This window comes from Pseudochaenichthys georgianus, chromosome 22, assembly GCF_902827115.2.
Source record: "Pseudochaenichthys georgianus chromosome 22, fPseGeo1.2, whole genome shotgun sequence".
NCBI lineage: Eukaryota > Metazoa > Chordata > Actinopteri > Perciformes > Channichthyidae > Pseudochaenichthys > Pseudochaenichthys georgianus.
This window is the reverse complement of record NC_047524.1, coordinates 14,837,817-14,967,797: the sequence shown is the minus strand read 5'-3', so window position 1 is coordinate 14,967,797 and position 129,981 is coordinate 14,837,817. Positions and strand designations below refer to the sequence as shown.

Here is a 129,981-nt window from a genome sequence, read left to right as displayed (position 1 = left end):
TATTTTTATTAATTATGGTGATGCGAATACAATACTTTAAAAAAATGTTTTCATGTTGTATCTTGACTACAAAAAACAGGTGTCCTACTCCAGCAATCATTTGCCGCCTTGATTAGGAATCAATGGGTCACAAGACATTGAACGTATTGTAAAGAAATTCTAAATGTTTGATGAATAAAATGCAAAATTTGTATAACAATATTCATATGAAATAGAGAAACATTGAATTGGACACAAAGTTACATGATATGACATTGAGAAAGTTCCCAATGAAATTGGTTGAATGTTGTAAAGTTATCATAATGCACCAGCTAAAAATAAGTGATTGAGATTACTAATAACCCTCTGTTTAATTGTTGACAAATCATTTCAGAAGATGTTGACATCTTTCAGAAAATGTAATTAATTCAGAAAATTAATGCTGGAGTATGAAGCTATATCAGGGTCATAAGCTTTGATCATTTCACCATGGAGCCCTTTAAAAAAACAACGTTATTCTAATAATTAATTATCGTTATTTTCTTTATTCCTTTTTTGTTTGATTTACTACATTTTTTTTAATTGTTATTACATTTATTATTTTTAACTGTATTCTATTTTGTTTTGTATACATTCCTAAACTTAAAAAAAAGGCAAGATCACGTGAAAGCACGTCACGTGACTGCTGCATCTATAACAGGCTGCTCAGCAGACACAACAGATGAGTGTACACAACTAACCGAGGACAGGATGAACACACTGTGAGTGCTTTATAAATGTTCATAGTTGTGTATTTTAATTCAAGCTAACAGGGAGAGAAAGCGCTCACCCGGTTTACCGTGAACTGTGATTCCGCATCTGATATTTTTGGTTTTACCGGTTGAGCTGACCTAGATAGCTGCCAGCTAACATAGCGGGTTAACATCTTCACAACATTTTGAGGTTACTATAAATAACAATGTTTCTTTTTGTTCTCAATATAGTTAGAAACTCGTTTCACAAGCCTGTATCTGCCTTTTCATAAATGCGTTAAATGTGACCTACAAACTAAGCCGAGTCACATTGAGACTTTGTTTTGTTGTACCCGCAAGTACCTTACTTCCGTATGTCCCTGCTATATGTCTTTATGTCTTTAAAAACTCTGCATGTGTACATTGTATTCTAAAATGTTTTGTTTCTCCTTCCACCAGGCTGACCTTCTCCCTCCCCTTGTTGTTCAGCTCGTTGGTCTGGAGTGGCTATCTGGAATATGACCAAGATGTCTTGTGAGCAAATCCCCTTTAAGAGCCATTTCCCTATCTATCTGTAAATTATTAAATCTAGTTCGTATTTCACCTTGTTTGAACACTCTTTCTAAAATGTGAGAGCCTAATTAAAACATTTTCATAGATACAGACCAGTTTTGACAGCCCAATTTTGCAGCAAATACTTGTATAAAAGGGGAAGTTTTAACAATATTCTTTGATAAGGATTATGAATGTTAGAGGTTCGAGTCTGGACAACTTTTGTGGGAATTGCTATATAATTGATGTGCCTAGTTTGGGAATTTTAGTATGTGTGGCTCCATATTCTGTTAAAAAAATCAGGTATATATTGTACCATGCTTTGGACTTTTTAAAAACCCTTGTAAAGATCTCAAGAATAGTATAAATGAATCAACTCGTGGTTGGTCAAAAATGGCCAAATGATTGTGATGTTTCCAAATGTAGTCATCAATACACTTAACAGGCAACAGCTTTGTTAGCAGCTATTTATTTAGTTTCACACTATCAGGTAAAGTGAAGCCATATTTATTAAGTAAAAACCTTCCTCAGGATACCAGACGACTGGAACCATGGGGGTCGGGTGGATCCCACAGACCAGCTGGAGCTGACCTTTGCCCTAAAGCAGCAAAACTCTAATCTGCTGGAGTCAATACTCGGACTGGTGTCGGACCCTGACTCAGGACTATATGGTAGGGGTCTGCCTGTCTGATACTTGCCAGTAGTCTTCAAGGACTAACTAGGACCTAGAATAACCTCCGACTGTCATACTGAACATGGAGTGACAGAGGCCTGTTTTGTCCTCCACAGGTAAATACCTCACCCTGGATGAAGTGTCCTCCCTGGTGCGTCCCTCTAAACTGACCCAGAAGGTGGTGCATCACTGGCTGCAGAGTCATGGGATTACAAACTGCCTGACTGTACATACTCAGGACTTTCTACAGTGCAGCATGACTGCAGCGTAAGCATTATCTTTTTTAGCAACATTTCGTTCTGCTTACACAACGATATTTTCTACTTGCTCTTGACACAGTTAAGACGTTCCCCTTTGTGCAAACCATGCAAAGGCCATGCTCATTTCTCGTGATACTGTTCCTCTTTCTGTGGTTATTGCTTAAAATCAAACTCACTGTTAGCTTCGAGATTTTGAAATCATGGACCATGGTTATTAAATGTTTAGAAAAGGACCACAAAAAAAAAGTATCCATGTTTTACTTATTGGTTAATCAACATAAAGTGATATCAGTTTTGCCATTGAGTTACTTAAAAAACCTATCCATGTTTTATTAACTGGTCAATCAGCATAAAGTTAAATACATTGAGTTACTTGAAAAAAAACAGGAAATGCATACCTTTGTCTAGAATTTGGTGGATTTGATTACTTTTAGCCTGTTGTTGTTGTGTTTATTCAGGGTTGCAGAGAAGCTGCTATCAGGTAGCAACTTCCACCGTTACACCAGGGATGGCCACTCCGTGGTCAGGTCTTCAGCTCCCTACTCTGTCCATGATGATGTTCACGAGCACCTGGACTTTGGTGAGAACCATTTACATTTTTAAAGGTTCTGTGATTGCTAAATATATTGACATGGGAACTGCACTTACATTTGTTTTGCTTGTTTCCACAGTTGGAGGGCTTCACCGCCTCCCTCCTAAAGGGCAGGACCTCAGCCAAGCCTCGTCTCACAGAGAGATGAAGCAGTCTGAGGCAGAGGTGCACCTGGGGGTGACTCCCGCCATCTTGAGGGCCCGCTATAACCTCACAGCAGCCGATGTGGGAACAGCTCAGAACAACAGCCAGGCTGTAGCTCAGGTGTGAATAAGCTTATAAATATGTGTGTTGTGTTGCTGTTAGACAGTAGCTCAGACACTATAATCTCACCACAACTTGGTGTACTTTCTCACTTTAGCTAGCTGTTCTGTCTTTTAGTTCCTGGAGCAGTACTACAGCCCTGCAGACCTGGCGGAGTTCATGGGGATGTACGGCAGGAGCTTCCAGCATCTCTCTCAGGTGGACCGGGTGGTTGGCACTCAGGGAGAAGGAAAGGCTGGGATTGAGGCCAGTCTGGATGTAGAGTACATCATGAGCACAGGGGCTAACATCTCCACATGGGTCTTCACCAATCCAGGTCTGTAGTGTGGTGAACTGAACGGAGAACTTATAATTCTAAGGTTATATTGACTTTCAGTTGACATTGATTTTAAATCGACAGGTCGGCACGAGTCCCAGGAGCCATTCCTCCAGTGGATGATTTTGCTCAGCAACATGTCTGACCTTCCCTGGGTTCACACAATCAGCTACGGAGACGATGAAGACAGCCTGTCTACTGCGTACATGATGCGCATCAACATAGAGTTTATGAAGGCTGGCGTCAGGGGAGTCTCTCTGCTCTTTGCTTCTGGTCAGTAAGGAGGAAGTGTGAAAACAACTTCCAAATGCAAACGGAGACACTAAACTAAATCAACAAACATTTACATTCATACTATGTCAGCAAAAAATGTCTGATAGAGCGCCAACTTGTCTGAGGACAGTTCAGCCTGTTATCTTTTTAACATGTGACTCCAAAAGTCACATTTGTCTCCTTTTATATGCATTGACGGAGACCTCTATTGTTTGTGGTTGAGTTTCTAAATCATCTTGTTTGGTCTTCATATCAAATTATTTTAGCTTTTTGGGCTCACTTGAAACATGAATACAGCTTTTATTGTTTTAAATAAACACCGATGACATGTTGGCTCCAGGAAACAGGAAAACAGGTTTACTTTTTGCTCATAGCTTTTTCCACATGTTACAACAAAGCTGGAAATGCTGCCAGATCTCAGGAAGACATGCGTCATGATATTTACATCACTTTTACACTCACTGATCTTGTTTAACACGCTTACCTTCCACAATCTTTATCGTGTCGATCTTGTTTTTATGTTCAGGGGACAGTGGTGCAGGCTGCAGACATGTGGGTAAAGAGAACTCCTTCAGGCCAAGCTTTCCTGCATCAAGGTAAGACATTTGAAATAATGTCGTTTCTGCTTGATACTAGCGTAGGACTTCTAAAGGCTTTTCCCCACAAAGCACTTTATTAGTGTTGTAGGACTCTACAAAGACATAAAGATTTTTCATTTGAATGAACAAAGAATTTAGCTTGGTTGATTCAGATGTGCATACGTCAATCCAAAAGCCATCAGAAATGACTTTGTTGCAGAGCACTAACCCTGTCATTCTTCTTGTTTCAGCCCATACGTCACTACAGTAGGAGGAACTTCATTCAAAAACCCATTTAAGGTCACGTATGAAGTAACAGATTACATCAGTGGAGGAGGCTTCAGCAATGTCTTCAAGATTCCCGACTACCAGGTAATAATATCAGGTCCTCAGCTGTGGTAATGCTCAGTTATTACAGACTGTCATTAATTGTATGAACGTGTGTTCCTGCAGGCCAGTGCGGTGGATGGGTACCTGAAGACTGCAGCAGCAACGCTCCCTCCTCAGGCATATTTCAACACCAGCGGCAGGGCCTACCCGGACCTGGCCGCCCTCTCCGATAACTACTGGGTGGTCATCAACAAAGTGCCTGTCCCCTGGGTGTCTGGGACCTCGGTAAGATATGTCAAACTTGGAATACCAGGTGTTATTGTATAGAACACTGTTAATAAATGAGATAACTGGTGGATTAAAAAGCAGAGAAATGCAGTTTTACAAAAAATATACAAGCTGAAAAAGAAATATAATTAAATCAAACACTCAAGCACGTTTTTAATGTCGCTGTTAAAGAAGCGTTCATTTTTAATTTGAGTATTTATTTCTCACTTTTCTTATTGCTTGCCCTGTTTTCCAGGCGTCTACCCCTGTGGTCGGGGGCATGCTGTCTCTCATCAACGACCAGCGGCTGCTGCAGGGTCTTCCTGTCCTCGGCTTCCTCAACCCTCGCCTCTACAAGCTCAAAGGAAAAGCTATGTTTGATGTAAGTCAAGTTATTAATGTTGTAAAATTAGTTTGCAGTTCCCATTAAAGATTTTAGCTATCACACTTAAACCTAAGGGCCACTTTTGGTACACATGTATCTGCAATCTATTTTAGTTAAATACCACAGCTCCGCCATCTATCCTGTCATCTAATTAATATTTTTACATTTTTGTTGACAATGTCGGAGATGTGTTGATTTACTTACAATGATGTTGATGTCATAGTTAAATGTAGTGTTGAACTGGACTACATTATCAAAAGTGACTCCTATTTAATTGACATAAGTAGCATATTAGAAACACAATAAAACACATTCTCTATGACCTCAATGACGGTGGCAAAAATAATATAGGATTCATAAAATAAAAGGTCAGAGTTATTTGGCAGAACAGTCATATTGTATTTCATTCAGATAGTGCAGGTGTTCTCAATAAAGCCCCCTGAAGACATTTGTAAAGTTTTTCAAAGTGGAACTGTAATATGTAAAACCTTATTTCCCAAACAAAATAACTAATTTTGCAGTAGTGTCACATTTAGTATGAAAAAAAAACAAGACAAGTGATAGATTTGAGGTGACTAATATTGTAACATTGAAGCAGTAGAGTTGTACATTCATTAAGGAATTGTGAAAAAATAAAAGAATAGTGAAACCCTTACCCCTTTTGTACTCATGGCGTTTCCTGAATGCTCTGCAGGTGACTGAAGGCTGTCACCTGAGCTGTCTGGACGAACAGGTGCAGGGAAAAGGCTTCTGTGCGGCCCCATCATGGGACCCTGTGACGGGCTGGGGGACGCCCAACTACCCTGAGCTGCTGGCTGCGCTGCTAGCCGAGTGAAAAGCCACCGCCATGACCATCAGGGAGATGTCTGCTCTGGGAGCAGGTATTATACACACATCTACAGGCAGGACGCTGACATGGAGGGGAAACTATGTTTTCGACCAACGCCTCTTGTTTTGTTGAGTTCATATGAAGTTAACACTGCAATATTCTAGCCTTCAGGAAACAATTTGATCAGTCATCCTCACCTATCCATTTAAAAAGGTACTCAACGCCTATTCAGTACACATCTTATTTTCTTCAAACGGCTTGAAACTGTTTCCTCAAAATGTAATGTCAGGGATTTGGGATTTTTTTATATTACAATGCAAATGGCTTCTTTCTGTTCACTGACCCAGATTACTCTTTGCCTTTTTAAATCCAAGCAGCTAGATGAACAGGAGAATTGTAGGGAAAACGGTTCCTTTGCATAAAGAACATTTTAAAGGCTCACACCAGTTCACCTCCTACATTTACAAACAGGGCTTTTGTGAATAGGATTTTTATTTTTTAAAAGTGCTAAATATCAATTAAGACTCTATATACCGGATGCAATAATTGTATCTGATCATGATACTGAGACTACAATAGGGTCCAGGTTGGGGGTGTAGTAAGACTTAGTACAATACCACTCTGCAGGGATGAGCTAGGTACAAATCATTTAGTCTGACAAACTATATTTGCATGCAATTTAAAAAAAAAAATGAACGGGAACATAGTGTGTTGTTAAAGATTTCCAGGACCACTTTTTAAACTTTATTTTAATTTTGGGTTGTTGCCATTAGCTCTGCAGCAATGACCAAACCAAATGCACTGGAATGTGTGGGTTAAACGTGATTCAGCAGTTCTACCCACCAGCATCGTTGCACTTGTTTTAATCTTTAAAGCATGTACATCTTCAAATCGGATGGTGAATTTAATGTGAGAAAGACTGCCTTTACTTGGAAATGTGAGTTGAATGTTCTGGGTGTAAAGGAGGATATTGACACTGCGTTCTTTGAAATGTAACACAAGCCAGTGCAAATGGAACCGATTGCAAAATACAAATCTGATAATTGCTGAATCATTTTGTGGCAAAACTGACCAACATATCCTAGATTCTGTCTCTGAACAGGACACACAAATATGATTGTTATGCCTGAACACCTGATGGCCCGATGCAATCTCAAATGTTACTAATATTTTCCGATTGTATGAACCATTATTACAATTTACCAGCTGCGGGATGCCACTTTTAAATGTTCAATTTAAGTTTTAAGATGTGATAAATTGTGAGTTGAGTATGTGTACTGCTGTGAAAAATAAAACTGAATCTGTTTCACTTCCTTGTTTTGTTTCTCCTTGTTACCAAAAAAGGAAATGTAAACTTTACTACTTTAACAGTTTTGAACTGCTAAAATACTAGTGACACATGTTTGTTAGCGAGCTTCAAAACAACATTTATAACCCTGAGGTTAATATGAAGTTGAGAACCGACACCGATTTGTTGTGACAGTCGCTTCATTCTAAATGACATCTCCTTCAAAACGGCTGCATAATACTAGGCTGTGTTTTATTTGTGAGAGGACAAATGACACTTTGTTGGTAGTGCAAGGGGGGAAAAACATTTTAATCAGTGATCTACTGAAAATCACATGGCTATTATCTACATGATTCTGATAGTGTACAAAATGAAAATATGCAGAGATCACTCAATCCTCCCTGGAAACACACTCACATGAACGGAGATAAAACAAACTGAAACCCAAGAAGAGCTATGGGACAACCTTAATACACATTACCACAGAGCTTATGTCACAGTGTACAATATGCACACTTGGGGAAAGTACAAAATTGAAAATGTGTCATTGCTAAGGATCGATGCAAATTTGACAAACATATTGCAAAAACTTTTTTAACTGGTTGTGTTAAGGTATAAATACGTTTTCAGGTGCAGATCCATGAATTAACATCTTCACAAGAAGAAAGCGTAAATTGTTCCATCCAGGTAGCATCAAAGTAGGGTAGGAGGCCTGAGGGTCACACTCTGAAGGTTTGATCAAGTTCCTTGATCAAACCTCCATAAGTTCCTCAAAAAGTCTGAGGAAACGGTCATTTCTTGAAAACCTTTCATCTAGAGATACAAAGGGGACTTTTATCTCTGAGGACAAAGCAGGCCACGGGACTTTAGTTTGCCAAAGAGCGAAGAAGCGAGTCCTCCCGTGTTGCGCTCTCGCCGCTGTCCGTTCACTGGTTGTTTTTGGCTTTGGCGTGTGTGAGGATGTGAGACTTCAGGTTGGTTGATTGAGCAAATTTTTTGTTGCAGCCATCAAAGGGGCACACATACGGCCGGTCTCCAGTGTGAATACGCACATGTGTGCGCAAGTTAAAGTCCAGAGAGAACCGCTTGCCACAGCCCTCGAATGTGCACTGGAGACGAGAGAGATTGAGTTAACGCCGCTCACAGTTTAGCTGTCATTATCAACAGCAAGGTTTGTATATCATTTGCTATTCCACAGATCCAGTCGGGCACAGTTTACATAGTGAAATCTTTCTTCCTCCTGATAAACTACAACTATGGAGCTTTCCCTGGAAAAGTAAAATGAGGTGACACGCGTATCGTAAAAAACTCACCTGGAAAGGTTTCTCTCCTGTGTGAACGAGTTGATGTCTTTTCAGTTTTGAACTCTCCACGAAGGCTTTGCCACACTCTGCGCAGACGTGCACGCGGGGCCCATGGGTATGCAAGTGCTTTCTCATTGCCGAGTTGTCCCTAAACATCTTGGTACATCCCTGAGCATGAGAGAAACCAGATGAAGCAAATCACTCGGGACATATTCACTTAACAGTGTAGCAAGAGCAACAGTATCGTCAGCTCTTCATACCAGGCCTGTTTACTAATGTAATGTCAATAATAAACGACATACAGTGGAGCTGAGTAAGCGAGGTGTGTAGGTAACCTTCATCTTTTGCACACTGCTGTATCTACTGGTAATAAACAGATGACTGCACTTACTTTGTGTGGACAGGCTATCGTCCTGGGTGCATCGTCTTCTTTTACTTTCCTCGGCTTCATTCTGAAAAAAATTACAATTTTAAAAGTGGTATTCAATATTATTACACAACTATCCAGATTAATAAAGACCACTAAGTTAGTATTTTTTACGTTTCCTCCCAAAATGATATTTGTTTTCACAGACATATTAAAAATACACACAGCAACATATAGTAACTGAACACAAATAGAAACATATGAATATAGACATGCTAACTTGAAGATATAGGCTGTACAAAAAATCTTCGTGTATACACTCAATAAATTATTACAGCTCCCTTTCTTACTTAAATAAAAAGAAATAACTTCAGGTTAAACTTTCACGTGAAATACACCAGCCTACATAGTCACACTGTCACATAATCAGCATCAAAGATTTAAATAATGTTCTGGTTGGCTTAAGTAAAGCGGTAGTTTGAATATATTGATTTTACTATGACTCAGTGAATTTGACATACACCTGTGTGAGCATTAACCCTTACCTTGCAAACTCTGCCAGCTGTTTGGGGTCTGAGAGGTCGATGCCTGGGATGCCTCCAGGGGGGAGCTTCTTCCCCGTCATGTATTCAGAATAATCTGGTGGCGAGTTTTCTCCCGCGATTTGCTCCTCATGATCTATATCCTTCTTGTCATCTGAATGAAGGGGAACATAGGTGTTGATAATTAAGACAGAACCAGAACATGTGGAAGTAATTGATTAAAGACATTTATAGAGATGACCTTTGTCAGCCCCACCACTCACAGCATTTCCTGTCCCTTTCTTTGTTGTGTATTTACTAATAACCGAAGCATATAACAGGAAATACAGGGTTTGGCTCGAAGGTCCGTTTATTCAGAGATAAGCTCTAGATCAGTGGTTCTCAACTGGTCAGGCCTCGGGACCCACTTTTTAAAATTGGTCAATACATCGCGACCCAACATTTTGAAGCACTCAAATCTATTCAACAAAAAATCGTGCTGTAATATATACGCTTTTCAGCATACAATATTAATGAAAGTGAAGTACAGTGCAAATATCCCTTCACAGAACTAAAGTATGCTTTTAAAAAAGGAGATTTTTTAGAAATACTAACAAACTATGCATTCTGGTACACTGAGAAGAAAATAAATAAATCTATTACTACCCGACATATTAATATTTTATGCCATTGTTTGTTTTTTACTTTGTTCTGACATCTTGCTGCGAGAAGAGTAAAGAGGAGATAGTCTGTGTGACTTACTTTAAATTGTGGGTAAGGGTAGATAGCTCCCATTGTTCTGTGACCTGTCAGTCATCAGACCGGGGGTCATATTTCATTATGTGTTCATTTGTATCTGAAGTTGTAACCATGGATGAATAAAGAAGAGTTCAACCGCAAAGTTATTCTCCGTGGGGACTTCCGGCAACAATCTTGATTCTGATTGGCCAGAAGACTCGAAAAAACATCAGCAAAGATATTTTATTGAGAAGATGATCACTATGTGACAGAAGTTTTCAAAACCGTTTATGGTCTCCTGTACTTCCAGTCCAACGCCGACTGCATGCACTGCGTTAGAAAATCGGGCCTTCAAAATAAAAGTTTGACTTTGTCCCCAAAAAAAGAAAAAACTCTTTAAAAAAAATGTCCCCAATTTTTTTTTTTCACTCACACATCTGCGACCCACCAGTTGAGAACCAGTGCTCTAGATAAAGCTACCACATGTAACATTGTGCTTTTTAACAAACTATATGGACAAAATAGGTTTTAAACTGTTGATTAAGTGATTAAAGGTTAATATGTTGTCATGCACATACCCTCCTGCAAATATCTATACGCGTTGAACCATCTAATTTTAATACAAACATGTACACTTTTTAAATATTTGACAACTATCCGATTATTTAAAAAAAAAATGATGTTCAGTGTGTTTCTTATAAATCGGTCACTGTGAATTACACGTTTTATATAGCCACTAACATTATACAATAATAGTAAATAGTGTGACATTAGCGCTCGTCTCAATGAAATAGCCCTTTCTATCGCTGACAAACAACACTAGCAAACAGGGGGACTTTTTGTTGGACACAGGATCAAGTTCGCTCGATTCATATGAACATATATGGTGAGATTAAAGCCTCGGAAGTGTAAAGTATGAGGGGTTCCTGAAGGCACCACAGCTACAGTTTAACTGAACTGCGCCACAGCGGCCTCGCGGAGCCAGCTCATGAGCCAGCTGCACTCGCTCCCACTCTCGCCGCCATCTTCGTCGGCCAAATAAACGCCATTTTTTCGGGCCGCCATACTTTCTAGTCCGGGGAAATATGGCGGCGCCCATCGACACATAAAACATGGCTTCCCATAAAAACAAAAACATTTCGAATGGCTTAAAACTGGCTCAGAGTGGGAAATGAGTTCCTACTTTAGCGGAGGACAAGGCCCCAGCCGGGCCGAATCACACGGCACACAGGCTGAGAACAAAGCAAGGAGCCAACAAGAAATATTTCACTCAGGACTCTGAACTTACCCGATGCCCACATAGTCACTGAAAACTCCCCCTCCAAAGTCTTTATCTGCACTTGTTTCTGTTCCCATTTCCTGCCCATTTCTCCCCCGCTTAGGTAGCTCTTTTTGCCCGCTTTCTTTCCACTTCCAGCCCTTTTCATCCGGCCTGTGGAGGAGCTTCTCCCGGCGACAGTAACCAGAGTCTGTTCGATATAGTCCTCATCAGCGTCGGGCACTGGGATGAGGATTTGGTCCTCATAACCATCATCGTCGTGCATTTCAGAGTCCTCATCGCCCACCACCTCCTCTCTTGTTTGCACCAGAATCACCTCTTGGTGCGAGTGAATTGAGTGTGGATCGTCCGTGTCAAGCGGCTGTAAGGCGATCATAGGCTGGTGCTCTTCGTCGTCTCCAACAACTGTGGTCTCGATTGTCTCTATTTCGATTTCATGCAGTTCCACTATTTCTGCCGGCATATCTGACCCGTCCGCTTCAATGTACAGGGTGTCCCCCGAAGCCATGGTGAATTTTGTATTTCCTCCTGCTGTTATGCTATTTAATACACTCGCTTTCCCCTCCTGACTACACACAATCTTCCACCTTCCTCTTCGAAAACAACTCTACACTAGTGTACTCTCGTCGCCACAATGCTCCACTTTCGAGATCTCGCGTGATTTGGATTAAAGCAGTCCCGTTCAAAAGTGGCACATTTACAACCCTATAAAAGTTATTGACATGAATGTAAATGTATATGTTATCAATTGTATTTAGGAACTATTGAAACGTTCTTATGATCATATTAATCATAACTTTTAATAACTTATAAATATATAACCATGCATACAATAATGCATCAATATGTCTGACAACTCAAAATGAGGCCACACCGTTATACCCTGTTCTTGTTCTGCATTTTATTATAACTTATATTAAATGCTTCTATTTGTAATTGTAACCATTGATTAACACTGCCAAGTTATTTACACATAATTGTTTATTTTACTCAGTTTTGTATGCTCTTTGAGAAGCACTCAAGATTCAAATAAACTCCATGTATACTAGCCTATATATTTTTCTTATACTCACAGACAATACCATATTGGAAATATATACACATCCAACCATTTTGATCTCGCTAAAGTGGGATCTGTATATATCATAATGTGCCATATTAGGAATCACTTATATAGCCTTCAAGTATTTATCCTGATCTTAAACAAATGTAGGCCTATGTGTTAGTTAGCTGAATACAAAAAGGTGGTCTTGTCTGTAGCACAGGCTGTCCGGACTGTTTTTATATTAAATGTTTAACATACCAATCCTGAAAACGTGTTTGTAATAACAGTAATCATTCACAACATCTAACCAAATATATCGTTTAAAATGCATGCAGTTGTTGGGGTGCATATATGTGAGCAGGTGCACAGCCGAAGCCCCGCCCCTTGTAGGAGGGTCTTGTGATGTTACATACACACCTGCAGCCTGTGTGAGTGGGTGTGTCCCGATACTGTGAAGGTTTGATGACACACATAACGCCACTGAGCAGTTTGCCTCGGAGGAAGGAGAGTCATGGGGGAGACAGGTGGAAGAGGCGACTTTGAATGGGTCTACAATGACCAGCCGCACACTTCAAGAAGAAAAGAAATCCTGGGTAAGAAATTATGGATATAAAAAGCTGTGTCGACCCTGTGAGTCCTGCTGAGATATTCCTGGCGTTAGTTATCTTTTCCTCGACTACAGACTTTTTCTTTACTAAGATCGCAGCCGGTTAAACCTGTTTTCTAGTTGTTGCTTAATGTGTCCAGCCTAGATGCTGGAAAACTAACAAGATAAACATGAATCTGAGACATTCACTCAGATGAGGAAAGTTGCAAAACTTTTTTCAGCACACAAATAACTATGATTTAAAACTCTCTTTAAAACGGCAGAGCTTCAATGTAAAGAAATGTTTGAATAAAAAAAATTTCTTCAAACTTTAGGCTCCATCATTATTTGACACTTTTTTGAGTAAGTCTCTTTATCTCAGAAATAGGGCAGGCAGAGGCAATTATATCACTCAAATGAGGGGCAGAGCAAAAGGCATGATGTCAAAGTGTAAGTACTCTGATAGATATGAGAAGAATGGCATTTTTTAGTCTCACCCTTGACTATTTAATACCAGAAGATGTGTGTGTTGCTTCAATATGTGACCAAAGGCTTCTATCACCTGTTCATGTTCTCTGTCTTGGCAGACAATAGGAGCATATTGATAACAGATGCACTTGACAATGCCTCTGGGCTCACTAGGTAACAGGACACATTCCCTCATGACAAACAATGATGTAATTCTATGATAAGAAAGGAGTCTGGGAGGATTCATGAAAAAGTAACATGTAAACCTTAAACCAAGCCTGTTTATATATTGTGTAAGGGATAATTAGTCTAAACTGTGTATATTATGACTGATTATGCTAGTTTTTCTTACATTTCAAGTGTACACAAATCTATAGATTGGTCAGCATTGATAATCTGATCTGTTTTGTAATTTAATTTAAAAAAGTTTAGATGAACAAGATCTAAACGTGTTGATGTACATCTGATCCTGGCTTTGTCCAGCAGTTGCTTGGTTGCTCAGGTGTGAAAGAAGCACACCTAGAAGGTAATAGTTTGTTTGACACCACTCCCTGATCTTTTTAATTATTAAAAAGTATTTTTCTTTTGAATATCCTCTGCCCCACCCTGATGGGAGAGGCAGAGGGATGTCGGAGATTGTCAAGCCTCACTACTTTTTTATTGTCATGTGGAAAATTGGATTGACAAGAGTTTTTATGTTGTGTTGAATGGCTAGTTCTTGGAGAGGTCTGCAGCCTGTTGTGACTCAACGTGCTCGTCATAAACTTCATATAATCAACACCTCCCATTAAAGTTAGGGTCATATTTATGATAAATAAATGTCACACTGCCTGGGGATCTTTTTTAAGCAGATATAAAAAAATAGCTTCATAAAATGCACAGTTTGTCACTTTGACATATAGCAGAGTTTTATAGCTGAATCTTGCGACACAAGACACAACAACTTGTATCTCTGTAACATGGTGAAGTTGAGGTCATGTGATCAGGGGCCTCATTTTATAATGCCGTGCGTAGGATTCACGTGGGAAGGTTGCTTAGTAGAAATCCAAAAAATAGGTACAGACATTTTCCGATTCACCAAACATTGCGTACCGGCGAGGAAAGTGCGTACAGCACTTCCTACGCCGGTGTAGGTACCAGATATGTTCGGGGTACCAGATGTGTTCGGGTGTTTTTCCGTCGCACCCGTCATCCGTCATATCCGTCATGTTTTACGGCAACTCAAGAGGGGCATGATGGTCAAATTCCGAACATTTAAACATAGCCGACACTTCATTCTTTACTTTGTCCGTTATTATATGTAGAAGATTATACTTTTTCTCCGTCATGTTGTTTCCATAGCAACAACTTCAAACAACAACAACTAACCGCTAGCCGCAAAGCTAGCATCACAGCCACTGCTCCGTTTTCAGAGACTTTGCACACGTTTTTCACAAACATTTTCACACGCTAGGAGTTCCATTCGCTTCGTCTTGATCTGTAGATGTGATTTGATGTGTCGTGTCCCCCCCAACTTCTCTCCAAAGTTCAGATATTTAATAAAATACTCAGGGGAGTTTCCTGACCCCTTGCTGCTAAATACAAACCAACTTTGTGCTATATGTGCAATATATATATGCCGTTAATAACTGTAATTTATACCTGGCCACTAAATCAATATATGCCGTTTAGTTTTTTATCTGTATTTTTGAAAATTATATAACTTTTTTTATCTTTTTTTTAACATATTGTTTATTATATTATAACTTAGTACTTTTTTAGCATATTGTTTATTTTATTATAACTTACTGTACTTTTTTAACGCATGTAAGATATTCAACACTAAGCTGTCTGTGGCTCTTTCCTGCTGTAACGCTGCACATTTCCCCTCTGTGGAACTAATAAAGGTATTCTGATTCTTTAATGGTCACACATGCAGAGCAGCACACAGCACACACAGTGATATTTGTATCTACAGATAAATATTAAGCCTGACAAAGTACTTAACGTCTAATATATTGCTTTCCTGCAATGTTAACTATGTTTAAGCACTTATTTGTTTATTATTAAACTGATATTATACATATGTATTATACTCTTATAAGATGTATGTAGAAAGTATAAGAAATGTGCAGAATGACAGATTAATGGTGGAGTACACACACATATTGATAGATGTCTTGTAATGCACTGTTGAGGAACCTGCGACCCAAGTTTTTCATTCATTGCATACAGTAGTTGTGTATATGATATGTCAATAAACCTTAGCTTAGAAAATCTTGAAAGGGATGTGCAAACTAGTCATTATATACAGTCTTTAATGAACTATTAGTAGAGAATAACGAGTAATGAATATACTTTATAGGGATCCTATTAATATCTAATAATAAAATAATAAAATTCAATAACATGCTTTAACCACTAGGTGTCCCTTTCTATCAGCTGTGCACCGTTATGGTGTAAATACAGCCTATCTACCAATTGGATCAAATATCAAAGTCAGCCGAATTAGTGTTGATACTGCAAGGAGACGTATTGTGTGAAAATAAATGTAAGATGTTGTTTAATGGCTGATATATTTATGATCCACGTCACGTTTTCAGTTTTGGCGGCAGTTCTCCTGTTTGTCTAGAAGTCTTCTCATCAGGGCTCTATAAATAGAGAATTACGGCAGATATGTAATATTTAATGCAGCCGAACCGTGTATTACAATGCCGTTATGTGATGACTTTCAAAGAGAAAAGCAAGCACACTCGGAATAAAGTATTATTGTATTTTTAAAATACGTTTTCAGATTTCACATCACACAAACACCAAATCCCAGCATGCATTGCGGCTAAACCATCCAATCATCGAGCTGAGGATCTTGCCTATGTCTGTTTCCAGTTTCGTTTATGACCGATGTATTTTGTTATACACACATTCCTTCACATTTACATTTTAATTTGCATTAAAGTATTTCGTGAGGCCTTCTAACATGTTTTTAAATATAACTACGGTTGTAGTTGAAGAGTTTGTAAATTAACATGAACCGAAGCTGTTGCCTGGCAACTCAATCGCACAACGTCACGTCCGTTAATTCCACATCTACACGCATGGATTAACATCAATTTAATACATTAATGTAGCCTTTGTTTCTGCTAAAAGAGGTGTCGACCAGCTGGGGCAACAAGAAAATCGGCGTAATCGAGTGTGGCTATTAAAAAATAAATCATTACGTCGGGGAGCATTTCCTTGGTATTTCCGGTTATTTTTCCACTTGTTAACATGGGTTAACAATACCGTGTAACTGTCACGTTTGAAGGGACGACATCTTGACATCTTCACGTCTCCCAGCATGGTAAATAGTCACATGTTCACGTCTTGCCGTGATATCGGGTTGGACGCACAAGCTGCAGTGGAGACGCTGCGCACAGCTGATCGACAGCTGGAACACAAACTACCAAATACAAAAACATAATTCAGATCCAGTCGTCATGACTCCACACCGGGGGGATTCCCTGTTCACTTCTTACAGTTTCTCATCAAGGGGGTGTCTCCTGTCCCCGGTACAACACACACTGCCTGACGAAGGCTATGTTTATTTATTTTTATCATTTTGTGTTTTACGAGCGACTTATCAAGTCTTGGCAACCGGCATAAAACACGATTAAACATGATGGTATATAAAACCACGCTCGTATCTACAACCTGAAATGCAAAACGTCGTCAGTTTAGACGTAATTCTGTCCTTCTGCTTACCGCATCATTTATGAGAAAACATTTCATAACATATTCGAGGTGGTTTTCAATAACATATCCGTATTTATTTATTTCTCCAAGTTATGTTTTTGTGGGCACTGAGGAGTCGCAAAGAGGCGTTTGTTTAGTAATTTTAGGATTGGCTTTAATCAATTTGTGAAAATGAATTCTTCATATATGATAAATGAGAGGTAACATTTTATTTATGGTATTATTTCCACATATTTCGCTCCATTCTTCCTTCTGCCAACGCTGTCGCAGTTTCTCGTCTCTCCCGTTTTTGTGCTTAGTGCGTACGCATGGGATAGAGTTTGCGTGGAGGACCGCACATTTTCTCGTGAAGTTAGTATTTTATAAATCGGAAACATTGCGTAGAAACTGGCGTAGGCCTACGCCATTTTTTGAGTGTATATCCCTTTTATAAATAAAGCCCCAGGACTGTTGGCAAACACAACATGCTCCATTGGGTTCTTCGGGATAGTGTCACAGTTTGACACAATGAAAAGTTGCAATCAAAGCATTTGGAAATGATGGTCAATGAGGTTGCTTTTCACTGCTGGAGTTATGACTTATTTTTAACATAAACTTTCAATAATGTCATTCATTTGTTACTTTTTCCCCTTTCAATTCTCCCATTAATCAATGAAAAAAGTGTGGTTCTAACTTCTGCTGTTCAACTTTCTAATTGTTTCTCCTTAACATTTAATTGTCATCTGCTTGTGCGATTCCTTTATTTTATCCAATCACCTCATCTCTGTCTTTATCTCCTTAGCCAAATATCCAGAGATTAAGTCTCTGATGGGTCCGGACCCCCAGCTGAAGTGGGTGGTATCAGGCATGGTCCTGACCCAGCTCCTGGCCTGCTACCTGGTCCACGACCTCTCCTGGAAGTGGATCTTCTTCTGGGCCTACGCCTTTGGGGGCTGCATTAACCACTCCTTGACTTTGGCTATCCACGACATCTCTCACAACGTGGCGTTTGGAAACAAGCTGGCTAAGTGGAACCGCTTGTTTGCCATGTGGGCCAACCTGCCCATCGGGGTGCCCTACTCTGCGTCCTTTAAGAAGTACCACATCGACCACCACCGGTATCTAGGTGGCGACCAGCTGGATGTTGACATCCCCACAGACATTGAGGGATGGTTCTTCTGCACCCCGGCCAGGAAGGTGGTCTGGCTCTTCCTCCAGCCCCTCTTCTACGCTCTTCGCCCACTGTTGGTCAACCCTAAGCCCTTAGGTCAGCTGGAGATCCTCAACGCAACTGTTCAGTTCACAGTAGACATCATTATCTACTATCTATGGGGGGTGAAGCCTATTGTTTACCTTATCGCAGGTTCTGTGCTGTGTATGGGCCTGCATCCTATCTCTGGACATTTCATAGCTGAGCATTACATGTTCCTGAAGGGACACGAGACATATTCCTACTATGGACCACTGAACATGATCACCTTCAATGTTGGGTATCACATGGAGCACCATGACTTCCCGAGCATACCTGGCAGTAAACTACCTCAGGTGAGACTCAAATCATGAATTATTATTCAACTGGTAAACTCTGCTCTCAAATATTTTTTTTAAATGGTTGTGGAGAATACTTCTCACAAGGTGTTTGCAGATAGAACTGGCCTCTCCTTTGTTTCACAATCTAAACAAAAAGATATCAGGCAATTGTCAATTTCTACCAACTGCAAATATTTATCAGAAAAAAAGGCTGGGCTCTGTGAATGATTAACTGCTCTTCTAAAGCACCACCAGGAGATCCAAAGAGAAATATCTGCCTTTTAGCTCAGCTGACTTCTGCTTCTGTTAACAGGTTAAGCAGAACATTATTTGGTTTATGAGCTGTTCTTGATCTTCTTTGAGATGGAAGAATCTTTGGTTACGCTTAAAATTTGACAGCCATTGGATGATATTTCACTTTTCAATGGTTTTGCTTTGTCCTTGGATATTTAAAATAATTAAAGTATATGTTAAAATGTATGAAAAAACCTACATATTATCAGCTTTTTTTTTACTTTAACTAGTTTAATTATATGAGTATTTTTATAAATGTACGAACACTACCCAAATAAAGTATGACCCTCAAGTGATACATTTTTTAGTAACATCACTTGTAGAAATAAAATGTCATTCTGAAATCAAAAGGCAGTGCATTAGTGTCTCCATTGTCCAAACTGTTGGTATTTCTTTTAAAGAAAGTATAAGGCTTGTTGAACAAAGCAGTGACATTTTTGTTTCTGTAAATTAAAGACACTAATCTTCTTTTCTTATTGACAGGTCAAGAAAATCGCAGCAGAGTATTACGACTTCCTGCCTCAACACACTTCCTGGATCCGGGTATTATGGGACTTTGTGTTTGATGACAGCATCGGCCCATACGCCAGAATTAAACGGCAGTACAAGATAAACAAGCAGGGATGAATCTGGGACATTATGTTTCCCTTAGTTTACACAGAAATGTGAATTTCATATGACTGAGCAATTGTCACTGAACTGTATGAAAAGATCCTAAATGAGTCCTGTGCTTCAGTTACTATTTAGTGAGTGATTGTGAATATTCCTATTGCATACATGTGCAGCGCATGGAATCTGAAGACAATTCAGATCGAGGTTTTTTTGAACCCACTATTTATAAATTCTTCTATTCTGGCTAAAACAACTCAATGTCATACAACTGTGATGACATTTCCTTGCGTCCAGAAGGCACTAAAAAGGGCAGAATAAGATATTAAAATGGTCATTTCTATAGCATAAGGGTCACATACATTCTCAGGTTTCACAGAGATGACTAACTCTGTTTCCTTCCTCTGCCAACAAGCATTATTGTACGTGCTCTGATTCTTTGGATGTGAGAATTAACCAGGCTCTAGCAGCCTCTCAGATTATCTAATATATAATTTCACATTATTGATGCAGAAGAGTGCTCAGGTGGAACATAGGCATTGAAACGTACCTTTGGGTAAGAAGAGCCTTTTCTTCAGTGACGCCCATTGTGCTGTGAACGGTTTGATAACGTCTTTATGGAGCGGACAGAGTAACAGAAACAGCTTTGATGCAAAGGTTATTAATCAATTTACAGTTTGAATCTCCCTTTGTTTTGGGTCATTTTGAAACTGAGTGCTGATTTAACTCGGTGGAGATTTCATTTTGCTCAGCAGTTCGCCAGTATGTCGTTTTTTGTGATGCTTGTCCTCCATAAATCACAGCAAAACAACACAATTTAAACATCTCAAGCTTCATTAGTGTTTACTAGCAGAGCTATAGTGTTTCTGTTATTTTGTCTACTTAATTATTTGTACAATTTAATGATTGTGTGTGATCTTCGATGTTTAATTTAAAATGTCTGCACTATATATAAAAATAGTAAAATATCTACAATATCATGTATGATTCCAAGGTTGATTTTCAATCTCATGTCTGTTTTGTGGTAACCAGATGTGACTTTTAATTACATTTGGATTAAAAGATGAATGAAATATTCCCGAGAGATCTAAACCATGAGGATTTCCTGCACAAAACACAAGGGAACACGAACACAGAGCAGGATAACTCGTAAAAGGCTGACACATCTATTGTTTTTGTTTGAATGAATTTACTTTCAGCTTTTAAATCAGAACGTAGTTGAGAGCGGACAGAGTGGATAGAATGCAACAACCAATATTCAACCAAATACTTCCTTCAAAGACACATTTAGCTACCATCACATCGGCCTATTCACTTTCTGCACATTCTTATCTAGGTTTGATTTGCATATCGCAAGAGCAACCCCTCCTTTTTATTTTTTTCACATTGCTACCATTATGAAGTTCAACATCTCGTATATAGGAAGGGGAATCTTCATGGAAACAAACCACTCCAATAAATGTACCACCGTTTGTATTTTTTGTTGTTTTCCAAACCAAATAAAAAACTGAATTCATAGAGTTGGGGTTTCATGCATAATTGGGAGGTTCACAAAGCATATGATGCACAAAGCATATGATGGCCAATAGGAAGTACTACATTGATTATATCTAGGTCAAACTATAGGTGGCACATTTACAGTTATCGGCCTGTTTGGTGAATGATCCCCACGTTTGAACGATCTCGCACCTGGACAAATAGAGAGAAGCGTTTACCTCGGTCACACTGGAGTTGTAGAGCACACTTATTGTGTGTTATTTGATTAAATGCCAATATATCAATTGCTCCTTTGTATGCTTCGGATGTGACGGAACGAGGTCATTTAAAGTGGCTTATTGTGGCTTAAACAATAACATGTTTCCCAAATCTCTGGAGAGACAAGGTAAGACACAAAAACCATTATGAACAAGGTCAAAAAAAACTTTCTCTTTTTTTTCTTTTTTAAATATGCCAGTCGAGAGCAGGCGAATCTGCAGAACCATTATGCCCATATTGTGCTTGTAATTATGAAATAGTAAGGGATAAACTAAATAGAAAAACATAAAAGAAAATATAAAAGGCTGACGTAAATGGTGTGCAAGATTCTTTTCTCCTTCTATAATATCAATAAAATACTCATTGTCATCGACAGCATCGTCATTATCACCACAGTTTTTAAATAATAAAACAGTAAAAACTTAGAAAACAAAAATATTTTCTTCTTAAGACCGAACAGAGAACAAAGAGTTGCAACACTCGGCTGACTGAGTCTTTAGGTGCACAGAGAGAACCAAAACACTGGACTCCGCACTATTGTCCGTCCGTCCGTCCGTCCCTCAATTCATCTTTTTAATTTATTTGTCATCCTCGATTTGAGTTCATCAGTCCTTTCAAACTTTCTGTATTCATCCTTCTGATCCTCTGACCCATTAACCCTTTCTCTGTTTCTTTCTTCCATTTTTCGCTGTCCAGCAGACTTAAATGTTGGCACAACATCTCTGCAACTTGCATCGTGGAGTCGCGAGGTCACAGAAACATTGAGAGAACATTCCCCGGGTCCTCGTGTCTGTGCATCTGCATGTTCATCCTCCTCCTCTTCCTCCTCTTCCTCCTCTTCCTCGCTCTCCTCTACTGCTGCTCACATGAGACTAGGATGTGCCGATTCTTCCGATTTCTAGTCTGATGGCTGCAAGAGTGGGAGACATTTTACAGAGTGAACATTTCAGCAGCTGCAATATTGCACTCATACATCAATCATGGATTTTTGTAGGTATTTTACTGCCATTGAGTTGTAAAAACTAAGGAGTGGAAAACATTAAACATTAAACATGCTTTGTGCTCCTGGATACTGCACTGAACTCTAGAAATGTGCCTGGCTTACCATTAATGATTTCATCTTTCACTTTATGCAACTCGCGTACAACTTCATCCAAAATGTCCTGCAAAACAAGACAGTTTATGAGTAACACATATTGTGTACAATTGTTAATCTCACATGTTGATGATACCGACCTGTTTCATCCTGTCGAATTCTGTGTCTGATTCACTCGTGCTGCCGATGGGTCTCACTCTGCAACACAAAAGGATACGCTGCATGAACACCACATACTATATTAATGTGAAAAGTGTGTTTTGTTAAAAGTAACCACAGTTTCAACAACTCTTCATACATCATTGTTTCATTCATGTTACTTGCACCAGTGCTTGTAATGAACTGGATAAGGCTTGTGCTTAAATCACACTGGTACATTCTAAAATGTTGCTATTTTACATTCACTACTGTTACTCCTTTATCTACGGACCTGGACACCAGTGAGGACTTTTCTGCAGAGTTGGATCGTTCCCATGGTTTCTTCACAGCATCTGGCAAAGGTGGGAGAAAAATAACTTGTATTACTAAAACCGTAGACTATAAAACAGATCAGAGGACATCTGAAAACAGCAGTTAATGGGACAAAAGCAGTGTTATTCAGTAATCTGGTGAGAAGGGTTGTTTTGTACCTGTTGAGTTCTGATGACCTGGCCCTCTACCACTAGAGTCGTCCTGCCGAAAAGAGAGACATTAAGGGTGACTAAACAATATAAAATCAGCTTTACTCTACGTTTCCCAAAAATATCTAAAGAATAGTTTAACATTTTGGGAAATTAATGTATCATTTTTCTTACAGAGGGTTAGATCAGATGATACCCCTGCCATATCTGTTTGCTAAATATAAAGCCACCTCTAATAGATAATTATCTAAGCTTAGCAGACTGAAAATAGGGAGAGGCAGCTAGCCTTGCTCTGTCTCCAGGTAACAAAATATGTCTACCAGCACCTCAAAAAAGCTCCCTCATTAACACACACATTGGCAATTTCTTGGAAACTGTGCCCACTCAAGAAATAGTCTGGCACAGGACCCCCCAGTACAACTATAAATAAATGAGCATTAAAGGTGCGGTTAGTTGGATTTCTTAAAAAATGAACTCTGGAAAGAGCCAGGCTAGCTGTTTGCGCTAGCTTCAAGTCTTGATGCTAAGCTAAGATAATGGCCCGTTGGCTTCAGCTCCATATTTAATGGGCTGAAAAAAGATTGGCACTACTCTTTTCATCTCATCTCTTCAGGGCACAGGACTTACTTCATCAGGTTTCTCTGAAGCTTTCCGTCTATCAGAAGGGAAAATAAGTGCATGGGCAAACAGTGAGATACACATAGATAATATTTTAATGCAAGTCCTTTTTGATATACACATTAACCGCAGGTAAAGTGGAACCAGGAACATGACACGTTAGCATAATGCCTGACAGAACAGGTATGTTTCTAATGTTTGCCATTAATCCCAGGGAAAGGTGTGTTTGTTTGTGTAGCTGTTTTACCTGCGAGCTAGTATGGCATTCATCTCCTGCATCAGTCCCTCTCCCCCGCCTCCGCTACCACCACTAGACCGGTTGGAGTCACTTTTGCCACTCGACCCAGGCGGACTGCTCTCATCCTGAGGGCACATTATCAAATGAGTTGCAGTTTTTCTACTAACAGTACTCTTTGTCTCCTTAAGCATACAGCTGTGAACAGGGGGCAGCAGCAAAACATATTTTAGTCACCTTAAATAAAAGGTTTATGCACTACATAGCAAATATTTTCAACGCTTTACCTTTCCGCCAGACAGCCCTGGATAAGCACCTCTCACTATCTCAAACTGTCCCTCTACCCCTGGAGGCTCACCCTTTGGACTTTACGTAGTTTGGCTCCGGCCAGTGCGGCAGCGAGTCCTGAGGCTTGGAGTTGGGCCCCAGGCGGGCCCCCGGGAGGCCCTCCACCAGTGGGCAGGGGAGGGGGCATTGGTGGGGGCACCGCCATAGGGGGCGGGGGGCCCGGTGGCGGTGGCGGAGCTGGAGGACCAGCCATGGGTGGTGGCACTGCAGCGGGAGGAGGCGCCACAGAGAGCATGGCAGGGTGACCTGCAGAGACAGGGGGGCCTGGGGGGGGGCACAGATCCAGATCAGTTAACGGCTGTACGGGTTGGTTGACCTTCTTGCTGTTTGGAAGGTTGTACGAAGACCGCTACACACTCTCACCGTATAACGAACACCTAAACTCTGATTACTACACAACTGCTGGCCACTGGGAAGAAACTGGCAATGAATAACACACTGTCGGCTCTTCATAGGGAGAGGGATGTTGGTTATACAATTGACTGGTAGATAACAGCTAAATAAAGTGTTTTACGGACTTTTACGGATTAAACAGTGTGTATTTATACTGTCTTAACTGTCCAGGGCCCTGTTCTTCAAATGTAGCTTAACTACGAGCAGATATCCGGCTGAACCCATCAAGTTTATTAAAGTCAAGTATAATTCAACGATTTCTGGCAAAGTGAGTTCTTCAGTTTATAATATATTAAATGTTTTGTGTTCAAATGACACATATTGATATCAAATACAAAATAAACGACATTATGTTCTGGCTCCGTTGCTCAATTTAATTTAAAATAAATTAGTTTCGAGTGTAAGCCTCTTTCGCTCACGGTTTCTCAAACAAAATCTGGTTTAATTTCGTTTAATTAAATGTTGTTTTATCATGTATAGAAATAGACAGGTTTCCAATCTGGAAATGTAATTGCAATAATATGCATTCTAGTGTGTACATGTTTGTGGTTAACAGTAAACGGTCTGGGTCACGATCCAGTTAACAGTCAATAAGCCTGCCCTTTTGCACTTTAGGTTTCATGTAACAGTATATCTGGATAATGCTGTTTTCCACATGAGGAGAACGGGGCCCTGCGAGCAGATCTAATCGGACGCCAGAGAGGAAGTGAAGGTGGACTGTGAGCGTGCCGGGGCTCTAAGTGCTCGATACTGAATGCATTTGACACATGTGGGTTTCATGCTCTTGTGTAGCATTACGGGTGAGGTGCATCTACTAGAGTGAAAATAACTTCCCCCTTACACATGACACACACACACACACACACACACACACACACACACACACACACACACACACACACACACACACACACACCACACACACACACACACACACACACACACACACACACACACACACCACACACACACACACACACACACACACACACACACACACACACACACACACACACACACACACACTATACACTATCCTACTGCTGAGAGACTACCTCCTCCTCTCTCCTCCTCATATACTTACTGCTGGTGACCATGGGGGCCTGCTGGGGGACTGGGGAGGGGGTCTTCTTGGGCGAGCCCCCGTCAGAGTGAAAGGCATTGTAAGAGGGGGGTGAGGAGGAGGAGGAGTAGGAAGTGGTGGAAGGGGGCTGCTGGTAGTACACCTGCTGCTGCTGCTGTTGTTGTGGATGCAGTTGCTGCTGAGGGTGGAAGGTGGATGGGTACTGGGTCTGGTGGCTGGGGGGTGGGCCTGGGGCTGTCTGAGCTGTCAGAGGAGGGAGGGGGACGGCCTCGCAGTACTGCGGGGTGAGGGGCAGATGCTGAGAGTGGGGAGAGTAGGAGCCGTCTGGCTGGCCGTTGGAGTGAGGGTGGGGTGGGTGCTGGTACTGGTGATGGCCTGCCATGGTGTTTGGGTCAAGGGGCGGGGGCTTCATCCTCGTGCTCAGGGGCGGCAGGGAGTGAGCCAGAGGGATGGAGGGCTGCAGGGGAGGACCCTGCTTCACAGGCATGGCCATCATAACTGGAGGGGAGGCGGAGGGGGCATACTGGGCGTACATTTGCTGCAGCTGGGAGGCGGACCAGGTGCCGTGTTTAGGGGGCAGCATCATGTCCTGCTGCTGCTGGTGGTGGAGGTGGCGGGCCGCTGAGGGGGGAGACAGGGGGATCTGACGGATCTGTCGGCCCATGGTGGCCAATCCTGACTGGACGGGGGAAAAGGCTGAGGCGAGCGAGGTGGAGAGCTGGGAAGAGAGCTGGGCTCTGTCCCTAGCTGTCCCCACCTCTCTCTCCTGAGAGGGAGAGGAGGAGGCGGAGGAGGGAGGAGAGGAGGCCACACGGGCGTAGGAAGGCGGCAGTGTGCTAGCTCTGTACTGTCTGTACTCGGGAGGGGTGTCTGGGTGGATGGGAGGGGTGGACACTTTATATTGGAGAGTGGAAATGACTGTGACGGGCAGAGAGAGGAGAGACAGAGAGAGAGGAGATGCAGATGAAGAGGAGGACGAAAGGAGGGCAACAAACAAAGGAAAACAGAAAAGAGAAAAACGTGAGAAGAATGAAAAGCAAACAACTGAGCAACCAAGCAAGTAACGATGAGAAAATCAGGAGCAATCCAAAAAACAGAAGCCAATAGCAAATAAGAAATAATCAAACATATCATAAAAGAACAAGCAGCAGAATGCAACATGACTGAGCCATGGTCAGAAAGCATATGGCATCCCCCCAACAGTAGCTGGAAGAAAGAGATGGCAGTAGAGCATGTTGCAGGGACGGGGGGTAACTGATATCGCCGCTCAGGGACCGCGGAGGATGTTTAAGTCTGAATGTGTCTCTAAGGGGCAGACTTGAACATTTATATGTGTGCATGGATAAAAAAGCATAAGGGCATACAGACTGCGGGGTACTGGTTGAAAGTAAGGCGGGAAACACCAACACAAACCACACTGGGAAGCCTGTTTACCTGCAGGAACCTATTGTATCGGGGCTGGCATCTGTGGTGTTTAGTAATGATGACATCGCCTGTTTGCTTTTCCTTAGCAAACATTCATGACTTCCATTAAAAAGGAATACACACAAAGCAGAGCAATTTGCTCCTCCGCACGGTTCTTTGTTGACAGCTGGAGTTTGTTGTGAGGTTTCTTTTGTCGACAGTTTTTTGAACAGCTCGGAGAATCTGATATGCTCCCCTCAATCCAGGTCGGTCTCCAGGGCAGCCTGTGCGTGTGTGTGTGTGTGTGTGTGTTTATATAGCTGGGTGTAGGTGTGTTTGTTTTGCCTCACCTGATCCTGACGTCCGTCGCTCCCTCTCCTTGTGCGCCTGCATCTGGTGCTGCTCCATCATCCTGTCAGGTGGAACATGTCACTTCTCTTCAAGCTTATGTCAATTAGTTAAGCTGAACCACTAAGATCTGAAACTGTAAACTACATGTACTAATGTTTGCTTTTATGTGCAAAGACAGCTTCATGTAAGCCAGGGGTGTCAAATTCAAGGCCCGGGGGCCACATTCGGCCCGCGACTTCATTTTATGTGGCCCCACAAGAGCTTGCAAAGAATATAATATGTTTATTATACGGTTACATGCTACAGAAGCACGTTGCCCATAAACTACATGTCCCACAATGCATCTCAAATATGACTTTTTTCTCAGAATTTGCCTTTTTTTCTTCAAAATATGCATTTTTTCATAGAATTCCTTTTTCTCAGAATTAGATTTTTATTTCAAAATGTCACTTCTATTTCTTTTTTCTCCAGCATTTGGCGTTTCTTTTTAAATCATTTTGGGACATACACACTGAAGAGACTTGCCCTAGACTTCTGCTTTCAGGCGTAGTTAATTATGTAGTTATTATCCTATCCGATGATAATCCAATGCAGAGGCAATGATGTAATATAATACATTATTTTATATATATGATATATTTATATATGTATTTTTATATAGTCTTAAAGTTACAACCGGCCCTTTGAGTGCAACCATAATGCTGATGTGGCCCGCGATGAAATTGAGTTTGACACCCCTGATGTAAGCTCTTGTTTGCAGCTGTTAAAAATCGTACCTCCTCTGTGCCTCGTTTTCCTCCGAGGTAGGTCCATTTTGGCGCTGGACGACTGGAGCTGGAAGACACCAAGGGAGGAATTACAACACACATCAGCCTCTTTCTGAACTCCTTATTAAGTTGAGCATCTTATCCACGGCTCTTCTTTATGGGTTTACTTTCTTTACTTTAATGAAATGCTGAAATAACAAGTTGACAGGAGATTTAGGTCATATACTAAGCAGACATGCCAAATGTTTCTTCTTCTTCTTCTTCTTCTTCTTCTTCTTCTTCTTCTTCTTCTTCTTCTTCTTCTTCTTCTTCTTCTTCTTCTTCTTCTTCTTCTTCTTCTTCTTCTTCTTCTTCTTCTTCTTCTTCTTCTTCTTCTTCTTCTTCTTCTTCTTCGTTGTTTTACATTGGTGCAAAGTGAATATGTTTGTTGGGCAACATACACAATCTTAGTCTCTGGGAAGTTTTAATGTGCTGATGTTTTAAAAACGTACTGAAAACACGTTTCTAAAGATGAAGGCTCTCCCCCTCAGGACAGAATATAAGCTTTAACTTCACTAGAAATAATAGAATAACCATAAAGTATATGAGTGTAATACAGAGAGGGACACAGAAGTCACGTCCTGAACCCCCTGTCCCTTTCATCCCCCCCTCCCCTTCTTCATTCTTGTTTCTCACATTCTTTCACTTCTTATTTGTATTTACTCTTTCCTCCTCCGCCTGCTTCTGCCTTCTTCATGGTCTCATTCATTTCTCTCTAATTCAAATATTATGCAAACTTTTCTTTGTTAAACAATATTTCACAGTATGAAAGTGCATTAGCTCTGTTTTCACTCTGCACTCTCATAGATATGTGCCTTTTTAATATATCTTGTGACTCTCTTTCTGGGTTGTTTTCACAGCAGGATTCAGAACAGATCTAAAACACGTGTGCAACATCTTTAAGGCTTTGTATGATATATGTACGAGATCAACAGGGAGTCATTACGAGGTACATTTCCAACTGTAAACAAGCCTATCAAATTATAATCCGCTTATATAAAAGAGTGCCAGTAGCGAGAGCAGGCAGAGAAACAGTGTTTTACTGAATGACCAGACCACAGCAGGCCTCATGTGAGGAACTGTGACTTCGCCCCGGAGACCCAACAAGCTGTTTACAACGTAATTTGCTCAATATGTTGCCAACCACAGGAATTTCAACTGTAAACCACAGCAGGAAGAGTCGATTAAACAGAAATATTACCGTGAAACATCATGCAAATAAATGTCATCAAAATACATGTAACATAAGGTAAGGGAACAAGAACACATGGACCGTCAAGCAATACAACGTTGTGAAGACAAGATAACAGCTTGACAGTCACGACATCAATGTTGCCTAAATAAGTCAACAGGTTATCAGCTGCTTGAACGTTAGCTCTTTGCTTGTTGACTACACACATAAACTACAGACGGTCTTCAGCCCCCCCGCTGAGTGACGGAGTTAGAGCCTCATGCTGGAGTGGCTATTAACAGGGAGCATCGTATATCACCAGAATACCAGACATTAAACTTCGACGCCCACCATGACATCAAGAACACCCATGGGTGATATTTCCGTTCGCTGTGTCGCAGAGTGGGGGCGGGGGGGGGGCAGTCAATCTGAGGCAGAGCTGTGGCTACAAACTGCAGCTCGAAAAGGATCAAAGCGAGGTTGTTTGATGTTTAAAATACCTTTGTTAGACCCTTTTGTACCAAATGTTTTGTATGCTTTCATTTAAAGCTTTCTATTTTTATAATTTTTAAAAAATGTCCACGAAATGAGTCTTTTTTGACTGTCATATTGAGCTTTCTATTATGTTTTATGAACGTTTTTGTGTAAATTGAGACACCCTTTTGCACCATACTCTATAACTCTTGAGTTAACAACAAGACAAAACACAAAAAGGGACAAGTGTGGCTCGTGTTTTATTGTCAGAGTTTATAGATTTTTTATCTTCACACTCTACTGTATTCTCAATGGTGTTTTAATTCTATTTTGAGATGTTTAATTTCTAGCATTGTTTATTTCTACTCTTTAATTTCTACTCATGTGTAATGCCTTGTATGCTTTTTATGCTGCTGTAACGCAAACATTTCCCAACTTGGGATCAATAAAGAACCTCATCTCATCTTATCTCATATAAATAAAAACTGACTTGACTTTTGCTTCAAACCCTAACCTTGCATGTTTCATCTTTTGTCCTACACATGGTAAATGCAGGTGCTTCATTTAAACTGCTTCTGCTGACCTGGCTATTGGGTTTCTTTTGTTGCACTACTGTAATGAGAAGCACAGAGAAGATGTCTTGTTTCCCTCTCTCCTTGACGCTCCCTGAACTCAGCTTGTTAGCTCATGGTAGTTAAGCGCTCTGCTGGCGAAGCTGCACATTCAATTGAGCAAATATGCAGTCGCTTTGCAAGCAAATCAAGAAGATAAAACATGACACAATAACAGTTTGTTTGCTCGGGCTTAATTACACATTTTAAATTAGCATCCTCTTCTTGAATAAGCCTTTATATCCCCAAGTATGCAATGAAGAGGGAGTCGATAGAGAGCGAGTCGGTAGAAAGGGCGTCGATAGAGAGGCCCTCTCACGCTTTGTAAATACAGGCCTTTTGTTCAGAAAGCCCAAGTATCAGCGTGGCAACGTTTTTCAATTGTTTCTGTTTCTACCGGCAACAATAGTTGTTGTAGAAACATACCACTACAAGAAATGATTCAAGAAGAGAAAGAAACTTGCACCTGCTGACTCTCTGGTCAAAAACTATCGTCTGTTTTGTTTTGAGGTGAGACTTCAGGGAATCACTCACATAACTCCTCACAACCCTTCTGCAGACGTTAATGAGGTAGCTGTGAAGGAGACCATTATCACTTTGTGCTGTCCTGCATATGTGTGATTATTCTGCTGACGAGATGTATGGTATAAGGCGCTGTCTGTTGCCATGGAGAGGCAGGAACAGGAAGCCCAGGGGACGAGGGGGCCTGATCAGACTTGTAAGTATTTTATGGGAGCTTAGGAGACTAATGTATGTGTGTGTGATTAATGTGATGAAGAAAAGATTCCTCCCTCATGTACTCCTCTGTTGTTTCTTTAAGCACTCACAAGACCAAGACATTCAAATATGATGGATTACTAACAACAGACAGAAACAGACAGATGGACACAATGACCTTGTCACCTTCACTTAAAAATGAAACATCAAAGTCCTCCCTGACTTTCATTTTGATTTATAGCAACAAAGTTTGCTTTAATATTCAGCAATGCATCGTGTTTTGTAAGGTCACGATAGGTCTGTTTTTTAATTTTAGTGGAAAAAGTAACCTCAGCTGTCACATAAGTGTACTATTTTAAAGTGAAATGTAGCAAAGTCGAAGTATAAACTAGCATTATATTCGTAAAAGTACCTCAAAACTTCTCTTAAGTAAAAGTACTAGTTCCTTTCCACCACTGCAGGCAAAAACAATGCACGATGAACACATCCTAACAAACCTTCTTTCCTTCATTGGGAGAAAATAACTTGTGTTACAGTTACAGTGCTAAACATGCATGGCTGGTGGGCGTATTCCTCTACAGCACTTACTGAGGATGATGATGGCTGAAGAAACCCTTCTGAGCACACCAGGTGAAATATCTGGAGTCCGCATGTTTTTCCACAGCCAACACAGTTCAAGACAAATGTTAATATGTATCTATACTACCTCTTTTAGCAAGAAACACCTTAAGCAATGTAGTTTAGAACGTGGACCCATGATCCCACCAAAATAAAGCAGGGCTGCCATGTGAGCAGTGGGGTACGGCATTAGGGCTCCATATGGGATATTTTAGCCACCAATAGGAGAGTCACAAGGATAGGATGGGATGACACCGCAGTTAAATACTCAGAGATATTCTTTTCTAAACATCTTATGCACACACACACACAGATTATAAGTAGCTCGTAACCAGAGCTGGTCAGAGGCTATTTAGTAAACCAAGAGTAGGCGTGAGTTTGGCTTCAAACACACTTCAGGGTTCCAACAGAAATCATTATCTGTCCATGTTTAAAAGCTACAAATGTGCCGACACTTCTGCATGTATCGTGTAGATGTTATCGTGCTGCATGCTAAAGACAACGGAAATGTTATGTGTTCATCTGGAAATAACAAAAATAATTATTGCATAGTAATGAAAATAAATATACCCCAACAAAATTGCTCTAAATGAAAAGCAAATTCCAGTCATAAACCAACCAGTCCCTGTTGTTGTTGTTATTGTTTGGCAGAAGTCTGAGGCTGCAGTACGTATTATTAACCAGCAGAGGGCAGGACAGCTTAGTTTAGTTTGACACTTTGAGGGTTTGAACATTGCAGTTGATTGAATGTGGATATATTATAAACAATTTAGACGTTTATGTCGTTTAAATGCATTACTTTAATATCTTCCTTTTGTACTGTATGCAACGTACTTCCTGTTTAACAGAGTTAGGGATTGATGAGAAAGTTTCCATTTCACAGTGTTTGCGCAGTCAACACAAATGGAAAAACAGTCCAAACTATTTGGATTATTTAATTGTGGTTACCTGACATTCTCTTGAGAGCAAAAATAGATTTAAAGACAGTCGGTTGTAATTTGAGCCAGAAAGTTCCATCAGCATTTTCCATCAACAGTTTGACATTCAAAAACTAAAACTCTGATGTACTGAGACGAGCCATTTTACTTTGAAATGTCACAGGAAAACCACTCACTGCCTGCCAAGAAGTGAAATACTTATGTGCACTTTAATATAACAAGGTGGCTGCATAAGGGGATGGATTAAACGCGGTGAAAAGAGTGCATTAAAATACAGAAAAGATGAATCCTTACCTCCACAGTCCGGTGAGCTGAGGACGTTGAGGGCGAACAGCATGGCGTTGGAGAAGGTGGTGGCCTCCTCCTTACTGGCGAAGTTCAGCCCATAAACCTGGCGGGCGTCACGCCACTGATGGAAGGTCGGGGTGGCCTGATTGTACTTCAGACCCTTCACTATGGAGTAGTTGATGACCACCTTTAGGGGAAGAGAAATGAAAATATTATTTAATAACGTGCAGCTGGCTGGTCACCGATAGAGGAAGAAAGGCTGTTGACAACCCGTGATTAAGTATTTAACTCATCGTTATTCAGCAGTTGGGGTTTCAAGATTCTTATTAGTTTCTCCCCAACATTTTACCAGATGTTTGGCCACTGGTACACTACACCTTACGATTTTCTAACTTCTAAGGTACCTCGAAATGTAATTCAAATGCATCCTCACATGTCTCACAGGAGTAACATCACTAAGATGTTCCTTAAGGCAGTTCAAAACACTCATATGGATCAATTTGGCAGCTTAGTTACATTTGTATTATTTGACACATTTCAACTGTTGTATGCGTCATCATCACATACAATGAGCATCAGGATAACAGATTAGATCCAATTCATCCTAAAATGTCTGCACGGACAAATTCCTTTAAAAAATCTCAATTGTAATCCAACCTCAAAACACATTGTATCTGTGAAGACTCAACTGTTTTTGCTACTGCAATTGTCTAATACAAGTTATTTTGATAAGGTGTAGTATTAACAAATGGGGAAGATTTTTACTAAAAGCTTCAATATTTGAATGCCTGTAAAAAAAAACAAATACGGACGCTGTACATTAACCAAATTAATTAATGTAATTAAACCATATTTATCTAGCTCTAAAGTCATGGCATCAGAAGGAGTGTGATACTGATTATTGTCCTCTCACCTGCTGGTCCTGCAGTTTGACGCCCACCACCCTGAAGGTGTTGTTGGCAGTGTTGTGGTAGATGTTGATGCGGCTGAAGCCCTGCTGCCCGGGCTTGATGGGCACCCACTTCTTACTGGCATCGTCGTAGACCATCACTGAGGCCCGCGCCTGGCAGATACTCTGTTCACTGCGGAGAGAGGACAGGAGGGGAGGCCAGTTACATATTGTAGTTATTGACTGAAGAGAGAGGGTGTAGAGATCCAGTTACTAAATGTTCTTTTGTAAGTCTCCTTTATAAAAAGCTGACACATGTTGTTGTGAGTCTTGTGTGGGATATTTGAAGCAGCATGTCATTATTACAAAAGGTAAATCATTTTCTTAGCATTCAACAACAACACAATCCATTTGTTTTAAAAAAGCAGTCGAAATCCCAAAGGTGTTCATACTGTAGTTTGAATCATTTTTGGTTAAATAGATAACAAAACAAAATGAGAGAGGCGTTTATGAGAAGCTAAGTTCTGAGCAACTAATGTTTACAGACAGAAACTTAGATCATGATTAAATTAAATTATTTTACATATCATTTCAATCATTTAAATGGTTATGTTATTGACTTAACAAACACTATATCCCTCATAATTGCTGACCTCAATATTTATTGTTAAAACATTTGGGTGTTTTTTTTATTTGTGTTAACAGAGCCAGAGAGTCTGGTAAATAATTGTTTTTGTTATGTTTATGTTTTATTTTTCTGTATATTTCCACATTTAACTTGTAATATTCTTAAGTATTAAAAGTGCATTGGTCTTTGAAAACAGTGTACTTGCGTTATTGTGCTATTATATATTCATTGCAATTATTTCTGAGTCAGAAAGTGGTAATATTGATAGGCCTACAGAGAAGAACTGGATAGTGGGGAGGACTTCTGTTCCCAGTAGTCATATTAGAGAGTATTAGACTACAGAGGTGCTCCACTGCATCTCTCATACAGTTACTGTTGACCAGCATAGTGTCAGAGTGATGGTGGTCAGTCAAATGAAACCAATGAAACAGAGTTACTGTATAATCATGTGGTTAGCTGCGGGTCACTGGGGAGCCACACCTCTCTGCAGCCACCACATTAGGAATACACACTGCCACTGTGCATATCTGACAGCGTGTGTGTGTGTGTGCTGAGTCCAGGGTGGGTTGCCATTTATAAAATCTATAAACAAGACCTCAACCTAAAACTTAACGCAGGAACATTCCCCTTTCCCTCCTGGCCTTTACTGTGGCAGCGTTACAGCACATTAAGAAATGCTTAGAGGCGTCACTGCCGACGAGTGTGTGTGATGTTACGAGTAATAATACAGTGTGTCAAAAGAAAAGAAAAGTGTTTGATCAGCAAGCAGGTTGCTCGCTGGAGACTCATTTGGTAAAAAGCAAATGAAAAGTCACACATTACACAGCTACAAGGATAAATGAAATAATCACGTTCACAACCGCAGAGCTGAAAGGGTATTCATTCACTAAAAAAGGTGGCCATTGATATTTTTGGAATCACACAATTATAACTTTCAAGAGATGCAGCTTTAGTTTATAATAAAACAATTGTTGGTGTTGTGTGTGTAACATGATGACCTTAGCACCATGTGTCTCTGAAGGTGAAAAGAGAACAGCAGTCAGCAGTGATGCTGACCGGCAGACCGGAGGTTGTGAAGTGACTAAACGCTGCTCTCATTTTCACTTCCAACACCTTAGGGGCCGCCTCTCCGGCAATCAGACTCACATTAGCAGTCTGAACGTGTGCGAGCCAAGGAAAGCAAATCAAAGTGCCTTGTTGATGTGCTCACCGACTGCCAAGAGAGCCTTACTCTCTGCAATAGTTCATCATATGAGATGACATGATCAAATGAAATGTACATGTATGTAGCAACATATGGCAGACGTATGGAGTGCACAAGATTATGCTTTCACTCGAAACCACGATAACATGTACTTTTACCGAACGATAATACATGAGACTGTGGAATGATGAAGCGACCCGTTTAGAGGTTCAAGCAGCACAACACTGTATAGTGAAAAAAGGCAGAAGTGGTGACAACAAACAAAAGTATGATGAATCGTTGTATTACCTGACTATAGAGAGAAAAGTGAAGGAGATAACACTAGGCCTGTACCATAGTCAATGTAGTATGATTACATTAACAATAAAAATGGCAGATATAGTAAAATAACGAAGCTAGAAGAGGACACTGTGACACCTTGGAGACACCCCCCCCCCCCCCCCCACCCCGGGCCGGCTCTAACACATGGTTCGCTCCCAGACGGCTTCCTCTCACTTTCCCTGCCCTCATCTGCTCTCCGGTTCCCAAGGGGTCGTCCAAACGCCCTCAAATAGCTCCCCTTTATTGGCTTCACTCAAACCCTGCATTCCTGATACATAGTCCTGGATTTTATTTGTGCTTCTTGGTTTTAATTACCCAAAAATGTGCAGCACAAGTAAGGATTTCAAATGTAAGAGACGTTTCCTGCTCTTAAAATTCTCGTTATCAACATCCATTTTATTCTTTTATCTAAAAGTCTTGAATCATAAGAATCTCAGAGGGAAATACGACAGAGTTGTTTATACCCATGAAACAATGTTTCAAAGAGGCTTAGAATAAACTGCACAGCAACAACTTGTGATCCCTCTGGGAGAAGCCTTTAATGCTCACTTGACAGATGGATTTCAGCAACAACTCCCACATTATAACCGCCCTCCCCTCTGTCAACTCTCCGTCATTCCCCACTGCACAACTGTTGTCGAGTTAACCGGCAGCAATATCATATCAGAGCTATCACAACACCATTTATTCAGGACAATGATTTGAGTGCGGAGACATTTTGTAGACTGTTTAACACAATAAATATCCTCCATCAATGGGACAAACAGGAACTTCAAAATCAAACAGGAAACACATTTGTCTCTTACATAAGCAGATGTGAATGAAAAGTTCCTAACATATGGCACAACATTCTCCACAATTCACTCTGGATACATTCTAAAATCCAGTTTGTCAGCCCTAAGATTCATCCTTAGCCAAACATGCACATGTCATAATGCTGCTCATTTATCAAGATTAAGAAAACCAAACTAATATCATTTCCTGTGGAAAGTAATAATCCATTCCATCATTGATAAACCAGGCTGCAGGATATATCAATCTGAGAAGTTCAAGGCCTCGACATTTAATTCAGTATGAATGTAAAACCATGGAGGTTAACTACAGACATCATGTTTCCTACATCTCAAAATAAGTTTAACACACTCTCTAATCACATAACTGACACTTCTCTCCACTTCGGAGACCCGGCCGAGGCTCACTGGGAGGAGTCAGGGAGGGAGGAGGAGGTGGCTGCATCACAGGGATAGATCTTCTTACAAAAACAGGCCCTATTTCTTGAGCAGTTTGGGATGGAGGGATGGAGGGCCTCCAGCTCCAAGCCGATGGTTTCACTTCTCTTCAAGCAGTCCGAAATAAAGCGGGCGTCCAGTCTACTCCTCCTTTACATTCAGTACGTTGCTCAATCAACACATCATGGGATGAGGAACTGACAGTGTGCTCAATGCCTCTGTGTTGGATAGAGTTACTGAGGGCGGCAGGCTCTCTGTCGGTCACATGACAAAGAGGAGACAATGCACAATAGGGCACATGATAGCTGCTAAACATCACAGCTGCTTCTACAGACAAAAAAAGAAAATAATCCAGAGGCCCACTTGATACGTGACGTATTTCAGTTAAAAAAAATAAGGGGTGACTGAGTACAAATATGAGGCAAAGAAAACAGAATGACTATGTGTTTGTGATGAAGGGATATCAGGCGATATGTCATCTGACAAAGGTCAGCTATTGCGGAAAATCACAATCAGTGACATTCAAATAATGTGATGAATCAAACCGATGTCCAGAGCAGGAACTCACTGAAGAACTGAAGGTCAAACTAAAGAACAAGATAACGTTATGTTAGAATATTTCAATCAGAAAAAAGACACCCTTTTTTCAGAGATGAACTTAATGATGTTTTAAGCCTGCATTAGACCCTTTTCACAGATACTGAATTGTCACAGAAGGAAAAGCACAGGTGTAAGAAATAACATTAACAATGGCTCCATTCCACGAACAACCAGAGCACTCACCTAAATGAAAAGCTGCCTTCAATAACATTATTAAGTTGCAGCCTGAACTATAAAGCCTAAAGAATGAGCTAAAAGATGCCAAAATGCTCCAGAGAGTTGAGGCAAATTGCAGTCAGCTCATATTTCTCTGTGTGATCATCACTACATGTGACCGCATTACGTAAGTATTCATGGAACCTTTGTTAATATAAACATTTTTGTTGTATCAGCACAAAGCAGTTTCAACGAGCCTCCACGAACTGCAGCCGATCCTCCGGGCAGTTGCTCTCTTCAGGACGCGCCATTGCCTGATGGTATTTTCCCTCTTGTGCGTTCTATAGGCTTCATCTTTAAAAATGCATAAGCACTTCCCCACGACCAGCTCATGAATAAGAAAAATAAATACTGTATGTAACTGGCTACTGGGAGAATAGTTGTTTTTTTGCTATTAAGTGATAGCAAATAAAGTGACAATATATCTGTATTGGTGAAAAGAAAACGCATGCACTTGGAAGTCTGGTTCTCAAATTTCAGCTCGACTTGATTTGGCTAACAGCTCCTGTCTGAGCATTTCACCTTGTTTTTGCTGGACTAAGCAGATTTCTCAGCGGAGGGAGGCTGAATATTATTCATCTCAAAAAGGCAGCCTGAGAGGGTTGAGAGAAGAAAAAAGGGCCAGGAGTACAGAGAGAGAGAAAGGGAGATGAAAAGACGTCAGAGAAGAAGACAGAGCAGAGAAGATATGAAGGATTCTGCCACACTGAGGCATGTCAAATAAGCCTCATAGGCCAGTGGTGAAAAGGAGGCCACATTCCCAGGCTTTTGAATCAAGCAAAGCACTTCCCAGCACACATGGTTAGACATATGTGCCCCCCCTGCCCCGCCCTTCTCCACACAAATCCTACACACACGCGCGCGCGTGCACACACACACACACACACACACACACACACACACACACACACACACACACACACACACACACACACACACACACACACACACACACACACACACACACACACACACACACACACACACACACACACACACACACACACACACACACACACACACACACACACACACAGTGTCAGGGCTGTGTGTATTCAGTCTATTAGCAGATGTCTCAGCGCTGAGAGAAGTGATGATGCCTCAACCTGTTCACAGGATGGTTGGAGTGGAACAGTAGTTTCATGTTTCTGTCAGCTTCATTATGAGATCAAAGGATGTATTTAAGCTGGGGAAGTGTTTCCTCGGCATACTGAGAATGTGTCAGGCGGTTTGTGGCCTTCTCTCTGTGCAGCACCCGAGGGCAGAGATTCTTTTATCGTCGCAATTAGCTTTTGTTGCTAAGCTAATTGTTTCATCCTGCTGGTTCACAGAGGAAGGCACCGGAACAGACCATGAGTCACTGACACGGCCCCGCACTACCCGTACATCACAGCAGTTAAGACTAGTTTTCGAGATAAAAAGTGAAATGTAAAGGCCCCATCAAAGGTTATCTAAGATGTAGAGAAGTTAGCCGTCACCAAAAGGTTTGTAAGTGTTTAACCAGTGATAAAAAAGAGGTAGATTTGTAATGACAATGCTTGTCGCGAGTATGAGGGCGCAGTTAGCGTAGCTTAGCTCTTGTGTGGTCATGAGGCTGCTCCACTCAAACCTAGTGAACTACTTTACCAAAGATAAATTACTGATCTAGTCAATTACTGATTGACATTTCGGTATTCTTTTTAATAGTATTTTTTTGGGCAATTTATCACTGTGACAGAAGAGGAATGAGAGAAAATGGGAAAACCCTGACTGCACTGATTCGTCTCAAACTGTGAACTTTAGGGCCTGAAAATGTAAACCGCAAGCTAGGATGCCTCGCAATTTATGCACTGCTAAGTGATCATTTTGATAAATAATATATAACTTTTGAATGAACTTCCTACTTGCACCTGTTACTACAACAGCAGCAAATAGTTGTTGTTGTTAGATTTCTTTAAGTACTTTTTGATTGAGTTGGAGAATGTCCAATTTCCTGACACATCTGCTACATTATACAACGAACACCCACCTAGAGGCCAGTCCAAGGCCACACTGTTTAATTCACAATCCCAAAAAAATAGAAGCTCTTAAGAAAAGACACATCTAAAAACCCTCACAATTAATAATACACCAGAACCGAACTTTTTGCTTAAAATAATTTGCCTTTAAGGGCACCACCTAAACAGACCATGTTAAAATAAGGGGAACCAGAAAGTCCTGGCATACACCATGTAACCAGCACCAGTTCTGTGCCTTTCATGTCTAAAAAGGCAGACCTGATGGATGATAGACACAAACAGACATCCTAATTAACCTCTCAACAGTCATATCAGATGTCTAAGAAAAGACAGATAACCCTGATTATGTATGCCTCTGATGCGGCTTTCACACCAGCGCTTTTCAGTTTCTAGCTCCGAGCGGGAGCTTTTCTGGTTCAGCTCCAGTTTCCCTTTTCAGCTCCCGCTCTGTGCACACCGCCCACTGGCGCCCCAGAGCTGCCCTTGCTGCGTCATGACGTCACCGTTTACATCGCTGATTTGCCCCCCAACGGCAGCTCACAACAACAACAACTGCGTCGGGTCGATGATCGTGTTGCTTTTAATCACACGAAGCCAGAATAAATTGAATAACGACTTCTCCAACCTTATACTTTTCTCCAGAGTGCCGTGGTTCATTGTTTATTAATGTGTTTCTGCAGCATTTACCGACCGCTGCAGTGCTGGCTGCTCTTCCACGGGAGTTTATTCTCCCGTTAGCTCCCGGTTAGCTCACACTGCAGCGGCCGCTCTAAAGTATTCACTGTCCGACTCACACAAGCAGCTGATGCATATCCCCAGCTCCCCTTAGCCTAAGTGAATGTGTGTCAGTCTGAATTGACACTGTTTGGCATCACAACGCTGTTATGAAAGTTTCTCTGGTATAAAACGGGTGATGTTGGCATAGCAACCGAAGCTAAACTGACTACTTGCATCCGATAGCTGCAATAATACAAAACAACACCTCTCTCCACAATGATCGATAACAGTGAACGGATGGTCAAAGTAAGGCACAAATAAACAGAATCACACGAAGCCTGGTTAGTGTTGCCTGACTTTATAAAGTGTGTTTATAAGCACTACTGCTTTTAGGCAGGCATAACAGTCGACCCATGGGAGGTGGGTTTAGTTTCCTGCACGCCTCGACGTAAGAGAGACGTAAGCGACGTCGCCTCTTAGCTCCAAAGCTCTTGCCTCTGGACCGACAATTTTTTGGAGCTGGAAATGAAGCGGATTCCGGAGCTAAGAGCCGGCGCCGCTGCGGTGTGAACTGGAAAACCCGGCGCTTTTCAGGCTCTAGCTCCGAGCCGGAGCTGAAAAGGCGCTGGTGTGAAAGGGGCATTAGAGGTGCAGCAGTCAATCTACACAGCTGGTAACAACATCACATATCTAATTAATCAATTAATATCATGATAATTAACACGCTTAAAAAAAACATCATAACCTCCTGTATAATAAAAGCCAGCTGAGAGAGAGGAAAGCACCCAGAGAGGCTTCCTGTGCAGCAGCAGTGATAATTACACACAAGTATGCATCCCTGGTTGGTCCTGTAGATAATAGAGACATGCTGTCAGTGTCAGGGAGGATTTCTAACTCTATCTGAGGTTTGGTAAGTAAATAATGGCCTCCAAGGTACGGTGTGTATCAACCAAGCGGCAAACTCTGGGGAAGAGCCGGGAAAGCCCATAAGGAAGTGCCACAAACTGCAGTTCATCTACTGGCCCGTCGATAGGGGATGGCTGCAGAAAGGAGCAATTCCATAGACCCCCATGTTAAAATGCCCAACTTTACTTTACAGTTTCTACCCCTGGATGCAATACAAATTATTCTGGATGTAGTTAGGTTCCACCTTCATGACAATGGATTGGGGAGTGCATTTTTTTACAACACACCCTCTTTAGTTATATTAGGTCTTAAAGTGTTTGCATAAATTAGGGCGTGGTCACTTTGAGTGACAGGTCTCTGCGGTGACTGCTGCTTCTAGATTTCTGTCCCTCTGCTAGCTCCGTTAGCTCTGTTAGCTCCAGGATGCTACAGGGGCTCAGCTGGGAGGCTGATCCGGGGAACACAACTTGAACTCGGACGTGTTTGTTGTGTTGGTGCCTGGTGGAGTATTCTTCATTTAAATATCAGACTTATCTTATGCCGCCTCTTTGCCTATTTGGATCAGGCTGGAGCAGGCAGGAGTTAGACTCTGACGTCATCAGTGGCGTTTTCTCCTGGAGGCCAAGGGAAGCCAGGCTTCCCCTGTTTTTTCGGATTGTAGTTATAATTTTAATAAATAAATAAAAACACTTCGTTTAGTTTCGGAAATTCTTTGTTGTGTGTTGCTGCCGGCCCGTCTCTCCCCCATTCTCATTGAGTATTTTACAAAGAGTGAAACAGCACCCCTCTAGATGTTATGGTGAAACAGTAGATTGAACTCTCTGTTGCGAGAGGAGGCCAGCCGAAATTGGCTTCCCTTGGTGAAAAAAAATGGAGGGATTGACCAATCAGACAAGGCTCACGTCATGCCCCTGCCAACCTGTGATTAGTCAGGGCCATGCCTTGCCTCACAATCCAATCAAATCGCATCAACTTAGTGTTGCAGTGACGCGTCCTAAAACCCGGAAGTATGCTGCGCTCGGTTTCCCTCGACAAAAAAGCAATGGGATTTCTCCATAGGATTTTGGAAAATAGCTCGAAATAAGGTCAGTGGAAAACGAACCTGTTAGATAAATGCACGTTTTCTTCAGCCGGATAATATCTACATGTCTACCCTACTTTTATAATTTTCGAATCATAAATCTAATCGATAGAAGATAGATAGCGTCACTGCATCACTCTCACCGCCGTTTGAAAGTAGCAAGCAACTGAAGCAAGTGCAATTATGGAGGGTGGAGATTTGGAGTATTTAATCAAAAAGAATTGTACTAAACTTCCGCTACAGCAACAACAAATACAATCTGATGACAGGCCGATGCCCAAACTGGAGCTGTGTACAGCGAGGAAAAAAGGAGCGAATCGGACGTAAAACGTTAAAGGTCTCCTGATTTAGTTTGTGAATGAATGCTTATTAGAGTTTCGGCTGGAGAGTGCGCTGCGGACCTCTCGGCTAGATAACAGGCGTGTGTAAGTCCTTCATCTGTATGATACAAATGTGTGTAAAATGATACCGGGTGCTGTAATCACTCATCTGGTTACGTTATTACATTGACCACCACACCCCCGACCCAAAAGAAAGGACGTATTATTGGCTTCCCCTAATATTTTTCCCACGCCACGCTACTGGACGTCATTGTCCATTTACTATACAGTCTATGGTCTCAACAGAGTAATATGCTGGAAAATCTGAGATCTGGCTGTCTGTGGGGAGACTCCAAATTGAGCATTATCTATCCAGTTTGTGTTTGACCTGGCCATAAGCGGGATGTACTACAGACAGAATATTGTGAAATGTAAAGCACAGACAGACATGACATTCATAGCTGTTATGTTGTTAAGACTGAGGACTCTATGATTTCTTGCCAATCTTTCTCAAACAGGAAGAGAAATACATAATTATACACCCACACACAGTATATTATGGTACCCATACTGTGCGTACACCCAAAATAAAAGCGAGGATATTTTTGGTGAAGGGCCAGCTTAGGGTAAAAGAAACGTCCCCGCACACATGTTATCTTATTATACCTCATTGACAAAACATATTCTCTACCCCAACAATCACAAATAAATACATATACCTAACCTGATCCTTGTTCTAACCCTATTCTAAAAACCAAGTCCAACCCTTAAAAAAATAATTTAGTTATTTTCTTAGTTGTAATCATACAAGAGAAGATTATAATAATAACTTTGTTCACTGCAACAAAAGAGGGGAGTCCACTATGCAAATAAACATATAGCTTTTATGCATTTTTTAGGTGCTTTTTCGAGCCTTCTATTTTCTATGTGAAGTATGTTTAAATATTTGTATTATGCTATATATGGAAAATAATGTCATTCTACCAGACCAAGTTGTTACACAATGCACACATGTCCTCACTAGAAAGGTTAAACGTTTAATTTGGTCCTCATAAAGATAGCAATACAAGCCCCCCACACACACAGGAAAGATGAAATACTGTGTATAGAAGATTTGGTTAGTTGTTATTATTCCATCACCGTAAGGATTAAAGCCTCTGGGGTTCACCGGGTATTTTGGGGGAGGGCAAAGCCACCCGCTGTGTATAGTGTAGACTGTGGGGGTATATACATTTACAGTATGGATGCCTGTGTGTGTCTGGATGTGTGCTGGGGTCCAACTGACAGAGAGAAGAGGTCTTTCAGTCTGCCTGGATTAGAGACAGAGCCTGGCAGGATGATCATTACCTCACTGCAGTCTTAAATCTAAATTAACGCATACTTAACTCTCGTGCAAGACCTCTAATCTGCTCCATGGGGAAAGTACTGTTCACAGGAGCACGGAGGGAAGAAAGCCCGGGGGCTCTAAAAACAGAACATGCCAACCTCACTGCTGAGAAACAGTGTCATGTGTAAGTAAACCGAGCTAGGTTATCTTGTTTTGAGGAAACAGCGAGACTTGAAAGATGTCATATCTCAAGAAGAGCAGTAAAGTTGCAGCAAGGGATATATAACACAATTATAGTATATGGAACATAGTAGCCTGATATATACATACATATATTTCAGACATTAACATTATAACTTTGGTAATCCTTAACGCTTTCTTCAGCGCCATCATCTGGTTAAAATTAAACCTGTTAATCATCAGCGTGTGAGCATAGTCCTTGTGAGTGATGCAAAAATCTAAATTAAGCTTACTGGCTAATGAGATATGGAAGGATTGTCATTCCTATTATCTGCAAGAAACTGAAAAAGTACATTTTATATATTTTTTGTGAGTTTTGTTTTAAATATATTAGAGAAAATGCAAAACCTCAACATTAAAGTCATCCTTAAAAAACAAAATCATTGTATTGTAAACTGAACTACACTCAGAGCCTAATTCCATGTTTACTACTTTATACTAAGGACTACAAAAGTGAGGATAAAATACTTAAAAACTTAAAAAGGCATAAATATATCTCTTCCACTAATGCATCACAGTTTCACCAACAATAAGGCTGTATCTATGCAAAGTCACCCGAGCGCCAACATCCCTGATCCATCATGTGGTCCAGATTGTGAGAACTGTACTAAGCCGTAGTATGTTTGTGTAACCCCTGCCTCGATGATACACAAAGTACTGTGTAATACTGCAGAAAGCCTACAAGTAAGCCCAAATGAGGAGCGAGAGAGAGAGAGAGAGAGAGCCATCAGAACTGCCATCTTAATGGTATTAATGCAGCGGCATTAATGTGCTTATGTTCTTAGCTAAATGTCCCACTTGTGTGCAAAAAGCTCAATCTCATCATGATGTATCAGTTTGCCACGCTGCTACTTTTTATTCGCACACAACGGAGTGGCGGAGCATTTGCATTTTGACCGATATTCTGTATGTCTTTGTCTGTGTGAGTTACATGTTTTACAATAAAAGGAAATACATGATTACAGGTGTACTGGACAATACCTGAAAGAATGGTGAGCTTTCACTATGCTGACTACTAACACAGAATACTTCATTTAGTGAACAATCACTTCATATTGTCATTTGGTTTCTCCATATTGTATTTGTATTATCGCAGCTTCTGTTCACTCCGGATTAGGGGATATGTATAACACTACATGTGTTGTTATAGTACATATTCTATTTAATTCAATTACCATGGATATTGAGCTAGTACTTTTTTCTATAATTCAGTTGACAAACAAATCAAACCCTTGGGGGCAGTAATACAGTGTTTTTAAATAAACACAATGCCAAAATATCTGATGATAGACAAATTCAATAATCTCATGATACACATTATTGCTTCTCCAAAATGTCTTCATATGGCATCTATCTGTCAATTTGTCTTCCTGAGATTTTTTTAAATTTTCCCTATCCACATTGACAGTCTATTGATATACTGTTCAGCACATTAAAGTGCTCGGTGCTGAATACATGTATTCCAATTATCAACGATTTGAATGACTGTGAAATAAAACTAAAAAGTGAAATGTATATATGGTTTGAATGATGAAGCTGCTCCTCTCAGGTTTAATGTTCTGGTGTCCCACATAGTAAGGTCAGTTTGAAGCAGCAGCTGCACATAGTGTACATAAAACCCCATTGTCCTTTATTTTTAAATCCCCTTCTTCCTCTCCCTTGTGATAACAAGACAGCCAACAGGGCTCTCTGATCCTCTCTTTCTCATTTGGGACAGCAGCAGCCACCAAACCTCCCACCCCTCTCTCCATCTCCTCTCCATATCATCCCTCCTGCCAGCGGAACCCAGAGAGGAAGAGGAGTGCACTGGCCCGAAAGACTGCCACTTTAGCCAGAAGCCATGATGTCTTCAATACTCGTGTGAATTAAACATGTATGGAGCGCTTACAGAGCCCTGCTATTCAGAGATGCTCTATGAGAGGCTGCCGAGTGTTTAGAATAAAGAAGCTGCTCGGTGTTCACACAGAGGGTTGTATCACTCTGGCTTTCACTGAAAGGATGCAACCAGGCGGGAGGAAGAAACAACACAAAGAGGATCATCAAAACAGATCAGAGTCACAACTTTCAACACTTAACTCTTATGCAAAGAGTTGCTTTTTCGCACTTTTGTGCCAAATATAGTTATCCACGCACACAATAACTAATCCAAAACAACCTCAATTCTGCGTCCAAACGACAGTTTGTTGCAGCCAGATTAATTTGACAGATTAGTATTTTGGCTTTGATTAAAATACAGGGAAATATCCATACTGCTGGAACCACAACACACTTTCTGTGCCCACAGCGATTGAACCTCATTAACCAAAATATCGAACAGGTTCACATATTATTAATTAAAGTTCTCCACATTTTCTCTCCTTGTTTCTCTCAGTTGACTTCCTTTCTTTGACATTTATCTTCCATCAGTCATCGCTGACATATACTGGAAGTGGAAATGACCACATCCATACACACTGACACACAAGCGTATGTACAAACCTGGCAGCGATGTGGCTGTAAAACAACCCTGAATCACTGACACTCTGAGGGAGGCAGAAACGAAGCACTTGGACCCGTTGTATGTCCATTTTGGTAAACAGGAAAACAACAACAGCATCCGCAACGATCCGTCTACAACACGTTTATGAGTCCCTATTGTGCTGCTCCATCACCTCAAAAACATCACTCCTTAAAAGCAGTTTAATCCTCCTGCAGAGAGCCTGATTCCAGATGAACTACAAATAGCAGTGGCAGCAGCACAATGAACAAAAACATCCATTTGAAAAAAGATTAATAAATGTCCCTAAGATCTGAATTCTTGTATTGCTGCGTTTGCTATTAGGATCTCTCCAGCAACAAAGAGATGACTGACGGACAGACTGACAGAGATGAAGTCATTGACCAGCCTGTTGTCTGACAGATGAGAGTGTGTGTGTGTGTGTGTGTGTGTGTGTGTGTGTGTGTGTGTGTGTGTGTGTGTGTGTGTGTGTGTGTGAATGTGTGTGTGAGTGTGCGTGTGCTATTGTTAACCCAGGGGAGATTACCTCATTTCCGTCTCAACCTGTTTCTACCCCCCATTCCCCACACACTAATGCTAGTGAGTGGGTGTTTTTTGGGGAGGGGGGGGGGGGGTGTTGCTGGGGTTAACTGCTAGTACCCACCGCCCCCCTTTGCCTGCTGTTGCCATAGACACACGGTATTAAGTCCAGCCTGTATTTACACCCCGCGGTCCATACTGAGGCCGGCTCCTATTGATCGGGGTGTCCTTTGCCTCAGAGGACACATGCAGTGGGTGAGTACACACCAACATGCTCAACACACACCAACTGGAAGATGAATCTGGGTTGAAGGTCCATTAACAGCCACTGAGTAATTAACGAGCTCTAACACTCGATCACAAATTGACATACAGAAGAGACATTTACCAAGTCATCAGCCTTATCGTTGGCGAGAGGGACTGTGTCCAGATGAATTAAAAAAGAAAGCTGGACACTCAAGTTTATTTTTAGACATGCTAGCACCATGGCTCTTTGGTTGGTCGGCCTACCAATTTAGTCCAGAGTAAAATATCTCATCAGCTATTGAATAGATGAAATGATGCCATGACATTAATCTGGTTCAGACGAGAATGCTGTTGAATTTGATTATCCTTTTCTTCTGTAGCGCCAGCATGAGGTTAAAATGTTTGGCTTTAAGTGAAATGTCTTGCAAACTCTCGGATGTATTGCCATCTAATTTGGTATAAACACTCATGTCCCCCCTGACTTTGTCTAATGTCAGCCTCAGCTGTTCTTTGTGAATTTAGCATGATAACACCCTTAACTAAGATGGTTATCATTGTGAGCATCAGGAGCGAGACACTCAGACAAGACGCAGATGAATTCTCTCCCTCTCACACACATATACACAAACAGGACTGACAGCAGACAAAACGACACAGTCACACCGCCATGGGGCGTGACAGGGCACAACATGCCACTTGTGGTTGGTTAAATGAGGGTCACAGTCAACAGTGATTGGCTGATGAGCAGAGTCAGTCAACAGGGATTTGTTTTTTCAAAGCTTTCAGTTACGTCTGTGCAAAGATGAGTTACCATTGGCTCGTCTGTGGCACTCAGTGTCCAGTGTGACTTCAGGACACTTGTGTGGCGGGCCGGGGAAATGATAACAAGCTCGATCTGTGACACACAGTCTCTGTTGGGCCCTGAGGAGAGGACCCTGCCTGCTCACTAACGTTTCAAAAATGATAACAAGCAATTACTAATCTGCTGCAGGGAAGTGATCACACAGTCAATCAATCAATCAATCAATCAGTCATTATGCAGGACAGGCCTGGGATGACACTTATGAGAGATGTGGTTAGATGTCTAATGATCTATATACTCTGTTAGAAGGAATACACTCTAAACTTAAGTTCTTTAACAAAAAAACAGTTGTGTGATGATTACTGTGGTGGCTGTACTCTTCCAGCCGCCTCCCTTGTGTTTGTTTTCCCTTTCCCTGTCTGTGTTTGTGTGGGCGTGGTGGCTGTCACTCCTGGCTCCCGGCTCAAACCTCCACATGCTGCAATCAGCTGTGCACCCTCCCCTACTACACACCTGATTCCCATCAGCATTTACAAATGCCATATCAGCGGAGGCTCCACAACCTGTCAGCGCCAGATCGTTGTTTAACCCACAGTAGTAAAACTCTCAGCATTCTTAGCCTTCTTCGTATTATTAGCTATTTTCCTCAACACTGTATATTCTTCTTACGTGTTCTTCTTGTGCTCCAGGCTCACTCTCCGGCCGCCGTGCTGTCATCACCAGCCGCCACCAGTTGCCATTTCCAGCCGGATTATTCTCTACGCTCCTCCACCTCAAAATAAACCTTTTTTCCAACACTCTGCCTTGTCCTGCGTTTGTGTCCTATCGGATAACGTAACAATTACTTAAAAAACAATGATTTATTTGAAGATTTTCAGTCTGGCTTTAGAACACATCATAGCACAGAGACAGCTCTGGTTAAAGTCACAAATTACATTCTAATAGCTTCAGACAAGGGACTTGTCTCTATTCTTGTTTTGCTCGATCTCAGTGCTGCATTTGATACTATCGACCATGATATCTTATTGCAAAGACTAGAGCACTTAGTTGGCATACAGGGAACTGCTTTAGGCTGGTTTAGGTCCTATCTATCTGAACGCTCTCAGTTTGTACGTGTCAACGATGAATCTTCCACACAAACCAAAGTTAGCCATGGAGTGCCACAGGGCTCAGTGCTCGGACCTATTTTGTTCACATTATATATGCTTCCGTTAGGCAATATTATAAGGAATCATTCTGTAAATGTTCATTGTTATGCGGATGATACTCAACTATATTTATCAATCAAGCCTGATGGAATTAATCATCTAAATAAAATTCAAGACTGCCTCAAGGACTTAAAAACATGGATGACCTTAAACTTTTTGATGTTAAACACGACCAAAACTGAAGTTATTGTACTTGGCCCGAAGAATACTAACTATGGATGGCATTAATTTGGCCTCCAGTGAGACTGTAAGGAATCTTGGTGTTATATTTGATCAGGATTTATCCTTTAACGCCCACATAAAATCAATTTCAAGGACTACTTCCATCTACGTAACATTGCAAAAATCAGGCATATCTTGCCTCAAAACGATGCAGAGAAACTAGTCCATGCATTTGTTACTTCAAGGCTGGATTATTGTAACTCCTTATTATCAGGGTGTACCAAGAAGTCAGTCAAGTCGCTTCAGCTGATTCAAAATGCTGCAGCTCGTGTACTAACCAGAGTTAGGAAAAGGGACCACATTACTCCTGTTCTGGCTGCCTTACACTGGCTCCCTATAGAACACAGGATAGAATTTTAAATTCTTCTTCTCGCCTACAAAGCCCTTAATGGGCAGGCGACATCTTACCTTAAAGAACTCATTATACCCTACTGTCCTACTAGGGCATTGCGTTCCAAGAATGCAGGGTTGTTGGTTGTTCCTAGAGTCTCTAAAAGTACAATGGGAGCCAGAGCCTTTTCTTATCAAGCTCCACTTTTGTGGAATCAGCTTCCAGTTTGTGTTTAAACGGCTGACGCCCTATCCGTTTTTAAGAGTGTGCTTAAGACCTTCCTTTTTGATAAAGCTTATAGTTAGGGCTGATTAGATTCAGCCCCTAGTTTTGCTGATATAGGCTTAGTTTGTCGGGGGACATCTTACATCTTCCTTCTCTCTGTCTATACCTGTGTACTCTCATGTTCCGATTAACCCAGCTTCCCCAAATTTCTTTCTTTTTGGTGTCTATATACGCCGGGATCCGGAGTCATGGATGATCCTGCGGTCCTGTGTCCTGGATCGCGAGTCCTGGATCTTGAGTCGTGGCTGTGGTCCTGGATCATAAGTAGGGATGCACGATATTGGTTTTTTGAAACCGATACCGATAACTTCCTGCTTCTCAAGACCGATACCCGATAATAAAAAAAAATGTACGCCACTAATTATTTTAACGCGATTAACGCATGTTTTTTGTCCTCTGCCGCCCCGTAGTTTCAGAGCGCATCGAGTTTAAAATACATATCTACACGCTGATGCTGACAGCCCCGCTGATGCTGACAGCCCCGCTCCTGCCGCCCGCTTGTGGCAGACCACACTTCCACGCTCACCGGCAGGCACCGACTGGCCATCGGGAGCACCGGGAGGGTGTGTGTATGTGTATGTGTGGCCCGAGCGAGCGAGAGAGAGACCTTACGTGCATTGTTGTTGTTAGCATCTGGTGCTAGCTAGCTGAGCTAACGGATATAAGGAGCTGAAAACAGAGGAGCGACATTTCGCCACAACTGCGCCGAGCACTTGACTTTATGCAGGTAGCCAGACAGTGGGACATTGTACGAAAAGTCAGCACACTCAGCACGGATAGTGCGCAACATGATTGCAGCGTCCAGGCAGCTCCGGGTTCGAGCATATGCCTTGAGTTGCAAAACTGGCAAACTTCTTGCCTTTTTCAAAAGCCTCGTCGATAGATAAAAGCCCCGGTGCCTTTGCAGCTGGCTTTGGATTTGCCGCTAGTTTAGCAGCGCAGGCGTCTTCGTACGCTTTTAACACACCATCGTAGCGATGGCGATGTTTCAGTTGACTGATCAGGTTCGAAGTATTGTAGCTCGTTGCCTTTTTCCCACCTCGTGGAACTTCTGCATTACATTTGTTACAAATAGCAAGCGAACTTTCCAACTCTGAAACTTTGAAATAGTCCTATACCACCGACGACATGTTTGTTTACTGTCCTGGCTTCACGGCCGCACACCATTTACGTCACAGCCAGGCATGAGTTAGGGAGCGCTGGATTTGTGAAAAACTCCCCTCTTCCTAAACCACTAATACCACAGTACTGGCAAAACGGGAGGAGCCGAGTGAAAAACAAGCGCCCCTCATCCCAATCCACCCACATCGCAGTATTTTTTTCTTTTTTTTACCCAAAAAATATATTGTATATTATCGGGGCTATTAATACTTGTATCGGGTTTATCGGGATTACGTCATAATTCCTAATATTGGACCGATAATTATCGGGCCGATAATTATCGTGCATCCCTAATCATAAGTCCTGGATGGATATCCTCGTGGATTCATCTTCCTATTATACACTCATGCATTTCCAAACATTTGGACTACCTATGTTGCAAATGTATTGTCTTTTCAATTTACACACGGCATCTATTGCACGTCTGTCCGTCCTGGGAGAGGGATCCCTCCTCTGTTGCTCTTCCTGAGGTTTCTCCCATTTTTCCCTTTAAACTGTGGGTTTTCTCCGGAAGTTTTTCCTTGTACGATGTGAGGGTCTAAGGACAGAGGGTGTCATATTGTCATACTGATATTCTGTACAAACTGTGAAGTCCACTGAGACAAATGTAACATTTGTGATATTGGGCTATATAAATAAACATTGATTGATTGATTAAGGTCACAGGAAGAAGTATATTGATTGTAGACGTGGGTCCTACAATTTGAATTATAAATGAAAATTCAAATAGTGTGCACTCTCTTAGAGGTAACCAAACCTCTCTCACACATGTTTTGTTTTCTCAGACAGTTCCTGAGGAATTCTTGAGAAATACTCCTCCAAAGTAAGCTCAAACAATTGCTTTCTACTTTATGTTTTTGATGGGTTTTTGTACGAAAATAAAACATACACAAACTACAACACTACTGCAAATCGATCTAAATAAAGTATTTTACGAACATATTTTCCTTACATTGCCCTTCAATTGAGTTTTTCTGTTAAAGGGTTCTGATTGCGTTTCTTTATTTGTACGTATCAGTCATACAAAAAGTTATATATTAGGGTAATATATCACCTTAGGTCTTCAATATTGATATTATATTCTGGATGCCAATAACATTATTTTGAGGTACCACTTACTACAAAGCACATGATCTCTAGAATGTGTCAGATCATAAAGTGACTGTGACGGGAAAAAAACCTGCACACTTTCATTGGAAAAAATTATACGGTTCTGAGAAATGAAAAGTCGTGAACAAAGGATTTTTTGGGGGTTCTTTCCCCATTGTGCTCCCAAAATATAAAACTTGAGGGGTTAAGAATGATTTATTATAAGCAATGTGGAGATGACGGCTCAGCCACTAAAGGTTTATACAGTGACCTAGTACAGTCAAAGCTACAATGCATCACACAATTGGTTTATATCGATAAGCAGAATCAATATTTATCGCATGAGCCTCGATTATAAATCATTATTAATACAAGGAGATTATTTGGTGGTATCATATCAGCAGCCTCCTGGAGAGATATCAGCATGTTGACCTCCATAAAGACATCACTTATTCATTATCTATCTCTGTGGAAGCCAATAGACCCTCAGGCTAATTGTCATGGACACATACAGTACAATATGGATAGCAACCCCCACTTCTGTGCACACCCCTCCCCCACCCCATTCTCCTCCACCTTCCTCAGCGCTCTTCAGTCCCGTCACTAATCCTGATCCTTAAAGGGAAACACCACTTCCTTTTGGAGGAGAAGCCTTGATAGGACACAGGCGCTTTGAGCTGACAGAAGGAATGGAAGTCTATACATTTCTGTTACAATTCTTTCATGTAGAATTACAGACTTGTATACTTTTATTTGTATCCTCCGTTATCAACTAATGTTCTGTTATGAAGTGCTTTGATTTGTTGGCTGAAATACCTTGAAGATGAGAAGGCAAGAACAGAAGTAACCGACAGACTAACGGAGAGGAACAATGGTTAGATGTGTTATGTAGAGAGTTTAGTTAGTTTCAGAAACCCTATATTGGCAAATTAAAACGCACACAATATCCTATTCTGCCACTAGGGGTCTCTTAATCCAAACAGTAATAAAATATACATTAGTGGTGCTGTAAAGACACGTCGCATTAAGGGAGTTTGTTTAAAATAAGTAAAAAAAATGACTGAATAAAACAGCTTCACTTCAAGCTTGTTCCTCTGATAACTTTCATGTCCGATGACCGTTTAAAATATATAGATAAAATGACCAAGATCTAAGTGTATCTTAAAAATGTGATTTCAAACTGGATACAACATCTATTTATGGCACTGATACAAGCATCACCATTAAATGGCATTCAAATGTTCTCTTAATTTTTAAACTACAAATGTCTCTAGGCTTGAAAATTGTTGAACATTTTGGGGATAATAAGGTCACGACACCACAAAATACGTTACAGGTGTAGTCGTTTTATTAGACACTTAAATGTTTAAATGTATACAGATACCCTTAAGACCACGTTCCCTGAAGTAATGTGAGCAGAGAAGTTGTAATATATTCTCCAAGTGTCTTTCTTTGTGCAGTATTATAATCTGAATGTCAGAATGAGCAGTGCCTCGTCAATAATGAACATACTGTGGGAGAGATCTGCTCTACTATACAGTAGATTACTAGAGTGCAAGCGATGGAGCCTAAACCTCTGATGTTATCTACTCTGCCCCACTTGGATCCACATCTGTATTTGAGCTCCAACAAATCACTACGTTGTAATCTGCCAAAGCCATATTATATAGAGAACTCTCTATCCTTGCATCATCTGGCTTTTGATAGTCCCACTCATGCAGCCATTCTGAGATTAGCGCTCTCTATCCCTTTCTTCCTGTCTGTCTTTCTCACACAACGAGTCAGATGGGATCCATCCTGTGGACGGCAGAGAGCAGCTGAGCCCAAACACTGACAGACATCCAGAGACTCATTCCTTCTTCCCAGGAAAAACACTGAACCAATGACATATTGCTAAAGGGTAACCAATCAGACGCCTCTGCTAACAGCTGGCTCCAGAGAAAACACAGAGGGCTGGAAAGAAGGAGACAGGCGAGAGAAAGTCGGCAACTCCTAGAGGAGACTTTCCTCTTGCAGTTTCCCTTGTTGTTCCTCTCCAACTTAAGCCAGTAGCATTATTTAACACAGCATGTAGAGCTGGAGACGTAAAGACAGGTTCTCCTTCAAACAGGTTTTTCTTTCAAACAATCCTACACATGCTGATCAAAAAAGCGGCATTCGGTGGTCTGAAAGATGAGCCAGGCTTAAACAGAAACACAAGAGAGAGAAGAAGTACCATCATTACAGCCAATCAAAAGCAAATTGCCCTTTTACTGGCACATTACAGAACAACTTAAAGAACAGATAGAGAACGAGGTAATGATAGGAGTCACTTTGGCTTACCCAAAATCGTCCAGGGAATACATGACGATGAAGAAGACAGCCCAGTCCTCAGGCAAAGGATGAAAGGAGGTATAAAGAGGGAGATTATGGAGGAGAGGGGGAAGTGTCAGCCTGACAGGAGAGAGCCGTACACATGCTGTCCGACGCCGAAGCTAAACTCAACCTTTCCCCTTCTTCATTCACATCCTCTGAAAATGTCTCCCAAAAGAAAAACCCTCCACCACGCAAACAGAACAGACATAAGACTGAGACACAGAGAGAGTGGGAGGGAGGGAGAGAGAGAGATGAGGAGTGTTGCAACAGAGTAAGGGAATGTAAGAGAGGGAGAGGAACATGTGATCAGAGCAGACCAGTCACCTCTCTCCGATCGGAGGATTGTGGAGTGCCGTCTTTCAACCTCCAAGGAATCATTTCCACTGGATGTAAATTACATGTTAGCCTATATAGGAAAACAGGAGTGCTTACACAACCCGCGTCTACAATTCAGATTGAAATAGATTATACGGTAAAAGCATATTTTTAAATAACTGTGCATAACCCCTAATCATCAATTATCTACAGAGAGGGAAACCCACTTCATTCATTCAGCGTTATTAAAGGACACAAGTTTTCCAGCTGAGAAATGAAGCACACAGCAGGAGCAGATGTAATTATTAGTTTTATGTTCAAGCAACAAAGGATGCATTGATCTGGTGGAACATTTGTGGTTCCCTTTTATTTGTTCCCAACCCAGTGGTCTGGTCCATCTGGCTGAAACAAACTTAGATTATTAAGCTTTGTTGCCACAGTGAGGTGTGGGAAACAAAGAAAGAGCAATGTAGTCCCGGTGAAAGGGCTCTGTGCGTTTAGAACAAAGTAAGCAACATGCAACACACTCTGAAACATTCTAGAAATTCAAGATATTCTTCTTTTTCCAAAATAGAGCTTGTATGAAAGGGGCTACAGGAACAGGCATCAAAGATGAGTCAAGCCGCAGAAGCTATAGCTAGCACAAATGTGTAATGTAATGTTGTGCATAGGGCTGCTCAATTAATCGTATTTTAAATCGCAATTACGATTTTGGCTTGCAACGATTGTGAAAACAACATAATCGAAATCAAACGATTATTTACTTCTTTTTTTTTTTATTATTATTTTTGGGTTTTTCAGTTGAATTATACTTAAAGTTCAGGGTAATCAACTTTTAAAAACATACTGTTACAATTTTTTTTCAATAAATGGATGTTTTCAAAGTAAATGGATAATCGTTTTTAATAATCGTGATATCAATTATTGACCCAAATAATCGAGATTATGATTTTTGCCATAATCGAGCAGCCCTAGTTGTGCATAATGGGAGTGAAAACGGGAGAGCTGCCTGCTGACTAACGACAAATCCAGTACTGTCAAAATGGGGTTAAACTGCAGGAGGCTGTAAATGCTTTCCCCTGTGCGCTGGGGTCATCTGCGTGTCTGAACTCCAGCAAGCCAAAGGACACATGATGCCTTCCATCGTTACATCTCTGACAACACACAGCTTGTGTATGATGCAGGGGAAATGCTAGAAAATGACCGGATTATAGTGTGCATTTATATAATGTGTTGTGGTCACATGGTATTTGCTTAAAAAGAAATGCTCAGAATATTGAATGGAGATAATCTTGAATCGGTTCCCTCCGTTTTATCGTAACTACCCAAAAGACAAAACTATCGACTAATTGACAAATTGATAACTAATATTGCAAATGATTCCCAACCTCGAAACCAGCAACTCCTCAGATTTATTTTGATACCCTCTAGGGAACGACTGATCTAGAAAATTATGCAAATACAAATTGTGAATTCTCTCCATATATGGAGTGGTTATATGACTGACTGCTGTTGTATAGTTAAATGCAATCTATTTCAATGATCAGTTAATGCTGACACCTACAGGAGTGTCCTTACATATTGCAACATGTCAAGTGCCAACAACTAGCATTGCATATCTGCTGAGATGGACCTTGTTTATATATTGTTTGTTTAAAAGGTGTCTGATTTATGTTTTTGCAAGCTTTAGAATATGTGATCTGTGCAAAGTTTGGTTATCCACAGTTCATATTTGGGAACTCTGGTTAGATACAAATGATTCCAAGAGAAAAAGATGAAGAAGAAAACCCTTTAGTTCTGAAATGCAGGTATCATATAGGTATTAGTATGTGTAAAGTTTAATTCTGATTCACCCTGCCTAATGCTCTTCCTGTGCCAGTGAGGCTCCTGAGAGTATGTGTGTTGTGGCTGTTCGTGGGGACGCTGGCTCACGTGGAGCTGCTCTCAGATCAGCTCTGAGGGCAGCAGCAGCAGCAGCCTGCAGTAAGATGCATAACTCAGCGTTTTTCCTTCCACTGGCTGCACTCGCTCATTCTACCTTTCCCAGGATGAGTCACCACAACACGCAGCCTCAGAAATCATCCTGCATTAATAGTCCAGGACAGACGCCCTCGCTTTTTTGCCCTCTTTCAATGTTTCTCTTACAACCCACTAAGCCTCCCTCTCACACAAAGACACACACATCCAACCAAATGACATCAGCCCGCCTGACAAGGAGAACAGAGCAGGAGCATCACATAATGAAACCACTACTGTTATTGGACTAAAGATATCTCACGTGCACGGGCATGGTCGTGCACGTTGATATTCCTTACATAAATGCAGCAATGGAAGCAGTGACACTGAACAAAGTATCTCATTGAATTGAATCTTCGTCTTCTTTATTCTGCAGCAAGAACAGCCAGGTCATCTTGTTGTTGCTTTGTGGAGATGTAATACTTCCCTTTTGAGCTCGAGTCAAAGAGCTGATCTGCCTCTGGCAACAACACACACACAGGATGGGAAGCTAGCAGAACAGAAAAGAAGAAACGACATCTTCATCCAACGGGACTAGAAGATATGAATCTTACATACAGTCTGAGGACAAAACTGTTCATCAGCAGGCTTTGAGTTGTGTGAGGTTAAGGGAACGAGGTAAATTAGGAGTATCAGGAATACTTCGACTGTGGCTTCCTCTCTTTACCAGCATACCCTTTCTCTCACTCTTTCTCCTTTTCTTCTCTGAGGGGAGCAGCAATCCAACCCAGACAGTCGCACACACACATACACACACCAGTAGCTTAGCTAGCGTGTCTAAGGAGAGCTTTCAGAGTAAATCTGAAGCCATGAAACAGAATGGTGCAGGCTGCAGCTCCCGAGAAACTGGGGAGTCAAACTAAAGGGATAGCAAAGGGGAAATATGAAAGGACTGTGTCATAAATAGAACAAAAATACAGAGACTGTGCTGGAGAAGATTTGGCCTTCAGCGCATTCTGCATACCAACATAAGCAGGGAAAGGCTCAAAATACCATCCACACAGGCATAGATATACAATGAGGATTTAAACATGAGACACGTTTTCCACAGGCTGGAGATGGGCATGTGTGGATCCGTCATGGAGTAGAGCTTATGTAGGTGTGTGTGTGTGTGTGTGTGTGTGTGTGTGTGTGTGTGTGTGTGTGTGTGTGTGTGTGTGTGTGTGTGTGTGTGTGTGTGTGTGTGTGTGTGTGTGTGTGTGTGTGTGTGTGTGTGTGTGTGTGTGTGTGTGTGTGTGTGTGTGTCTGTCTGTCTGTGTCTGTGTGAGGAGGGGGCCGGTTGCAAGGGGGGGTCTTATAACCTGCCTGGCAACCACCAGAATAAACACCATCCTCCACCTCACTTTATCATATGCCCCCCTGCTGCGGCCACCGGGCGGTGCATCGGTCATATTCATCGTTTGGAGTCACCAGGTGCACCGTATGTGCAGAAAAACATGATGCTGTCGTTTCCATGACAACATTAGCCTGGCTATAAAACCTGCATAGACCTCGCTGGGTGGGTCCGATGGTCACAAAAGAGGGCTAACAGAAGGGTGAACAGCACAATTGATATATTTACATTAACTGCCTTGTATATAATGGCAAAGGACGCTGAGGCCCGCTGGGTGGGCCCCTGGATTGGACACAATACAAGAACAAATTCGACCCAAAATATGTCTAAATGACGCACTTCTTCACTATTTCTTCACTATCATATAAGCTTAACATATTATTAGAAGATATATGCAGAAATGGGGTTGTAGTCTGGAAGCTGAGTGTCGCTGAGCATCTGTCATGCCGCGTCAGACGGAGCGCATGGTGCCGCGCTTCTTCTTACCTCATTCTCTCGTCTTTGATTCAGAGATGATGCCACAGAGGAGGCCGGTGAATAGAACCAACAGTCCGCTTATTGTTCACTTTATACAGCCCGCGAGGCTTTGCGTCAGCCCGCCAGCTCCCACTTTGTGTCCCTTTATGTTCGTCTGTAGAGATAATACCGATGATGCAGAAACGCTAAGCGAGGACACGAGCGTTTCCTCCCGTGCGCTTTGTGTTCCGTTGTCTCTGTTGTCCCCACGCGCCGCCGCCGTTCCTTAAGTCCATATTCCGTCGGGGCTCGTGCTTGGTATAAGCCGGTAAAAGGTGGTCGTCAGCCGCCGCCTCCCTCAGTCCATAGTCTCTTCCCATTCGGAGTGTTTTGGTGAGGTGGAGAGAGATTTGGGGGACAAATGCTAATGCTTCGAAGAAGGGAGAGGGGGGGACACGCCGGCTCAATGCTGCCCACCTGCGGCCAAGACGTGCACGTGCAGCCCCCCCCCCCCCCAACGCTGAGATCTGAGTGCTCCTATAAGTGCACAGTGGTCGAAAGGGCTTTGAAACAACAGTTTTTAGAGTGGGGTCAGTCATGTGTTGTCATGAATTATCTGGTGCTTCTTGTTTTTATGGTGCGTTCTTGTGTTAGTTTGTGTCCTCTTTTGTTGTGTAGCCTACTGTGTATACTGTTGAGTATTATTTTAATTGTATTGGCCATTGCCAAAGACTATTTTCCATTATATTTCAATGTAGGCCTAATGGTCAATAAAAAGATTCAGAGTCTGTATTTTCTGATTGAGTTCTGTGTTTTAATATTGGTACTTATTGTGATGTGTTGTACTCTCTCTTGTATGTGTTTTTGAGTTGTATCTATTTTAAAGGCTAAAATAAGCACAGGCATTCTAAAGTGGCATAGGCTATAATTTCTATTAACATATTTCTATAATATTTATAATAAACAAATGTCGGCAGCATATAAAAGTGCATTATATTTAGCCACAACAGATCGTAGCGTTTTTAAAGACTGTGAAATAATTAAAACAGTGATTCAGTGGAAAGGACAAGACACAATCTCATAGGAATTTCATGTTGCATTTACTTTCAGACACATGTTAATTGCTTCTCTGCAGCTCCAGGTGTTCAGTGGTAAGACAAATCGTGTTACATTCACTCTGTAGAATGGCGACTTTATATCACTGCAGTTAGATTTAAGTGGATTTCAGACATCCAACCTCAGGCTTTCAAAAAAACACCAATATGCCTCATATCTGCTGAAGCCCTGTCAAATAAATCAAGTGTATTCATGTGTATAACGTCGGCTTGCTGTTACCCATAAGATGCTTTGTGTTGGAAGGATGAAAGAAGAGTTCAAAAGCTCCGGTAATGTGCTACATGGTGTTTTGCTTGTCCTATTTTGCAGGTAAATAGACCTGCTGTATGTTTATCAGGCTGAAGCAGTGCATTATAGAAAAAGAAAAAACTTCAATAGGGTTCAGTCCAGTTAAATATCTTGCCTGTGACTGATGGTGCACATCAGACGATAACAGTTACAGTGTAATGGTCTCATCCTCCTCCCTTCATAAACTGATCCTGCTACAGTAAAATGCAGATGGGTACAGAGTTGAAAAGGCTTCACATCAATAGAAGAAGAAAAAAAACATGCTTGCTTTTCATTTTTCTTTCACCTCGAGGCAAAGGAAAGACACAAAAACCCAGTCCAAAAATCTGAAACACTTTCAAATACTGTGTATTCACCCACATTTAGCTCGTATCGGTTTCAAAACTCTCTGTATATTTACAAATATGGGACTTAACAGGGATTTATTGCAGGGAAAAACTTAAGGGAACTGAAATTGGCAGTGAAGGATTTGACTTTGATAAATAAATAATAGGAAAGGTGCCTTTTTTAAGACGTGGAAGCACACAAACATTGAACATGGTCAGAAAATGTTGTATCAAATGGTTAAAATCCTAACTCTGAATCCAAATTAATTTGTGATTATCATTCCCTCAAGGATAATAGTTTAAAATGTCGGGTAACATCAAATAAAACTGGACCTTGCTGTTTTTAAATGATTTTGCCTTTCAAATTCAGCAATTGCCTGGACTGTAAAGGTAGTACACAATAAGGTAACACAAAAAGATGAATGACAATTAAATCAGATATTAACCGCAGTTGATATCTCTCTTCATTGTTTTTGGATGTGTTAAGGGCTTGTTCTGATATGTCAATGTTAATAACAAGGAAGAGTCCCGCTTAACTAGAGCTTTCCTGAGTTGTTAAATACAAAAAGAAAAGAAAGTTTAACAATTAGAAAATCACTATTTTCTCCTTTCCGTAATTTGTTTTTGTTCCAATGCTTTTGGATCTCCAGTGCGATGATATTCAGTCAACAGTCTGTTCTCTGCGGCAGGAGTCACAAACAATACAAGAACATAAACTATACAGATGCAGTCAGAAAATCAGAGCCTTTGGTTCTGTTTAGTTGGATTTTATCCACTTGATTTGTTATGTCATTGGTGAGTTGGCTACAGTATGCCAGATTTGTATTTTAGTGTGAGTAGAGAAAATCGTGAAATATTCAAGAATTTGTATTTCAAGCAACCGCACATAACACTTGCAACAGTTCATGTCATTTGGGATCTGAGAGCAGATCAGGAAGAAAACATTGTGTTCTTCTTCTGTCAATTCACTTCAGTTCAGGAAGATCAAACCTTTTTTTGTATTCCGTGTTAAGTTAAGTTTGGTTTGGTTCAGTTTAGTGCAGTTCAGTTTGCTTTAGCTGGGTTTAAGGCCCCAGCAGCAGAGAGAGACCAACAGTATCAGTAGTTTCTGCAGGCTCCCTCAGACTATCCTCCACTGCATCACGCTCATGTCCTTCCCACCAGTTGATACCAGGTAACCGTTGTCGTACAGGAAGTTTACGTTGGTCACATGACTGCTGTGGCCGCCATAAACATGGCTGGGAGCCTGAAAAGAAATGCAAAGAATGAATGTTGCCCTTTGTCTTTCCATAAACTATTAATCTAAAATGTAGAAACACTAAATCTTCTTCAAGACATTACTGAGGTGCATATGTTGAACAGTATCTCACCCTGAACTGCGAACAGGGGTAAGAGAACAGGTGGACCTTCCCAAAGTCGTCCCCGGTAACCACGAGGCTTCTATCACTGGAGCGGCAGACAGCGTTGATGTCGGTGCCGTCAGAGCCGTCGGGCCACAAGCCTGAGGAGAAGAAGGGGCAGCGGAGACATCTTATTCATGGACATTAACATAATAAACAGAACACCTAAAGAGTGGGAGGGAGCCTTCACTTACCAAAGACCATGAAGCCCAGAGTGCAGGTGTGTGTGATCCACTCGATGTCTCTGGTGGTCTCCACACTCACCACCTGCTTACACACTGATGGGATCCCTGGGAAAGCACATTCATACACATGTTTTAGCATAAATCAAGCTACTGTTACTTTAACTAAAGAATATTTTTATTTTATAGAGAACGACTGAAAGGAACAGTTAGCTTTCTTAAACAATAATACATATTTTTCCTTTGACTTGAAAAGCTATTTGAGTTGGAGGCAGAGTGTGCCAGATTTGGGTTGTAGAGATGTCTGTCTTCTCTTGAATATATTAGAATTGTGGTGTCAAAAGCAATATATCTCCAAAACTAAACACTCATACATGAAAAAAAATCTAGATTGATAAATACTAAGGTAAGACAAACATATATCTATTTTGAATTTGGGAGGAACTTTTCCTTGCTCACATTAATATATGTAACATAAAGTGCATTAAGCCCGTCAGCACAGCAAAGGTTGTAAGAGGATGACAGTGATCAGACTTACAATACAGTATCTCATAGTCCCCTGAGTTTGACACCAGGTACTGGGAGTCCACTGACCAGTCCAGATGGGTGATGAAACTAGAGTGACCCTGAGATGGGAGACAGAAACCAACCAGTTGGATCATTTAATTGTAGAGACACCCCAGTATTCCTGGAGTAGATACAGAATGGTTTTTGAAGCACTAGAAATAGTCCTTAAAATATGGAAAGGATTTGTAATAGCACGCCAACATGATTACTCAGACTGTGTGACTCATGTTGTGATTTACGTCTTTACAGCTTCTGCATCAACACACAGTGAGGACAGGGTGTACAGAGTGGAGGTCCAAATATAGAGGATGAGGAGGGGAACTAAATATAAAGAAGATGCCGCAGGAATGTAAAAATAACAGAGCAAGAGGGGATTATAAATACAGGTGCTCACCGAACACTTCCCCACTCGGCTGTACTTCCTCCCATTTTCCGCCACAGCGTAGATATAGATGTAGTTGTCGTGTGAACCCACAGCCATGAAGTTACCATCTAAAGAAAGTGATATAAAGGAAGATTATTAGTAGTTAAATAAATGGTATACATGTTTTCCAGCTTGTAAAATCATTGATATTCTCCTTTAACATACACACATACATTTTCCAATAATAAAAAGGAAAACAACACATACACCGGGGAGACACAGTGTCAGCAGTTATTACCATACCTGGCCCATAGCAGACAACAGACAGCTGTTCATTTCCGTCGGTGTGAACCGTGACGAGATCTTTAGAGTCCGTGTCCAGGACCAGCCACCTGCAGGAGCACAGCAGCTCAAAGATCTGATCCTTCTTCCATTTCAGAATGATAATAATTCAAATCTAACCTAGAATATTTTGTCATTGACTGTTTTCTTATAACTATTTAGCTGAAGCAGTCGTGTAAATTAAATATTTATTTTGTGTTTTTTGGTAATGGTATCCCCTTACCTTCCAGTCTGTGTTCCTATGGCAACCACAGCTCCAGATGGGTGGAAGCCGGCTGATTGGGCAGCGTCCTGTGAGACAAAACAAAAGAAAACGTATATCAAAGTCCCCCTCTGAACTCCCAACAAAGACAACAATAAAGAATGAACACACAACTTAAGAAACTAAATAATTGATACCCACTGCATGTATTCAAATTATTCTCTATGGAAATAATAAACAGCAGGGTAAAACACATACAATATTAAACGCTTCTTCCTAGCCCTCATCTTCGATATACCTTGAAAAAAACAATCTTGCAAAATAGTATAATATGTTTTTTTTTGTGTGTCTACTGTTACTTTATTTGCCTTTTTGAGCATCGCTTATTTAATATATATAGTTATATCACGCTGAACGGGGAAGGTTTCTCTGCTCACCTTAAATCTTAAGTTTACCAGGTGTATGTTCAAGCAGGATCACAACTGCTTTTTAAGCCAATCGTGGCTCAATTTGCAACATATTTTAAGGTAATATAATCTGGTTGTTTCCATGCACAGTTTTTCATTTTCTAGTTGCTAAATTAATCAATCAATCAATCAATCAATCAATCAATCAATCAATCAATCAATCAACAACTTTATTAATCCCGCAAGGGGCAATTGGTTATGAGCAGCAGTTTATGTCATGTACACAGGCAGGAACATACAATAAGAAAACACAGATACACCCGGAGCACAGATGTGGATAATTCCAATTTACACTATAAATAGTTCATAGCTCATAGCATCATAATAATAAATAAATAAATAATCAAGTTAAAAGCCTTTCAAGAATTTAAAAGTTTGAGTGCAGAAGGGATTAGCATTTCTCTTTGGTTCCCAAGGACATCACACCTGACAAAGGAGCCTGATTCATTATTTATTGAGTGCTGTGTAATTCCTGTGACTGACCCCAGAGGGCAGTGTTGGCTAACTTACCTCCATACTCTTGGTCCAGACGAGCTGATGGGAGCTGGAGTCCCACAGACAGACCTGCCTGTCGTAACCACAGGTGAGGAACTGAGGCCTGGAGGGGTGAACAGCCAGACCCCACAACTCATCAGTGTGACCCTGCAGAGGAGAGGGGAGGAGAGGAGAGGAGAGGAGAGGGAGGAGGAGAGGAGAGGAGAGGGGAGAGGGGAGAGGGGAGAGGGGAGAGGGGAGAGGGGAGAGGGGAGAGGGGAGAGGAGAGGAGAGGAGAGGAGAGGAGAGGAGAGGAGAGGAGAGGAGAGGAGAGGAGGGGAGGGGAGAGGAGAGGAGAGGAGAGGAGAGGAGAGGAGAGGAGAGGAGAGGAGAGGAGAGGAAGCAGAGTTTTTTTCCCATTGAGTAAATATTGCTGGTTGAATATCTTTTGTTTGTGATCTGTTTGTCAGACATAACAAGACTTTTGAACATGTTACTTTGGACCAGATAGACTCAGAAACTAGCAGATATATGGCTAATAAATATACTTGTAAGTTGCAGAACCTCTTAATGTAGAATTAGTGTACGAGACAGTTGCATATACCTGTGTAATAGGTATGAATTCTCCATCCAGACTGCCCTGCAAAACAAAGTTCTTGGTGGTCCCGATGAGCACGGTCTCCCCTCTGCCCTCTGCTATGGTCCGGATGGGACCGAACGACTCAGGCACCTGTGGAAGAATCACAGAAATAATGTAAACCATCTGTTAACCTGGAATACATTCTCCATGTTTTCCAGAACAAACAACAACTATAATAATAATGTGGTTTCTGTAGAGCAAGACATGAGTGATCCATAATTCCCATCACTATTGAAATATCAAATATCCATGAATCTCATTGAGAGCACAAACCCATCTCATCCTCTGTAATATTTATGATCTGGCGCAGCATCCAGAATGCAAAGCCCTCCGCCTCGGGCAGGAATGCAAATTCTGGCTAATATAAGCAACCTACTTTTGAAGAAGGAGCTGGATATGCTGCTTAACGTTTTATTAAAGCCTATTAATCGAAAGTGGTTATAGCAGATCAGATCATTACAGCTGTAGAGCTGCACATGGAATTGGAAATGGAGGAGTCTGATCAAATAACCTCATCATTATGCATTAGTGGAATGAAATGACTTTGAAAAGTTTGACTTATAAATGTCCATTTTCTATTTTTCATGTGCAGCCTTGGTATATTTGCGGAGGTTTTCCTCACCTCCACAGTTTGTATCTGCTGGTAGCTGCTGTCCCAGGAGATGAGCCGGCGGTCTTTCCCTCCAGACACCAGAGTGCTGTTTCTCAGCATGCACAGAGCGAAGATGCTGCCCTCGTGAGCTCCTTGGATGACTTGGCTGATACGATTAGTGCCTGCGTGACAGAGATGGGATGAGAAGTTTCAGTTGGACAGAGTCAGACATAAAGGTCAAGCGCTACGAGAAGGGCAGATTAAGAGACAGACGGAGAGACAGGGTGATCAATAGATAAATCAGAGACAAAAAGAGATATAATTGGATCCCTGTAAAATAATAAAGGTTGAAGGAATGAGCATTTAACGTGCCTTTTCCCCACACCAGGATGTTCCCGCTTGAGTCTCCTGTGATGGCGTCTCCATTTTCTGCAAAGGTCACACACAACACGAACTTCGGCTTCTCCTGTTTCTGCAGGAAACACAAGAACACACACATGTTGTTTTATTTGATAAGCCAGGCTACCATTGATTATCTTTATTTAGCTATAGGATTGTATAACACAGGCTTTCGTGCCTCTATGTCAACAATCTAATTGCTTTATGATAATGACCTAACATGTGGAGAACATGTGGGAGTCCTACCTCAAACAGTCCTTGCTTCTTGACCAGCATGCCTTTCTCCAGGTTCCAGAAATAGAGATGGGACTTGCCGCAGGTCACTAAGATGTTGCTGTCTGTCGGGTGAAAGTCTGCTGCAAACACCGACTCATTGGAGCACTAAACAGAACATGTAAAACAAGAAACAGTGAGTTGTTGATATTACATGTTCACCCATTAAAGGAGACACTAGAGGCAAAAACATTCTATTTCATGTACATTTTTTAAGGTTTGGATTCAGAATTGCGGAGAGAAAACCTCAAAATAAAACATGAGGTGTTTATTTTACTAGATTTAGTCTTTTTGCATTGGTTTTTTCTCCTAAATTTAACAAAAGTTAGTGTGAGATAAAGCCTCATTTGTGAATTTAAAGATTACATTTCAGAAAACTTGTAGTACAATAAATACATCTCTTAATTATTGAGTATTAACTGGTATTCAACAAACATTTTATTTTCTCATAGTTAAAGCTAGTCTAAAATATGTACTTTTTTAAAGAGGAGTTCATAGTTCATTAACAGCATAGCATGGTTTACTTTACATTTAATTCCTAAAACATAGCAAACATGTTTTATTGCTTTTGACATAATTTTCTGATTTATGGAGTGATACAAAGATATCTGGAACTCCCTCTGAAAAAATTCAATTACAAAATACAATAACAGTTCAACTTGTATCCAAATAATACTTTTCTTAATGTGGGTTTAATGGTGTTATTATTAATATTTTTTCAAATATAGAAAAATAAGTTGTGCAGTAAGTCAGGTTATGTCTTAATAAAACAAGACACACAAACGTGCGCACAAACCTTGACCTCAGCCAGTCTGTCCTCTCTCTGCCAGTCCCAGACGGAGAGGACGTGGTCATTGGAGTCGTCCACGACACACAAAGTGTTTCCTCCATTCTGACACATGTAAAAAGACACAAAGCCATGGTCATTTTCTGCCACAATTGAAGCAGAGTACATTCAAAAAGGCCCTTTAACACCTTGTTATAACTATCAGTGGTGCTTCCTTACCGACTTGGAGAAGGCCAGGCAGACCAGGGCTCGGTCAAAGAAGCCTGATCCCAGAACATGAAGCGTGTTGAGGCTGACCGAGTCCCACACACGGACATGAGGAGCCAGCTGCTGACACACACACACACACACACACACACACACACACACACACACACACACACACACACACACACACACACACACACACACACACACACACACACACACACACACACACACACACACACACACACACACACACACACACACACACACACACACACACACACACACACACACACACACACACACACACACACACACACACACACACACACACACACACAGAGGTGTTTCATCAGTAGGATGCGATGTAAGGCTTAGTAAAGTACACATATATAAGTCAAGGCTGAGCTTCTGTTTATCAAACAGGATTGTCTCAACCGGCTGCGTCAAAATGATTTCAAAAAGAAAATATCAACACTCCTCTCTTCGCTAATTAATCAGACTAAAGTGATAAAACATCAATAGGAGACCTCACTTACTTTTCCATCCGAAGAGGTGCCCGCCACCTGCCCGGTTGCTATGGTGATTTTATCGGGGTGGACGGCAAGGCTGGTGAAGAGAAAGACATGAAAACAGTTAAAAGGGCTTTGAACATCAAGAGGAGCGTTTGAATAAAGATGAGCAACACGCTCGCAGAACATGTCTGTACACTGTCTGTACTAATGTGAGGGGGAATTAACAGTTTAAGGTAAATTCACCCCCTTTTGGGGTAGCACTCATAGCATGATGCGCACACACTTTGTCTTCCAAGGAGTACGAATCTGTTTTAAATCCATCCTATGATCTGTAAGCGTTCATTATCAATTTGAACTTATTTGAACCTTAAGATGTAATAACATAATATTAGCTGTGTATTTTTTAAGTTACCCTTTTTGCTATACACACATTTCTACAGGTCAACTTTCATGAACACTGTTGTGCCGTTCACCTTCCCTCATTACAGTTATTCTGCACTTACTAGAAAAACACTCTGTGAATAATCTGTATAGGCGGTGAAGATAGCAGAAGTGGGAATACATATCAAGTCTAATAGGAAAAAAAGAGTTGGAAGTAAGCTAACAGATGTGAAATCAGGCTGCAGTAGATGACTCCCTCGGGTAAGTGTGTGTGTGTGTGTGTGTGTGTGTGTGTGTGTGTGTGTGTGCGTGTGTGTGTGTGTGTGTGTGTGTGTGTGTGTGTGTGTGTGTGTGTGTGTGTGTGTGTGTGTGTGTGTGTGTGTGTGTGTGTGTTTTATAATCCCTAACAAGTGTCTCTCACCATTTGATGTCATCCGTGTGTCCGGTGTAGTGTCTCTGCAGCTGCTCGTCCACGTTGAACAGGACGACCACCGAGGCGATGAAGTACACCGTCTCTCCGGTGGGCAACAAGTAAAGGTTGGAGCGACAGTCTCGACCACGGTAACCATAACTGGATATTAAAATAAGGTCAAGGAATAAAACTGAAAGTAAATCAAAGTAAAGCTGAAACCATTCATTGACTGACAGAACATGAAGTAACCCTTAAAGCAAGCCTTTTTTTTTCTCTTTTAGTAAACTGAATATATTTTGATTTTATTTATTTTGCTGGACAAAATAAGAGCTATGAAGATGGATGCATTAATGTATACTTTCACGTATAAAGTTTTTTGTTAATACATGTGTGTATATATATGAGGATTTTCTTTTCAATTGTGCTTTCTTTGTTTGTATCACTAGGTGCATCAAATAATAATAATTGCAAATAAATGCAAATATATTGCATATTTTGTGGTTGGACGGTTTCATGACGTTATTGAAATTAAAGTATATTTAAAAATATATATATTTGAGGACGCCAGTGTAGGGATTGGGACAGGCACTTTTGCAAGAGAATAATGGATAACATAATTGATAATGAGTATAGTTCTATATCCCTACACTCTAACCAGCAGGCATGAAGAATTACATGAAGGTAAGAAAAAACACAACATGACATCAAATATATTAGTACATACTGGATTCAATAAAAGAATAAATGGAGCCCACATAACTATGTGTTATGTGTGTGTGTTCTCGCTGATCAAATGTATCTTTTCCAAACGTCTTTTTCCCGTTGCCTGCCTCGTGGACTGACAACACCCTTATTTCATTCTTACAACAAAAAAGGAAAGGAAGAGAACAAGACGGCGCAGGAGGAGCTGCTGACTGTGTGCAGGTTGTTCCCGAGTGCTGCAGCCTCACCAGGAGAAAGTGAAGCAGATCTACTCTGACAGGCAGCGAGAGGAGAAGACACATCCGTCAGCTTCTTATCTTTAAATACATCACCCCAATCTGGAGTTCCTCTCTTCAGAAGATTACTTTTCAAAACTTTTCAAATTGCAAGCAGACATGTTGAAGTGTCTTACTTTTCCTGAAAAATCCACAAGGCAAACCGCAAAAGATAAAAAAGGATACACCCAGTCCAGCTTGAGCTTGTTGCTGGGCAGCTCGGCTCTGGCCTCCAGGCAGTAGCTGTCCACCTGCTCTTTGGGCATGTACATGGTGACGGGGCGACCCTTCAAGAACATTTTCACATAACCTTCCTCTGGAAAAGGAACAGAAAGGACGAGTGAGATAATATACACGTAGGAAAATACAGCTGTGACTGGTTAAGTCACAGTTTTTAAATATAGTATGTAGACAGCACAGACATGACATTCAAGCTTAATACAATGTGTTATGATGTGAATGACAACGGTGACAATGTTGATGAATGTGTGGCATGATTAAAGGAAAATTGAGGTATTTCATATGTTTTTGACGTATTAATTTAGGACATAAATGACAGAATTTGCAAACACAAACAAATAAGCTTTTCAACTGACTTTATTAGTCATTTCAAATACAATCTCATGACAAGGACAAAGAACGGGAAATGAACTGCAAACACTTAAAAACTCGTAAATATTCAGCTTTAAGCAGAGGTTAACCAACATAAAATGCAGACACAAGCAGAGCAATGGAAATGTTAAGAAAAACCCCAAACAGATCCAATTTAGAAAAGGGGATAATTAGAAGTGCCTCATTCTTTTCAAAACACGGTAACACTGAAAAACAAAATCAGGCAGAAAACATTACGGGAACCAAAACAAGTGGTTGAAGATTGTAACAATAAATGCCCACAAATGTGTTTTTTAGAAGCTCTCTAGAAAGACAAGACTATATTGGAAGGAACTATAATGGAAGCGTAAAAGGGTGTGATTTTATTTAAGAAATCTGCTATCTCTATGCAACTTCTTTGGTATGAGAAGACCAGCATGTGGTGTTTTAAAAGGTACAGTACTGATACGAATGGATGGATGTTGCTCTGCACTGAGCGGCTTGGGCACACTGCAGCTTGATATACATATTATATTAAAAAGAAGTGACTTTATTTATCTATATTTCCCAGCATTGCTAGTAACAAATCTGGAAGTACTGGCTGGGAGACTTGACTGGGCCGCGATAACTGGGTGTATCAAGAGGAGAGTACGGCGACAAACTCCCCGAATTTCTCCGGTGGAGGTTAAAATTCGGGGGTTTTCTGCCCTGCGGCAACTTGGCGGTACCCCCCTTTTTAGCTGCCTTGCTGCTCTCTGATGTTTGTTGGGGGCCGGGGGCTGAGCGGGCTGTTACAGACGAAGCCCCGGAGCTGCCCCTGGTCCGTTTGGCTGAGCGGCTGAGGTAAATCTGAACTGTGACTATAATGTACACGGGGAAAAGAGCAGAGGAGCCAGTGATGGAGGGTGGCGGAGGTGAAGGTGGAGGGGGACAAACGGATACAACGAAGGAGGGTTTGTAGGATAAGTAAGACATATTTTGGCTGTTTTTTGTGCCTCAGTTAAAGAAAGCAACATAATACTAGCAAATCACAAGCAAATTCCAAAGGAAAGTAGGGAAACTGGCTTCTATCACTAACTACCCAAACACTGGCCAACATCACACGGCAGCACTGAAGCATAGCTATTGAGAGGTTTAGGGAAATCTAATAAAATCATTCATTTTCCGTTCATTTTGAGGTCTCTTATCATTACTCAGATGAGGCTGAAGCTGAGGGACATTAAACTGATTAAACTGCTACCAGAATATCTATCTAAGGGAACACAGGCAGACACTACTTCATTTTAAATAGTCGCCCACCATAAATGAACCACTGATCTAGATGCTTTCAAGGGTAAAACACTCAGAGTATCTTAAAATTAAATTATAATGTAACAAGAGTGGCTTAACATCAATATATCTGTGAGGAAATTAGATTTAACTCCAGTCGTTTTTTATTCTAGGTAGCTTTATGAATACTCTGCTAAAGGGGACTTCACACAAACAGACGGCCACAAGTTAAAAACTACAAGCAGTCAAATCAGACAGACTACAATAGTAACCGCCACAAAAAAGAGACTGCATGTGTTTGTAATGCAAATACTCATTTTAAGGGCAGAGAGATAAAGAGAGCAGCGGCGAATGTACTTCCTCTGAGCAGCAAAGCGACTGCGAGAAAGCTAGTGTGAGAAATCTTTGTGTTGTTACTATGGTGACAAAGTGGGGCTGCGAGCAACACACACACACACACACAAGTCTGGTGAAGCAGCAGCAGCAGCAGCTTCATCCGCAGTTAAAAAACAAGTGTGGAGACACACAGGTGCAAACACTGCACACACACGGTGACGCAGCTCTCAGTGGAGGTTAGGTTTGCGTGTGTTTGTTAACGTAACACACACACACACACACACGCACACGCACACACACACACACACACACACACACACACACACACACACACACACACACACACACACACACACACACACACACACACACACACACACACACACACACACACACACACACACACACAGACGTTGTCAACCCACTCCTGCCCCTGTCTGGACAGCTCTCTGATCAGTGCACGGATGGACATCTTTAAAGTTTAGAAAGGAAATTCCGAACAGGATATGAATTGAAATTTCAAAATAAAAGTCCTGATTTTATCCTTTGCCTCAGAACTGCTGACATGAAGCATGTGCAGAGATCAAAATAAATAATCGGCAGTGTCCAGAGAGCTGTGTAGGCCGGGGGCTACAGGCTCGAGGAGGGGGAGGCCTACCTTTGCAGTGGGTCACACGTCGCATCCCTTGTAAAGGTCACAGAGAAAGACACAAGCACCGGGTGAATGGTGGCACGGCGTCCTCACCTCCTGGCCTAATATGAGTGCACTTCCTGTTTCCTGCTGGTGTTAACCAAGAGCAGCTTCTGTCCTTAATGCTCTTAATTAATCGGTGCTGCTGCCTTAATGGTTTGAATGAATCAGTGCTAATCTTCGTGGATGCTGTCCCAACCCTCTGTGATGAGGGATTACATTTGGCTTCATTATTTGTAGCCGTCTATTAAGAACAATACTCAGATTTTCCACCGTCTATCTTTCTATGTGAAAGTATAAAAACAAACAAATGCATATGCTTGCAGGACATTTTGTTGTATCAAATGAAGCTCTTTGCATGTAATCACCGCATGTATTGGAGGTAAGCACTGTATTGGCTGCTGCAGCTATCATTAGTATTGGTTAACCGTCACCTAGGGGCGGTTAATGTCCTTGGCGCTGCCCTGATCTGATTTGTATGCAGGAGAGTTGTCTATAATTCATTAAAATGTCCAATAAGTGGTGAACAGTGGAAGTATCTAACCTTGTCTGTTTTATATGTTGACCATATTTGCTATAGTTTGGTCTTATGCTAAAGAAAATGCAAACTACTCTTATATTAAGTAGTTTGTTAGATGGAGTGGGGCGGTATGGAGCCTGAACTAAAGCGACTTAGAGCCAGGTGTGTAAACCAAATTCAAAACAAGAGTTCAAATTACACAAAAATCAATATCATGCTGGAGATGAAAAATCCGATCAATACTCATTTCATATCAGTCCCATTGTCTGGTAACCATGTGTATCCTGCTTTGTCAATAGTTTATGGGTGGCTCATCCTGTGCTTCTAAATTCTCTTTCTAAGCCTCCCTTTATAACGTACACAAAACTGATTTATGTCAAATCTCATTTCATTCGAAAGGATCTAGGAGGCTTGTGCAGCTTGCCATAATATTATACGTTTTACCAATAGAGCCTCCACACAGAGGTTATGAGTTTGTGTGGATCCATTGTGTAAATGGCCAGAATGATCTTACCCAAATCGAAAATATTTAAGAATGAAATGAAATTAACAGAAGAATAAATAAATGATATGTAATAAAGTACGCAGAAAGAGCTTTTAAAAGAAGACGAATGAAAGTGTGGATGTGAAGATGTGGTAATGGATGAAGAATGATACATGTTGGACACACTGATGTTAAACATACAACATGTAGAGGATGTTCAGTTGTCCTCTGTGGTCAGACATCAGTTCAATGCACTGATAAGTCATTCTGTTTTCTGATAAGATTCCTTAAAAGTGCATTGAACTTTAACAGACACAGGGAGCCACTGAGTATGTAATGTTCAATGACTCATAAAACTATCATAGCTGTTGGGCCACAGAGCCATAAAGGTGCCTCTAGTTCTTACCTGCATTGAACACGGGGTCCCTCTGTTTGCTGCAAAGTAAATGAGTAAACAGACAGCTGTCATTCAGCATACACCACCATTATATATTTTTGATTTGCTTCACAAGGAGATCAGCTTCTCCTCTCTCAAACTAGAAGACCAATATGTGAGTCACGTAATAGAAAAAGCTGATTTAGCATGACCTCTGTGTTACCTGTCACTTCTTTTCCCGCTGGAGTTGCTGCCGGTGGATCCAGCCCGAGTTCGGTTGCCCTTGGAGTCGCCTGAATCTTTGCGTGAGAGAGTTCCCACATGTTCGTTTGAGTTGGCTCTCCTCACAGCGCTGTGGTGCCAAGGCAGGTGGACCGAGGCAAGACAAGAGACAGGGAGAGAAACAAGGTTATAAAAGTGCCTGATGCTGCTTCTCTAATCACTGCCCTCTGGGAAGCAGATTTCATGATTCAGTGCACATCCGTTTTATTACTGCTTCCCATTAAAAGAAGCCTTGAATTGTGTTAGTAGCAGTGTCAGAGATAAGAGGAAGCAAAGCAAAAGAGAATAAAAGAAATGCGTTATTGTTGTTTTCCCACAATTTTGCTCTGGTGGCCATACGTAGCTACATTGAGGTGCAGACCTGCAAATCTGCATACTGGCGGTTCAGACGGCCGGCCTGTTTCTAACAATGAAAGGGCTCCATCAGCAGCCCGATGGCCAGTACGCCCAGTCACCTAATCCACCCTATGGGAGAGAGGTCTATTCAAATCCTAAAACTGGCCGGTGGCTGTGCGTGTTTGTTCAGTAAAGAGCAGAATAGAAAGACAGAAAGAGAGAGAAAGTGTTTGCAGTGTTACCCCACGAGGAATCACAGTAATTGGGCCACAGGGCATTGGGGGGACAGCGGCTGAGTGTATGCCAACTGATGGGATTGTGTTCAATCTGCAGTTTTTTTTAGACTAATCCCAGACACAGACTGTAAACAACACAAAGAGCGATGACTTCAACACAAAATGAGATTTTTAGCAATGAGATAAATAGCTAAATTATCACTTTGTGAGGATTTTCAAAGTTATGGTTTGCATGCATCGGAGCAGACGGTGATGTTATATCATAACTTGTGATTCTCTCACCTGAGGGGCAGGTAGAGAATTCTGCAAGAGTGAGACACAGAGGAGAGTTTGGACAGACTGTAGGTGGACAGGAGGACATCAACATGATATAACATCAGGACATGGTATCAGAGAGAGGCAGTGCAAGAGGGAGGACATGCAGGAAAGGAACAATGGGAAAGACAAACGCCACGATACATACAGATAGAGAAACAGAGACGATTGGTGACCAGTCACTCCATCTGAAAATATATCTTAATGCCTTTCAGTTAAATCTATAGGATTCGGGATTCAACAGAAAAATAGACTGTTATAGTTTCAATCAGATGCCCTTAGAACTTTTAACAGTCCGTGTAATTTAACATTTAAATCATCTGATGGCTTCATTCATATGATTCATTGAAGGGTAATTTATTGGCCCATGCCAGTATGTTTCAGCATTACTCAACATAATGAAATGTGTCAACTTAAAGGGCAACAAATAAAAAGACTTCATTATCTCCAAAAATCCTGGTTAGGATACCGTCTTCAACACAAAGAAATTGTTATTACTTTCGTACAAGTTCTAGGATTGAGCTTAAACCCATTCAAAGAAACACAAGAAAAATACACCAAATCACATCTTCTTCATTGATACTGTCTTTCTTGGTGTTTCTAACATTTCAAAACCTCAGTCAGTCAACTCTCGGTATCGTTAAAAGTCCAGAGGAGAAATAAAATCACAGAGAATCAAGTGAAAACTCCACAGGGGAGGAAACAGCTCTTCTGACTGGAGCTGCTGTCTGCGGAGCTTCATCTGATTATGGTAATGTGATGAAGAGATGAGGAAGAGGCTTTTGTTCTTCTGACAGACAAGATTGATAACCTGTGCTCCGAATGCATCTACAACACACACAACGAGGACGCAGCCATGACGATACTGTCTCTGTTTATCAGTCTTGTTAAATGTCAGTCTCTTTCGCTGATATGAGACAATGTAAAGCTTCAATTATGTGACATGGAGCAGAGAGGAGTAGAACATGTCTTGAGAGAAATTAAATGTCTGGAGTAAAAGATTACACTTATAGTTATAATGTACTTTTATCCAAAGCGACGTACAATAAGTGCAATAAATCATGAAGATACCGGCAGCAGTATCTGGATTAAACACTTTTAAAAGAGCTTTAAGAGCCCTAAATATTCAGGAAAGCAACATTTAACACTAAAACGCTTTGACTTAGAGCTCTAGTCCCAAACCGTCATAATCTTAACGGCCGCTCTAAAAAGCTATAACTATATACAACATAATAAAAATGTAACCAAACGAATTGATAACTGCAGACATATAGGTTGCACAGTAATTTCATTGGCTAAAGATTATTTGTATTTCCTCACCTCTTGCTGGCTATTGCGCTGCCGTCCTTCCTGGATCCAGATCCCGGAGAGGGCAGAGTGCCTTTCTTTGGTACGATGGTCCCGTTGTTGACGGTGGGCCGTAACGGCAGCGTGGCGATCATTGGCCTGGCTGGAAGAGAAATACAGCAACAAGGCATATTCAGAAAAAAAGGGTCAACTTCTGTGGTGTCATGAAAGTAACCTGTGAGATTTAGGAATATTGTATTTCCGGATGTGTAATTGTCTTGATAAGAGGAACCAGGTAGAAATTGGTGAAACAGGACAGGATACGTTTAGTTGAAAGCATCCCAGCATGCACTGGGTAACAGACGTATTGACTTTACTCTCTGTTGACAGTAGTGTTGTCACGATACCAACATTTTGGTTTCGATACCGATACCAAGTCAAGAATTGCGATTCCGATTCTTTTTCGATACTTTTCTTAAAAAAGGGGAAACACGGAATATCGGCTTTAAAATTAGGAATAACAGATGATTTTAGCAGTCAGAACAACTAAAGCAGCAGTGTCACTAAGAACAGAAACACCAAAGAGTCACATCTAATATAAATATATATAAAAGCATTTATTTTAATTGTGTAGCAGTGAGTTTAACATTTTGGCAGCACTGTTGAGCATTTTGAAAATGTATTGTCATGCCTCTGTGCTTAGTCTTTCTATCTTTATCGCCACTGGTGTAAAGTAACTAAGTTCATAAACTCAACAAGTACTACTTGGGTACAATTTTGAGATACTTGTACTTTATTTAAGTATTTCAATGTTTCTTTTGCTACTTTGTACTCCACTACAGTTCAGAGGTACATGGTGTACTTTTACTCCACTACATGTATTAATACCTTTAGTTACTTTACAGATGTGGATGAATGATGTGAAATATAATCAATACTTAAATCAGACTTTAGTTCCACCTGGAGTAAATCCTCCAGCTACCCTGCAGTCTACAAAGTACTTCAGACTAGCTGCACCTCCACCAGCTTTGAGAACACTTTCATGATCAATCATTATAAAACATATATATATATTATTCTGAAATGGACCAATCTGCACAATGACTACTTTTACTGTCGCTACTTTAATACTTTTAGTTGAGGAACATTTTGAATGCAGTACTTTTACTGTAACAGACTATTCCTACACTCTGGTGCTTCTACTTTTACTGTCGCTACTTTAACTATATTTTGATGATAATACTTTTGTACTTTTATTTGAGGAACATTTTGATTGCAGGATTGTTCCTACATTCTGGTACTTCTACTTTAACTCAAGTACAAGACCTGGGTACTTCTACTTTTACTCAAGTACAAGATATATACTTGTACCACCTCCGTTTATAGCCTATGAAAAAAACTAATAGAAAACGAAGGCTAAAGCTAACGTTAGCAGATAGTGATGCTAGTTTGCTAGTTAAGTTTGCTCAACGATAATATTGCGACAGAAACACTTTTCAGTGCACATCACGCTCTGCCGCTCCGACAGGGAGCTCTGCTCTGAACACCTGAACGGCCCGTTCAAAGACTTCTGGCGTCTTTTTTGTCAACAAGCCGAAGCGCAGCGGCAGTTGCACTCCCACTTGCAGCCATGCTTCTCGTTTTCTCACATGCTCTGGCAGCTAGCGCGTGGCCGCGTGCACGAGAGAGGGGAGGGACTTAGAGCGTGCTTGAGAGGGGCGGGACTGAAGGCACGACTGCAGTGCAGGGAGTGGAAGCAGAGCGCTGAACACACACGGCTCTTATTAAAACGGCGCTTTTTCACGGGAGTACTTTTCCCCGTCATTCTTAAAGTACCGATACTAATGAAACGGAGGAATCGTACCGTTTTTAACGGCAGGGTATCGCGGTACCTTTCAAGTATCGGTACACCGTGCAACACTAGTTGACAGTGTGCATGTTTTTACAATGTTATTATTATTTAGTTTGACATTTATTTCTATGAAGTTCCCGAACCTAACCTGTTGTTATTTCAGTCAGTAGTATGAGCAATTATGGTAAGCAAACATTGAGCTATATAAAATATTGTATTGGTTGTAATTATCACAATAATCACATATTTTAAATTATAAACAAAACATTACTGCCTTTCTTAAGAACACCAGAAGCCGAGGTTTGTACTATAAACGTTGCCTTGTCCACAGTCTGCATGTGTAATTAACGAGGGATCGCAGTTATGTCTTCTTTAGTGTAGAACATAAGGAACCATCTCTATGTTTGTTGTTGTTTACTACAAAAATAATGGAATTAAAAGCGTAAATTAAACTGCGACACTTGATGTTAATTGTTTCAATCTTGAGTGCAGACCTTTACAAAACACATCAAATACTCAATTTGCAATTCTATCATACTTTTCAGTGAGTTTCCAAAGACACATGAAGTCATTGCACAGTGTAATTAATGATACATCACAAGCGTAAACATTTGAAATCCTTTATACAGATGATATATGTTCACAAATAATTGTTAGAGAGCGGTTTGACACACGCGCACACACACATGCACGCCAGGACAGCCCAGAATAACAAATCCAAGCTGCAGCTTTATCTGCAGTGATACATATTTAATAGACCCTGTTTCATCCAGCAGACACACACACACACTCTTGCATGCACACACATATTGCCCTGTTATCTTTCGGGTAATAATTGCACAGCGGTGGCAAACTGAGGTGGTCATTTTGTTAGCAAGAAGATGAGTGTGTGTGTGTCTGTGTTCATGAGTGTCCATGTGCAGTCTGTGTGCACGAGTTAAGCTTTCTGAAACGGATCATTGTGCTTCAGTAGAGGGGAGCAGCCTGCTGACTCCCTGCAGCTCAGAGGGGGGACAATAAGGGAGAGCAGCTCTGAGTCCTCCTCAGACTTCATCCACCCGCAGCAACTCCACAGACTGAAACTGGCAGCAGCTCAGAATCAGAATCTCGTTCTGCTTTATCATTTAGAATGCGTAGTTTGAGGACATAACATGACATAAAGTGCAGCTTATTTTACATGCAGACTTTATCAGGGTCTTGGGTGAGGATGCCATTTTGAGAGATACATTGTACCAAACACACGTCAGCTAAAGAAATGGCATGCAGTATTATTATATAATACAAAAAAAAGGTTGATCAATCTAAGATGAGTGCTTTCTTATTCTGTGCTGATTTATTGCACAATCTTACCTTGCATCTCATTCTCATTCATTTGTAAATTGTGAGTTTATTGATGGCTTTAAAACTATAACTGGGTTTATCGACTATAATTCAGACACAGATTCCTCCCGATTAGCAGACTATTGTTTTTCTGTCTGTCTTTAGATCACAGTGCATTGTCAGTGCAGTGCTGAAGGTACCTTTGTGTTTCCTATTGGAATACAACACTGTGTGGATACAAAGATATGCTAGCAGGCAGTGACTGTAAACACAACACCAGGCCTGGTTAGTGCAGACAGACTTCACAGTAAGCCTACCTGACTTCCCAACATTGCTGTGTGCTGAGGGCGACTTTCTCATCAAAGGGGGGTCTATACACACACAATACATTTAAAAACAACAATACAAAACAGTCCAGAAGGAGAGAAAAGCAGGGACAGGGAGGAGATAAGCAGGATTTAGAGGAAAGGAGACATCATCGGGAAAGAGAGTGGAATGGACAGGAAGGATAATACCTCTAAAACATGTAAGCCAGAAGAACTGCTGACCCTTACAAGTAACAGAAAAGCGCATTATAAAGCTTTGTGTGTGTGTTACTGTTACCTTTGGTGGGTCCTCTGCGAGACCCCATGGCCTGCTGCTCCTCGGACACGTTGAGCCGGCGCACCACATCTGCCAGAGCAGACTTCAGCAGCTGGATCTCGTCCTCCTGCATCTGGACCCTCTGCTCCAGGGAGGCGATGCGGTCAGTGACCTCCATGTTGCTGGCTGCTGACGCACTGTCATCTGAGGGAACACAGGAAGTCAGAGATTAATACAATGTATTTTTCTATTCACTCTATGTGCATATGCTCTGGCACCTGGATGCTACTCTTTTATTTAAGATAAGATAAGAAGTACTTTATTGATCCCAATTTGGGAAACGTTTGCGTTGCAGCAGCATAAAAAGACATGGCATTGTACATTAGAGAAATTAAAAGACTATAAATAAACAATCCAAAATGTAATAATCTCAACTAGAAATAAAATAGCATTGGAAAAGTTAAAAATATACATGTGAAAATACAAATTTACCGTAACAAATATAAAGCAAGATATTATATATACATGAACTACTAGATGTTATGCAGATGGAGACCAAAACGACAGAAGAGAGGTGCAAATCCAAGGATGGAAATGAAAACTCACTTTTATTTATTTGCCTTACATGGATTAAAGAGCTGACTGCATTGAACCTTTATCCATGAGCCTGTGTGTTCATGTCTGTCTGTGCCTTGAGTTTGAACTAACTTCACACATTATTTTCACCTCTCCACCTGACACTCGATAGAGGCCAAGCACAGGCCACTGGGTCCTCTTCATTAATGATAACACACACACACACACACACACACACACACACACACACACACACACACACACACACACACACACACACACACACACACACACACACACACACACACACACACACACACACACACACACACACACAACACACACACACACACACACACACACACACACACACACACACACACACACACACACACACACACACACACACACACACACACACACACACACACACACACACACACACACACACACACACACACACACACACACACACACATACACTAGCCTCTTGTGATTAAAGGCTTCTTGGACACATAGGAACATATTTCCCTGACACACCTCTCAGTGTGAAAATCCAGCCGTCCACCAAGTGAGGTTTTGTAATGAAAACTCCCCGTCTGAGCAAATGAAAACAGCAGGTGCATAATGTCACACATCACATCCTCAGCAGTGGAGTATAATATCCTCACACATTGACTTTCAGACAGTATCTAATGAAACGAGAGGCTGTCTTGTTTCATAACGCACACATCTAATCTTACTTCATTTGAACACAAAAAGCCTTTTCAAGATATGTTCTGCTCACCTGAGGCTTTTGTTTTGAAGCAGCCCTTTTTCATATCCACATGTGAATGTGAGTGAATATCCAGAGATAAAGCGGCTATTATCTGTTCAGCATCTGTCGAGGGTCTGCTCCCAACACTGACACAATGACAGCATGATACCATCAGTCCTTGAAGTACAATGACTGGCTGTCACGGCCCCGGCTCCGCGCTAACATCCTCCGGCTGTCACCCTGCTCCCCGGATCAAAACTCCGGGGCAAGCACACGCCCCATAACGCGTTCACAGGCAGGGCGGACATCAGAAAAGGTCAGTGTTCACTTTGGTGTTGATGTGACCACAGAACAGTCACGTGGGAGGTTTTGACTACATTTGCTCTTCGTGTGAAACGCTCTTTGGGGTCACAGAGTCCAAAGACTATGAATTAGTAAGATGTTGCTTGGCTCTATGAAACCTGTTTTGTCTTCCTGGTCGAATGCACTTATTGTAAGTCGCTTTGGATAAAAGCGTCAGCTAAATGTAATGTAATGTAATTAGTAAGATGTCAATTTTAATTTAACAACAAATCCAGCACATACACCCCCTGACACTATTTTCATCCCCACAAAAGCAGATGATTACCCCCCACCAGCCTCCTCTAGCTCCAGGAAACCGTCAACACCTGTCAGTCCGCTGCTTAAATTACTTTGTGTCTGTCAGTCTTCTTCAGGTTTTCTCCAAATGTCTTTTTCTGTCCCCGTTTCTCATTATCTGGTCAATATGTGGCTGGGTCACTCATCTCGCACGGACCCCTAAGTCCGTCTATTTGCTCCCCTTAATGCATCGTGACACACTGCTCCCCATTACCTTCCTCTGCAAGGCGGGACCACCTGCCTGCTTAAGTGCTTGTCAATCACTTTAGCCACAGGGACTCAATGGAGGGAAAGAAAATAGACATTTGTCCTGCTCTAAAATAACCACCACCTTATTTCTGAGTCATCTTCTGACCTCACTGCCATCAATAATGAAAACTGGAGCAGGCACACATGCTATGACCCATTTACCCCCCCCCCCCCCCCCTCTGCACTCCCATCAACAGAGATCAATGCCCTGAAGGAGAAAAGAGATGTCTGATCAACACAGAGGCAGCTATCTCATATTTTAGAGAATGCAGAGCAACCTCATGTATAAAATATCCCCTGCAGAAGCCCTGCGTTGATCTGAACCGTCTGGATTTCTCCTCACTTCCTCACATCCATATACTATATAAACACACATAGGCAAGGATATGAATATAAATGCATGCTCAAGGGATGAAAGAAAACATATGTTGAATAAATTCCCTCTTAAGGAGGAATATCATGATTCCAGCTGTTTCACTTTGTGTGTACTCCTGCAGACTTTGACAATACACCACTGACAGCCAGTGATTGATGTCTATTTTCCTTTCACTCAGCGGTGCAGAAAAGCAAAACAATGAAGCTAAATTGACTTGATGGAAATTCAGGTTAAGCTGCGCCACACTGGGGGGTTTTGAAAAAACACAAGCAGTGTTTTCAGAAAGTCAACCGACCAAAGAATCGTGAGGCTGCAGGAAATAGCCTGTCACAACATTATGACAATAATTCCTGTTTTTTTTAGAGACAGAGAGGCAGCACTGATACCACACTGATGGCAAATTGATCTACTGCTGAATGCAGATGGAAAACAACACTTTACTGGTTTCATTTTAAAATGGGACTGCATAGTGCCAGTTCAGCTGGTGCACTCCACGTCTTCTCAAAAATAAATGTAAACTACCCGACTTTATGTGGCAACACTGATGCAAAAGTGGACCTAGTCATAATCCAGCTGCAGGCATGATAACACTAAATGACAAGCAGTAAAGGAGGTTGTGATAGGGCTGCTCAATTAATCGTATTTGAATCGCAATTACGATTATGGCTTGCAACGATTACGAAAACAACGTAATCGAAATATAACGATTATTTGTTTATTATTATTATTAAAAAAAATATATATATTTTTTTTTATTATTGGTTTTTCAGTTGAGTTATGCTTAAAGTTCAGGGTAATCAACTGTTAAAAACATACTGTTCACATTTTTTTAATCCAATAAATGGATGTTTTCAAAGTAAATGGATAATCGTTTTTAATAATCGTGATATCAATTATTGACCAAAATAATCGAGATTATGATTTTTGCCATAATCGAGCAGCCCTATAGGTTATGATATAGAAACAGCTAGGGAGAAAAGTAGAGATATAATCAGTATTGAAGCTAAATGAATTAAAGTGGGGCAGTAAATAATGATAATAATACAAAAAATAGTCCACAGATTTGTGAGGCTGAGCTTGACATAAACACTAACATTTAAGTATAGCTGAGGATAAGAAGACTGTCATGGGTTTTGCAGTTATTTGTCATGAACCAAAGTGTTATAATTATAACACTAGAGGAGAAGTAAGATTATCACTGTAATTATATTGCAGTGTACAGTTCATCTACTGGGGACCATGAATGTGTTTACCAAATGTCTTAGCAATACTTTTATCAATTTAAGTCCCATACAAAGCCACACACATAAACCTCATGTTTGCTGGAGGAAGGGATTCTCCCTGATTCATCCTCTGGGGACCATGAATGTCTTTACATGGATGGCAGAAAAGAATAATAAATATATGAAAGTGTGTTGAAGATATGAAAAAGTGATGCTTGAAATTAGAATTTTGAAAATGGCTTTTTGCCCCAGGTATGACTGGAATCATCCATCAGGTGCATGTCAGCGAGGTGACACATTGCAAATCCAATTGAGTTGGAGATTGGAGAGAAAATGGAGAAAGAGTAAATATAGAGGAGAAAGTTGAATCAATCCTGCGTGTCACCTGCCGCGGATGACCTGACAGAGACGTGTATTAGCCAATCAACTGGCCAGATTAGAGAGACAGACGTTTGCTTTACAAGCTACTGCCTCTAATGGCTCCTGCTTGGCCGGGGCTTAGGGGCTATAAATAGTGAGAGGTGGATCAGAGGAAAGGGAAGCCCTCACACACAACCTGAGAGAAGACTACGGAGCAGAAATCAGGGAAAGAAAGAGAAACATGGCATGAGATCTCGTATTTGTACAAAAAGAAGCATTGCAAAATCGCAAAAAGACTGACAGAGGAATAAACATGGAGGATTTGTGTTTAAGAGAGTGTGTGTGTGTGTGTGTGTGTGTGTGTGTGTGTGTGTGTGTGTGTGTGTGTGTGTGTGTGTGTGTGTGTGTGTGTGTGTGTGTGTGTGTGTGTGTGTGTGTGTGTGTGTGTGTGTGTGTGTGTGTGTGTGTGTGTGTGTGTGTGTGTGTGTGTGTGTGTGTGTGTGTGTGTGGGTCATGAAGAGTGTGTCTGGGTCAAAGATGGGCATGAAGAGAGGCCAAATGACCCCCATGAGAGATCCATGCCCTTGTACGGACACGTTAAACTTCCTTCCTCCCATCAGCAACATCCTTCCTGGGGTCAGACTCAGGTCGAATGAGATACAGCTCCCCCCTCTCTCTGCCCCTCTCACCACCACTCTGAGTCCCTCCCCCCAAACACACACACACACACACACACACACACACACACACACACACACACACACACACACACACACACACACACACACACACACACACACACACACACACACACACACACACACACACACACACACACACACACACACACACACACACACACACACACACACACACACACACACACACACACACACAAAGTATGGCTGAGTGCAGGGTCAGGTGATGCAAAAAACGCCATCAGCATTTCTGTCAGCCGTTACAGATCGTAAGGGACTGTACACAAATTATGAGAGGGTTGTGAATGACTTTAAGAGGGCAAACAACTCAACATTATATTTAAATCTATGAAAATGATTATTCTAGTGAGCACAATGGGTCATAAAGGGTACACTTCTCCATCCCATGAAATGTGTATTCCAAGAAAAATAATTGAATAATTAATTTTAATAAAATTATAATATTGGCAATATTAGAGTGCTGTGAGCTGCAGTTGTTTTTCCAATGCCTAATGCAATTACAATTACGGTGTGATGAGTTTTTCCATTTCAAACGAGTAACAGTATTGGTTGTTGCTTTGGTGCATTGACATGATTTGGTACAATCCTTAAAGCCTTCGTGAGACAGTGTGAGGAATGTGAAAGCCACAAAGAGAGATAAGGGTAAAAAGTCACGGCCCATTGAGGCAGAATAACTCCTTAACTCACATACTGTATATCCACACCATTATCCCAACACCCTGCTTCGACAAATCACACACACACACACACACACACACACACACACACACACACACACACACACACACACACACACACACACACACACACACACACACACACACACACACACACACACACACACACACACACACACACACACACACACACACACACACAATTCAAACAGGAAGTGCTCACGGCGTGGCGTAGGGATTAAGCTGGATATGTGGAGCAGATCTGCTCAATGCTAGTGATCCCTAAACTCTGAGGGTTTTATCTTAGCAGCGGGCTGATTTGTATTCTCTCCCTCTCCGCGTCTGTAACCTCTTTCACCTCTCCTTTTATTTGTCTGTCTCCCGCTCTCTCACGAAACTGTGCCTGGATGGATTCTTGAATCACGGCTAAATTGAGTGTGGGAAGAGAAAGAGCCACTGTAGGATTAAAAGAGGGCATGGCAGTAAAATATCTTCATTGTCTTTCTCTAATATTTATCTGCTGTTTCTCTTGCTGTCATCTGTGTTGCTCAGAGGAGATTAGCGTTAGCACTAGACTGTTTAGGAGGATATGCAGAGCGTGGGATATGTGTAGCTCGATCAAGTCAGACAGAATCATGAATACAAATAATATCGACTTTTCAACAAAAGGAAGTACAAGACAAGTTTGTGTTACATATCAAATCAAATCAAGTTTTATTTATATAGCACATATTTAAAACGATGTTTGGTCGAGCCAAAGTGCTGTACATATACTATACAGTAAATACAACAGCACAGTTTGTGCAGAATATCAGTATGAGAAAACGACACCCTCTGACCTTAGACCCTCACATCATACAGGGAAAAACTTCCGGAGAAAAACCCCACATGGTGTAGTATGGATTGTGCAGGATACAACTACAGATTTCCAAGGAAAGAATCTCAAGTTGTAAACCTTAAAGTGTTCAATTAAATAAACCCTGTCTTTGTTAATGGTCGGCATATATTCAACCATCACCCTTCCATGCATGTACAGTGATACAAACATGGCAATATGCAACCCTAACCCTAAGGTCCATTCCTTCCTTTACAGGCATGAGTATTTAACTAATGCTAAACTATGCAACAGCAACACAGCTAATGCTTTATCTTTCTCCCTGCATGCAGAACATGTCAACGCCTAGTATGACCTTTATAATCACTTTTATTCATCAGTTCTTCAGACAGATGATGGAGGCAGAAAGGGTTTAAAGATAAGCCAACAATTGCTTCGGGAAATAATCACAAGGTTGGCCTATTTTTTCATTTTGCAGCGATGATAATTTGTATGATATTGAAGATATTCCATTTGTTAACACATCCCGTAATAGCCCAGAGACCAAGTTTTTAAAAGACAAAGACGCTCTTGTTTCATCAAAAAGACTCTGATTTATATCATGGCTTATTTGGGCAACAACATGTTGCATTGTATATGACATATATCTCTCTCGAATTAAGTGAACATTCCAAAAAGTAACAAATAGCAAACAGACGGCCCTTCTTTCTGCTGGAACTGTTATAAAAGCCACAGAAGCACTAAGTCATGCTTGGCAGCGAGACTCCGGGCTCTGACACAAGCCTCTCTCTCAGTCTCAACCTTTCTCCACATAAAACAGGGCTTTGTGCCTCAGTGATAAACAACCAGGAAGGAACAGAAGGCGGGACACTTGTCCTCACCAGTGTGTTTGTGTGTGTGTGTGGTTCCATCCCAGTGTTGTTATGGGAAACCAGATTTCCATGGTGTGTGAGGATGGTCTCACACAGTGACGGAGTGTGTGCCAGAGTCTGTCAGCTTCCTGAACATCAGCCAATCATAAATCTGCCATCTGGACGAGAGAGGATTTACAGTGTTGGCAGCAGATGTGATCATTACACAACAACACAGAGGAGTAATATTGAATTTAATTTGTGTGTGTCTTTTTTATTGAATTCTCTCCTCCATGTTTTTTAGTTTACGGTTTAAAATCATTTGTTCTGGCTTTCCTCTCAAATAGCCATGTCTGCTTCTACATTCAGTCTATTTTCATAAAGGAAGAGCTTTGACATCACCCAGAAAACACACCTGAGCCTGTCACATCCACCTATGTATAGCTTGGGTGAGCCATAAACCTCCCAAGGCCATCTCATTAAATGTTCTTTACCCTCTGTAGTCACAGCAGGGATCAGTTATTTAGGGCAGGTGTCAAATAAAGTGGACTGGAACAGGAAGAGATGTCCTACAAGTGTTCAGCTTTACTCAGCTATTTCATTAAATGCTAAATCTGAGTCCACAAACATTCAATTCACTCTTGGTTCTGATTGTAAAGCTGTGCAGGAGATGTCAAACGGTGTCAAAGATCTAAATGATATGTCTCCATATGGTTGCAGCAAGATCGACCATACAACTGTTCATTTATTGTGCGCTGCTAATGGCTTAATGGACAGGATTTGGCTGCTGGTAATAGCGGATATTGTCTGCATTCACTCTGGAATTGCGTGTGCCTATAATCATACATGTGAGATCGGGCTCTGTCATCCTTGGTAAATGAATACAGGAGAAGAAGCCGCCAGTCAGTGGAGCAAGACCTGCTGGCTTAATTACATTTTGAAGAAAGTTAAAGAAGTCGATATAACATGCTAGCATATTTGCCTTAGTTTGATATGAAATATTCATCCAACACATCCTCAACCCCCTCATTGAAACTGACAAATGAACAACAATCGAGGTTAAAACAACCCAAATAATCATGTCCGTCCCTCCATCTCTGCAGCTGTGATGAATCTATTTTTAATGGTATTTCTGATGGGATTCTCCTCTGTTCCCTCTCCATCTGTTACAGTCCAGCTGAACGCATGTAACGGGGGGGAAACACACACACGCATATGCAGGGTTCCTCCATTAACAGCAGGTGTTAGAGACCAATTAGGGTGCTGGGCAGCCTCTGGGAGCTGCACCGCGGCACCGCGGGGTTAATTATATCTGTTCACATCACAACTGGCCAGATGAAATCGCGGCCAGGGTTCACAGATGAGGATTGACCGAACCAGTGGGGCGTGACTTTAGGCCCAATGGAGACAATATGCTGATGAAGATCATTACCATAAATATAATCGAGCCAACACTCACCTTGTCACTGTAATTGATTTGATCATTAATTCTTCCTAAACGGTTTAATGTGAGATTAAAATGGAGATGTATGCACAGACCTTCATATGCACAGATATGCATGTGCACATATGAATATGGACAAGCATAGCTGCGCTCACATACCGATGATCTGTGCTGGAAATCATTTGCATACTAATTTCAAACACATTTCCACACCTTAGTGCATTTGAAAGCATCTTCATGTGTAAAGCAAATCCTCCTTTAACCCTTCGTCTCGTTTTCTTGTGAATCTATGTTGGGACAAAATAGCCTTGGTGATATTTGAGCAGCAAGCAGAGACTAAAAATAAGGGCATCTCCGTGGGATTCTGCTGACTTGCATGATTTATTACTAGTCGCCCCCCCCCCCCTCCCCCACAGAAGTCAACACACTTCTGAGGGACATTCGGTGTTACCATGTAGAGTGGAAGCATCCCACCGCTCCATTCTGTTTCTGGCTCTTTCATGGTATTTGTACGCATCCATGACATCCTGTTCAAGGACTCATGCAGCCTGCCCCTGACCTTCTGTTGGTGCTCATAGTAAACTTGAAAAAGGACACAGATACACACTTAAAAAACACACACCGTACATCACCGGAGTGTGCATCTCCCTTTCAACTGTCGGAAGCATTGGTTGGTCACACACACGTCACACACACACACACACACACACACACACACACACACACACACACACACACACACACACACACACACACACACACACACACACACACACACACACACACACACACACACACACACACACACACACACACACACACACACACACACACACACACAGTCAGTCAGTCAGTATTGCACACTGCTTCACATGCCTGATTGTTTTAGTGGGTCATGAGGATGAGACTGCGTGAATGTGTATCAGTGGAGAGAAAGGAAAGACAGAGAGAGAGAGAGAGAGAAAATATTCAGCTCATAAAACGAATGGTATCTCCTGCCCGCCGGCTCAGCAAGAGGCTGTTTCAGTGAGCACGCTAACTCTGACCTTGTTTCTGAATAAAATGAAATGTATAACAAGATAACCACACATACTTTATAACATTTAAAAAAAAAATACTTCTGTAGAGAGTTTTAAAGGGAGCTGATTGTTGATGATTGTAATCATTTGTCAAGCAAAAATGGCTTTGTCGGGTTGGCTTATTACAAATGTTTGCATCTTTTCTTCATTTTGATATGTTGGAAAACGTTATTACTCACTCACGTCACTTAAGTCTAGGCCTTAGTTACTTCTGTAGCCTTTAGATTTATGGTGCATAATAGTCCTTGGCAATGTCAGTGTTACGTACTCCCCCCCTTTTGTTGTCCTCTTTGCTCTCTCTGCTGTGCAGGTACAGCTGGCTCCGCCTTCCCCAGGTGTTCCCAGTTGTCACTCAGCCGAGCTTGGCGCAGATGTTCCCAGTTGCCAATCAGCCGAACATAAAAGAGGAGACTGAAGGAGAAGGAGGAGGCCGATCACTACTCCGGATGTCTCTGCTGTGGCAGAGCTCTTTTGCCTTTTTGTTGTGTTTTCTGGAGGACGTGTTAGCGTTAGGTTTTCGCGGCTTTATTTCTCCCGTTAGGTTATGTGTGATTTTGGGTAGCGGAGGAAGGCTTTGGATCCTACGGCCCGTGGTGTGGTTGGCCCAAGTCCCCTCCGTCTTTTTGTTTGTTTACCTGTCCTCCAGTGTATGTTTTTATGATTGTGGCAATAAATGTATGATCACCGTTTAGTGCCTATGTGTTGTGTACTTTTGTTTTATGTTGCGGACTGCCTCACGAGCCACTACTATTGAGTAGGGAGGCGGGTCGTAACATAATGGGGGCTCGTCCAAAGGCTGTCTCGGGCAGGTGCCGGTGTGGTGAGTAGTATTACTTTCTAAAAGGCCCTTGACAGCATTTTGTTGTTTGTTTGGCTGTATAGCGTAGAGTGGCAGTGATGGATTTCGACTTGGAGGGGTTTGTTGGTGATCCGACTCGGGGGAAGTTGGATGCATGTAGCAAACAGCAGCTTGGTCTGATCGCAGGCAAATTTGACGTTGTAGTCAATAAGCAGAACAAGAAACAAATCATTAAGGGACAGCTGTTGGCTGCGCTTATAGAGCAGGAGGTATTGCCAGAGGAGGAAGCAGACGTTCCCATGGACGACGGGACAGGGGTCTCTCAGAAAGTGAGCGAACTTCAACTTCAGCTAGAGCTGCGCAAACTGATGGTTAGAGAGAAGGAGAGTGATAACAGACTGAGAGAGAAGGAGATCGCCTGTAATCTCGAATTGAGGAAGTATGAGGCGGAGTTACGTTTGAGGGAGCTGGAGCTGATATCTCACCAGACTCAGCAGTTGGGGTCTGCACAACCTCATGATTTTGACGTAGGCAAGTATACTCGGTTTATCCCAGTGTTTAATGAAAAAGATGTTGATAGCTATTTTGTCCTGTTTGAGCGTGTAGCAACAACGTTTAAATGGCCTGGGAACATGTGGACTGTTATGCTGCAGTGCGTTCTTGCGGGTAAAGCACAGGAGGTGTATACTGCGTTATCTGAGGAGGTTAGCCGGGATTATGAACAGGTGAAAGCTGCAATTCTGCGCGCTTATGAGCTGGTGCCTGAGGCATACCGTCAAAAGTTTCGTGGTTTGAAAAGACAAGATTGTCAAGCGTATGTGGAATTCGCCCGTGAGAAAGAAGTTCTGTTTGAGCGATGGTGCTCATCGACGGGGACAAAGTCTCTAGAGGACCTAAAAACATTAGTGCTCATGGAAGAATTTAAAAACTGTTTGCCTTACACAGTAGCCACATACCTCAATGAGCAAAAACCGGTGAAACTGTTTGATGCTGCGGTTTTGGCTGATGAATATATGCTTACTCACAAGACTGTCTACAGTGAGAGGACTGGGGCACAGGCCGGCCCAGTCTTCACTAAAGTGCCATGGCAGTCCAGCAGGCCAAGAGTTGCTGAGGAAAAACCGGGAGAGGTGAATTGGGGATCTACGGATAGGCCAGTGTGTCATTACTGCAAGAAAAGAGGTCATATTGTTGCGAATTGCTATGTTTTGCGGGATGAAAATAAGCATGTAAAGACGGTCGCTTTGGTGAGTACTTCAAAGCCAGGGTCTCTCAAATCAGAACTGGATGTTTTTGCTCCGTTTCTCATGAAGGGAATGGTGTCTTTACCGGGGAAGAACAACAGGGTTCCAGTGACCATTTTGAGGGATACAGCAGCTTCACAATCCTTTATGATGAGGGGTGTGTTGCCGCTCTCTAAGGAGTCTGCTGTGGGTTCGGGTGTTTTTGTGAGGGGGTTTGGTATGCAGTGTGTGGGTTCGCCATTGCATAATATTCATCTTGAGTCAGATCTGGTCACAGGTCCGGTAACTGTCGGGGTTCGGCCATGTTTTCCCATTGAAGGGGTTGATTTGGTCTTGGGGAATGATTTAGCCGGTGGCAGAGTGCTCGTTAAACCGGGGGTGAATACGGTTGCAGTCACTCGCGCAAAGAGTGGAGTTGACGTTAGTGATGGTGATCTGTCTGACAGTTTTACGGCTACGGAGTTGGACGGACCGATCAGGGACCCGCCATTATGTCGTGAGGGTGGGACAACGGGTACGATAAGCCCCGGGGCTGTTCGTAAATCTGTCGCTGCCGGTGTGGTGGCGCGGTCCAGTGCTGAAAGTGACCCCCCTGTCACCTCGGAGGGCCCGATCGCTGCGGAGACTCTGGTGAAGGTGGAGTCTCATTTGGCACACTTGCCTGACGCGCAGCGGGCAGATGTACTGGAGCTGATCGTGAGGTGGAGCGCTCTGTGTCGTACCGCTCCGGGAGATTTGATCGACACCAGCGGGTGTATTCCACCATCGAAAAGGAGGCACTGCAGAGGCGGCGCTAGGGGGTGGCTACTTGGGCTCAAGCCCCGGATGTTTTCTGAAAAGCCCCGGATGTTTCATTTAAAAAAAAAAAAAAAATGTTTTTTTTTTTTTTTTTTTTAAATGTCCCGGGAGTAATGTGCAGTACCGGAGTCCACTAGAGAGGCAGCCGCTGCGGGACATTAGCCTGTGTACTGCGTAGCCTTCCCTGTCCTGCAGAAGAAGTGATCCTTACTAGTGCCTGACGAGTTTTAAGCTAATAGCCTATAAAGTTATGGATATTAGAAAGTTATTTTCATCGAAGCAGGCGCAACAAGCTGCAGCAGCAGCAGCAGTATCAGCAGCTGACAACAATGTCATCACCAGCAGTGAAGAAATTGATGTTTCAGGTTTGTGAATCTAATGGTGATATCTGCACTCTGGCTGACTGAGTCAGAAGTGAAAAAGAGTGATGTACTGTAACGTTAATCTTATAGCTAGTAAACATGGAGTAACCAAGGCAAGGCAAGTTTATTTATATAGCACCTTTCAACACAAGGCAATTCAAGGTGCTTTACAAAAATGAAAGACATTCAGACAAAGGCATTTAAAAACAGTAAAAGATAATAAAAGAAACTTTAAAAGAAAAAATACATGAATACAAAGTTACAGTGCAGTTTAAGATATGAATAGTTCACACAGAAGTTCCACTTTACTGATGAACACAACAGCTCAGTTTAAATTAAAAGCAGCGACAAAAAGATAAACCACACTAAGTCAATACCCTTATATGTTAGTATGTATACAGAACATGACTAAAAAATATTCTAAGATGTAACGTTAACCCTTCATACCTCAGTCTACTTTTAAGACACTAAAATAACGTATTCCAATTTGTATTTTGTTTTCGCGCGAGGAATTATACCGGCTCTCGTTTCAGTACACATAACAACGGAACCATAGCAACGGAACTGACAGGCAACACTCTGAATCCGATTGGCTGTGACTGCATCCACTCAGAGTGTCCGATTCAGAAATGTGATAACACTCCTTACGTCACAAACAAAGATCGTGGATGAGAATAGATCTATAAAACGATAAGCAATGCGCAGTGGATCGGAAGAGGACGGTGTGTCGGCGTTGTTCGATAGCGGTGCGGTATGCTAATGGGAACACACAAACATGCTAAATCACATCAGAAGGCATCACCCAGATTTGCCAATCACCGGAGCCTGGCAAAAGACAACAGCAGTTCAACAGCTGATCCCCGCTGTTTTTAAGAAGCCAAGAGACATGAGAGCCGAGAGACCAACATAAATAACGGAAGCTTTTGGCATATTTTTTCAACGACTTTGCGTTCTTGAAACACTTTCTTATTATTTATGATGTAATATTTTCAAGACATTCTTTTTAGTTTTACAGCTTGATGAAACCTTTTTGTTTGACATCAGCCATTATAGATACTATGGCCATCTGAGTGTGTGTGGTACTGTGTATGGTTTGTTTTTAACTGTTTAATACAGTTAATTATTCAAAATGTCAGAGTTCCTTATTTTTAAACTGAAACTTGCACTACTGTTCAAAAGTAAATAACAACAAACCTGGAATTATGCATTTGGGACATTTTTTTTGCTTTTTCTTGTTGTACCGAACCGTGACCCCCGAACCGAGGTACGAACCGAACCGTGACTTCTGTGAACCGTTACACCCCTAGTCCCCGGTGTTCCAGGGAACTCACCAAGTGTCAGAAAACACAACCCTCTCTCTTTTCCTCCATACCCAAATCTCTAAAAACGGGGCTGCAACGGATCTGATACAGACTGATCTTGAATTATTTTCTACGTCACAGAAGTGGTGCTCCGCTTATTGGTCAATTCTCCACCTATCAGGGGAATGTGGGGTTGGGCCACGGCCGGCCATTGCGCTGGAGACGCTGTAGTACATATGCCAGGCCTGTAAGTGGCGCTGTAGTCTGCCACAAAAGCAGCGAAGAAGACTTCCCGCGCATGGTTGCCCTTCTGTTTATACTCTGCTCTGGCTCTTTTTCTCCCTCTCCGAGGCAAGCGTTTGCTCCCTCTGCTGTAATTCAATGCAATCCCTCCCTCGCTGTAATTCTCTTCGGTAGTCCACCAGCAGATGACAAACACCCTCCTCTTCCAAGGAACGAGGGGACCGTGCGGCAGAGTTTCAGTCTAACAAAATTAGAAAAGTGCCGGTCAAAGGTCTTCTTTGTTATGTATTGAGCTTTAAAACAAATGAATAACGACTATATAAGAATAAAACACGGAGGACGGAGATCTCTTTTTCTCCCCCTCTTCTCCCCGCTGCAGCCCAGCAGCTGATCTCAAAGCACGCTCCCCTCTCCTGCAGGGGGGCGTGGTGCAGCTCACAGAATCAGCCCCCTGCAAAAACAGCGCTGGAAAGAGCAAATAGAGCGTAATGAGGCATGGCTAAAATGCAGGATCTGTTTGGTATTTTGAAAGAAAAACTATTTATATACTTTATATAGGTATGGCCCTACAATATATTGTTCAAATATAGCATGATATGTCCCCTTTAAGGTATTATTAAGGTAGGGTTAATGTTGCTCTCAAAGTGCACCAGATTGATGCTTTTAACTTCAATATTTAAAAAAAATCTTCCCGGGGGGAGCATGCCCCCGGACCCCCCTAGAGGAGGCGATGACCCCCCCTAAAGGATGTTTGGTCCACACCCCACTTGTAAAAGTTGTTGGGCTTAGCCCAACAACTCCTGGGCTAAGCCCCGGATCTCCTACAATCCTAAATCCGCCTCTGAGGCACTGGCTATGGTATGGTAGTATTGTGTGTTGTTAACCTGTCGGGTGTGTGGAATGAGTGGTGGTGAGCACCTCTGTCAACTAAGGTTGATTGTTGTGATTGTTTTGTTTTTTAAAAAAAAAGAAGAAAAAAATCACTAACTCATGGTGGGGGTGTTACGTACTCCCCCCCTTTTGTTGTCCTCTTTGCTCTCTCTGCTGTGCAGGTACAGCTGGCTCCGCCTTCCCCAGGTGTTCCCAGTTGTCACTCAGCCGAGCTTGGCGCAGGTGTTCCCAGTTGCCAATCAGCCGAACATAAAAGAGGAGAAGGAGGAGGCCGATCACTACTCCGGATGTCTCTGCTGTGGCAGAGCTCTTTTGCCTTTTTGTTGTGTTTTCTGGAGGACGTGTTAGCGTTAGGTTTTCGCGGCTTTATTTCTCCCGTTAGGTTATGTGTGATTTTGGGTAGCGGAGGAAGGCTTTGGATCCTACGGCCCGTGGTGTGGTTGGCCCAAGTCCCCTCCGTCTTTTTGTTTGTTTACCTGTCCTCCAGTGTATGTTTTTATGATTGTGGCAATAAATGTATGATCACCGTTTAGTGCCTATGTGTTGTGTACTTTTGTTTTATGTTGCGGACTGCCTCACGAGCCACTACTATTGAGTAGGGAGGCGGGTCGTAACAGTCAGTCTGAACACTGGCTTTGCTCTGTGTGTCAAAGATAATGAACTGATGTAATAAAGTGTTTACATTTCTGCTAAAATGCCCACCTGCACTTTTAGTTAGTATCCTTTGATTCTGACTAAGTATGGTTCTGGCCTGTGGCCTAATTCCCCTCCCATGCAGTCACTATAGAACACAGTGTACTATGCATTTAAATTCTCCTTTTGTATATTAAGTATATAACCATGTTGAAAGCTGGCACTGCGTGAACACCGGGCTGCTTTCATTACGTAAGTGGCATCATTTTCTGATAAGCAAGAAGGGCAGCCACGGATCTCTCTCTCTCACACACACACACACACCTGCAGCACAGTCTGCTGTTTTAACTTCACACCACAGAGCAGGGGGCGCAGGGTACCTGCTGCACACACTCCATAGAGCTGTACACATTTAATGAGCACACACTTTCACCTGCTGTAACTGTTATCAGCTCGCTATTCTGCAGCATGAGAGTGAAAGAGAAAGTACAAGGTATCAGCCGCAGAGAAGGGAGAACAAAGTGAGGGAGATAAGGAGTGTGACACGTGACTACAGAAGCCCAAACCACCCGCTCAATATCTCACTGTCTGGAGGAATAGGAAAAGCACTCTGAGCATCACTGGGAGCACTCGCACAGGGGGATTTAGGGCGAAGAGAAAGCAGAGAGAGTTTGAGAAAGTAAAGGTGAAGGACAGGGCAACACATCCTCACTCCCAGGTCGGCCTATGTTGACGTTATGTCAAGTCCCCTGACGGCTTTTTCCAACGCAAGGGGGGGGGCCTTAGCGTCCATTTTCAACGCAAGGGGGGGGGGGCCTTAGCGTCCATTTTCAACGCAAGGGGGGGGGGCCTTAGCGTCCATTTTCAGCTTTCCGGGATGTCCATGTGCTTCTATGGACGCTCATGGAAGCACGGCATTCATTTGTGTCGACTGCCCTTAAAGGCAATGTGAGCGTCCATTCTCATTGGATAGCGGAGAATTGTACACCCGGAAGTAAATATTCCCCTTACTGACGATTGATTTTACAGTGATATCTGCACTACTCATCGACTAAAAAACACCAGATTATCCTTGTTAATTACACAACATTGATTGGTTTAAATTGTGTGCAATGCTTTTGTATTTTTCCCCTTCGATTCGGAGAAACAAATCTTTTTTCGGAGTAAATGATGGCAGAAGACACTACACTACCCAGAATCCCCAGCTATCATTTCTCCCTGCAGAAAAAGAAAACATGGCCGAACTTCGTTTTATTCTGGGTGTAAAATGCCTATTTTAAAGTTAGTTTGGCTATTAAAATGCGTTTTGATGTCATTTGATGCGAGAAATATGAGTTGTTATTTCAGATTATGTGTGCAGTGGATGTACATGATCTTTAGTTTGCTAGTTATTACGAAGATTACTTCAGGAAATTGCGTCCAACGTTTTCATTGTTACCAAGGTGGTTGCTAGGGATGCTGCTATCGATATTATTTCTGTTATGTTGTGTAACTGTTTAATGGTGTTATCTTTATTGCTACCCCCTTCCCCGTCAATGTATAGTGTTGGTCCACAGCGCAAACATATTAGTTAACAAAATCCGCATCTAAAGATACGTTATTTCCCCCTGTGCAATTCCAGTCTCACATCTCACAGCACATCGTCATTAACAAATACCGGAAACAGACCGAAAACGTTTAAAGAAAATAAAATAATACCTTATTCCGAGTGTGCTTGCTTTTCTCTTTGAAAGTCATCACATAACGGCATTGTAATACACGGTTCGGCTGCATTAAATATTACATATCTGCCGTAGTTCTGTATTTATAGAGCCCTGATGAGAAGACAAACATGAGGAACTGAAAACGTGACGTGGATCATAAATATATCAGCCATTAAACAACATCTTACATTTCTTTTCACACAATACGTCTCTTTGCCGTATCAACACTAATTCGGCTCACTTTTATATTTGATCCAATTGGTAGATAGGCTGTATTTACACCATAAAGGTGCACAGATGATATAAAGAGACACCTGGTGGTTAAAGCATGTTATTGAATTTCATTATTTTTATTATTAGATATTAATAGGATCCCTATAAAGTATATTCATTACTCGTTATTCTCTACTAATAGTTAATTAAAGACTGTATATAATGACTATTTTGCACATCCCGTTCAAGATTTCAAGATTTTCTAAGGTTTATTGACAGATCATATAGGCCTACACAACTATGGTGTAGTTCTGCACTGAATGAAAAACTTGGGTCGCAGGTTCCTCAATAGTGCATTACAAGACATCTATCAATATGTGTGCATACCTCCAGCAATGTTAACTATGTTGAAGCACTTATTTTAACTGATATTATACATAATGTATTATGCTCTTATAAGATGTATGCAGATATTTCATCTCCGGCCTTGTCAGGTATTGAACAATCAATAAATAAAGAACACAGAATTGTTCAATATAAAACACAGAATTTGTGTGATTATACTAAATGATTTTCAAATAAACACCACTGCAGATTTAACTGTTACACATGCTGATGTAACGCAAATGTTCCAACTTGGGATCAATAAAGTATATCTTATCTTAAGCTGATCGATGGCTACTGCCATATTTGCAAAATGTGCCTATGAACCTTGACAAGTGCATGTTTCAGGCTTATCAATTAATGTAATGTAATGTAATGTTATCAATTAACAACAGGAGGGGTCACAAACATAAGTCCAGCTGTTAAATAAAGCTCTTCTGACCTTAGCTGGCGTGTGGGTATATATATTAATACTGCCCATTATGGGCACCAGCAATTTTCACCCATTTATTAATTATATGTTTTAAATGTGAGTGTTTCCTGTCCCCTAAACCTCCAGGGATGTACACAGTTTAATACTGGCAACTTCTTATTATGGGAAATACGAAAACGTCTTTTAAAACTACAACTCCCAGTAGAGACGTGCCATAGAGAACATGTTGCGAAACAGAATAGCCAGCATGTGTAGTTCTGGGGACGGGGTGGGGGAGGGGGGGGGACGCGGTGGACCCGTTCAAATCCAGTTTTGAACAGTCTGCCGTGGTTCCATCCCATTTCAAGTGCTGTTCGAGGCTCGGTAACCCTCGGAGCACACTCTCCAATCACAGAGCTTGAGGACTATCACGGGGTTTGTCAAACAGAGCACATGGTGTAGTCCAAACGATAGCTGGGGATTCTGGGTAGTGTAGTGTCTTCATTGCCTTTAAGGGCAGTTGACACAAACGAATGCCGTGCTTCCATGAGCGTCCATAGAAGCACATGGACATCCCGGAAAGCTGAAAATGGACGCTAAGGGCCCCCCCCTCGCGTTGAAAATGGACGCTAAGGCCCCCCCCCTTGCGTTGGAAAAAGCCGGCAGGGGACTTGACATAACGTCAACATAGGCCGACCTGGGAGTGAGGATGTGTTGGACAGGGAGAAACAGAGTGGTCAGAAATGCAGCCACATTGAGGTAAGAGAGTTGCGTGAGCTCTCACTGACACGGCAATGGGAAATCAATGTCAGCCTTTGGATGAGTCAGCAGTCGTGGAGGAGCTAACCCATCCAGGTCGGCATTTATTAAACTACATGTAACAGTCGTGAATTATAGTAGAGACACACATCACTTCCTAGATCTACCCACTCTCTTGGTTTCCTCTATTGACATTTTGTGCAGCTTTATGGGGGTGGAGGAAATGTCGGAGTGCAGGTCAGCTCACCAGCAGCGTTTACTAGACAGGGATAGATAGGGGAACGAGGAAGGAGGAGAACATATAGAAGAGTGGATATTCTCCTGTTAATATATTTAATATGTTAATATATTGTAGGCCATATATTTAACCGTTACAGACCCACAGTGTTAATCAAACCCTAGAAAATAAAGGTCCTGTTAATGATTTTTGAACAGAAGCCTGTAAACAAAAGTCACACACTTAACTCACATACTGTACAATCACCTATCTCCTCCATCCTGGCATCCCTCAGTAGCTACTGTGGTGGGTAACATGTCAGTGCTTTAACCCTAATCCCTCTACACGTGCCATCATTAGTCAGAGCTTGGATGGAGATACCTATAGACGCTCAGCCAGGAAGGGGAGGAGACTAGATGGAGTCGTGTCACCTCTACTGTACATCAATATACCTCAGAGTAACATCAAACGAACCTCCGACTTCATTCATTTCCCCTCTCCACCCTGCATGCCTGTCTCATCCATCTGCACTACTACTCACTCCACTTTCTATCTCACTTTTTGTTGGTTTTTTCCTCTTTATCCTTCTTCCCTTCCTCACCATGCCCCCCCTAATGGTTCTTGCTGGCACATTTGGGTCCCATCATGCTTCACTGCCACTGCTGTTAAGGTGGGTGCTGTGCCAGTGTGCCTGTGGGTGAAGAGAGTTAGAGTGGACTGAGAGATAAAGGGATGTTTAAACTAAATCTGAGCAGACATCATTAGTTAAAAAGGTAAATGAGCAGATATCTTGAATGAATGCAGGCGAATAGATGTCTTTGGATGAGGTGAGAGGTGAACATGAGTGTGATCTTCAGTATTACAGTGTAATTCAGACGGATTTACTTATTAACAGACTTTCACATCAGGAGCTTTTGGAGCATCAGAAGCTAATGAACAAGGAATCGCATTAACTCATGGTTTTACACACATGCTTGTGCATGTTTTAGCTACACAGTTCACATCTTCAACTTAAAAGCCAATCTTAGTCCAAAGCATTTTCTTTGTGTCTTATTTAAATCAACAGAAGATTAACAAACAACCTTTTGGATCATCAGATGATTTTAATTAAGTTATAAAGAAACAACAGAAGGATGCAGGAGGTTGGCTATGCACTGTTATGCTTCTTTTTTTAAGCATAGCGGTTTTTGGAGCAAAATGCTTACTTTGGTGTGTCCGTATGTCATTGGTTTTTATAAACTAAAAACTAAATATCGATAAGGAAAATTAGCAAAACTTTAGGTGTCAAAAGCAATGGTTTTATGTTGTAAAGTCAAAGCTGTCAGACATTTATGAATATATCATATGAATTAGGTTTCTTATTGGACAAAAGTGTTGCAATCATTTGTAAGTTGATTTCAAACTGTAGATACATCAATGGTAATGAATTAGAAATGCATGAAGTCAAACTCCAAAGTTATGGTTAGCCTTGGACAATGGTTTGTTGGTTGCAAAATATCAAGGATCCAATAATTAAATCAACTGGACCCTATTTCCTGCCAATCTCATGTCAGAACATTGGTAAATCCTGTAAAAACAACCACAATCTAATTACCAGGCGCACAACACAAACTAATTCAATCAAAACTGTCCTCTTCTCGAGCACCAGCAGAATCAAAATGTGATTTCATTGATTTAACACGAGAAGAAAAAGCTTCTCTAAAGGTCCTCTAATCAGCGTGTGTCTGTGTGTAATTGGGCTAATTTCCAGTTAGCCCGAGCTAGCCCCGACCTCCTGAAGACAAAGCATGCAGCGGGCTTCTGCAGTTTAGCTGACCGAGTCCGTGAACATTAGTCTGGTCGGATGCTCCACAACAAACGGCCGAGAGAGAGGCGCATGAATGACATAATTGACTTTAGCTTTCAGTGGATCTGGGTTCAGCTGGACGGCAGCAGCAGTGCAATAAGAAATCACTCTGGGCTACAGGCCTGCACACACACACACACACACACACACACACACACACACACACACACACACACACACACACACACACACACACACACACACACACACACACACACACACACACACACACACACACACACACACACACACACACACACACACACACACACACACACACACACACACACACACACACACACACACACACACACACACACACACACACACACACACACAGGTCCAGCAGACGTGTGAGCACATCGCCTCGCTGCATACACTTACAGACACATCTTAACTAGGCTCACCAATTTGAAACTAGGCGCTGCTCCCTGACCATGAAGTTGTGTGTGTTTGGTTTGTGAATGCGTCGTGTGAAAAGAAGGAGAGAGAAAGCAGGGGGTTCGAGGTTAGAAATCCGTGGCAACAGCCCCTAAGCAGTAGCATGTCTTATTGCATTTCTTCTCAGAGTGGAACATGACATGTAAAGGATTACAAACAAACTCACAGTGTCACACAACCCACAGGCTGTCTCTCTGCTCGATGGCCATGACAGAGCTAGAACAACAAGGGGGGGATTTTAAATATAGGAGTGCATAAATACTTACTACTACTAAAGTTTCAGATCGGTTTCAAGTCCTAATTCAAAGAGGAAGTTCACTAAACTTTGTCAACAAAACACTTGCTGTACCTGACACTACACGGTCATTTATGAGATATTTTAAAAGGTCAGTAATTTCCTCTGCGTCTTCTATTGAAGAAGACGCCATTCTATTTTAAAGCTGTACAGCACCTGCTACACCTGTTTTTCAGGTCAATCCAACCGACCCACCTCAGTCGTAATCCTTGTCAGCACTTTCTCATCACACAGGAACACTTCAGTGCAAAAGGTGCAAACCTACTTCTCTTCTCTGCTCCGTTCAGTTACTTTGGGTTATAAGAAACCAGCACTTTTGCAACGTATGGGAAAGTTGCCCCATGTTCCAACATTAAAGTCATAAGCTTGACTGGGCTGGAGTTATTTCCTTATGTTTCTTTGTTACTAGCAAATCTGCAGTAAACTGAAAACTACAATCAAAAACTAAGCTGATACCGCTGTACCAATATATTAGTCATTTATGGACCTGACCAGGTGCAGGGAAATGATCATAGGTCTATATAAAACTTTATAGACATCTTTCTGTTTCGCATGATCTGTATCTCATTTAAAAGCTTCTCTAACTCGTCTGTTTCTTTGTCCGCATGGAAATCCATAAGGGATAAAAGCTTTTAACTGGATTCACGTCATCAGTGATTCATGGAAGTATGAGGGGTAGTATCCATGGTGGGGGATACCTCTGTCATTTCCTCTGTCAGACTATAGTATTCTCTCACCCCACCAGCTGCTAGTGCTTACACAGCACAGTGAATATTATAGATTTTTTCATTATCCACAAATGGCAATACGCTACTCCATGCTTCAACAGTAACAGCTCACGCTCACCAACCATAACACAGTCAGTGCAAGTACTGTACAAACATTAAGGATAAGCACACTGGGGGGGGGGGGGGGGTGAGGGGTGACTCTTTTCTCCTTTTGATAAATATTTAATTCTATCTTTACGTAGCTGGTTCAGTGGAGCTCAAATCAGCATAACAGCTTTGTTTAAAGTGCCTCAGCTACTAGTGTCCTCTTTATTGTGTTGGGGATAATCCTCTTTGTGTAGGGGGCTCACTAACTGTAGTGTGTCAGCATGCAGGCAGAGATGTTACCATCACTGAGAAAACTAACAGAAAAAATAGTTGTGTTCTTTAATATTAACTTACATAAGGGATTACTTTTATAAAAAAGAAACTAAAGCTTCTCAGAAATAAATCCCGAACTGATGACATACTGTGTCATGCTGCTGTAATCTTCCCTGAGTCACTCTCTCCTCCCCAAAACACGAGCAGCCTGAAGTATGGTTTCTCCCTCTGCCCGCAAACACATTACATAGTGCAGCAGAGCTACGTGAGCAATAGTGTCCGTTTCTGTCATCTCTGTTCCGTCTCATTCAGCAATCAGCCCGCAACAGGGGAGACATATATTCATCTCATATCCCTAAACACATCAGGCAGAACCAGAGTAATCAGGGGAGCTGCTGTGAGCACATCTTTGCTCCTCATCCTCCCTCTCGTCTTTGTTTACTGGCTCTCTTGATGGGTTCTGGCTCACACAGACTGTTGACATTATTTGGCCTGAATTCCAGAAACTTCCTGTTAATCCTAGAGGGTGGTTTTCTGTAAATGCTCCCTGGAGCTGGTGGACATTTCATCTAAAGTCTATATGTTTAAAAACCAAATGTTTTATAGTTTGACATGCTACACAAGCCCTAAAAGCTGGAGCTAAAATAGCTGCAACACACACTCACAAACACACACACACACACACACCCTTATACTGGGTGCCAAGTTTAGCCAGTCAGCTGGTGACATGTCAAGTCCAGAGGAACAACATGTAGCTGAGGGGAGAGAGGGGATGGGGGAGGAAGAGGATTATAGTTTTACCGTTGCAGAACTGTAGCAGCGATGAGGTGTCATACAAGCTGCTGTAGCTGGAAAACCCGTCCTCCATTCTCAGCCTGTGCTCAGTCCTCTGTTATCCACCACTCCTTCGCTCTCCTCTCTCTCTCTCTCTCTCTCTCTGGTGACTCCCCTCCGTTAGTTTATCGTTCACTTGGCGTCCAAGGCGCTCCCTCCATTCACTCTGCACGGGTCAGGCTCCCTGGGTGAGTCACCATGGCAACCCATTCACTCCGATTATGTCATGTGAACTCCGAACCCGTCTTCTTTTCCACCCCCGTCTCACACAAAAAAAAGTCCTGAACTCTACGGCAGAAAACACTCCCTGCTGAAGGAAGACTGCAGCGGAGAGTTCAAGTTAAAGCTGCTGGTGTGTTTGTTTCCTCTCCTCCCTCCTGTGCTCTTGTCCCCTCCCTCTCTCCCTTCTCCTCTTGTCTTTCTGTCTTCAGCAGAGGCAGCTGTGTGTCGTTAGCTCTCGCTGATCTCAGGCAGAAAAACAGCTTTAAGAGGGCTTGAGCTGCGAGCGCAGGCAGGCTCTGGCATAGGCAGTGACTGAGGGTGTGTGTGTGCGTGCATATGTGTGTGTGTGTGTGTGTGTGTGTGTGTGTGTGTGTGTGTGTGTGTGCGCGTGTGTGTGTGTGTGTGTGTGTGTGTGTGTGTGTGTGTGTGTGTGTGTGTGTGTGTGTGTGTGTGTGTGTGTGTGTGTTTGGATAATGCTCGGGACAGCCCAGCCTTCCCCTGTCACACAGTGTGGACGAGTCAGAGCGCAGGGGGGCTGGGCCTGTCGGAGAGATCCTCCTCCTCTCGCCTGGCGGGAGAGGAGAGAGGAGGAGAGGAAAAGAGGAAAGAGGTAAGGATATAGGAGGAGAGAGGACGGGGAGAAAGAGAAGAAAAAGAGAGGAGAGGAGGAGAAGAGAAAAGAGTGGAGGAGAAAGGGACAGGATACGAGTGGACGGGAGGAAATACAAAGAGAGATAAAAAGAAGAAAGAAAAAAACGAGAAATGAGGGTTTACTAGAAGTAAACAAATTGGAGATAAGGGAAATAAAGGACAACAAGGAGAGGATGGTGCAGGAGGGAACAAAGGAGGTGAGAGGAAAGGATAAAGGAACGAAGAAGAGGATACAAGATAGGGTTTAGCAAAGATGAAAAATGCACAAATGAATGAATGAATGAAAGGAATCCATACCAATCGTTAGTTACCAATTTCACTAAACGCCTGAGTCAATAAATCAGTTACTGAAGTTAGTTCACTATAACATGGCTCTTACACACAAAGCCATAAAGTCACCAATACTGTTTCAATGGTGTGGAGTCACATAGGGACACGGCATAACAAACAGCCGTCATCACCATTTCCTGCCGCCAGACATTAAAAAGCGAACACAGCCAGGGGATCTACGCTGTGGCTGAACATGGTTATCGTTCTGTCCTCTGTCGCTCTTATCTGCCCCGCTGCAGACTGCACAGAGGCATCTCTGAAACAAGGACAAGAGGGGGAGAGAATGAAAGGGAGACTAGGGGATTGAGGAAAGAGAGAAATAAATGGGATAGAGGGGGGAGGGGATGGAGGAGAAAAAGAGTGCTTGAGAGGGGTGGGCGGTATAGAAAAAAGGACTCAATTAAAAAGTGAGCAGGGTGGGAGTTTGGTGAGGGGGAAACCCTAAAAACATTACATTCTAATCGAGGGGTTGCATGTGCATGTGAGGGGGGGGCTCTTTGCATTATTTATACATCAAGCTAGCAAGGGAAATAATAAGTCAAAAGAGTCTGTGGCCTATATTCATGTGTGAAGCCTTCCCGCCTTTCTTCTTGAATCACAAGACGGAGCTGGGAAGACTCTTTTTTTTGTACAGAAGATGTGATATCATTTGTCTGTGTGAAGCTGTTTCTGAGCAGGTATCTCTCCTAACGGTTCAAAAGGTGGATTTGACCTTTAACGGGAGGATAAAAGGTATTCAGTGAAGCACCTTATGGACGGTTGATCACTTTACGGTTCAGGGCCTCCATGCTGTTGACCTCAGCCTTTGTATTCTCCACCTCCTCTCCCTCAGGAAAACACTGCACTCTGCTTCACTTATTACACAATAACAACAAGACACCAATAGATCTACCACACTCAGTAACGGCCTGACTTTAGACAACAAGGTGCTCTCCAGTGTTGCGTTGAACACTGCTATGGTTGTTTAGCAAAATCACAAGGATGTTATACCTCAAAACAGAGAGAAATCAAGTGGGGTGTTGACGTTCACATCATGTCCACATGCTGTGCAGCAACCACCGCTAATGTTCAAATGTGGAAGAACATGCACCAAAAGTATTTCAGATGTAAAAACCCAAATTCCAGCAAGTGTTTTGATTGAGATACAGAAAGGAATGTTGTGCCTCTCACACAGAGTCCGAGCAACACAAACACACTGTAAACATCCTTTGTGTTTTGTTCTGATGACAGAGGTGTTTTGTCTGAGGCATTCAGATTATTGCAAATCTCATTGGTAAATCTCATTCTGGGGCAGATTTGGGATCTAGATTAGGGACAGGTCTGGTTTTTTGGGTGTCTGTCTGCCTCTCTGCGCATATGCTCATGTGATGAGATGAGGCAGCTAAAACTGGGTTATATTCCCTCCAAAATCCCCCCCATGGGTCCCCTAAACCCCACCTACCACGCAGCGGGTGGCAGGTGGTGGGGCCGCTGCAGCCTCACCCCCCTCTCCACACCTCCCCATTGTTCCGCCCATTCAACACCGATCCCTGAATCCAGATTGCACGTCACACACACACACACACACACACGCAAAATGAACTGGGTTGCGCTGTACAGAGTGTGAGTATATCTAAGCAAATTACTGCAATATGCTATTTCTCCTTTTTTCACGCTCACAGCTCTCATTGTATTTGTTTCAAACGAATCTGAACCAATCCACTGTATGCTAACTAATCTGCACACATTTTCTATACCATCTTGTGAGCATTGTGACTCATAAAGTTAGACCTAGAAGCCAGCTATTCCCCTCAGGAGTACCACAAACAGAGCTAAAGGACAATACATATAGAGACTACAAATTAACTATGCTGTTGTACATGATGTGTTTGCCTAAAGTGGACACACATAGAGGAATGCTAATGGTTTCTCTATGCAGTAGGTCAGTCTAGATTTGAGGTAAGTGTGTACAATAATACCCAAACTGAAAGACCCTATGCCAAAACACGGTGCCTTGGGTACAAAGTGTTAGCCAATGTAACTTCAACAACATTTTTTAAACAAGTGGATATCTGATATCATAACACATAAGATTGAGTGCATGCAGCAATCTCACTATATTACATCCGACAGAAGTTCAGAGTCTTGCTCCAAGAGCATCTTAAGGCTTGGCATCAGGTCTCCAATGGCCTGCTGACACAGCTTTGACTCTCAGGAGGCCCATGAAGGTCATATAAAAACTGAACCGGTTGTTCGTTTATTTATTTTCCCTCCCAAAGACAGTAAAGAAAACTGCTGACATGCGCTTGATACACAGATGATCAGTCAGTCTGTCAGAGGGCCAGGATTATACACATAATATCCTGAGCTGAGGAGGAAACAAGGTCAATCCTCTGATCCAGCCATCTGCGTGCCTGTCCTTGTTATTGGGCTGTTTGTGCCTAACACCAGGAAATAATCCAACCCGGGGTCTTTACTGGTAGAAAGATTTTTAAACAAAGCAATGCATTTAAATGTTGGGCCAGTCTGTATACAGATAAATAGAATATACAAATCTTTACGAAGCAAATTCAAAAGTTTTCAACCAACTAATCAAACATAACAGCTTGCACTGGTTACACATAGGCTCCTTAAATGTCCTTGTCAAAATATGAGGAAGTTATATCACAAAAATAAAAATACAACAAAAGACTTCATGAATTCAACCCAAGTTAAACATGAACAATCTGAATTGTATATTTAGCAGCAGGTACCAAAGGTCGCCCAATATGCGCCCGTGGCAAAGAGGAAAAGCCAGCAGGAAAGAGCAATAAAAGTGTTATTCATTTATTTGCCTGGTGATAACATAAACCTGGAGCCATGAGCTCAACAGTCCGGTCCTTATGCAAACACAGTGACTTAAAAAGATTGCAGGGCTGATACTAATTTTAGACATACAAAAATATATATAATACATAGTGGTATAGCTCTATAGACACCATTTGATACACTATATATCATATTACCATGCTAAACAGCCAATTAAGATGGTAAAAATAGCACATGTGATACTAGCATTGTCAGTTTGAGCATGTTATCATGCTTTCGCTAGCATTTAGCTCATATCATCGCTGTGTCTAAGCCACACAGCGCTGCTAGAGGAAGCCATTATGAGAACATAAAAAAGAGAAGAGTCCAGACCAGCAGAGGATGTAACACTGTGTGTGACTGACAGGTTCACTCTTTCCTAATAACCGTCTGGACAGGAGAGCGGAGATAAGAGACGGGAGAGATTGATTGAATGTGAGAGGGGAGAGTAAAACAGCTCAGTGACACATTATTTCCTACCTTCTGGAGGAAATAACCATTCCTTATACAAGCTTAATAAAGTAGACGTCAATTCGATATTAAAATACACTTTATGATACAGAATAATGAGCTCTGGTGATTTCACATCGGACATAATTACCTTCATGAATCGAAAGTAAGATGCTGCTTTTGCAATACGTGTCAGTACATGTAGATGCTTAGATGATGAAGGTGTCACAAGGATAAGAAAGAAGAATCCAATATCTGATAGAACAGAGTTGATGGAAATGTTGTGTCATTATTTATGTAGAGGAAATGTGACCTACTTTCAATACGGGAGAATCCAACAGAGTGAAAATGATAATCAAAGCGATTTGTTCACAGCTCTGCTTCAGAAAAAACCAGAAGAGGCTGCATCCATCAGGCAGAATATGAGGACTCTTAGTTACTGGATTCAAACCCACGACATGATCAATGATATGTTATTCATCCAGTAAGTCTTCAATCATCTTACCTGCAATAAGTATTATGTCTTTGCTGTAATAAGTTACATATCATTATGAATCTACAGTCACATTGGCATTTCTATGAAGCCATAGGGCTAAGTAAATGTTCATTTACCATGCTAACAAATGTTGGCATACAGCAGCTTAATTGTTTACTATGTTCATCATCTTAGTTTAGAGTGTTAGATAACATTTGCTAATTAACACTGAATATCCATCAGCTGAGAATTATGGGAATGTCATCTTTTTTGCAGGTATTTGGTCATAACCAAAGCAATGTAAAAAATAAACAAATTCCCTTGTAATGGCACTAGATAAGAAGTTCAAGGGGGGCATGAATATGGGTACCACATTTCCAAGCAATTTATCCGGTATAGCTGTTGATTTATGTATTTCAATGTTTCCTGCAAATGTCAACCTGATGTTAACGCTACAAGAAAAGTCAAGGGATCACCAAAGTCATTCGAATTCACGGTCTGGAAGCAACCGATATCGGTACCAAATTGCAGGGCAGTCTCTCCACATGTTTCTCCATTAAGCTGCAAGCATGGCTAAAAATGCTCAGTATAGAAAATATCACATCATATTTTTTGTGTCATCCATTGGACTATTTCTAAAATGTAATAGTTCATAGAAACCAAAGAAAATATTCAATGCAGAAGGATTGTATGGCATATTTGTGTAATGGTATTGTGCAGAGAAACAATGGTACAGGATGAAAGAGAATGTCATCTACACACTGCAGTGCACTTGTGTTTTGGGCCACACAAGGCAACGCCAAATAATGATGTTATGGTTCAGGAAAACTGGGTCTTCACTTCACCAGTCTTCTGGTTATAGCCTCTAAGTATCATGCGTGTAAATCCCCTGCCAGACTCTTTAATATCTAAAGAGAATTTTTGAAAGAGGGAGTTGTCGAAATGTATTTATCAAATCTCACTGTCGGGCAACGATGCATTTTAAATAGTTAAACAGCAATACTGAGTAACAATCGGATCAGTTATTATTTTGTACAGCCTTATACAGGTAAGAAATTATCTGATTATTGCTTAACCAGCAACCAAATGTTTAAAGTATGTATAAATACAGGTCCTGATAGGCTGCAGCAACAGTCACTGTAAGATGGACCATACACTGACCCTGACCTCTCACCAATTCCGATGAAGGTTCCAGCGGGGACCTTGTTCCCTGCGTGTGCCTCTCCACCTCTGTTCCTTACTTCTTACTTGCTACCCTTTTCCCTCAACCTATCCTAAGGGAGTGCATGCACGTTGACACATTGTGCCTCTCCACCTCTGTTCCCTACTTCTTCTCTCCACCTCTGTTCCTTACTTGCTACCCCTTATCCCTCAACCTATCCTAAGGGAGTGCATGTACGTAGACACGTTAGTTTAGCTGCTATAGGCTCTGACTGTCGAGGGACACTATACTTCTTCCTTCTGTCTGTACCTGTGTACTCTCATGTTCCGAATAACCCAGCTTCTCCCAAATTAATTGTTGGTGTCTATCTACGCCAGGATCCTGAGTCGTGGCTGATCCTGTTGCTGTGGTCCTGTGTCCTGGATCCTCTATCCTGAGTTCTGGATCTGAGTCCTGGACTTCGAGTCGTGGCTGAACCTGTCTCTGCGGTCCTGCCTGACTCTTATCATACTACTTCCCCGATGGCTCCCACAGGATTGTTGACATCCTCGTGGATTCATCTTCTTATTACAGACACATGCATTTCCAAACATTCGGTCTACCTACGCTGTAAATGTATTATCTCCTCGATTTACACACGGCATCGATTGCACGTCTGTCCGTCCTGGGAGAGGGATCCCTCCTCTGTTGCTCTCCCTGAGGTTTCTCCCATTTCCCCTTTAAACTGTGGGTTTTTCTCTGGACGTTTTTCCTTGTATACGATGTGAGGGTCTAAGGACAGAGGGTGTCATATTGTCATACTGATATTCTGTACAAACTGTGCTGTTGTATTTGTTGTAAAATGTCCTTATTGTAAAGTATTTTTACTGTATGTACAGCACTTTGGCTCGATCAAAAATCGTTTTAAAAATGTGCTATATAATACATTTTGGTTCACTGTGAATGATATTGAAAATATGGCTGAGGCGTACAAAGAAATGTGCTATTCCCTGTAAAGTCTCTATGAATGACATGCCAAGAAATACAATTTGTTAGAGAGACAGAGATGGCAAGTGAATGTAGGAGAGGAGAATATGCGTTTGTGCTGTAAATAGCTCATAATCCTGAGGCTGTGGAGCAGCATTACAGGCCCTGCAGCAGCTCCTCTCGTCTGTTGATGTGGAATAATAACTCTGTCATTCACGGCACTGAACAACTCACCAAACAACTACTTTTATATTAAAGAATTCAGTTTCTAGCTACAGCATTGGTCAAATGTTGTTTTGGCTGACCGATGTAAAACACAACATTTCATTTTGCAGTCCTTGAAAGATTACTGAGGTATTTAACTCAAACAAATGTTCTCTTACTTTAAAGGGTCATTACACAAGAGTTTCGTTTAACCACGAGGGGCTCGTGCACATGAACAATAGCATGAAAATAGCTATAATCACCAATCTTAAAAACTTTAAACTTTTAGCACCTAATTATATAGGGGGTAGGCTACGTGTTGGGGGTACATAGCACCTAAAAGTTGAACTAATGCACCTGCACTTACAATGGTCTGGCTTCTTTTGGGTGAATATGTCAGCACTTGTTGTAGTTCTGAGTCGCTTTGGATAAAACTGTCAGCTTAATAAAATAAAATGTAAAGTAATTTAAAAGTTACAGACGTCTCTGCAAATTCAAGTCTATGGAAAAATAGTTTATAGAAGAACCCAGCGCTGACAAATTAAACACCAGCATTATAAAGGGATTATAAATGTTTTACATTAACACTAAAGGCCACGTAATTCACCAACATGCTTGGAAAGGGAGAGGTGGGGTATTCAGTTGGTTGCAATCTGCAACCTCACCGCTAGATGCCACTGAGTCCTTGACAATAGTCATTTAAAAAAAAAACTACTACGTTCAACAACTGAAAACACATTACCAGATAGCCAACGCATCAACGCAGTAAGTTTACACATACATGTCATATACATAACACAGCTTGGTTTATGACTTTTACTAGGCATTGTAGTGGTTGCATTATGCTCTTTGTTCAACTTTAAAACAACAGATACGTCACTTACCTGTCTGAACGTCATTCTGTGAGGCTTGTGCACCGCAAAGTCCTCGCTAGCATTGATTAGCAAGCAGCACACAGGCTACTGTGGGCCCCAGCCATATACAGTCTATGGCCCCGGCCAACGCCAACACAACAAAAATCAACTTTACTGTGTTCAGTTTAACTAATTTATCGCTGGTTTATACTCAAGTCTCCGAAAAGTAGCAAGGCAAGGCGTAGCAAGGCAAGGCAATTTATTTATAGGCATATAGCACTTTTCAGCACGTGGCGATTCAAAGTGCTTTACAGATTAAAAGCCAAATATATTTAAGAACAAATACAGCATAAATACATTATTAAAAAGGCATTTAAAAACAGGCATAATAAGCAAAGGTAATGAAATAAATAAAATAAAAAGAACAACAACAACAACGGCCAATCACAGGTACGCTATCTCACGCAGTCACTGTCATAGTTAGATGAACCTCTAACATGTTCACTGACATCCTGGAAATATCGGTGGATGCCACAGTCGTGCTTCTTTATGTTGGTTGAAGTCTTATCTTTCATCATAGTGACAATCAAAACACAAAAGTGAAACACTTAATGTCATCCAGTACATTACAAAGGCTTTTTGTTTCACTGTTCACACTGCTAGGCCCGGCGCTGGTGAGACTGTAGATCTGGCAAGTGGCAACCATCCGGTCAGTGAAGGTAAACACGTTACTTGTATTCTATTCGATGGAGCTCTGCCCTCCCGCGGCCGCAAACGCACCAGCAGCTGTTGATTAGGCTCTTAGTCTTTTTTGATTATTTCCTATACAGTTTATCATGACTTTTACACGTGACTTGTTTTTACCTTCAACACATGCGACTTGAAACTTAGCAAAGTAAACTACTTAGCATAACACATAATAGCCTTGCTCTGTCCAAAGGAAACAAAATCTGCCTAGAGTTGGCCTACCTCTTAATGTTTGTTTACAAATTCTCTTTCAGTTGCTGGTTATTTCATTGTCTACTATCACTGATTGTAACATTGAATAGATCCCTAGTTAAAATGTATCTCTGTGGCATCACCTAATTACATTGTTGGTAAAAGAAAACAAACAAACTGGGTAACATTGAATACTCAAAATAATATTACATGGGACGACAATTAAAAAGTTAATCTTTAAATCAAATTGAGTATCAGGCCTTTTAGTGGTCTTCACCTTAGAACTTTAAATTCCTTATAAGGTGAAAATGTAAACTTATCAGCCCCAGCGGTTTGTATAATATACGTGACCCAGTTTGAAGAGTGAGCTATTCCACCAAAACCGACTCCCATCAGCCCACTTTATCTTCACAAATGTTCTTTCTAGAGCCGACATAATCAGCTTTTACTGAACATAGCCACTACACAAGGCATTGCATATAGCCTAGATATACAAATTACAAATCACACACTTGCCTATAATGGCTTTACAATAGGCCGGTAAAGCTTACGACACCCTCTATTCACCCTTGATGGTAAGAACTTCCAAAATAAATCCTTTAATGGGGAAGAAAATGAAAGAAAGTGCTAGAAAGGGAAAAATATGGGCTCCATTTTCCAGGATGGAGTGGGCAGACATGCAATAGATATTGTATATGTGCAGAGAGCAGGATTATATTTTCAGTGAGCAACGAGCAGGCGCTGTGAGAGGACTGACATGAAAAGATAAGCAGATGGACAGGAAAACTCTGCTCTGACATGGACAATGTGCCAGTCAAGGCGACCTACTGTATTATTCTGCACAAAAGTATGACATTCGTAACACCGTGGCTCCATATCAAATCACATTGTGGGAATTACTCAAGCTCTTATTGCTTCTGTGTCAATCTTTAATTCCTCTTTCCGCCTCCTTCCTCCCTGACTGACCTCCTCACCTTTACACTAATGATGCCATGGGAGGAAGGAAGAAGAAGACCGACTTTTCTACATCTAATCTATATGTTAATGAGTCATATTTTGGACACATAAGTAGAACAGGATTGTTGTAATTCAGCAGACATGCAAATATACTAAAGTGGGTGAAGTGTACGGCCATTAGAAAGCAGGAAACCGCACTTTGCAGGTCAGTGGGAGACATTGTAATTTGTCAACTCTTTACTACTGAGAAAAACGTTCCATTTATCTAGTACACCTGATCACTACCATGAAAATCCAACAGAGCTACGGTGTGTTTAATGGACACACACTGTGTATCCTGGAGTGTGCAGGGCTGTGCTCTCTCAAGCGACGACAACATTAATCACATCTGACTTGGCCGCTGAAACATCCATGTACACCCTTCCCCCATTTCCTGAACAACCAAGAACTCTGCTCTACTCTTTCCCTGTGTACAAGCCTACACACAGTTGTACTGTACAATACATACTATTTCATTCAATGTTATTCTTTTGCTGTCCTGCATTTTTCCTGTTTCTTCCTGCACTTGTGTCTCTCCTTTCCTGTTCCTTTCCAAGTCACAGCAACACCCCTATCGATACCTAGACCAAAATAAACTCTGCTCAGGAAAGCTGGCGTCTGCTGCAGAGTTTACTCAAATGCATGTGTTGTGCCAGCCCTCTCTCGTGTGTGTGTGTGTGTGTGTGTGTGTGTGTGTGTGTGTGTGTGTGTGTGTGTGTGTGTGTGTGTGTGTGTGTGTGTGTGTGTGTGTGTGTGTGTGTGTGTGTGTGTGTGTGTGTGTGTGTGTGTGTGTGTCTTAAAACTGCAGGTGACTGTGCTCAAACCTGTTATTCAAATGACCCATTCCCCCTTAGTTAACATGAGGAATAGGTTTAACATTACCAAAGATACTTGTCCTCAAAATTTGGGGCACAGATGGAGGGCTGACGTCAGCAGAGGCATGATGCCATGATGACGTGCTTGTCCCTCCTCACTTTATGTCCACACACGCACGCACACACATATGCACGCACACACACACACACACACACACACACACACACACACACACACACACACACACACACACACACACACACACACACACACACACACACACACACACACACACACACACACACACACACACACACACACACACACACACACACACACACACACACACACGATGCTGATGGTATTCTGTCTCATAAAGACCTGTCAGCTTCTATTGATGCCTCAATACGTCTCAGGTATATGACATACATCAGCCAGTCTGCTTTTCATCTTTCACCAAATTGATCTCTTTGGAGGCAGACACCGCCTCACTCCTCGCTTCTTCACCACCCCTGCCCCCCATTTCTCTCTCTTTATTCTTTCTCTTATATCTGTCATACACCCCTTGTTTTCCCCTTTCATTGTTTTATGTAATTAACTCTACTTTTGCAGCTTAACTTCCCAATTCTCATGACCTTTGAGGATTGTCTTCGCCTTGTTATCAGGAGCACCATTCATAACATTTGCAAATACTGCCACCTGCAGGGCATATGCCAAACTGCTTCTATCTAGTTTCTACTGTGCCTGAAATCAATATTTGGAACTAACTGTAAGTATTCATAAAGTTTGACTTTTGTATACATTAATATCCAACTCCAGAGCCATTATTAATGTTTTTAGTCTTAGTTTCCTGCGTTTCAGGGGAAAAGATTCGTTTTTTTAAATAACAATTACATAGGATAACAGAAAAAGGAAACTTTCTAAAACCATACAGACATGATAATAATCATAAATTCACTTCAACATACAACATAATATAGGCTAATAGAGGTGTTTGAATTGTTTCATAAAGTATTTGGGCATAAATGGTCTCTGTGTTTTGATGAAACTAAATTTGAAACCCTCCCCTAGCACCTCAGGTAATCTGCTTTTCTAGAAGGGTTATTTCTGCAAGTGCTCCTGTCTCCTGTGGATGCTTTCTTTATCCCCAAAGATAATTGATGGGTCCACCATTACACTGTCGTCTTCTCAAACAAACAAATGTTCTTACAGTTTGGCTGTTGTTGGCTCATTTGTTTAAAAACTGCACAAAGCTGGTTGGATTTGAAAAATGCGATACAGATAAAAGCTCAGGTAGAGTATTGGCTTAACTGTTGTCAATCCGTTTTAAGGATGTGTAGATTTAATGTGTACAAAAGAAAATAAATGAAGCATAAAGATGGAAACACTGGGTTTAACTCTTTGAAATTACAGTATAGCCACCATGTCATTATTATTAATGTGTTGGTTGAAGGTGTTCTGGTGCCAGAAAATAAATTACAGTGATTTAGGTTTCAGTTGTAAATGTAATTTCCTGGCAAATCCATTATAGTATGATATGATAGATAATGGAGGTGTGGTCAGCAGCCCATCTTGTAATAACCACATCCTATGCAGATGTTGGCAGGGCTGCTGCCTCTGTAATTGACAACATTTAACTGTTTTTCATCCTGCTGAGTCATGTGTGGTTAATCTGAGAAGGGAATCACGCATGGACAGAGCCAGAGAGGAAAGGAAATAGGAAAAAGAGGAGATAAAAGGGCAGGCAGAGATGCGAGAGATAAAGAGGAAAGTGAGTGAGTGGGTGAGTGAGTGACTCAGTGAGAGAGTGAGAGAGTGAACAACACAAGGGGATGTTTTTTTTCTATTTATAACTGATTGTTATAGTTAGGGCTTCAGCTTCTCTCACTTGGGGGGAAATGACCCTTCACTTAAATGCTTACACACACACACACACACACACACACACACACACACACACACACACACACACACACACACACACACACACACACACACACACACACACACACACACACACACACACACACACACACACACACACACACACACACACACACACACACACACACACACACACACACACACACACACACACACACACACACACACACACACACACACTTGTGTCACATGACTTGGACTTGAGTCACAGTTGAGGGATACATTGGGAAAATGCAAAATACCTGCAACTAAGCTTGGACTTTAACACCAATGACCTTAATTGCCCAAATCCATTTTTTTGCACCAATCCGACAGCAAGAGAGAACCAAAGAGTATTTGGCTGGATACAATAGCATTGTGTTATAGGTGGGCAACAAAAGCCCAATTGCACTATGCCCAACATGCAGGTCAAAATGGCTTTGAATAGGACTTGAAACTAAAAGTGAAGGTCAGTCTTGACTTGGGACTTTAAGACTCACTTGTGACTTTCAATACGATTATATCATCCCACCTCTGCACACATTACATTACATTGCATTTAGCTGACGCTTTTATCCAAAGCGACTTACAATAAGTGCGTTCGACCAACAAAATACAAACTTGAAGAAAACAGAATCATATAAGTACATCAGGCTTCATAGAGCAAAAACTGGTGCAACTCAACTGGCTTTAGATAAGCCAGCCCTTTATTAGTATATAAGTGCTTTGTTAATAGTTCTATCGCTCGGTTTAACCATGTCCTGGATGTAGGAAGGGCCAGATCCATTCGCAGCATGTTACGCAAGTACCATTGTCTTGAAGTGGATTCTAGCAGTTACCGGAAGCCAGTGAAGGCAGCGGAGGAGCGGCGTGGTGTGGGAGAATTTAGGAAGGTTGAAGACCAGCGGAGCAGCTGCATTCTGGATGAGCTGCAGAGGTCGGATGGCACATGCAGGTAGACCAGCCAGGAGGGAGTTGCAGTAGTCTAGGCGTGAGATGACGAGAGCCTGGACCAGAACCTGCGTCGCTTTCTGGGTCAGCTGGGGACGTATCCTCCTGATGTTGTAAAGCGTGTATCTGCAGCAACGGGTTGTAGCAGCGATGTTTGCAGTGAAGGACAGGTTGTTATCTAGGGTCACACCCAGATTCCTTGCAGTCTGAGTCGGGGAAACAACAGAGGTGCCGATGTTGATGGTCAGGTCAAGAGTGGGACAATCTTTTCCCGGAAGCAAAAGCAGTTCAGTCTTGTCAAGGTTGAGCTTGAGGTGATGATCAGACATCCACTGAGAGAGGTCAGCTAGACAAACAGAGATGCGTGCGACGACCTGGGTCTCTGAGCGGGGAAAGGACAGAATTAATTGTGTGTCGTCAGCGTAGCAGTGGTATGAAAAACCATGCGGGCTAATGACTGATCCGAGCGAGTTTGTGTACAGGGAGAAGAGGAGGGGACCAAGAACAGAGCCCTGAGGGACCCCTGTAGTTAATTGACAAGGGTCGAACTCGGACCCTCTCCAAGTAACCCTGTAGGTGCGGTCTTTGAGGTATGAGGTGAGGAGGGAAAGTGCAGAGCCTGAAACTCCAAGTTCTTGGAGAGTGTGAAGGAGGATCTGATGGTTCACCATGTCGAATGCAGCAGAAAGGTCCAAAAGGATGATGACAGAGGAGAGGGAGGCTGCTTTAGCAGTGTGCAGTTCCTCAGTGACAGCAAAGAGGGCAGTTTCTGTGGAGTGACCTGCCTTGAAACCAGACTGGTGTGGATCCAGAAGGTTGTTCTGATGGAGATAACAGGAGAGTTGTTTAAAGACAGCGCGTTCAAGTGTTTTAGACAGGAACAGGAGGAGAGAGACAGGCCTGTAGTTTATAACATCAGACGGGTTGAGAGTGGGTTTCTTTAGGAGAGGGTTTACTCTTGCCTCCTTGAGACTGTTTGGAAAGTGACCAGAAGTTAGAGAAGTGTTGATGAAATGGGTGAGAAACGGTAGAATATCAGGAGCGATAGTCTGAAGGAGGTTTGAAGGGATAGGGTCCAGAGGACAGGTGGTAGGGCGGGCAGAGGTAATGAGGGTGAGAACCTCACTTGGAGAGAGAGGGGAAAAGGAGGTCAGTGTGTGGGTGGAAGGAGGGTCTGGTGACCCAGCGGTGAGTAGAGGTGAGTCAGAAAAAGAAGAGCGAATATCATCAACCTTTTTTTCAAAGTGGTTAACAAAGTCGCTTGACAGAAGGGAGGAGGGGGAAGGGGCTTTGGGGGGGTCCAGGAGGGAGGAGAAGATGGAAAATAGTTTTTTGGGATTGGAATAGGAAGATTGGATCTTATCTTGAAAGAAAGTGCTTTTTGCCTGAGAGATCGAAGCAGAGAAAGAGGAGAGGAGAGCCTGATAGGTTAGGAGGTCGTCACGGTGTTTGGATTTCCACCATTTCCGCTCTGCTGCCCGAGGGACGGTTCTATTAGCACGCAGCGCGTCATTTAGCCAGGGAGCAGGAGGGGACTGACGAGCCTGCCGAGATGTGAGAGGACAGAGAGAGTCCAGAGAGGATGAGAGAGTAGAGAGGAGAGTTTCTGCAGCAGAGTTTGGAGGCAGGAGTTGGAACGAGTCAGAGGAAGGGAGGGCTGAGAGCACCGATGAGGCAAAGGTAGAGGGGGAGAGGGAACGAAGGTTACAGCGGACAGGTGCAGGATGAGAAGAGATTAGTTTGTTATGTTTGGAAAGGGGTAGAGAGAATGAAATGAAGAAGTGATCGGATGTGTGGAGCGGGTTTACAGAGAGGTTAGAAGTAGCGCAGTTCCTTGAGAATATGAGATCAAGGACATTGCCAGCTTTATGAGTCGGTGGGGACGGAGACAGTGAGAAAGCAAAGGCGGTTAACAGAGATGTTAGTTCGTCTATCTTCCCCGTCTGGAGGTTGAAGTCTCCGAGAAGTACAGCGGGAGGGCCAGTTTCAGGGATGTGTGAGAGGAGATTATCTAATTCCTCCAAGAAGTCCCCCAAGGTGCCTGGTGGACAGTAGAGAACAACAATGGTTAATTGTATAGGATGGGTCACAGTGACGGCATGGAATTCAAAGGTGGAAGGAGTGAAGTTAGGTAGCTTGAAGAGGGAAAAGCTCCATTTGGGAGAGAGCAGGAGACCAGTGCCACCTCCTCTGCCAGTGGGTCTGGGTGTATGGGAGAAGGAATATGCTGTGGAGAGCTGCTGGGGTGGATGTGTTGGATGGAGTAATCCAAGTTTCAGTGAGAGCAAGGAAATCCAGGGACTGCAGGGAAGCGTAGCCAGAGATGAAGTCAGCCTTAGGAACAGCTGACTGGCAGTTCCACAGGCCGCCTGAAACTAGATGTTGGATGTCAGTGGAGCACGTGGGATAGACGAGAGCAGGCCGGTTATATCGATTATGAGATACACGGGGCCAGTGATAATTGCGAGAAGACACATAAACAGGAATGGAGAAAATACACATGATTATAGCATGAGGGGCTAAACAACCAAATAAAATAAAACACCAGTGACACTTAGCTCAATCAGAGTAGGATTTGCCTCCTCTTTGCCTCCCTCGTGACTCCCGCAGGACTCTAATGTCTTAGCCTGTCTGACGCTGAAGCTGACGCTCCGGGAAAGTGCTACCTAAAATCTTTTTACAATATACAATTTGCCTCCATATCCTGGAACATCCAAGTCACATGCAGCTCTGTTGTGTCTACAAATATTTCTCACATGCGGACACTGTTAAAGAAGACCCTCCTTCCTCCACTCACAGGTTTTCACTCTCATTTCCTTGCTTCTCTGACATATTTCTGATTAAAATGTCTGCATTGTCATTCAGCATAATGTTCATGAAACCAGAGGGATATACTCTCCAAGTTTCCATATAAGGGCCCAAACTGAACCAGCTCCTCTTTGCAGCTGAATACCTCCAGGGTGAGCTCTCCCAGTGGAGGGCTTAGAGTAAAACAGGATGGGCCGGATAGACCCCCTCCCTTTAACATATACAAACATACGCAGACACTAATCTGAACAATTAAGCATGTAGCACCGATAAGCACCTCATCTGTCTCTCTTGAACACAGGCGCAAGAGTAATTGCTTTTTTTTTTTCTCTTACCCGTTGGAAGCCCCTCACAGTCAGACATGGCCAGAGAGAGAAGAGGATCAGGACAGGGTCTTCTCTTGGCAGCCTGTTGCGTCTGAATCTGTGCCTGCTTGTTTTCACTACAGTATCTCCGGTCTGTCTCGATGTCACACACTCACTCTCTGTTTAGCTAACTTCACTTTCTTTATCCTGCTCTCTCTCTCTCTCTCTCTCTCTCTCTCTCTCTCTCTCTCTCTCTCTCCAATCTGACCAGTGGCCAGTGGCCAATCGTTTGATTGGCATATCCACTGGCCACTGGCCACTGGCCACTGGCCACTGGCATATCCACTCACACACTGTTCTATTGGATACTAAATGTGTAACTAACAACCCTGCCATGGGATAATGTTTCCCTGAGATATGGCAGACCTTCTTAGACATGATTTCATCGGCTTCTCATATATACAACAAATGCCGCACAATTAAAAGGAAAGAAAGAAGAACAGATGTTTTTTACATGTACAGTTTTTTACATGTTTCACTTACTACCAAACAGGAAGGCAGAACAAACTCGGTATTACATTGTTGTTTTCCAGTATGCTTTTCTCCTTATTCCTTAGATCCTGTAACATAAAACACACACTATTACATTTCTTATCCCTTGAGAGACAGGTCAGCCAATCCCTGGCATATTACAGAATAGCTGAGTTATGTTTTTGGCCGCACTAGCTCTTCCTCTAGGTGGCGCTTGTGTCTCATTGCATGCTAGCTTGTTCACATCAGGAGAAGTCCTTTGTTGTCTTAGGTTTCTCAAATAGCCTGGATACCAAGAAATGTCTAGGGTCAAGTGACTATGTTCTCAAGACTGCAATTCTGACAGCTAAACTTAATCTCAATGGTCTGTTTTATTTCTAATAAATAGGCCAGAGGCAAAGTTTCAGAGGAGTTGCTTCTGCTGCCAATTCCTACAAAACTCAAACAGACGGGCAGGGAAGCAGTAAAACAAAAAGATTTTCTGTTTGGTAGACCAGACCGACAAGAAGTTAAGATGCTTCATTAAGAATAATCCATGTAGGAGAAAAAGCAGGGAAATCCAAAGGTCGCAGCCAGCTTTGTGTTTCTTTCTAAAGCCTTTTCATAATGGAGGAGACAAAGAAAAGTGCACGCCAGGCACTTCGTAATGCTGTACAGATTACCGGCCCACTTGAGTGCACAAACGTTCCTCAGAACATACTTAAGCTTGTCGCCAACCTTTCCAAACCCCTCATTCCTAAATAACTTTTCAGCTTACTCAGCTGACCCTTTGTCACTTGACTGGGAGGATTATCACAAGGGAGAGGTCTAGCATGTGACTGAGTGGGGTCAGGCGTGTCCAGCAGGAACAGTGTCAGAGGTCAAGACTTAGTGCCAGTGACATGGGTTATCTTGAGATTTTGAGAAAACACAGGGGATGAGATGTTGGAGGGTTTCTTGCTTTGTTATCTGTCCTGTCAGTGACCACCCCCAACTCAGCACAGCACCCCGGCCATCACACCGGGACCAGTTTAATGTTTGATCTCCAGCTCTTGTTTGCAGAAGAGCCTGAAGCCTCTTTTGCAAACAAATCCTAAACCTTCACCCCATAAAGACCTCTCGACCCCTCTCGCTCTGGCAAACAGAAAGTGGATCATCTACCCCTGTGACTGTTTTTACTCACTAATTATGGCATGCTATTACTTCGGCTGAGGTAATATACCCCAGAGTGTCCAAAATGGTGCAAAAATGATGCTTAATTAGATTGTAAAGTGGTTTAATGTGAGTTTTCAGGACTTATCTTGCATTTGCTATAAACAATGCAATGTTTACCTGCACTGATGAACCAAAGTCAGGCTGAAGCTGGACATTCGGGAACATATTTATGGCCATTGTAATAACATGGTTACTTTAACATGGGCTCACTCCAGGAGATAATACCTACAACACACAGGCTAATTAGTTTAGTCAATTAAAAAAAAAGCCTATATTACAATAACAAGAACAATAATATGCTCCTAAAGAGAGTGATAGGAACACCACAACTAAATAGGCACTAATAGCTGTAAAAGGAACGGTACAAGATGGTAAAAAAATACCTTTTTATATGACTTGACAGTTTGTCAAAAGACAAGAGGTCTAACGTCTATGAAAACATTAAATTGGACTTTATGTGGATCCTTGTGGATCATGTTTGGAAGATTCTTAGAAATGTTAGAAGAACATTTGTCTAAAGTTAGTACTAATTAGCAGTTGTTCATTGTCAACTGTGTATGTTTCCTTTGATACATCTCACAAAGAAGCTACTATTCTGCCTGTTATCTGGACATGAAGAAAGATCAAAGTGGAAGTAATAACTGCCCTGCGTTTTGTCATTAGTCATCCTCTTCCACAAACTGCATGGTGGCCTCTCTAGCGCATTGCCCTTTCTCTTCATTTTCTCTCTCTCCATCACTGTCTCTGTCGACCTCTTGCTAAACCGCTCTCTCTTTCTACAGATGTTTTTCTTTCTCTCCCCTCAACAAGTTGCTCCCACTTTCTTCAGTTCACATCCGCTCGGTGCACCAGTGTTTATTTATTTATACTACGCTCTCTACAGTTAATTAGGTGCAGTTTATATAAGATGTACTCTACTCTATTGTTTACATTCTTTGCGGTGTGCATTCTACATTTATTTTATATTGTACACTTACTATGTATTAAAGGGAACATTACTTTACCGCACTGTTTTGTCATTTGTTTGTTTTATCTGCAGATCCCATTTTGCATACACAGAATGGTTTCATATACTGCAGCAGTTTAGATTGATGGTGTCTGATTATCTTGCGAATCGACAAGCGTTGAAATATTTGTGTTATAGTGTGTATAATGCTACATATTAAGTCCTGTGATTTATGTTTTAGGTGAAAAATCACCAACAGATTTATCATTTAGACATAACAATTGATGATGTCATAGATTTGACCAGTTAGCAACTTGGTGTTGAATCAAAAGTTTGAAAGGTGACAATGTTATTAATCATTTCAAAATAAAGCCAGATAAAAAATGTATATCTGGTGGTACTCCATAACTTCCAAAGTTGATATGTTACTATTTTAGCTGCAGCCTGAACTAAGGGATGTTTTTTGGACAGCCTCACTCCAACCAATTATAAGGAGCTCTTCTCACACTGCATAAAGACAAAAATAGAGTCAATATATATTTTTGAGTTGTGCCTCTATAGGTGAATGCAAAAAGGGAGCATTAAGTTAATACGAGTGAAAAGGCCTCTAGCCTTCTTTAACAGGTCTATGTTAATGATCCTCCCATTGCAGCAGCAGTTGTGTATGCAGGTACTAATGAACTCTTAATGGCGTTAAATCTAACGGCCTCAGAATGATTCCCCTAACTGTTTTATGGCTGTGTGGGCAGAACCCTAATTGGGGACTTGTGGCAAAGAGCTCTCTTCACAGCTCTCTACAGGTTTAACAACCTGCACAATGCAACTGAAGCTGCGCTGCATTGTATCAAAGAAGACAGAAAGCAATTAAAGTAAGCTCATTTTATATTCCCTGTCATGGCTAATATGTTTGCCTTTTACACATAAAATGACAAGAGACTGCCGTACACTGAATCTGACATCTATACTACCAGACATCTGGTAACACACACAAAAGCTAAAGAGGAAGCAGTATAGCAAATAGTGAAATAATAAAATACTTTAGGAGTCTGATTCATCACATTTTTCCTCATATGGCATACACGTGTTTTTTTGTCGCAAAAAGTCTTTAAGAGTTTAACAAGATGAATGAGAAGAGTGGTTGTTAATTGTGCGTGAAATGAAAAGGTCAAATGTTATGTGCAAATTAAGGGTTGTGTTTGAATAAGTTGGAAAAGCTTATCAAATCAAGAGTCCTCAATCAAATGTATTGTGTACAAAATTGTTTGACTCAGAGAGGGGTCTTGGTGTATTTCCGGTAGAGGATTAACTGTAAAGAAGGAAGTCTTCCTCTGGCCGGGGGCAGTGTGTCCCCCTGCTGAGAAACGGCCGAGGTGTGACGGAGGGGATTCCAGACCACGCAACAAAAGGCAGGCACTTTGATTTGAACAGCAGTTTCACTCAGCCACACACACACACACACACACACACACACACACACACACACACACACACACACACACACACACACACACACACACACACACACACACACACACACACACACACACACACACACACACACACACACACACACACACACACACACACACACACACACACACACACACACACACACACACACACACACACACACACACACACACACACACACACACACACACACACACACACACACACACACACACACACCTCCTGATCCTCGGCAGCCCTGCCCTCAGGTCTCAGCCGGTTGAAAGACGGGGGAAACTCCAGATGCTTCACAGCAGTTGTGGGCTGTGACTTGGAATAAAGACAGTAGCAGTGGAAGATTGGCAGGAGGAGGACACTGGTGGAGGGTTGAAGCTGTGTATGGAGTGGAACAATTTAACAGCAGCGGCAGAGGCTAACATTAATTGTAAAACTGGAGTTTTGGGCCTGAAGGAGCGTTTCATACAGAGAGGGAGGGCAGCAGGCAGCAACAGGGGAGCACGGGTGGGGTGAAAGGAGGTTCCAGAGACTCTGTATGATGGATGGACTGGTGAGGAGGGGAGGTGGGGGAAGGTTCAAAAGAAAAATGACCCAGACTGCTGCTGTGTTTCAGTGGGAGGGAATGCAGGGCCGCAGAACATGTGGGGATCTCATAACCAAAAAAAGGTTGTGCAATACCAACCCAGTGTGGCTCCAGACATTCAATGGAGAGAAAACACCGGTATAATTAAATAATGTTTGAAAGCTGGCTCTGAACTGTTTTTTTTTTTTTTTTAAACAAGTCTCAATTTTCAGGCAAATTGTACAGCAATGCAGTTTCGCTTTACACCAGGAAGCCATGCAGTGGGTCCATGGAGATGTCACTGGATACAACGCTGAGCTATTACACCTTTCAAGATGCCTCTGTGGCTTTAGTGGTAGGCATAAACCTTTTGACTGGGGTTAACTTCAGGGCTTTTAAAACATGATCTGGCCACCCCCCACCCCCCCCCCTAACGCAGACAGGCAGAAATGAAAACCTCTCCTCACACACACACCTACTTGCTCTCTCTCCTTCAGGGCCTGCTAAAGCCATTATGGCTCTAAAAGAGATTGTATCAGCTCCAGGCAGACAGGCAAATAGTTAGTTAGATATACAGACAGCGACCTGCAAACTAAGAAGCCTCTGTGCTCGGGACGGGCCGGCTAAATGTCTGGCTACTCTTCAGAGGCTCTCAGGTGTGACCGGCTGGTCTCCTATGTACTGCAGCCAAGGCGGCAGACAAGCACAGAGGTGTTCTGTGAGCCCGGAGTTGAGTGAATATCTGCTCTATCTCTCCCGTCACAGGCTGCATACGCTCCTGTGAGCAACTCAAACACAAGCCAGATCTTCTTTCCTGCCGAACTATGCAGGCTTTCACTGAGTTAATGCATATTTTTAGGCTGAGCCAAGGTCAAACATTCTGCCAAAGACCTGCCTGACACGTAATTTCTCCCAGCAGCAGCAGCTGCGGTTTCTTGCATTTGATGACTAACTTTGCATTCGAAGCAAAGACTTAAGCTAGACCACAAATGCATTGCAGCAGGATTTGAAGAGAGGATGATAGGTGCTTTGGTTCTTAGTTTACTCATGTCTTTCTCACTGCACTAACACTGCTACATTGGTGGAGCCTGAACCCTAGAGAAGAGGCCCTTATGTCCCCCTCCCTGCTCTTGCACACACATAGAACTCTTCCCTAAAATTGCTGATGGCTTGTTTTCATGAACATATATTATTTCCAGATGGAGGTCATGGATAAAACCAGACGGAAACAAGTCGGGTGAAACTGGAAACTTAAAAAAACAGAAATGGAGGGTATGGAGCTGAGTAAAAAAACAATCTGTCTGCACCCCCGCTCATTCCCTGAACCTTTTTATAAAAAAAAGATCAACTTGTCAATTACACGGTTAAAAACAGAGGAACATTGTACCACACATGAACATAAAGGGAACAATACCACATGATGGTTTTAAACGTTTCACCACCATGCAAATTGTGAAAACATCCCTTAACAAAAAAATGACTTTCATAAGTAAACAAACAGAAAAAGCTCAGAGGGGCTCAACCTTCAAACCTCCACACATATTTCCAGCTATATAAACAAAGTCAGAGGGAAGAAAGAGAGTACTTTCAGACTCAAATGAGAATACAAAAGGTACGCTGTGAAGACCTCCTCTTGAACAACTGCTGTTTATGATGCTTACACCACACACTACAACATTCTGAACATGAAAATAGACACACCGTTGTGAATATAGACTAAATTCAACTGAATGACCCAATTAATCAATTTCTTCATCCCTTTGCCTTTGACAAAAAAAACATTTAAATAAAAACAATGTGCGCAAGCTACAGACTTTGCCAGAACATCCATTAGCTCTGTGAAAGGGAGTGCCAAGACCAAACAGTCAGACGCCAGACGTTTTCTTCTCCTAGGCGACGTGGAGGAGGATGAGACGCAGCTGGAAAATTCAATAAATTAAAAGCTTATCACTTGGGGAGTTGTGTGCTCTGTATAATCATGTGTCACTCACATACTACTGAATAAATAGTTTGAAAGTTATGCGGTGTGACCAGCTTGAGTCAGCCAATCATAAGCTAGCTACTTTTGCTCAAAGACTGGAAAAAGCTAGCCTGGCTACCTCAAATTGTAAAAAAAATCTAATTCTAAGCATCTCTAAATATTAGAGTTGACCAAGATTTGACAACGACACCGCTTTTGTGACACACTAATCCTTGGCAGTGACTTGGTAGCAGTTACTTCTTTCTAAAGCTACTTTACGTTTGGCACCGCCCAGGCCAACTGTTTTTCCATTTGAGAGCCTGTATCCATGTTAAGCTAACTGCTAGCTTAAGCCTTGAATTTACCAGACAGTTACCATGTGAGATTGGTATCTATAATTACAAAGCCATTCTTCAACTGTGTCAAAATTAAATAAAGGAAACCAAAAGGCTATCTTTGTGCTAGCTTAATTGGCTTCATCAGTAGCTACAGACATGACAGAGCTATCCATTTTCTCCTCTAACTCTCTGCAGGAAAGCAAATAAGCCTTAATTCCAGAGCCATTGCTTTTACAAATCGAATGTTGATTGTTTGGTGGCTATCTGCATTTCATTCACTGAGGTAGAAAGCCTATTTACTGTTGCATAGATAAAGCACACATATTGTGGGGGATTATTTCCCCCACATCCAACCAGTCCTGCTGTGTTGGTTAGTTCTTATCTCATCTGACTCAGACTTCTTATCTCCACAATCAGACTCTAATCAGCCAGCTTTGTCCAGACAACAAGGGACCAACATGAGGCAAACAGGACCCAGAGGCCTCCAGTGTCTCAGTCATCAAAGTGTAATTTGTAGAGAAGACGTGCCCTTTCACGTCAGTGGTGGTTGTATGGATGAATGCCAAAGGAGTCAACACATTCAAACATAATCTCTATTTCATTTCACTTTTGTTTAGTGTTCTTATTTTTTTCTGATAAATGTTTATACTTTATTTTAAATTTCTTCTCTGGTTTTCCCCCCTT

At 41.9% G+C, this 129,981-nt stretch overlaps 5 protein-coding genes across 19 annotated transcripts; 2 read left to right on the top strand and 3 right to left on the bottom strand.

The window, feature by feature from the left end:
- The first annotated feature begins 657 nt into the window (after nt 1–657).
- On the top strand, nt 658–7,338 carry tpp1 (tripeptidyl peptidase I). Its single transcript, XM_034110988.2, has 13 exons — nt 658–740; nt 1,170–1,244; nt 1,794–1,933; nt 2,052–2,202; nt 2,654–2,775; nt 2,867–3,051; nt 3,169–3,367; nt 3,452–3,640; nt 4,167–4,236; nt 4,470–4,590; nt 4,672–4,833; nt 5,072–5,197; nt 5,895–7,338. Exons 1-13 carry the CDS (start codon nt 730–732, stop codon nt 6,033–6,035), a joined length of 1,692 nt encoding a protein of 563 aa, XP_033966879.1. The 5' UTR covers nt 658–729; the 3' UTR covers nt 6,036–7,338.
- Nucleotides 7,339–7,605: 267 nt separating this feature from the next.
- Nucleotides 7,606–12,180, bottom strand: yy1a (YY1 transcription factor a). The gene is made up of 5 exons (XM_034110989.2): nt 11,536–12,180; nt 9,534–9,684; nt 9,013–9,073; nt 8,631–8,789; nt 7,606–8,426 (listed from the first exon to the last, which is right to left on the bottom strand). Exons 1-5 carry the CDS (start codon nt 12,032–12,034, stop codon nt 8,244–8,246), a joined length of 1,053 nt encoding a protein of 350 aa, XP_033966880.1. The 5' UTR covers nt 12,035–12,180; the 3' UTR covers nt 7,606–8,243.
- An 833-nt stretch (nt 12,181–13,013) lies between these two features.
- On the top strand, nt 13,014–19,772 carry degs2 (delta(4)-desaturase, sphingolipid 2). The gene is made up of 3 exons (XM_034111932.2): nt 13,014–13,164; nt 18,118–18,860; nt 19,623–19,772. Exons 1-3 carry the CDS (start codon nt 13,083–13,085, stop codon nt 19,764–19,766), a joined length of 969 nt encoding a protein of 322 aa, XP_033967823.1. The 5' UTR covers nt 13,014–13,082; the 3' UTR covers nt 19,767–19,772.
- Nucleotides 19,773–22,325: 2,553 nt separating this feature from the next.
- Nucleotides 22,326–60,213, bottom strand: evla (Enah/Vasp-like a). 4 transcript variants are annotated; one of them, XM_034111929.2, is made up of 14 exons: nt 59,816–60,213; nt 34,189–34,357; nt 33,282–33,462; nt 28,429–28,486; nt 27,652–27,713; nt 25,898–26,815; nt 24,431–24,684; nt 24,085–24,200; nt 23,847–23,874; nt 23,229–23,271; nt 23,030–23,090; nt 22,740–22,797; nt 22,609–22,666; nt 22,326–22,413 (listed from the first exon to the last, which is right to left on the bottom strand). In XM_034111929.2, the coding sequence occupies exons 1-14, from the start codon at nt 59,818–59,820 to the stop codon at nt 22,376–22,378; spliced, it is 2,049 nt and encodes a 682-aa protein (XP_033967820.1). In that variant the 5' UTR covers nt 59,821–60,213; the 3' UTR covers nt 22,326–22,375. The 4 variants fall into 4 exon arrangements, with proteins under 4 accessions (XP_033967820.1, XP_033967819.1, XP_033967822.1 ...); XM_034111928.2 differs by lacking the exon at nt 59,816–60,213 and adding an exon at nt 55,633–55,872; XM_034111931.2 differs by lacking the exons at nt 25,898–26,815; nt 59,816–60,213 and adding an exon at nt 55,633–55,872.
- A 655-nt stretch (nt 60,214–60,868) lies between these two features.
- Nucleotides 60,869–122,488, bottom strand: eml1 (EMAP like 1). 12 transcript variants are annotated; one of them, XM_034112238.2, is made up of 25 exons: nt 122,330–122,488; nt 81,195–81,377; nt 80,909–80,962; nt 77,453–77,582; nt 76,100–76,156; nt 75,187–75,315; nt 74,994–75,022; nt 73,551–73,577; nt 70,883–71,012; nt 69,729–69,878; nt 68,951–69,020; nt 68,424–68,534; nt 68,214–68,309; nt 67,391–67,525; nt 67,118–67,217; nt 66,776–66,927; nt 66,118–66,243; nt 65,550–65,681; nt 64,594–64,661; nt 64,332–64,420; nt 64,059–64,156; nt 63,636–63,723; nt 63,110–63,205; nt 62,886–63,016; nt 60,869–62,761 (listed from the first exon to the last, which is right to left on the bottom strand). In XM_034112238.2, the coding sequence occupies exons 1-25, from the start codon at nt 122,355–122,357 to the stop codon at nt 62,636–62,638; spliced, it is 2,535 nt and encodes an 844-aa protein (XP_033968129.1). In that variant the 5' UTR covers nt 122,358–122,488; the 3' UTR covers nt 60,869–62,635. The 12 variants fall into 12 exon arrangements, with proteins under 12 accessions (XP_033968129.1, XP_033968127.1, XP_071057735.1 ...); XM_034112236.2 differs by lacking the exon at nt 122,330–122,488 and adding an exon at nt 105,389–106,041; XM_071201634.1 differs by lacking the exon at nt 122,330–122,488 and adding an exon at nt 96,694–97,866.
- Between the last annotated feature and the right edge of the window lie 7,493 nt (nt 122,489–129,981).

Coding starts and splice junctions, on each gene's coding strand:
- yy1a (XM_034110989.2), bottom strand. CDS start 12,034: ATGGCTTCGGGGGACACCCTGTACATTGAAGCGGACGGGTCAGATATG. Junction 9,074..9,533: donor CAGCTGGCAGAGTTTGCAAG/GTAAGGGTTAAT, acceptor AATTTTTTTCAG/AATGAAGCCGAGGAAAGTAA. Junction 8,790..9,012: donor CGATAGCCTGTCCACACAAA/GTAAGTGCAGTC, acceptor TCTCATGCTCAG/GGATGTACCAAGATGTTTAG.
- eml1 (XM_034112229.2), bottom strand. CDS start 82,678: ATGGTATCATGCTGTCATTGTGTCAGTGTTGGGAGCAGACCCTCGACA. Junction 67,526..68,213: donor ACAGACTGGCTGAGGTCAAG/GTTTGTGCGCAC, acceptor TGTTCTGTTTAG/TGCTCCAATGAGTCGGTGTT. Junction 64,421..64,593: donor ATAGGAACACAGACTGGAAG/GTAAGGGGATAC, acceptor GTGCTCCTGCAG/GTGGCTGGTCCTGGACACGG.
- degs2 (XM_034111932.2), top strand. CDS start 13,083: ATGGGGGAGACAGGTGGAAGAGGCGACTTTGAATGGGTCTACAATGAC. Junction 13,165..18,117: donor AAGAAGAAAAGAAATCCTGG/GTAAGAAATTAT, acceptor TTATCTCCTTAG/CCAAATATCCAGAGATTAAG. Junction 18,861..19,622: donor CTGGCAGTAAACTACCTCAG/GTGAGACTCAAA, acceptor TCTTATTGACAG/GTCAAGAAAATCGCAGCAGA.
- evla (XM_034111928.2), bottom strand. CDS start 55,655: ATGTATTCCCTGGACGATTTTGG. Junction 23,272..23,846: donor CTTCAGAGAAACCTGATGAA/GTAAGTCCTGTG, acceptor TCTTTTCGGCAG/GACGACTCTAGTGGTAGAGG. Junction 22,414..22,608: donor GAAAGATGAAATCATTAATG/GTAAGCCAGGCA, acceptor CCACTCTTGCAG/CCATCAGACTAGAAATCGGA.
- tpp1 (XM_034110988.2), top strand. Junction 3,368..3,451: donor ATGGGTCTTCACCAATCCAG/GTCTGTAGTGTG, acceptor TTAAATCGACAG/GTCGGCACGAGTCCCAGGAG. Junction 3,641..4,166: donor CTCTCTGCTCTTTGCTTCTG/GTCAGTAAGGAG, acceptor TTTTATGTTCAG/GGGACAGTGGTGCAGGCTGC.